The sequence below is a fragment of the Balaenoptera ricei genome, chromosome 13 (genome assembly GCF_028023285.1).
Source record: "Balaenoptera ricei isolate mBalRic1 chromosome 13, mBalRic1.hap2, whole genome shotgun sequence".
NCBI lineage: Eukaryota > Metazoa > Chordata > Mammalia > Artiodactyla > Balaenopteridae > Balaenoptera > Balaenoptera ricei.
Genome location: NC_082651.1, coordinates 66372975 through 66507947, shown reverse-complemented (window position 1 = coordinate 66507947; position 134973 = coordinate 66372975). Strand labels below are relative to the sequence as shown.

General features: G+C 37.1%; 2 protein-coding genes across 5 annotated transcripts in view; both read left to right on the top strand.

The window, feature by feature from the left end:
* The first annotated feature begins 18003 nt into the window (after positions 1 to 18003).
* On the top strand, positions 18004 to 99069 carry PPM1B (protein phosphatase, Mg2+/Mn2+ dependent 1B). 4 transcript variants are annotated; one of them, XM_059943448.1, is made up of 6 exons: positions 18004 to 18432; positions 65438 to 66297; positions 80597 to 80714; positions 85604 to 85715; positions 86109 to 86166; positions 97313 to 99069. In XM_059943448.1, the coding sequence occupies exons 2-6, from the start codon at positions 65452 to 65454 to the stop codon at positions 97340 to 97342; spliced, it is 1164 nt and encodes a 387-aa protein (XP_059799431.1). In that variant the 5' UTR covers positions 18004 to 18432; positions 65438 to 65451; the 3' UTR covers positions 97343 to 99069. The 4 variants fall into 4 exon arrangements, with proteins under 4 accessions (XP_059799431.1, XP_059799432.1, XP_059799429.1 ...); XM_059943449.1 differs by lacking the exon at positions 97313 to 99069 and adding an exon at positions 95408 to 96460 and having other exon boundaries at positions 65438 to 65580; XM_059943446.1 differs by lacking the exon at positions 97313 to 99069 and adding an exon at positions 95408 to 96460.
* Positions 99070 to 133800: 34731 nt separating this feature from the next.
* SLC3A1 (solute carrier family 3 member 1) overlaps positions 133801 to 134973 on the top strand; it is a 31657-nt gene continuing 30484 nt past the window's right edge. The window contains exon 1 of the mRNA XM_059943445.1: positions 133801 to 134316. Coding sequence (XP_059799428.1) covers positions 133887 to 134316 — 430 coding nt within the window. The 5' untranslated portion in view covers positions 133801 to 133886. The remainder of the gene's footprint in view (positions 134317 to 134973) is intronic.

The window sequence follows — 134973 nt, the reverse complement described above, 5'->3', positions numbered from 1 at the left end:
CTTGCCGCAACTAGAGAAAGCCCTCGCACAGAAACGAAGACCCAACACAGCCAAAAATAAAAAATAAATTAATTAATTAATTAAAAAAAAAAAAGACCCATTAAACAAGATGGACTTAATTGATATTTATAGGACATTCCATCCAAAAACAACAGAATACACTTTCTTCTCAAGTGCTCATGGAACATTCTCCAGGACTGATCATATCTTGGGTCACAAATCAAGCCTCGGTGAATTTAAGAAAATTGAAATCGTATCAAGTATCTTTTCTGACCACAATGCTATGAGACTAGATATAAATTACAGGAAAAAAACTGTAAAAAATACAAACACATGGAGGCTAAACAATACGCTACTAAATAGCCAAGAGATCACTGAAGAAATCAAAGAGGAAATCAAAAAATACCTAGAAACAGGGGCTTCCCTGGTGGCGCAGTGGTTGAGAATCTGCCTGCCAATGGCAGGGGACACAGGTTCGAGCCCTGGTCTGGGAAGATCCCACGTGCCACGGAGCAACTGGGCCCGTGAGCCACAACTACTGAGCCTGCGCGTCTGGAGCCTGTGCTCCGCAGCAAGAGAGGCTGCGACGGTGAGAGGCCTGCGCACCACGATGAAGAGTGGCCCCTGCTCACCGAAACTAGAGAAAGCCCACGCACAGAAACGAAGACCCAACACAGCCAAAAATAAGTAAATAAATAAAATAAATTTATATAAAAAAAAAAACCTAGAAACAAATGACAATGAAAACACAACAACCCAAAACCTATGGGAATGCAGCAAAAGCAGTTCTAAGAGGGAAGTTTACAGCAATACAGTCCTACCTCAAGAAACAAGAAACTCTCAAATAAACAACCTAACCTTACAACTAAAGCAATTAGAGAAAGAAGAACAAGAAAACCCCAAAGTTAGCAGAAGGAAAGAAATCATAAAGATCAGATCAGAAATAAATGAAAAAGAAATGAAGGAAACAATAGCAAAGATCAATAAAACTAAAAGCTGGTTCTTTGAGAAGATAAACAAAATTGATAAACCATTAGCCAGACTCATCAAGAAAAAAAGGGAGAAGACTGAAATCAACAGAATTAGAAATGAAAAAGGAGAAGTAACAACTGACACTGCAGAATTAGAAAGGATCATGAGAGATTACTACAAGCAACTCTATGCCAATAAAATGGACAACCTGGAAGAAATGGACAAATTCTTAGAAAAGCACAACCTTCCGAGACCAAACCAGGAAGAAATAGAAAATATAAACAGATCAATCACAAGCACTGAAATCGAAACTCTGATTAAAAATCTTCCAACAAACAAAAGCCCAGGACCAGATGGCTTCACAGGCGAATTCTATCAAATATTTAGAGAAGAGCTAACACCTATCCTTCTCAAACTCTTCCAAAATATGGCAGAAGGAGGAACACTCCCAAACTCATTCTACGAGGCCACCATCACCCTGATACCAAAACCAGACAAAGATGTCACGAAGAAAGAAAACTACAGGGCAATATCACATAGATGAACATAGATGCACAAATCCTCAACAAAATACTAGCAAACAGAATCCAACAGCACATTAAAAGGATCATACACCATGATCAAGTGGGGTTTATCCCAGGAATGCAAGAATTCTTCAATATATTCTTCAATATACGCAAATAAATCAATGTGATAAACCATATTGACAAATTGAAGGAGAAAAACCATCATCTCAATAGATGAAGAAAAAGCTTTTGACAAAATTCAACACCCATTTATGATAAAAACCCTCCAGAAAGTAGGCATAGAGGGAACTTACCTCAACATAATAAAGGCCATATTTGACAAACCCACAGCCAACATCATTCTCAATGGTGAAAAACTGAAAGCATTTCCTGTAAGATCAGGAACAAGACAAGGATGTCCACTCTCACCACTATTATTTAACGTAGTTTTTTTAAAAAATTAATTAATTAATTTATTTATTTTTGGCTGTGTTGGGTCTTTGTTTCTGTGCGAGGGCTTTCTCTAGTTGCAGCAAGCGGGGGCCACTGTTAATCGCGGTGCGTGGGCCTCTCACTATCGTGGCCTCTCTTGTTGCGGAGCACAGGCTCCAGACGCGCAGGCTCAGTAGTTGTGGCTCACGGGCCCAGTTGCTCCGTGGCACGTGGGATCTTCCCAGACCAGGGCTCGAAACCGTGTCCCCTGCATTGGCAGGCGGATTCCCAACCACTGCACCACCAGGGAAGCCCTTAACGTAGTTTTTGAAGTCCTAGCCACAGCAATCAGAGAAGAAAAAGAAATAAAAGGAATACAAATTGGAAAAGAAGAAGTAAAACGGTCACTGTTTGCAGATGACATGATACTATACATACAGAATCCTAAAGATGCCACCAGAAAACTACTAGAGCTAATCAATGAATCTGGTAAAGTAGCAGGATACAAAGTTAATGCACAGAAATCTCTGGCATTCCTATACACTAATGATGAAAAATCTGAAAGAGAAATTAAGGGAACACTCCCATTTACCCTTGCAACAAAAAGACTAAAAAACCTAGGAAAAAACCTGCCTAAGGAGACAAAAGACCTGTATGCAGAAAACGATAAGACACTGATGAAAGAAATTAAAGATGATACAAACAGATGGAGAGATATACCATGTTCTTGGATTGGAAGAATCAATATTGTAAAAATGAGTATACTACCCAAAGCAATCTACAGATTCAATGCAATCCCTGTCAAACTACCAGTGGCATTTTTCACAGAACTAGAACAAAAAATTGCATAATTTGTATGGAAACCGAAAAGATCCTGAATAGCCAAAGGAATTTTGAGAAAGAAAAACAGAGCTGGAGGAATCAGGCTCCCAGACTTCAGACTATACTACAAAGCTACAGTAATCAAGACAGTATGGTACTGGCACAAAAACAAATATAGATCAATGGAACAGGATAGAAAGCCCAGAGATAAACCCACGCACATATGGTCAACTAATCTATGACAAGGGAGGCAAGGATATACAATGGAGAAAAGACAGCCTCTTCAATAAGTGGTGCTGGGAAAACTGGACAGCTACATGTAAAAGAATGAAATTAGAACACTCCCTAACACCGTATACGAAAATAAACTCAGAATGGATTAAACACCTACATGTAAGGCCAGAAACTATAAAACTCTTAGAGGACAACATAGGCAGAACCCTCTGACATAAATCACAGCAAAATCCTTTTTGACCCTCGTCCTAGAGCAATGGAAATAAAAACAAAAATAAACAAATGGGACCTAATGAAACTTAAAAGCTTTCACACAGCAAAGGAAACCATAAACAAGACAAAAAGACAACCCTCAGAATGGGAGAAAATATTTGCTAACGAAGCAACTGACAAAGGATTAATCTCCAGAATATACAAGCAGCTCATGCCGCTCAATATCAAGAAAACAACCCAATCCAAAAATGGGCAGAAGACCTAAATAGAGATTTCTCCAAAGAAGATATACAGATTGCCCACAAACACATGAAAGGATGCTCAGCATCACTAATCATTAGAGAAATGCTAATCAAAACTACAATGAGGTATCACCTCACACCAGTCAGAATGTCCATCATCAAAAAAATCTACAATAAATGCTGGAGAGGGTGTGGAGAAAAGGGAACCCTCTTGCACTGTTGGTGGGAATGTAAATTGATACAGCCACTATGGAGAACAGTACAGAGGTTCCTCAAAAAACTAAAAATAGAACTACCATACGACCCAGCAATCCCACCATAGGGCATATACCCATGTAGCACAATATTCATATCAGCTCAATTTACAATAGCCAGAGCATGGAAGCAACCTAAGTGTCCATCAACAGATGAATGGATAAAGAAGATGTGGCACATATATACAATGGAATATTAGCCATAAAAAGAAACGAAATTTAGTTTTTTGTAGTCAGATGTGTGGACCTAGAGACTGTCACACAGAGTGAAGTAAGTCAGAAAGACAAAGAAAATACTGTGTGCTAACACATATATATGGAATCTAAAAAAAAAAAAAAGGTTCTGATGAACCTAACAGCAGGACAGGAATAAAGACACAGACATAGAGAATGGACTTGAAGACACGGGGAGGGGGAAGGGTAAGCTGGGACGAAGTGAGAGAGTAACACTGACCTATATACACTACCAAATGTAAAATAGGTAGCTAGTGGGAAGCAGCTGCATAGCACAGGAAAATCAGCTTGGTGCTTTGTGACCACCTAGAGGGGTGGGATAAGGAGGGTGGGAGGGAGACTCAAGAGGGTGGGGATATGGGGATATACGTACGGCATATAGCTGATTCACTTTGTTATATAGCAGAGACTAACACAACATTGTAAAGCAATTATACTCCAATAAAGGTGTTAAAAAAAAAAAAAAAGAAAGAGGGAGGACTCTTTTAGCTTAAAAGCATGTAAAGAGATTGACGGGATCCAGGGCACGCTACCCCAAAACATGGAAAACTATTTCCTCCTCTACAAGATATAACAAACAAATGCAATGCATAAAACTTTATTGGATCCCGTTTAGGAAAAAAACAGAAAGAAGAGATATTTTTGGGACAATTGGATAAGAACTGGATATTGAATGACATAAGTGAATTAATTATTAATTTACGTTGGGTAATATCTTACGGAAAAACCCGAATGAACTTTTTGGCCAACCCAATATTTAAGAGGTAAGTGTTATGATACCTGCAACTTATTATTATTTAAATTTTTATTTATTTATTTATTTATTTTTGGCTGTGTTGTGTCTTCGTTTCTGTGCGAGGGCTTTCTCTAGTTGCGGCGAGCAGGGGCCACTCTTCATCGCAGTGTGCGGGCCTCTCACTATCGCGGCCCCTCTTGTCCTGCAAATTATTTTTAAATGATTCAGCAACAGTATAAAATATGTATAGATAGTTCATTGGTGAGTGATGAAATAAATATGGTAAAATCATAAAAATTGTTCGATCTGGGTGGAGAGTATACAGATGTTCATTGTAATTTTCTTAAATTTGTCTCCATGTATGAATAAGTTCATAATAAAAAGGTTAAGATAAAAATCAAGTGTGTAAGCTTCTGCTTAACCTCAGTTTTTTTTTTAAGAACACCACAAATTATGTAAATTAAATAGATGAACTTCAGTCAACTGTCCTACAAATTCAAATCAGTTTCATTCAAAAAGTGAGTTTTATTCATTTGTTGAGTATCTACTCAGTTGAGAACATTGCATTCATGCAATGCTGATTCAAAAGTGATGGAGAAGACAAGAATACAGCGTTTGGGATTAAGATTAGCACATGTTAAGAAATTAGGATAATAAAATAATCAATGAGTGTTGGAGAGTTTAAGAGTAATGGGAGATCTCTGAGGACTGCACTAGTGGGATCTTGAGCCTATCCTTTAAAAATGGGGAGGATTTGAAAAGGAAGAATTAAAAGATTGCAGTTGAGTGAATCAAAATGAGCAAAGACATGGAAATGAGGATGAGTTTACATGTTTTATAAATCAAAGATATAAAACTGTCATTCTAAACTTCAGATCTCTTGGAGAATACTGGTACTTCTTCATTGAGTTGGCATAATTCCAGACTAAAAGTAAGAAACATGGTCAATGCAACAATATTACAAGTAAATGCATGATTTCCTTTAGGTTTTTTGATATATTGAAAATAGCTATGTTAACCAAAATTTCAGAAATGGAGACCTAATTGAAATTAAAAGGTGCTTATTTGGGGCCTTTATAAGCCTCCCCCACTTTGTATTTGGGGTTTGTTAGGACTGTAGCCCAGGAGACACAGATTCAAAAAGCACTTGAACTATTATACAAAGTGGAGGAGGTTTTTAAAGGCGAAAACAGCAACAGTACATTAATTACATGAATTGTTTATCAAGAATTATAATTGGAGCTGGCAAGAAGTAAAAGTGCTTGTTAAATAAAGATTAGTTGGGGTCCAAAATGGTTGCAGAGTTACAAGGGGAAACTTTGAGACCCATGAGGTTGCAGTTGGCAGGTGCTATTCTGAATATGGCAGGTGGTGTCCTTGGGTCTGGTACAATTCAAAGAAAGTTCAAGGCCTCAGAGATGGTGCAGAGATGGGTCTAAGACTAGATCCTGAATGGCTGCCCAACGCATTTTTGTATGCCTGAACTGTGAGCTCTTAGGTTCCTTTGATTAATTTTGCAAACCATTAGAGGTGCTAGCTACTAATGTAGGGGCTGGTAACTTTCATTGCCAGTAGCTATTAGGTTCTTTAGGTGTGAGGAGATGTTGGTCTGGGCTAATATGGTAGGCAGTAACTAGTGGCAGCTGGTAAAATAGGCCCCATGTAAAAGCTAATCTGGGCCCCTCCACGAGGGGCTCCAACATATAAGGGAGATGAACAGATGATCTCTCTGCACATTGTACGGAGTTAGGCAGGCCATGAAGTCATTCTCAGAAGTATGGTCCCTGGTTCTTATAAGCATTATCTTAGCCAATTTTAATGACATTCATTTTCACATAAAACTAAGGCCTACTTGAAACCTACTGAGTTATTGAGGGTTATGAGGTTCTGATATTCATAAACTAAAATTAGTGATTTGTTAGAATTTAGTGAGGACTAATGCAGTGTTCTTCTAGGAAGATAGGATGCATGCAAAGCTATAGCATATGCGCATAAATGGTTGGCAGAAATTCCCACAATTTTCAGGAAGGACACATTTTGTTCTCATTGCTTCATCAGTATTCTTTTAGGTTGGTTATGGTTTTCCAAAGTTGCTGTTCTTCCATTCCATGCTCAATTAAGCTTCAATAGGGGTTTTGATTAACTAACAACATGCAGTACTATATGTTTGCATCAATAGTGTTTTAGCATGGAATTTTACAATATTTAGACTTCAGAATATGTACACATTGTTCAAATAAATAAGTCATACTAGAATTGCAAAAATAGATGCATACATAATCTCCCCCAACTTTCCCATTGAGTGGCACTTCATTGTTATCCCCAACTCTTTTTCCATTGGGAAATGAGAATGAGTATATAGGAAAGCAAGTATAAGGTGTAGATTGTTCTAGAGTTTTCTCTACTGTCTAAAGCTGTCATTGGCAAAAACTGTTTGAGACCAACAGTTCTGTTCCTATTACCTGCTATTAATAAATGCCAGAGCTTTCTCTTTTTTTGAACAAAACAGCAATCTAAATTATACAGGGTAAATTTGACAAATACTATGATCTATTAATATTAAAATATCCATCTGTTTACATTTCTTCTCTAGAGTATAAGATTGCTAATCTGAGAAGCAAGACACTGATGGCATTCAGACAACAGAACTTTTCTAAAAGGATTGTTTTAATGGTCAACCGTTAAAAAAAAATCAACCCGATGAAGTGATGTAAGAATTATTTGCTGTAGTAGTAGTTAGAAGTGACAGCATGATCTACTTAGGATATAAATGATGGCTTAATTTTTCTGAGTAACTACTGTTTCAAAGTGTTAAATTGAAATTTTATATCTGTGCATATGTTACATGAATATATAAAATGTATATGAATATTAAGCTTATAATAGATAAAATGGTAAAATGTCTCTTTTTTTTCTTTCATCATGCACTTTAGGATACCTAAACTCCAGAAAATTCTTTGGTCTTTTAAAGATTAAGCCACAGAAATTTAGCATGAGTGATTGCTCACTGTTCTGTGTAATCTGAGTTTACAGGTGTTTTTTTTTTTTTTTTTTTACAGGTGTTTTTTCAGTTATGAGGATGGACCTTAAAAGATGCCGTTGATAGGCTGATTGGTCTAAAACTGGCAGAGGTGTGTTTGGCCCATGCAATTTTTAAAAAGGAATTGAATTAATTCTTAATATTGAAAAACTGGGAAATTTACATAAAAGTCCAGATGTGAGGTTTCTCTTGGGAAAAAAATAAAAAAGAGGAATGCTTTTGCCACTGGGCCTTTATTCACTACTTAGGCAGAGTGGTGAATTAGCTGGCCCATTAGCTGGGTACCTGTTATTCCCTGACACTGATACTGAGGACCAACTGCCATTTACTATCATGCTAGTGCTGTATGTTTTTTTATACTCACGTGCTTCACTCATTTACTTCTTGGCCTCTGTAGGCATTTGAGTGTAGGATATCTGAGTTAACTTACAGAGACCTTGGGATATTTATGGAATTTCACCTACTGTATTATCATGTAGGCTCAGTCCCATATAAAAGTGGGAGGGGGGGTACCAATTTCAGAATGCTACCCCTATATTTTTAAGAAAAATCCAACTACAGTTGATTTCTATTCAAGTATAATTTCATTTGTTAGCTAATGTTATCGTGTTCATTTAAAAAAACACTGCCTTAAACATTTTTCCAGTTATGTTCTGTGGAACTCCAGAAAATGGTGACTGGAAAATAAATGCCTCTCTAGTCAATTAAGTTAGGGAAGCACTGAGCAGTAGTGTCTCCTCTTGATTCTTAACGCATAGAAGTGTATAGAAGGCTCTGAGAAGTCCTGGAGCAACTTTATTTAATGGTTAATCAAATAAACAAACTTATTTGGCAGAGGAAGATTTCTTTCTCTGAAAAATTATTCACTGAAAAATATTCACTTGGAAAATGCCTCATCCATCCCTCCATTCATTCATTCAACAAATAGATATTGAATACCCACTATGTGCTAGATTCTGTAAATAAGACAGAGATGGCCATGACCAATTTTTACATTATATGAGCCCCTCACTTCTCATAAGGGCTATTTCAGGCATTAACTGCACTATTTTTTGTTTTGCCAGTAACAGTAACTTTGTTAATGGAGAGAAAGAAAAAGTTGAAAGAAACATTGATAAGGTCTTCCCTGGTGGTGCAGTGGTTAAGAATCTGCCTGCCAATGCAAGGGACACGGGTTCAAGCCCAGGCCTGGGAAGATCCCACATGCCGCAGAGCAACTAAGCCTGTGCACCACAACTATTGAGCCTGTGCTCTAGAGCCCGCAAGCCACAACCACTGAGCCCACGTGCCACAACTACTGAAGCCTGTGCACCTAGAGCCCGTGCTCTGCAACAAGAGAAGCCAACGCAATGAGAAGCCCGCACACAGCAACGCAAGAGTAGCCCCTGCTCGCCACAACTAGAGAAAGCCTGCGCACAGCACCACAGACCCAACACAGCCAAAAATAAATAAATAAATAAATAAATTTATAAAAAAACAAAAAAGCACATACTATAAAAACACTGACAAAACTGGCTAGATATGGGGAATTATATAGAAGACTGAATGGGGAAATCGCAGTGCCTTGAAAGAGGCAATAAACTTGAGCAAGCTTTGGGGAAAAGAAATCTTATTTGGGGCATATGTATCAATTAGGATGCTTTGAGCTATGAATAATAGAAAATTCAACCAAAGAGACATATAATAAGGAAAATTATTCTCTCCTTTATTGAGAAATTCAGGGTTAGAATGATTCCAAGGTTGTTTAACTCAGTAGCTTGACATCAGTGATTAAGGTCCTTTCTACATTTCCTCTCATGTGCAGTGAGCTGGTCTTTCTCCTCAAGCTTGCCCCTCCATAGTCACAAATTGCTGCCACAGCTCCAAGCATCACATCCTTACAAAATAATAATAATAGCTAAAATTTACTTCACACTTTTATTTATTTATTTATTTGGCTGCATTGGGTCTTCATTGCTGCGTGCCGGCTTTCTCTAATTGCAGTGAGCGGGGGCTACTCTTGCGTTGCTGTGTACGGGCTTCTCATTGCGTTGGCTTCTCTTGTTGTGGAGCATGGGCTGTAGGCACACAGGCTTCAGTAGTTGTGGCTCGCGGGCTCTAGAGTGCAGGCTCAGTAGTTGTGGTGCACGGGCTTAGTTGCTCCACGGCATGTGGGATCATCCTGGACCAGGGCTCGAACCCACGTCCCCTGCATTGGCAGGCAGATTCTTAACCACTGTGCCACCAGGGAAGTCCCTACTTCACACTTTTGATAGGCCAGATACTGTTCTAAACACTTTACGTATATTAATTCCTTTGTTCCTTACAACAACCCTGTGAATTGGTTCTATCATCCTATTTTACAGATAAGAAAATTGAGGTGTGGAAGTTATGTAACTTGTTCAGAGTTACCTAGCTAGTGAGTGGCATCACTGAGATACAACTGCAGGCAGTTTGGCTCCAACAAAAGAAGAGCATGCCTTTTTCACGGTCCCTTATAAGAGTACCCCCCTCCCCCCCCCACCCCGTTTCCTGCCTCTTGCCCCTCAAGTGTCACTAGCTAGCCTAATTTGCATCACATGCACATTCCTAAACCAAATCACCCTAAGGGGAATGAAATTATCATAGATAGTTTAGACTAACCAAGATTAATCTCTGGGGCTGGAGGGTAACTAAACCTCCCCCTATACATCAACTAAGTGAGGTTCATCAAAGGAAGGGGCTTGTGTTCCACATTTGGGGCTCAGATTCACTGAGGCAGTAGCCGGAGTCACAAGAATGGGACAAATTTCTGAGGAAGATGGTATAGAAATCAGAGGGCTAAAAACTGAAACTTGAGGGGAAGGATGGTTGAAGCAATATAGTCCAAATGTTGAGAACTGTTTAAGCTATGTGGTAGGTACATGGGGTTCGTTACATAATATCACTGTCTATTTTTGTGTGTGTCTGAAAATTTCCCTAATGAAAATTTTTGAGAGACAAAGCAAAACAAAAACCAACCATGGAGACTCTGGAAACTCTCACTCGGAAGGGACTTCCTGTCCTTGCTTCCCCAGCCCCTCTGCGGCCTTGTACCTTCCTTAACCCTTGTCTAAGGTTTGAACCCACTCTGGGACTTTGAGACAAGTTCTGGTCCCAGGCAGGGAAAATATAAGAAGCCCTAGTTTGGCCTCTCACTGGTTCGGTTTCCATTCATTTCTGCTGCTGATCTCCTCTGGCTATTCTCGGATTCTCTGGCTTCCTCTCCTGTCACCATTTCTACTTGGCCTCAGAGCCTGAATTTCTCAACCCTGATCTTCAATCTTTCTGTGGCCAGGTCCTGATAAGATACCTGCCTCTGGACCAGTTATCTAACTGCTGGGGTCTCTGCTGTTTTCCAGAAACATAAGGCCTTTATCTAAAGGACATTAAACGTGGGCCTTATTATGAAACATTTTAAACTAACAGCATTCAAGTCCGGCATGTCCCTTTCATCATGAATTTTTCATTTGAGAGTTTTCTTACAACTACATCCCTCCATACTTGTTGCTAATGTAACCAACCTGTGACTTTACTCCTGTGCTCATCACCTTGATGACTGCTTCATCCTCAAAGTCTGCTTAGATTCTCAAGATCAGCACTCATATCCAGCTTTAATAGCAGGAGATAAAGAGCTTTCAGACAAGGTAAACAGGAAAGGAGTACTTGCAGGTGTGGAAGAAAAATAAGGGAAAAGTAGCCCAATGTTTCCCTTTAGGTTTCTGAAACATGAGCAAACTACCAGATTGCATAAGCAAATGGAAGTGCTACCAAGAAGCAAAAGATGAAAAGTTGGCAGAAATGTACAGTTTACTGTAAAAAAGAAAACAAAATATAACAAAGCAAATGAATAATGTAAATGAGTTTGGGCATAAATGCTCAACATAAATGCCTGATAGTAGTTTTCTATAGCCAAGCATGTTTAAACATTTTGTAGTTTTGCAGAATTTATATCGCTGGGCTCCAAGTGAAAAGTGTTTCTGATAACACCCCCTGTGTTGTAACCATAATCTCAATGATCTCTTATGCATGACACTCACTTTAAAACACAGAGGCGCAGCTAGCTCTGAGGCAGCCAGCTTTGGCCTCCAAGGCTGTGGGGATTGCATGCAGGATGGCGAGAGCTTGATCAACTTCCTCTCTTCAGAGGAGGCAGGGTAGGGCCGGCCCAGCCTTGGCAGAGTGGCACTGAGGAAGGGGAAATCATCCAGTGAACCACTCGAGATACCCCGAATTCAATTCAATAAGTGATTATTGAGCAGCCACTGTGTACAATGTACAACAAAAGAAATAACGTCTTTGCTGAAATGGAGATTACTGTCTCAGCAGGGGTTATTACTCCTCAGAGTTTTTTTGTTTTTTGTTTTTTTTTGCAAAGGGTTCCTTTGGTGAATCCTGTGGATCCCTTCCCAGGATAATGTTTTAAAATACATAAAACAAAGTTCATAAGATTTCAAAGGAAACCAATTATATTGAAATAGTCATCAAACTATTAAAGAAGCAAATTTGTGATACAGTAATATATATGTTTCTTTATGAATAAATAACAAGATCTAGTGGTGAGTCTAATAATTCCTGTAATTTCAAAATAGTGTTGATTGTAAATATTTCGAGAGCTCTGTAACAACTCTAATGTGATATAAAGAGATCAGCAATCTATGATGATGATAAAGTCACAGTACGGTTACTGCTACTGTGGTTTGTTGTCTACATTCATAAGAAAGAAAGGCTAAATTTCAGTTAGAGGTTAATAAAAATAAATGTGTAACTTTTTTCCCCTCCAAATTCATAAACTTGTGAATTCAATCCCCTTGGACTCTGTGGACCTCAGGTTAAGAACTTCTCACTGGGGATGTGTGTGTATGTGTGTGTGTGCACACATGTGCTCATACACGTGTCCTTCAGACAGGGTAGCATGTTGGAATAATAAATTACCTAAATAATTAAAATGTGAGGTAGAATAGGATAAGTGCTGTAGGATTGCAGCAGCAAAGTGCTACAGGGATTCAATAGGGAGAGGAAATCTGAAAAGGCTTCAAAATAGGTAAAGGGGAAGAAAAGAGAGTGGAGAGAAGGGAGGCAGGCATATTAGCTTCTGGGTCATCCTTTTCTTCCCATCCTCCTACTCCTCAGCTCATTAAACTGACTAACACTGGCTTACTGTTGGAGCTAGCCCTAGGTGGAGTATGATTTAGAGCAGTTCTCAAACAGTCTGATGTCAGTATCCCTTTGCACTCTTATAAACTATTGAGTACCCAAAGAGCTTTTGTCTGTGTGGGTTATATCGATAAATATTTATTATACTAGAAATTAAAACTGAGAAATTTAAAAATATTTATCAATTTATAGTATATGTTACAGAAATAGCATTTTTTGGTGACACATCACTATTTTCTATAATAATAACAAAAATATTAGTGAGGAAGGAGACATTGTCTTATATTTTTGCCACTCTCTTTAAACTCTGGCTTAATAAAAGACAGTTGGAGGGGCTTCCCTGGTGGCACCATGGATAAGAATCCGCCTGCCAATGCAGGGGACACAGGTTCGATCCCTGGTCCGGGAAGATCCCACATGCTGCGGAGCAACTCAGCCCATGCGCCACAACTACTGAGCCTGCACTCTAGAGCCCGTGAGCCACAACTACTAAAGTCCGCCTGCCTAGAGCCCGTGCTCCGCAACAAGAGAAGCCACTGCAACGAGAAGCTCGTGCACCACAACGAAGAGTAGCCGCCGCTTGCTGCAACTAGAGAAAGCCCACATGCAGCAACAAAGACCCAACACAGCCAAAAAAAAAAAAAAAAATCCCAGTTAAAAAAAAGAAAAAAGACAGTTGGAATCTGTATTTGCTTTTGCATTCAGTATGTTGCAACAGCACATGTTATATAGCCCCTGGAAAGCTCCACTGTATTCTTGTGAAAGAACAGGAGTGAAACAGGCAAAGAATGTCTTAATATCATTGTGAAAATAGTTTTGACCTTGTAGACCCTCAGGGGTCCTCAGACCATACTTTGAGATCTTTGATTTAGGGATTTCTTCTAAAATTTTTCTTCTTTGTTTTATGATTTGAATTTTCTTCAGCTACGGAAAAAGACGAATTCTATAATTAGAAATAAATGATATGTGTGTGCTTGTTGTCTTCAAATATATGTGTGTTGGATATCTCTTGGTGTCCCTCTAGACATCCAGCTGTCCCTCCATTTCTCCATCTTGTTCTGTGACCTATATGGATAGCATCAACAGGCTCCAGTTGGGTTTGGCCAATGGGTAGCACCTGTGGGAGATCAAAGGGAGGGAGGAGAGTGAGGCTGGGGTATTTATCCCCTACTTGAGGAGGGCTTACTTTGTCCTTCACCACAAGTCAGAGTTCTTGTCACGGAACCCTCTGCATACAACGCTCTCCAGGTACAGGTTTCTGGAAGCCCTTCCTACTCTCATCCCTTCAGGAATAGAGATGATACCATGCTTCCCTATTACTAGCCTGAGGGGATTAGACTTCATGATTTATCTCTACCCTGCCTGCATCTTTAAAAATAGTCCCATTATTACACTCTCCTCAAAATTCCTAATTTGGTTGCACCATCTGTTTCTTGCCAGACTCTGATTAATGCAACCTTTGAGCGTTACATGACCTTAGGGATAAACTTCAGTTAAAGTATCATCCATGGCACCAGATCCACTTGATCTTAATGTAAGTTAGAAAGCTGTGAAGCCCTGGTGTCTCAGAGCCTAAGGTCTTTAATGGCTTGGGAAAGAGAGAGCTAGGTGCGTTGAGGACCTACTGGTATCTGCAAAGATTTCTTGGTTTTGCCTCTGCTTGATTTTATTTTCATCTGTGCATAGATAAAACAGAAACATAGCTGCAAAACTATGGATGAAGACCAAATATATATTTCTTATTATACCACAATATCAGTTAATTAATTCCACGGGCAGCAATGCCTATCACCTACCATAGTAGCTGATTCACAGTGAACGCTTAGTAAACATTTGTAGAGTGGAGCTGGTGAAATTCTTTTTAAGTGAAGAAAACAGGTTTATTAGTGGAATATTTCCAGTGGTTAAGAAGGGAGAGGATCAATTTGCTCAAATCAGACTACTTGAAGTTTGATTCTGAAGCTCCTTGTCAGAGAATATACTCATCTGCATATAACAGGCACATAAATATGCTGAATGAATAAATGAAACTTCTTCTCTATGACATATAAAGATTCTGATTGAACTGTGACAGGCACTGTATTTGGTGCTATTATATACCATATCCCATTTAATCTTTAAAATAGCCACGTGAAGTAGGCAGCACTGGATTACCAAGTGTGGGCTTAGTGCCCCAGCAAAACTGGGGCACCCAAATTTGGAAAAAATTGATATCTGATGTCTTATTTAAAAAAGAACTTGAGAATACTATAGTCAACATTGGAAAAATTAGAACCTTTTCTACATTACGTTTAGTATTATTTCCATTTTAAATTATGTATTGGGGAGTGCTTTGTATTATTACTGAGAGTGTCAAAAGCTCTTCATCTGACTTTGGAAGATGTTATGATTCCTATTTTACAGAAGAGCAAACCAAGGCTTGTTGACTAGCTGAAGTTAGCTTAGTTACTAGCTGAAGCCACATAGCTAGTTTGTAGCAGAGCCCACTATGATGGTACTCAATGTTTCTGACACATTGTATGTTATAATGGTACACATCAATTTTGTGAATCTTCTTGGACCTTCTATATTGGTTTAGTGTTTTAATTAGATAAAGTATATAACAAAGTTAACCTAAAATCTTTTTGATCCCTGTTATATTCTCAGCACCTAGAACAGTATTCAAAACATCCTTATTTTTAGTGATTGAAAGAATGCATGATGAGCCCACCTAAATGATTGTGCTTTGTATTAATTTTGAGGTCAACCAAGGGAAAGTGAGAAGGACATCAAGCAGACCACGAAAATTCTCTGATGCCCTTTGCGGCTGCTTGGATTCTCAAGACAAGGGTCCCTAGATGTCTCAATTTTTATGATCTTTAGCTTGATTCCTGTTTTGGAAGCTGGGATCCTAGATTCCCTTACCCCTATATAAGGTGTGTCAGGCAAAGGAGTATGATTTAAAGAAACATATTCTATAAGTCATTGAAGAAATATTTCCTGAGAACTGTATGATCCCATGCTGATAATAAAGGGGACAAGGGAGAGGCAAAATCTAAATGGGCCTACTTCTTTTTCTTATTATTTGTCTTTCCAAGGTGCAGAAGTAGGGAAACTGAATTTTAGTTTACGGTGTCTTCATTACCTATGCTAGAAGGTCTCAATCTTTGGTGTTCATAAAAACCACCTTGGGGAATTGTTTAAAAATTCAACTAAGTCTTGTCCCCAGAGTCCCTGATATTATAGATGTGAGTGGACCCAGGAATCTGCACCCCAGGTGATTCTGATGCTGGTGGTCTAGCCACCATGCTGTAAGAAACACTGTCCTTACACAAACTTGAGTAGATCAAGAAATCTGAATTGCAATCAAGTCTTTTTTTCTGCCATCCTCACCATGGCTAGGACAACTGACCTATTCTTAAATTTGCCCTTCTCCCCCAAACACTGACAGCCCTTAAGCTGAACAGCACTTGTTGGATCTTAGCTTAAATTGTCTACCCAGACCAATTTACATCAAAGTGTGAATAAGGTTTAAATTCTCTTTCAGGGAATTTTCATTAAAAAAAAAATGTATCTTAAGGTACTAGAATGCCTTCATTACACTCTAGTTATTCTTTTGCTGGGGGTGGAGGAGGGGCAGATTAACCTGGCAGTACCTTTTAGTCTAATTCAGTTGCTGGAAGAATTAAGTCCACTTCCCTCATCCTCCTATTGAGTCATTCATTCTAGACTAATCCTGTATCTTTGTGAAGCCTTCCTCCGTAAACTTACTCACAGGAGATCCTTTACTTCATCGTCACCACGTTTCAGTTATAGCACCCATCATCTTATACCTAATTTATTTTTGTACTTCAGCTCTCCGTACAGTGCCTGGCAAATAGCAGGCGTTCAATAACTGTGGAGCGAACGAATGTCAAAGACTAGGCCAAGAGTTTCTAAAATCAACGTTGACTAAGAAACAAAACACGGAAATGTCAAGGGCTGAATGCCAGACAGTGCGGGCCGAGAAGGAATAAAAATAACCCCTAACAGCACAGAATCCTCCTGAAGGGATCGCCTGTCTGATTTTCTCACGTCGCTTTTTGTCCTCTCCTGACACCCCAATTTCCCGCTCTCTAACTCATTTTCTTCGCTTCTGGGGACAGGTTAGGCAGGTATCCCAGTTCAGCTGCTCTGATTGGTCGGCGATGATTTCATTGTTAGGGAGCATCCGGGCCTTTCCCCTCCCCGCAACACCTCCCCCAGAGCCGTGCCTGCCGAGGTTCCCTCTCCCGCGTGCGCCCCACCCGCTGGCTAAAGCAAAACAACCGCCTCTCCCTAGATCGCTTCTTGTCCTCGCCTGCGCCTTCCCTTCCCGTCTCGACGTCTAAGAGAGGCGTTTATATCCTCCAATGAGGGCCTAGTAGGACTTTGTTTGCCAATCAGCAGCCAACCCCCTGCAATTCCGGGTGGGACTAGGCCTCCACACCTATAATTGGACAGCCCGCTGGCTCCTTTATGGCGTTTGTTTTACGCGAGGCTTAGAGGTCAAAAATAAAGGGACACGGTCCTCACAGAACGAGAAGGCTCCGCATAGACTCTGGGTTTGACCGTTTCCGAAGACTAGCCAATCGCTTTTCGAATACTTCCCCGCCTTTTGCGCGTTCATTTAAAAAAAAGCCGGTGTGACGGACTTGGAAATTGGTTCCGTGACGGACATGTAGAGAAAGCCAATGATTGAGAGTTCGGGCCACCCTTTATACCAATAAGAAAAGACTATCGCTAGGACTCGGGCTTTGAGAGGCGGAGCGCAGGTGGGCGTTATTTGATTGACGACGGTCTCTACGTATGGTTGTTAGGGTGGGTTGGTCCCTGACGTCCGGAGGTATAGCAGAGGCGGGGCTGAATGAAGTAAAGGGTAATGAAGGGTTGGGTCTCACTCAGTGGGCGGTGTTTGATGGATAGTTGACCTTGCCAATTGAAGGTGGTCACTGATGCCCAATGGGAAATTAGGAACCCAGAGGCGGGGCATTGTGGGCGGGGAAAACTAAGGACGGCGGCACAGGGGCTGCGGGACTGGGAGGGAGGGCGGTGATTGATGGGCCGTCCAGCAAACCGGGTACAGCGAGATACCGCGCGGCGTCCCAATGGGTGGGAGCTGGGGGCGGGGCTCGCCGAGGGGCGGGGAAGGACAGGGTGCGGGGAGGGGGGGTTGCAGAAGGAGCGGAGCGGCTGCTGCTCAATGGCGGAAAAGCCGCCGGTGCTCTGACCGCTTCGTCCCCCTAGCAGTTGCGGGGGAGTTTCCTGCCGGCGCGGCTGGAGTCTCTGTTTCTCAGGGTTCGGTGGCTGGAAGATGCTCCAGAGAGACGAGGCTGCGGCGGAGGAGGTGGCGGCGGCCGAATCGGCAACGGCGCTAGGGTGGAGAGAAGGCGGCAGCGGCGGCGGCGGCGGCGTGCGGGGCCCAACGGTGTAAACAGCCCCGGAGGCGGCGGAGGCGGTGGCCAAGACCCCGAGGGGGAAGCGGCGGCTGAGCCAGGGTCGCGCCTCCGTTGGAAGCCTGGGCTGAGTGCAGCAGGGGGATTCTGCGGCGGGCGCGAGCGGACGCCCTAGACCTCGCCTCCCTCCCTCGCCCCAGGTAAGGCCGCTGGGCGCCCCGCCGCAGGGGAAACGGCTCGCGGGCACCGCCGAGGCCCCGGACCGTTTTCGGGGTGCCGCCGAGCTGCGGCCGGGACCTCTCCCCGCCTAATCCTCGCCTCTTTCCCTCGGCCGCGGAGCCCAGAGGAGCGGAACGCCGGGCCTGGCTCCTGGCTAGGCCCCTTCCCCAGCCGCCGCCTCCGCGCTCGGCCGAGGCTGGGAGAGGCTCGGGGCAGGGAATTTTAGTTTGCTCCAAAGCCTGGAAGTAAACTGCTTGTCCCTGTTCTCTGCGAGCATCTCTTTCACCTGAAAGCACTGGGGCTACTCCAGGCCGTAACTCGTCCCTTCCTGGTGCATGCCTGTTTGAAAACACTACCTTTTCCCATTTGTTTCCTCATTAGCTTCTGCCCTCCTCTGCGCTCCATTTCACTTCCTCGTTAAATCTTCTTTCTCGCTCTTCTGTCTACGCGTCTCACCACCTCCTCCCTCCTTAGCGACTTTATTTAAATCGTTTCTCTTTCTCTTAGGAGACTCCGGTCTTCTCTTCCCTGCCTTCCCCAGCAGTCCTTTTCGGATGTCATTCTTTTTACTAGTGAAGTTCTTAAATGAAACTGCTATCGTCAGTATCCCAAATCTACCAGAGGCCCATTAAGAACAGACTCACCAGCTTTAAGTGGCAGATCAGTTTTTGATTTCAGCGAGCCTAACATCCTTTTTAAGAAATTGTATTATTAAATGTAGAGTGTGGAAATAGCCCTGAAGTTATTTTTAAAATGAAGGGCTCAATGAGTGTTGGAAATAGTTATTTCATTTTTCAAGTTGCATGACCTCTAATGTCAGATTGAGCAGATTTAGAACATTTGCCCATCTTATTTGGCAGAATGCTTCTTAAGCGTTTTGATAGCGGCTCACATTCATCACTATTCAAGTTGGCTTAAAAACAACTTGAAAACTTTAGAAAAAAGACATTATGAGAACAACTAGGAAGCTGTTTTGATGAAGTCACTGTTAAATACCTTTTAAAATAGCCTCCACGTTTAATGTATCAAAGTAAAGTTGGCGGGAGTCTTGTAAAAAGGATTATTTAGGAATTTGAGTAGTCTTAAGAGTTATGTAGCTATTTTGGGAAAAACATTCTTTTTCTGTTAACAAACGTTTACAACTCCTGTGATGTGAGAATTACCGAGGTTTACTGTGGGATTAACACAGGAACTCATTTTATTTGAGCTACTGCATGGAGGTAGAAGTGGTAAATTGTTCAGGTTAGCGTAAATCAGTATGTTCTAGGAGATGGAGAAACATGCTATCAACACTGAATGTTAATAGACATTATTTCATTTACTTTCTCTGTTGTGCAATAGCAAAGTTCCTATTGTTGGCCTACTTTTAAATAGAGCATTTCTAAATAAATGGTGAGGCAAGTTATTCTAATTATTATAGTAGTCTTTTCCAAGTGTATAGCCTTTTAAAAAGATATAGTTGCAGTTTTACTATTAAAATGGTAATTTCTTTTTTTTTTTAATTTATTTTTTTAATTTATTTATTTTTGGCTGCGTTGGGTCTTTGTTGCTGCCCACGGGCTTTCTCTAGTTGCGGCGAGCGGGGGCTACACTTCGTTGCGGTGTGCAGGCTTCTCATTGCGGTGGCTTCTCGTTGCGGAGCAGGGGCTCTAGGCACGTGGGCTCAGTAGTTGTGGCTCGCGGGCTCTAGAGCTCAGGCTCAGTAGTTGTGGCACACGGGCTTAGTTGCTCCGCGGCATGTGGGATCCTCCCAGACCAGGGCTCGAACCCGTGTCCCCTGCATTGGCAGGTGGATTCTTAACCACTGTGCCACCAGGGAAGCCCTGAAATGGTAATTTCTTAAAGGAATAATTTTGTAGGCTTCTTGAATGGACAATGGGTTGTTTCAATAGAACTTTTATTTAGTATTTAGAACAGATTTTGTTAGTCAACAGATTTTCTTTCAGGGATAATCCTGATTTTTACTGTGCTTCTTACCTTCTCTCAGTGTCTTCCTTATCTTTTTTTTTTTTTTAATGGTTGTTTGTGTTTTCTCCTTTTCATTTATTTTTGCTCTCATAAAAAGTCTTACTACAGTTTCTGCAGTGTTTATGTTGCACTGTCAGCATGGAATAGTATTTTTATTTGATCTTTCATACCCATTAGTTAAGATTTCCCCAGTTTCTTGGACATTACCCTTTGGATTTGTTCATGTTGTGATTATTCTCTGAGATGTGACCATCAGAGCTTTCAACACCTGTTTTCTTATACTGGGTGTGATTTCTATAAAGACTCCAGGAACAGGTGAAAGCCTTTTCAGTTTATCTGATAGGTCAGTAAATATTAGCTTATGTTAGTAATTCACATGTAATTACCAAATACCTTAAGATTACATCATTTGAAGGAATGGTATAGTGTCTAAAATATCTGTGCTTCTAAGAACGCCTCATTCACAGGTTGACGAGGTCAGAAAAAGTGGCTGTCGTTGAAAGTTTATTTTCTTATAACGTACATTTTTTTATGGAGTTTTTTGAATTAAAATGTGACGCTGATACACTATCTCTTGATGTGACGCTGATACACTATCTCTTGGCATTCGTGGAAGAGTAGAATTTGCCATAGTATTGTTTAGCGATTGTGGAGTTTCATTGAAAACTGGCTGAGCCAGTGGTGGAAAGATTGCAAACATGTCCTTGTAGATGGATTGGTAAACATTTCTTTTATTGCACGTGCTACTGGGAGTGAATGTTCCCCCCCATACTCAGTGGTGGTAGTTACACATATTATCTACATTATATGAATATTTGTATATTATATGTAATTATTTAAAAGTATTTTTTGACATTATCTAGCATAGAAAGTAACTAAAATAGAACTCTACAGTAGTCCTTCATAAGATATTAATAAGGTGAATAAAATTAACTTATTAAAATATACATGGCATTTTACTTTTTTGTGAAATGTGCCTTTCACAGTTCACTGATTTTAAGCAAAAATTAGTAGGGAAACAACTGAAGTATCAGAGTCCTAAGAGTTAAAATTTTTTTAAGTTCCAAAATTCTAATAGGAAAATTTATTTAAGTAATACTTAGGTTAAAATTACAATGAGTGGTAAGAGAATTTTGGGGAATATGGATTTTTGATGATTTTTTCACACTCTGTGTGAATTAGGAGGATTGATTAATTGGGGATATGAGTAAGATTCCTAGAAATTGAGAAAACTCCATAAGTGTAATTTGGATTACTACCCATCTCACTATCCTGTACTCAAACTAAACAGTGAAGGTAAAATAGTGTTGATTTGGGGAATATTGATTTTTATAGTTTTTGCTTGACTGTCATAAAATTTATAAAATAACAGAGCTTGTCATCAGCTTCTAGCAGCTGATCTAACAAGTATAGGTGAAGAAAAAGATACATGGGGTTCATAATCTGTTTTTTATTCTTGTCTTTGTTGGTATACTTTACATCAAAACATTGATTTAAAATAAAATAACTTTTGATCTTTCAAACTAATTTAAGTATGCATATATCTCTGATTAGCCATTTTGGAATCTTTTTTTCAAATGAAACATTTCTAAGGTGATTTAACCTCCTTGTTTAGATTTGACTTGAGTTACACTTTTCAGCATTCTGTCTCTCTGGTTTGTCCCCAGACCAGACCACCACCATTTAGACTAACTTGAGTGATTTGATTAGGTAGTTGAATCAGTGTTATAAAAATAAGTCTTCACTGAATTCTTGATAAAGGTATAAAGCTTTCCAAAAGTGTAGTCTATCTACTGTAGTTTCATTTTTCAGATGTTATGAAGATTTTGAGATTTAGTTTCTAGTATCATCTAGCAACCTAGGAAACAGATACCATGTGGTAGTTCATACCTTTTTTTTTTTTTTTAAGTTTTCAAGTGTTTTATTTTTCCTCTTAAGTTTAATGTTAATGACAGACGTAAACATTTTGCTCTGAATTATGGTAAGCCATGACACAGAATTTCTCAAGTAAATTTTTTTTTTCTTTTACTACAGCTAACTTCTGACCACATCTACAATGTCTTAACATATGATACCCTTTGTAATAACTTATTGAAGAACCCAGTAGTTTAACAATCAATTGTAGTAGTTTAACTTGTTCATATATTTAGACATTTAACATGATTTGTAACATTTAAAGCATAGTTTGCCAATTTAATGCTTTTATGACTTAATAAGTAGTTTAATAGTAACTTGCTAAAAATGGATTCATAGTTTTCTTTTGGAGTATGTTAAAATATCAAGATTATATTTATTGGCTTTAAATTGATTTATTTCTTGAAAATTAAAGATCTTAAAGTTTAGAAACATAATGCTAGTTGGAAAACTTGTTTTGCATCCTTTTGAATAAAAGAAGATCTACTAAAACATGGTCTGAAGTTTAGATGAGAGAGGAACATTGCAAGACTTGTATTTAATATTAAGGAACTTGTTTTACTTTTAGAGATGGGACCAATTACTGGTAGTGATATAGGGAGGGTAAGACCTGTGTCTGGTATTGCTGGTGCTTTTTGTCTATGTAGAATGATCACTTCAAAATAGGCTGTGAATGAAAATGCATTTGTATGAAAGAAACATGAAAAACCTTTTCTTTCATGGAAAACTTGTCAAATGTGGTTATGTTATTAGGTATAATCAAGTTTGTTAGATAAGAAAAAAGCCAAGTGTATAGATTTTGTTTGATAGATAGTACATACCTGAGAAGAAGTAGGTTTGATACATTTGTGAAGTTCTGAAGGATTTCAAAGAACTTTTAAAAGCTTGAGGGTAATGTCACTGATTCTTAAGTATAATTGCATTTTCTTGGTGTAGGTATGTATAAGTGCACTCCTAACTTTGAAAAGGGATGGTTAATAGATGTTCTTATGAATAGGAGAATCTAGGAGTGTCCATATCACTCATGGGTGCTTAAGCTATTTTGGCAAAGAGTTTTTCTTTTTCCCTCTTCTGATTAAAGCAATCAACTCTGAGTTAAGGAACTGGTGCTATCTATTGAACACAGGTGGCCCTTCCTAGTCTCTTACAAAGAGGAAATAATTAAACTCAAAGCAACTCTAAATGATAGAATGTGTGGGGGGAGATCAAGTTTAGATATGAGAGGCTTCTTGTTACTTTTACTTCTCTAGGCTACCAACCCACTGAGAAGTAAAAAATTCAGTAGAGCTTAATAGTATTTAGTCTGTGGGCTACCCTCCTTTTACCCCCCAATTATTCTTGCGTTCACTGAGTGCCTTCTAATATGCAAGGTTCCATTCCAGGCAGGAGGCCCAACAAAATAGACAAAATCCCTGCCCTCGGAGATCTTCTGTTCCGATAACAAACTCTTCCTTAATTTACATTACAACTCTGCTCCCTTTGTGGATGACTTAATTATGAGTGGGATTTGGCATGTATGGTGTTTTCTACACTTTGCTGAGAAGCTATGATTAGAGCTTTACTATTTTTGACAAGAGAGAGGGAAGAAGAGTTTTTCTGTAACTGGACAAAAACTGGAATATGAAAAGAGGAAGTAGGAAGGGGGAAATATTGTTGTACCTAAGATTAAAATGTGAGCCAAAGGTAAAAAAAGAAATCCCTACATTAGGCATGAGGGAAGCTGGGGGAAACACCATGTACTGTCGAACCTTGGATAGAGGAGTTCTTGGACAGGAGAATGGGAGAAAAGATGGGATAATGGGAGGAGGGTAAACAGGACTTTTAACAAGTGTGGTTTAAATAACTTGGGATGCACCTATAAAATATATGTTATTATTTGTGTTTGGAAAAGACCCTGTTGTTTCTCTTCTTTTGCGAATACAGCTGAAAGATTAATGGTTGGCCAGTAGTGTCTGAAATACTGTCACTGATTTGTGACTGCTATTCTGTCTCTAGTTATAAGACAATTCTCTTGAAGATAGCTGATGGAGTCAATCTGTCTCTTAGGTTTATTGTGCTCATAGTGATCTGTATATAGCCACTGCTTCCCTTAATTCCGTAGTTGCGGTATATTACTTGAAGTTGTGTCTTTGTCTTCCTGCATTGTAAGTTTCTGCATGAGGATGTCCTCTTGCACTTAGAGATGAAGTAGGTGCTTAGTTTTCTACTTTCTGTTCTTTAGCTTTACTAGTGATGATCCAGTTTGGTAAAGATGGCTCTTCTTGAGTTTACACAAACATTGCACACTTTTAAGATAAGCATGAGAGATCTTTGATGTTTGTTTTTGTTTTAATGCATAATGGTCTTTTGCTTTCATTAGTGAGTCATTGAGTCAGAGTTTCATGTGATCTTGCTGCAGTGAATTGAGATTGATTTTTTTATTTTAAAGCAAATCAACTTGTGTTTATTTCAGTGCCCCAATATAAAAATGAACACTAGTTCCATTCATGACCTAAGAGACCTCCTTTATAGCACTCAAATAAGCCTTCAAATTTCTAGTTTCACTTTTAATGTATTTATCACTTTTATCAAAACTCTGATGTGCAAAAGAACTTGAACTTTTGAATATATTAAATTTAGTACTGTAATTCAGACCAGGTTCATTAAGCTGTTCAACATTTGGGCATCTTTGAGTGCCTGTATTTTAGATGGAAAAACAAAACAAAAACAACCTTACTTGATTTCTTAAATTATCTCTTATAATTGGGTTTGTTTATATGATTCAGAATTTAATTAAAGCTTTGGTGGTTCTAGGTCCTAAATGTAAGGAAACTGAGTTTAACTTCTTTATGTTCAGCTGTTCTGGAGTGTTTTGAATCAAAATGTGAAAGTGAAATGGTAACTTTTAGCTCAGTACATAATAGAGTTCAGTTATACTTTCATTTTGTTTTCGTTTTATAAAATCTAACTCTAGTTCATAAGGGAAGTAGAGGCTTATAAGGATTAAGTGATGATTTAGGATGTTATTGCTCTTATCTTACATCTTGAGTCTTTTTCTCAGAGATAGGTTTGTATTTTAGTTCAGGTTATTTGCTGTTGTACTTTTGATTTGTGTTGCTTTTTCTGCCTCTGTCTTTGCTTACTTGATTCTTATTTAAGTATAGGGTGGCTACCAGGTCTGGAAACACAGATGCATACACAATAAATGGTTTATTGGTGTTATAGAATATGTTAAAATAATATCTATGTTTTCAGACTTTATGACAACCCTACAAAGTGGAATTCATGCAGGTGGGTCTTTTGTTTTGGTTCGGATATATATTACATGGCCAAGTTATGGAGTCAGGGATAAGGTATATTTTGAATATAAAGGAGTAGAGATGCATAGTTAATTATAGAGAGCTGGCTGGAATAACCCTGACCCTGGATTTTAAGAGGACTGAAAACGATCTAACAAGGTAAAAATAAGTGTGATGGTTAACTGGTTGTGTGATATTTTGTCTAACAAAGTTTGGGAGATGCTAGATAGCAGTAGCTTCAGGATTATACTTGAACGATGGTCAGAGGTGCTGGCCAAACAGTGACGACATTAAAAGAGTATGTTTTTAGGCCTTAACTCTGTTATTTGTAATTCTTCTTAGTCACCTAAGAATGAAAACTGGTCTACATCCACAGACCTAGGTGAGAATTACTGTTTCACAAATGTGCATGAGGCGTCTTTTCCAAAGATTTAGATACATATTTCTGAATGTTTGCTAGTTTATGCTTTTAGGTAATGCTGTAGGAAGCTTGGCACTGTTTTGTTGCGTATGTTTGTATGTGTATATTAAGTGTAAGAAAGCTTTGTACTAGGAGTGGGTTATGTTTCTGGAAAAAGTTCCAAAAGGAGGAAGGTGATTGGAAGCATAGACTCTAAAGTCAGACTACCTGGATTTGAATCCCTCTTCCACCACCCTGTAGATGGGTAATTTAAAGCAAGTTACTTAATGTTTCTAAGCCTCGGTGTTCTTGTTTGTTAAGTGAGGATATTTAATAAAATTGTTGGGTTGGGGTATTCCAGGTAAAGTCATTACCATAGAGCCTTGGAATGTTTGAGTGCTTTCTCTTATTGCTATACTAAATGATATATAGTAAACCAGGAGGCAGAAGACCCTGTTTGAGGTTCCCACTGAGCCTTTTAATGATCCTGTGACTTCGTGAGTCACTTATTCTTTCTCCAATTTAGTGACTTTAATCTGTAATGTAATATTTTTGCATTAAGGCAGAGGGCTGGACCATCTGATGTCTTGAGGTCCTTTTGACTCTTAAATTAAGAGTTCTGTTTTAAGATTGTCATTTTCGGGCTTCCCTGGTGGCGCAGTGGTTGAGAATCTGCCTGCTAATGCAGGGGACACGGGTTCGAGCCCTGGTCTGGGAAGATCCCACATGCCACGGAGTGGCTGGGCCCGTGAGCCACAACTGCTGAGCCTGCGCGTCTGGAGCCTGTGCCCCGCAACGGGAGGGGCCGCGATAGTGAAAGGCCCGCGCACCGCGATGAAGAGCGGTCCCCGCACCGCGATGAAGAGTGGCCCCCGCTTGCCGCAACTGGAGAAAGCCCTCGCACGAACCGAAGACCCAACACAGCCAAAAATAAATAAATAAATAAATAAATAAATAAATAAATAAATAAATAAATAAAAAAAAAAAAGATTGTCATTTTCTACCAAAGTGTAAGCAACATAAGGACAACAACTGTGTTAGTTTTGTATGCAGATTTATCCATGTATCTATATTATATTCTATAAAAAGTTGCTGAATAAATTTTCCCATAAAGACAGTATCTTTTAGGGGGAGGAGAATAGAGAGTAAGAAGAGGGGAGGGAGGTTTGCATTCCTTCTCAAGGACTTGATGCTTAATGTATTAAAGGTATGAACACAAATTTCCTGCTATTCAGTTTTTATTTAGTAAGTAAATATTGTCTGCTAGTGTTAGATACTTTGGGGAACAAAGATTATCTGAGTCTGCCATGTGTGGTATGAGGAAAGGAGTAAACGTATATATGAATTATTATACAAGGTGAAAAGTAAAAATGCTGTAAAGGAATTATAAGTATGTTTTATATATTAAGAATCTTTATAAAATGTGTAAAAGTCAAATGGCAGTATAATTAGATTGTCTTACCTTGTAATTGCCTTGTTCTCACTTTTAGAAATAAGATGCTTAAAAGGAAAAACATCAGGGTTGTGAACTTTAGGAAAGTTTAGGACCTTGAGAGCTTTTAGGGAAACTTAAGACTAATATTTGTGGAGGAGATTGATGAAAAAAATTTAATAAGTATATAATCTCATTGCATTCTGTATATAATCTCAACGCATTCTGGCGTTTTTATTATGAAAATTTTTAATCCTATGGAATATTGTAACAGTACATTGAGTTCATATATGCCACCACCTAAATTCCGTGGTATTTTATATTTTTGCCCCATATGCTTCATCCATAATCTTGCCGAACCATTTAAAAATAAATTATAGACATCATGTCACTTCACCCCTAAATACTTAAGTATGAATCTCCAAAAAATGACATTTTCCTCAATACTTAAAATATTACCGTACGTAACACAGTTATCTAATCCCCAGAAGTCATGTAATCCCCAATCCAGATGTCCTATATAGTTTTTTCCCCTCCATACCAAGGTCCAGTGAGGATCTTGCATTACATTGCATTTGCTGTTGTGTCTCAATTCTCTTTTAAATTTAAACACCAGTTTTAAAAAATGACTTTCTCAAGAGACCAATTATTTTGTAAAATGTCCTGTATTCAGAATTTGTCTGATTGTTTGTTGAAACTTGTTTAAAACTTAACTAAAGACTGCGTTGAATTCAGGTTAAACATTTGGCCAGGATACTTCATAGGTGATGCTGCTTCATATTACATCACATCAGGAGGTACAAAATGATTGCGTCGCACTATTCGTGGTACTAAGTTTGATCGCTGGGTTAAGGTGGTGATTGCTAGATGTCTCCATGGACAAGAAACATTTCTCTTTTGTGATTACCGGGTAATTCATGGCATACTTTGTTACTATAGAAATCCATTTCTCCTTCAGACTTTGACTTAATGGATTTATTGATTTCTTTTTAAATTTTATTTATTTTATTTTTATTTTATTCTATTTTTTGGCTGTGTTGGGTCTTGTTGCTGCGCACGGGCTTTCTCTAGTTGTGGTGAGTGGGGGCTACTCTTCGTTGCGGTGCGCGGGCTTCTCATTGCGGTGGCTTCTCTTGTTGCGGAGCACAGGCTCCAGGCGCGCGGGCTTTGGTAGTTGTGGCATGCGGGCTCAGTAGTTGTGGTGCACAGGCTTAGTTGCTCTGCGGCATGTGGGATCTTCCCGTACCAGGGCTTGAACCCGTGTCCCCTGCATTGGCAGATGGATTCTTAACCACTGCGCCACCAGGGAAGCCCTTGATTTCTTTTTTAAAGACGGATCTTGACAGGGGTTACCAAACCAAAGCTCACTGGCCAAATTTGGTCTGCTGCCTGTTTTTGTAAATAAAGTTTTATTGGAACACAGCCATGCTCATTTGTTTGCATACTGTCTGGCTGCTTTCCCACTACTATGGCAGGGTTGAGTAGCTGTGACAGAAACCATATGGCCCTGCAAAGCCCCGAATATTTACTATTTGGTTCTTTAAAGAATACGTTTGCTGACCCCTGATTTGTATTCTTCCCTTTTTCTCATTATGTTGATAGTAGTGGTATAAAATTGGTGTTTATATAATTGGTGTTTCAATGTTGCCTCTCCTGCATCCTGATGTTATTCAAGGTATAAAGGTTGCTCTTCACATGATTAAAATTGTGAAGTTTTTGCTTATGTCCCCCAAACCATAAAGTATACCCAGTTATAGTGCTATACATGGTATACTAAATCATATGTTAAAAACAAATATTTCAGGCATAAAAAGAATAAGGAACATGAAGTACCCACTACCCAGCTTATTTTAGGGTATAGAACACTATCGGTATAGTAGAAGCCCTTCTGTAATCTTCCTGGATACCATCGTTTCTTTCCCACTGTCTTGAATTTTGTGCCTACCCTCACATATACAATCTCCATGTATGTATCTATGTGTAAATAGCGTGTAGGACTGTTTTAAGATAGTTTATAGTTTCTGAGCATGATTATATATGGAATTTTTTTTTTACAATTAGCTTTTTTTACTTAACATTTCTGCAGAGTTTTTCCTTGTTGATCTATTCCTCTTTTTAAATAGTATTGCATAGTATCCCATTGTGTGATTATAACACATTTTGTCTAGTGTCTTTGGATGAACATTTGGATTATTTTTGTATTTATATACAATCGTGCTGAAACATTTACATCTTTTTGTATATATGTGTGAGAGTTTCTCTAGAGCACAAAGTTAGGAGTATAACTGCTGAATTGTAGGTTATTCTTATCCTACAACCTACCTAAATATTTTGAAATTCTCTCCGAAGTGGCTGTACCAATTTATACTCTGGCCAGTGGTATATAAAAGTGCCTGTTGCTCTATATCAATATCAGTGCTGTCCTATATAAATATAATGTTGGTCGTACATGTAACTTAAAATTTTCGTGTAGTTACATTAACAAAAAAGGTGAAGTTAATTTTAGTGATGTATTTAGTATATCAAAAATGTCATTTTGGTATGTAAACAGTAGCAGTGAGATTTTTGCATTCTCTGTTTTCTATTAAATCTTCAAAATATGGCATGTATTTTATATTTAACAACAAGTCTCAATTTGCATTAGCCACATTTCAGATTCTTACTAGTCACAAGTGGCTAGTAGCTACTGTATCAGACAGCACAGCTCTATATCCTTGTCTCCATTTGGTACTGAGAATCTTTTTCCCCCCTCAATGTAATGAGAGAGAATTGATGTTTCATTGTGACCTTAATTTTGCATTTTCCTATTACTAGTGAGGATGAACATTCTCCTATGTTTATTGGCCATTTAAATTTCCCCTTTTGTGTATTTGCTATTATCATTTCCCCTATTTTCTATTTTCCTGTTTGTTTTTGTCTTTTTTTTTTAATTTTATTTATTTATTTTTGGCTGCGTCGGGGCACGTGGGTTCTTCGTCGAGACAGGTGGGATCGTTCGTTTCGGGCGTGCGGGTTTTCTCTTCTCTAGTGGTGGTGCGCAGGCTCCAGGGCATGTGGGCTCTGGAGTTGAGGCACCGCGTGGGCTTAGTTGCCTCGTGGCATGTGGGATCTTAGTTTGCTGACCAGCGATAGAACCGGTGTCCCCTGCATTGTAAGGCAGATTCTTTACCACTGGACCACCAGGGAAGTCCCTGTTTTTTTCTTCATGACAAAATCTTATAGGCATAGATATGGATTTACTTTGCCATTAGAATGCTGGTGTTTTTGTTAATCGTGTTTAAGAGTTTTTACGGATTAATTAGACAGTGTCTCTATAAAATGACACATTAAACATTTTAACCTAAAGCCAGTTTTAAAATGACTCCAAAAGTATTTGGATTGAAGTGAATGCTTGGAAGAATAATGCTTGAATGGTTATATGAGGGAGAGAAGGGGGACACAGTGATTGCTTTATACTTAAACAATCCTTTGTGTATATTTGTTTTCCTTCCCTTTGCTCAGGGCTTAGTCTTGCTTCTTCTTTCCTTAACTCTAATCTCAAGGACCTGTAGGAAGAGCTAGGCGGAGTGGATTCTGGCCTAGAGCCAAAGATGTTTTCAAAAAGGGCTGTAGGGCTCCACTGAGGTAGGCAGTTGGGGATGCTTTATGCTGCATCTGGAAACAAACCAGGTGACAAATTCATTAGTGTGTCCTCTGTCTGCAGTTAAGTAGGTATAATTGTCTGGGTGCTTTAAATGTGAAACGCAAAAAGTAAAATTCCTGGAAATCCAGAACTGCCTGTACTTAATAAATGTTACAGTGGACCAATATAATATTTTTGTGAATGTTGGAATGGCTGACAGGATATCTTTTCTTGAAGAAGTATTTTTTAACTTAATGTGTATTTTACTCAATACTTGCTAGGTGCCAAGGTCACAAGTTAGGATGTGAGGAGATAAGGAAGGTGAAAACGTTAAAAGGAATATGAATGATTGTATAAGAGTGGTGAGAGGGTGGGGTGAAAGGTTGGAGAAGGTATCAAGGAGGAGATGTTATTTCATAGGCATGTTGAATGATTTGGTTAGCTTAATTAAAGAGATAGGGCAAATTGTGAGGTGGGAGTGAGCATGATGTACTTGGCCTGTGTAAGTCCTCGGCTGGGCAGGTTAGAGAAGAAGGTTCCAGACTGGATATTTTGTACTCAATTTTAGTTGGGGAGTGGGAAGCAACTTTATCTTTTGGAGACAGGTAAGGTATGTTTTACGGAAATCAAGTTGGTGGTAATCTGTAAGGTGGATTGAAGGAAGGGGAGATTGAAGTCAGGGAGTCCAATTAGGAGGCTGTTAGATAATCCAGAGAATAGATCATAAGGCTCAAGATTATGATGGAGGATAAGTGAGATACTTAAATGGAAGATGTGTTGGGACATGGTGTGTAGTGGTTGGATTTATATAAAAGATTTATGGTTTCTAGCCCAAGTTACTAAAAGAGAGATTACAAATAGGTTGATTAACAGGTAGTTAATACAAATAGTAGTTAGATTGGGATATGAAGGTGGTTGGGGGGCAGAGATGAAGATTTTGGTTATGTTATGTTTGAAGAGCTATGTACAGCAGCCAAGCTTAATGATTAAAATCTTAGACTAAAATTCATCTGAGAAGTCAATCTAGAAGTGGTGGTTGAAGCAATGAGATTGGATCAGAGGGCAGATACAACGTTTTGGGTTGAAGGCTAATTACTGTTTTGGGGGGCCCACTTCCCTCTTGAATTTAGGAGGCTGAAGGAAAAAGTATGAACATGAATGATTGTAAGTGTTTTGAATTCGAGTGTTTTGAAAGTCAGCAGAAGTGTCAAGAGTTTCAGGAAGGGAGGAATTATCAGTAGTGTGAAGTTCCGCAAAGTATCTTGTCTTGAGAAGCCTCCTTTTTAGGACCAGACTGATATATGAGCTAATTTTTTTAAGCAGGAGCCGATTCTACCAAGCAAAACATCAGTGTTTGAGTTGTTTTGCCAGGAATATTGGGGATTTTTGTACTGATATGGTTATATATTATATCTTTTTCTTATAAATTTATTTATTATTTTTGACTGTGTTGGGTCTTCGTTGCTGTGCGTGGGCTTTCTCTAGTGGTGAGCGGAGGCTACTCTTCGTTGCGGTGCGCAGGCTTCTCATTGCAGTGGCTTCTCTTGTTGCGGAACACGGGCTCTAGGCACGCGGGCTCAGTAGTTGTGGCATGCGGGCTCTAGAGCTCAGGCTCAGTAGTTGTGGCACATGGGCTTAGTTGGTCTGCAGCATGTGGGATCTTCCTGGACCAGAGCTCGAACCTGTGTCCCCTGCATTGGCAGGCGGATTCTTAACCACTGCGTCACCAGGGAAGCCCTGATAATGGTTATATCTTGAGAAAATATTCTCTATATGAAACATTCTAGATAAGTTGTTCATACTATGACCATGTTCCAGGGTAATGTAAATTCACTTTGGTGAATATTAGGATTATGACTGTACTTTAGAGTCATGTTCTGTTCCACTTCACTAACTTCTTATAAACATAGCACTAAAATGGTTAGATAATCAAACATGCAAATAAAATTTTCTCCAAAAGCTTCATGAAACCTTTGCTCTCTGATTTTTTTTTTTTTTTTTTTTTACTTGCTTTTTGTAGTCAAATACAGGTAGGACATGAACTCCCTCTGATTTCAGCAGCTTGAGCTGAAAAATACAGTGTTAGGGTCAAGGGGGAAAATGCTTTTACCTTATAATATCAAGCTTTTAATGGACACATGCAGGTAGCTGGTGATGTGTTCTTTACACCAGCCTAAACTACTTTCTTTGGGCTTTGCCTCAGCCTTCTTCCAAATCTGTGAGGGCCCGAAATTTTCAAAAGCCATGGAAGCAATAAAAAGGAACAAGCTAGTGATAAACACAACATGGATGTATCTCTGAAACATTATGCTAAGTGAAAAAAGCCAGACACAAAGGAGTACATACTGTATGATTCTATGTACATGAAATTTTAGAAAAGGCAAAACTACTCTGACAGCAGATGAGTGTTTGCCTAAGTCTAGAGGTGATGGGGAGATTATCCTCAAAGGGGCACAGAGGAACTTTTTGGAGTGATAGAAATGTTCTGTATATTGTGGTGGTGGTGGTTACACAAGTGTATACGTTTGTCATAGCTCATCAAACTGTATATGTAAAATGGGTACATTTTATCATACGTAAAACAACAGCAGCCGGGGTCTTCAGCAACAAGGACAAGTTGGGCAGCAGAATGGAACTTTATGGATTGGACTCTAATCCGAGATTTTCGTAGTGAAGTGACCTGTTTTTTGACAGTAAAGCTGTCTAACACTGGTGTTACCTCTTCATGTGTCCTAATAGGGAGTTATACATATGAGAAGGTAATTCAGACAGATGCAGTGGTTTTACTATATTGGGAATATAAGTAAACATGTATATATATAAAATCAACTAAAATGATCTGATAATATCTAGTTTATTAAAAACTTTTTTCTGGTTTGCTGGTTTCAGAAGTCATTGAAAGGATTTCAGAAATGAAAAAAGCTATTAAAGAGTATTTAAATAGTATAGTTTTGCCTAGTTGGAAAAACTTGAGCGTTCATTATCCATAGGACAATCATTCTCTTAAACATCAGATATTTTCTAATGTCAGTTTATATATGAATAGTTGATCTGGGACATAAAGTGTACTTTTTTTTTTGCTATTTGAATATATCTGATTTTTATGTATTATGTTGCTTATGATAGACTAAGGTATGATTTGTGGATTATAATGATAATAATAGGTAATACTTTTAAAGCACTTACTTTATGCCGGACACTGACCTATGCAGTAAACCTGCACTGTCTTGTTCAGTTACTACAACTGCTCTGTGATATAGATGCTTTTATTACTCTTATCTCTTAGATGAATACATCATGGCTTTGAGGAAATTAAATAATTAGGTCAGGGTGACACAGTAAGTGGTTGAGCTGGCATTTGAATTCAAGTTTACTTCGTTTTAATGCCCATACCTTTTTGTTTTTATTTTTTTTAATGTAAAAAAAGAAGTCTTGAGGGGGGGAGTGGTAATTTAAAAGAGAGGGCATGACTTGGGGTTTCTGCAGATCCTGTGACTCATAATAAGTGTACCTTTGATACCAAAGAATCTGGCATTTCTAGCTTTTGATAGCTCATGATGGCAGGCAGTGCTTCATGGATCTGGTCATGATGGCCGTTGGGAATGAGGTTTCTGTCATTCCTAAGGTCTTTCATGCAACAGTCTGGTTCTGTGCCTTCAGGAGACCCTTTCTCCTCTTTCTCTTCCTCATCCTCACGTGCTTATGTCATTGTCTCAAATCAGGTTCCCCTGGAAGGCCTCACGGGAACAATATTTCCTGAGTTCTTGCATGTTCATAAGAGTTTGTTTATACTCTTGTACTTGAAAATCAGTTTTGCTGTATGTAAAATCTATGAGAACATTTCTTTCTTTGCATATCTTAAAGTATCATTGTTTTCTGGCATAGAGCATTGCTGTCACTTTGATGAAAATCTGACAAAGCCTGAATGCATATTCTTCACAGTTCAGATATGCATGTAGTCTAATTTTTAGAGTACACTATACATATCCAAACAGTGATAGGTTTTTGTTTTCTCATTAAATTGGCAGCTAAAACGAAATGGCACTGTTACCAAACCTGTTTCCATTTTATGACCTACTTTTTCCTTACTGAAGGACTATGGGAGGGATTAAGAACTGGTACTGTTGCCCCAAATTTGAAATTTCTAGCTATGCTTTTGAGAAATTTCTAGCTATGCTTTTGAGTTAGAACAAGAAATCTAAGTTATTCTCATATATGGTGAACTTCACTTATTATAAATTAATTTCACAAAATTTGACTTACTGAATTGTTTTCATAATCTAATCTAGAGCTGTAGTTTCCAAATTTGGGGAGATTCTTAAAACTACGCAGCATATTCTCATCAGTAACATCTCTTTATTACTGGAGCTGGGTGTAGTCAATGCCTAGTTACCCACCTATAATGAAAACTGTTAAAACTATCAATTTAACAATTATTCAGACCCTTTTGAACTTTCCATATCTGCTATTATTTCAAAAATCGTAAACAAATGCCACTCATATAACAATTCACCAGAGTTGATTTGGAGGCAGAGAGAACTTTTGATTTAATTCTGAAAGCATTAAGAATTGGAAGGAAGGATGAGAGCCAAATATTGCGTTTAGTGAGGGGGGAAAAGTATTCTTCCTTTGCTTCTTATTCAGAGACTAGCGTTTAGGATTTGATGCAGATATTTGTGGAAGAATATGTTTTTTAAGGCTCTGGATTGGTATTAATACTGTGTGACTCACAAGTCCCGGGCAATAAGCTTTGTGGGTTTTTTTATTTTTATTTTTTTAACATCTTTATTGGAGTACAATTGCTTTACAATGGTGTGTTAGTTTCTGCTTTATAACAAAGTGAATCAGCTATACATATACATATATCCCATTACCCCCTCCCTCCTCTGTCTCCCTCCCACCCTCCCTACCCCACCCCTCTAGGTGGTCACAAAGCACCGAGCTGATCTCCCTGTGCTATGCAGCTGCTTCCCTCTAGCTATCTATTTTACATTTGGTAGTATATGTAAGTCCATGCCACTCTCTCACTACATCTCAGCTTACCCTTCCCCCTCCCTGTCTCCTCAAGTCCATTCTCTACATCTGCATCTTTATTCCTGTCCTGCCCCTAGGTTCTTCATAACCTTTTTTTTTTTTTTTTTAGATTCGATATATGTGTGTTAGCATACGGTATTTGTTTTTCTCTTTCTGACTTATTTCACTCTGTATGACAGACTCTAGGTCCATCCACCTCTCTACAAATAACTCAATTTCGTTTCTTTTCTTTTATGGCTGAGTAATATTCCATTGTATATATGTGCCACATCTTCTTTATCCATTCATCTGTTGATGGACGCTTAGGTTGCTTCCATGTCCTGGCTATTGTAAATAGAGCTGCAGTGAACGTTGCGGTACATGACTCTCTTTGAATTACAGTTTTCTCAGGTTATATGCCCAGTAGTGGGGTTGCTGGGTCGTATGGTAGTTCTATTTTTATTTTTCTAAGGCACCTCCATACTGTTCTCCATAGTGGCTGTATCAATTTACATTCCCACCAACAGTGCAAGAGGGTTCCCTTTTCTCCACACCCTCTCCAGCATTTATTGTTCGTAGATTTTTTGATGATGTCTATTCTGACTGGTGTGAGGTGATACCTCATTGTAGTTTTGATTTGCATTTCTCTAATGATTAGTGATGTTGAGCATTCTTTCATGTGTTTGTTGACAATCTGTATATCTTCTTTGGAGAAATGTCTATTTAGGTCTTCTGACCGTTTTTGGATTGGGTTGTTTGTTTCTTTGATATTGAGCTGCATGAGCTCCTTGTAAAGTTTGGAAGTTAGTTCTTTGTCAGTTGCTTCATTTGCAAATATTTTCTCCCTTTCTGAGGGTTGTCTTTTCATCTTGTTTATGGTTTCCTTTTCTGTGCAAAAGCTTTTAAGTTTCATTAGGTCCCATTTGTTTATTTTTGTTTTTATTTCCATTTCTCTAGGAGCTGGGTCAAAAAGGATCTTGCTGTGATTTATGTCATAGAGTGTTCTGCCTATGTTTTCCTCTAAGAGTTTTATAGTGTCTGGCCTTACATTTAGGTCTTTAATCCATTTTGAGTTTATTTTTGTGTATGGTGTTAGGGAGTGTTCTAATTTCATTCTTTTACATGTAGCTGTCTAGTTTTCCCAGCACCACTTACTGAAGAGACTGTCTTTTCTCCGTTGTATATTCTTGCCTCCTTTATCAAAAATAAGGTGACCATATGTGCGTGGGTTTATCTCTGGGCTTTCTATCCTGTTCCATTGATCTATATTTCTGTTTTTGTGCCAGTACCATACTGTCTTGATTACGGTATCTTTGTAGTATAGTCTGAAGTCCAGGAGCCTGATTCCTCTGCTCCGTTTTTCTTTCTCCAGATTGCTTTGGCTATTCGAGGTCTTTTGTGTTTCCATACAAATTGTGCCATTGTTTGTTCTAGTTCTGTGAATAATGCCATTGGTAGTTTGATAGGGATTGCATTGAATCTATAGATTGCTTTGGGTAGTATAGTCATTTTCACAATGTTGATTCTTCCAATCCAAGAACATGGTATATCTCTCCATCTGTTTGTATCATCTTTAATTTCTTTCATCATTGTCTTATAGTTTTCTGCATACACGTCTTTTGTCTCCTTAGGTAGGTTTATTCCTAGGTATTTTATTCTTTTTGTTGCAGTGGTAAATGGGACTGTTTCCTTAATTGCTCTTTCAGATTTTTCATCATCAGTATATAGGAATGCAAGAGATTTCTGTGCATTAATTTTGTATCCTGCTACTTTACCAAATTCGTTGATTAGCTCTAGTAGTTTTTGGGTAGCATCTTTAGGATTCTTTATGTATAGTATCGTGTCATCTGCAAACAGTGACAGCTTTACTTCTTCTTTTCCGATTTGGATTCCTTTTATTTCTTTTTCTTCTCTGATTGCTGTGGCTAAAACTTCCAAAACTATGTTGAATAATAGTGGTGAGAGTGGGCAACCTTGTCTTGTTCCTGATCTTAGTGGAAATAGTTTCAGTTTTTCACCATTGGGAAGGATGTTGGCTGTGGGTTTGTCATATATGGCCTTTATTATGTTGAGGTAAGTTCCCTCTATGCCTACTTTCTGGAGAGTTTTTATCATAAACGGGTGTTGAATTTTGTCAAAAGCTTTCTCTGCATCTATTGAGATGATCATATGGTTTTCCTTCTTCAGTTTCTTTATATGGTGTATCACATTGATTGATTTGCGTATATTGAAGAATCCTTACATCCCTGGGATAAATCCCACTTGATCATGGTGTATGATCCTTTTAATGTGTTGTTGGTTTCTGTTTGCTAGTATTTTGTTGAGGATTTTTGCATTTATGTTCATCAGTGATATTGGCCTGTAGTTTTCTTTTCTTTCTTTCTTTGTCTGGTTTTGGTGTCAGGGTGATGGTGGCATCGTAGAATGAGTTTGGGAGTGTTCCTCCCTCTGCTATATTTTGGAAGAGGTTGAGAAGGATAGGTGTTAGCTCTTCTCTAAATGTTTGATAGAATTCGCCTGTAAAGCCATCTGGTCCTGGGCTTTTGTTTGTTGAAAGATTTTTAATCACAGTTTCAATTTCATTGCTTGTGATTGGTCTGTTTATACTTTCTGTTTCTTCCTGGTTCAGTCTCGGAAGGTTGTGCTTTTCTAAGAATTTGTCCATTTTTTCCAGGTTGTCCATTTTATTGGCATATAGTTGCTTGTAATCTCTCATGATCCTTTGTATTTCTGCAGTGTCAGTTGTTACTTCTCCTTTTTCATTTCTAATTACTGATTTGAGTCTTCTCCCTTTTTTCCTTGATGAGTTGGGCTAATGGTTTATCAATTTTGTTTATCTTAAAGAACCAGCTTTTACTTTTATTGATTTTTGCTACCGTTTCCTTCATTTCTTTTTCATTTATTTCTGATCTGATCTTTATGATTTCTTTCCTTCTGCTAACTTTGGGGTTTTTTTGTTCTTCTTTGTCTAATTGCTTTAGGTGTAAGTTTAGGTTGTTTTTTTGAGATGTTTCTTGTTTCTTGAGGTAGGATTGTATTGCTGTTAACTTCCCTCTTGGAACTACTTTTGCTGCATCCCGTAGGTTTTGGGTCGTCGTGTTTTCATTGTCATTTGTTTCTAGGTAATTTTTGATTTCCTCTTTGATTTCTTCAGTGATTTCTTGGTTATTAAGTAGTGTGTTGTTTAGCCTCCATGTGTTTTTATTTTTTTACAGATTTTTTTCCTGTAATTGATATCTAGTTTCATAGCATTGTGGTCGGAAAAGATACTTGATACGATTTCAATTTTCTTAAATTTACCAAGGCTTGATTTGTGACCCAAGGTATGATCCATCCTGGAGAATGTTCCATGAGCACTTGAGAAGAAAGTGTATTCTGTTGTTTTTGGATGGAATGTCCTATAAATATCAATTAAGTCCATCTTGTTTAATGGGTCATTTAAAGCTTGTGTTTCCTTATTTATTTTCATTTTGGATGATCTGTCCATTAGTGAAAGTGGGGTGTCAAAGTCCCCTACTATGATTGTGTTATTGTCGATTTCCCCTTTTATGGCTGTTAGCATTTGCTTTATGTATTGAGGTGTTCCTTTGTTGGGTGTATAAATATTTACAATTGTTATATCTTCTTCTTGGATTGATCCCTTGATCATTATGTAGTGTCCTTCTTTGTCTCTTGTAATAGTCTTTATTTTAAAGTCTATTTTGTCTGATCTGAGAATTGCTACTCCAGCTTTTCTTTTGATTTCCATTTGCATGGAATATCTTTTTCCATCCCCTCACTTTCAGTCTGTATGTGTCCCTAGGTCTGAAGTGGCTCTCTTGTAGACAACATATATACATGGGTCTTGTTTTTGTATCCATTCAGCCAGTCTTTGTCTTTCGGTGGGAGCATTTAATCCATTTATATTTAAGGTAATTATCGATATGTATGTTCCTATTACCATTTTATTAATTGTTTTGGGTTTGTTATCGTAGTTCTTTTCCTTCTCTTGTGTTTCCTGCCTAGAGAAGTTCCTTTAGCATTTGTTCCAAAGCTGGTTTGGTGGTGCTGAATTGTCTTAGCTTTTGCTTGTCTGTGAAGGTTTTAATTTCTCTGTCGAATCTGAATGAGATCCTTGCCATGTAGAGTAGTCTTGGTTGTAGGTTTTTCCCTTTCATCACTTGAAATATGTCCTGCCACTCCCTTCTGGCTTGCAGAGTTTCTGCTGAAAGATCAGCTGTTAACCTTGTGGGGATTCCCTGGTATGTTATTTGTTGTTTTTCCCTTGCTGCTTTTAGTATTTTTTCTTTGTATTTAATTTTTGAAAGTTTGATTAATATTTGTCTTGGTGTGTTTCTTCTTGGACTTATCCTGTATGGGACTCTCTGCGCTTCTTGGACTTGATTAACTATTTCTTTTCCTATATTAGGGAAGTTTACAACTATAATTTCTTCAAATATTTTCTCAGTCCCTTTCTTTTTCTCTTTTTCTTCTGGGATCTCTATAAGTCGAATGTTGGTGTGTTTAATGCTGTCCCAGAAGTCTCTGAGACTGTCCTCAATTCTTTTCATTCTTTTTTCTTTATTCTGCTCTGCAGTAGTTATTTCCACTATTTTATCTTTCAGGTCACTTTTCCATTCTTTTGCCTGTTATTCTGCTATCGATTCCTTCTAGAGAATTTTTAATTTCATTTATTGTGTTCGTCATTGTTTGTTTGCTCTTTAGTTCTTCTAGATCCTTGTTAAACGTTTCTTGTATTTTCTCCCTTCTATTTCCAAGATTTTGGATCATCTTTACTATCATTACTCTGAATTCTTTTTCAGGTAGACTGCCTATTTCCTCTTCATTTGTTTGGTCTGGTGGGTTTTTACCTTGCTCCTTCATCTGCTGTGTGTTTCTCTGTCTTCTCATTTTGCTTAACTTACTGTGTTTGGGGTCTCCTTTTCGCAGGCTGCAGCTTCGTAGTTCCCGTTGTTTTTGGTGTCTGCCCCCAGTGGCTAAGGTTGTTTCAGTGGGTTGTGGAGGCTTCCTGGCCGAGGGGACTAGTGCCTGTGTTCTGGTGGATGCGGCTGGATCTTGTCTTTCTGGTGGGCAGGACTGTGTCCTGTGGTGTGTTTTGGGGTGTCTGTGACCTTATTATGATTTTAGACAGCCTCTCTGCTAATGGGTGGGGTTGTGTTCCTGTCTTGCTAGTTGTTTGGCATAGGGTGTCCAGCCTTGTAGCTTGCTGGTCGTTGAGTGGAGCTGCGTCTTAGCGTTGAGATGGAGATCTCTGGGAGAGCTTTTGCTGTTTGATATTACATGGAGCCGGGAGGTCTCTGGGGGACCAGTGTCCTGAACTCGGCTCTCCCACCTCAGAGGCACAGGCCTGACACCTGGCCGCAGCACCAAGACCCTGTCAGCCACACGGCTCTCTCTGAGCTTCTATTTCGACAGCAACAACGTGACTCTGGACGGTGTGGACCACTTTTTTCACCAGTTGGCCGAGGAGAAGTATGAGGGCGCCCAGCCTCTCTTGAAAATGCAAAACCAGTGCTGCGGCCGCGCCCTTTTCTAGGATGTGTGGAAGCCTTCTCAAGATGAGTCGGGTAAAACCCAGGACGCTATGGAAGCCGCCATTCTTAGGGAGAAGAACCTGAACCAGGCACTATTGGATCTGTGTGCCCTGGGTTCTGCCTGCGCAGACTCCCACCTCTGTGACTTCTCTAAGCAATAAGCTTTGAGTATTTGTATCTTACCTCAGCTTTGAGAAATTGTTTTTCTTGTATTCCTTCTTTGTTAATTAATTCTCTTGTTCTGTTTGTGGAATACTTATTTCGTCCGTTGTTGTACTTCCTAGATTGAACCACTATGATGTTCACTTCTTTTTATTTTTGTATTTGTTATACAATCTGGGAGGTTGCTTTGACTTATTTAAACTCCTGAACACTCTCCAGCGAAGGTTTTTTTGGTGTGGGGGTGGGAGTGGGGGAGTGGTAGAGGTAATCATATATTTAAATCTGAAGATCTATTTCTCATCCTGTGTTCCATTTTCATACCATCCTGTTCTTGTTTTATGGACGCAAGAACCAGTATCTTTTTCAGTTTCTAAGGATTCTGATTTCTGATTTTTTTAAAATCCTCTTTTGTTGTTGAAATTCCCTTTACAGTGGTGTCTTTGTCCCCTCCCCCACTGTTTATCATGGTCTTTGCATTTCATGCTGCTGGGTTTCCTTATATGTCTAATTATCCTTGGCTGTCTGTTCATTCTTACTCTTAAATATGAGTAGAAAATTCATCTTAAATTTCTGATTTTTGTTTGGGGGTAAAAGTCTGACAGAAGCTTTTCTGGATATGGACTAGGTGTGAACAGAGGGTGAGGTTAATGGTTCTCTATAACTTTCACTAGCTCCCCCTGTTTTCATTCATGTACAGTCTCCCATTTTACTGTGTCCACGCGCAGCCTGTGTCTGAGTTCTGTCCATGAGTCTCTCTGCACTTCTAATTTGTTACTTGCATTTTCTAACTGCCAGTCCTTCCATTCTGTTTTTTTAATCACCATGCTTCCATCTGCTTTATACCTTCCAAAGATTTTTAATATCTCTACCCATGGATGGTGCACCTCTTACTTCCCTCTTCTCCCTCCTAAGTTGTCATTGTTTATTTTCTACTTTAAAAAATTCTTTTACTATCATTTTGATGGCGTATTGGGAGCGATTAGAGAAAATGGCTGTGTTCCATGTCTTGAACTAGAAAATCGTTTATCACTTGGGTTAATATATCAGTATGAATCATTATTTTTGTTACAAAAATATTTCACTAAAGATTAAGCTACCATAGGGCATTTGTTTGTGCACAGATCATTATTGGATAATAATAGTATAGAGAAATTTAAAAATACTGGATTTTGAGAAAATATTGAAACTTTTAAGTCTCATGTCTTCTTTCCTATAGCATTTTTGAAGCTTTTCTCCTATTTACTTGTTCCCATTTTTTAAAAGACTTTTTCTTTTCTTTTGAAAATAATTTTAAAGAACTCTCAAAATTTAGTAGGCTGATGAAGTTAAATGAGTTAATCTCTTATTTATAAGTGTTAGACTAGGCGTCTGTTAAAACAGAAGTGACATTTATTTTGGCTAAACAGTTTCTGTTCTACATATGTGTTTACATAGCATTTTCACACTCCATAAATTGAACAGAGCAAGTGGGTTGACTAAATTTTACTGTAACATTTGTCAAGGAAATGGGTATTGATGACCATTTAATAATAAGAGAAATTGTTGCAGAATTATTCTGTTGAAATTTTACAGCGGCGTGCAGCTTTTTGAACAGCATGAAAATTTTCTTGCAGCATGAAAATTCAAATTGATTCTTGACATAAGGATTTATGTACCCATCATCAAGATTTAATGGACATTAAATTTTGCTGTTTGCATCAAACTGCTCTCATAAAGAATGAAAATGTTACCAGCTTTATCTGAGTATTATCTCACCCCATCTCCTCTTTCCTGGAAGTTAACTATTATCAAGTTGGTCTTGATAGTAGTTTTAGTTTTTATACTGCTTAAGCATGTTTTTTAAATACCTTTGCTGTTTATTCACGCATCTAAACTACTCTATTTATTGGTTTGTAAGTTTTATAATTTTACATAAATAGCGTCACACTGTATGTATTTTTTTCCAGCTAGCTTTGTTTTTGAGATTTATTCATGGTGATACATGTGCATGTAACCCATACTTTTAATTTCTGTACATGTTACATTGCATCAGCATCACTGGCTGCTTCTCCTTGCGTAGAGATGAGAATTTCTCTAGGGTGAATAGTCTGTAAACCAACAATTCCATGGGAAGTTATGTGCATCTTAACTTTACCAGATATTACTCTGAGATTTCTGATGCTGTCTGGTTCCTGATTCTCTATGTGTGACCTGTTCTTTTCCCTCTGGGAATTTTCAGGGTTTTTATCTCACCAGTGTTTTGAAATTTCAGTTACCTTTTTTGTTGTTCTTGTGGTTGTACTTTCATCAGTTACTAGGCACTTTCAGTCTTGACATTTATACTTTTTAGTGCTGGGAAACTTTTCTGAATCATTTCTTTGATAAAGTTCTTCTCTTTGTTTTTCTTGTTCTTTCTATTAGTTGGACTGATCTGAAAATTTTCTTAGTTTTATTCTCTCCTATTTTAAGTCTCTCTGTTGTTGTTTTTGGCTGGGTGTGGGGGTAAGGTGCAGAGAATGTTTTTGGGGTTGTTTTTCCAACTTGATTTTGTGACCTTTTATTGAAAAACATCTGTCCTCATTTTAGTTCCTAAGAGTACTTTATTTTTCTCTGAAAAAAAATTTTTATAACATCTCATTCTTGTTTCATGAATACAATACTCTTATTTCTCTTGATGATTTTTTTTTCTACTCTCTTTTCTCTCTGATTCCTTTTTGTTTCTTTCTTTGATTCTGTTTTTCATGTTGTATGTTTTCCTTCTATGTCTGGTAATCTTTGGATGCCTATTCATATTTAAGTTTTGAAGCCTTGTGTGAATGGATGGGGACTGTCATTTGGTAGGCCTCCCTGTAGGGTGACCTGACGATTTTGTAGAGTGTTTCTATAAGTAATCTGTAAGGGATTACTGAATTTTCCTCAGAGAGCAGTAGAACTGTTGCCTGTCTGAGGTTTATAAGATTTCTGGAAGTCGAGTTGAGAAAGAAGGCTGAGGGTTTCACTAAGGCTTTTTTACTCTGACTGTCAACTCAATCTGTCTCTGAATCCAGAGCCTTTGTAGTTCAGCCTTTTTAAAGTAAACCTCCAGTCTTTTTCCGTGTGTAGTAGTTTTTTTTTAAAAAAAATATTTATTTATTTATTTATTTATTTATTTATTTCTTTGGCCGTGCCAGCTCTTAGTTGCGGCATGTGCGATCTTTAGTTGCAGCATGCAGGGTCTAGTTCCCTGACCAGGGATCAAACCTGGTCCCCTGCATTGGGAGCATGGAGTCTTAGCCACTGGACCACCAGGGAAGTCCCCCATGTGTAGTAGTCTTAATACATGTCTGCAAATTGATTTTTAATCCTCCTATGTAAGAGGTGTGTCTGTGTCCCTCTGCACTGGCCTTAGTAACTTGCTTGTAACCTACAGCATGTAGCTCTCTTGACACTCAGAAGAGGCCATGCAGCTTCTGCTTGGTTCTCTTGGGACATTCCCTCTGGGGAAAGCCAGGTGCCATGTAAGAAGTCTGACTACCCTGAGCTAGTCAAACTGGAGAGACCACTTACAAGCACTCCCGGGGACAAGTCCCACCTGAATTCCTAGCCAACAGCTTCTAGCAGCTGCTAATCATTAAATGAGATTTCAGGTGACTACCGTCATCCCTTGGTATTGGGGCGGGGGAGGTGTCGGAATTGTTTCCAGGACTGCTGACAGTTAACCAAAATCCACAGATGCTCAAGCCCCTTCTATAAAATGGTGAAGTATTGGCATATAACCTATGCATATCCTCCCGTATATTTTAAATCATTTCTAGATTACTTATAATACCCACTACAATGTAAATACTATGTAAATAGCTGCCAGAGCATGGCAAATTCAAGTTTTGCTTTTTGGAACCTTCTGGAATTTTTTTTCCCCAGTTATTTTCAATCTGCAGTTGGTTGAATCCACAGATCCAGAACCTGTGGACATGGGGGACTGCCTGTGTCTCCCCAGCCATTGTCTGTGTGCTATAATATGAGAAACACCAAGTGAGAACTGCCTAGTTGAGCCCTTACAATTAATGAGCCAATATTGGTTATAAGAATAACTAAAACTCATACTTATTCAGGGTCCCATTTAAGATATACCACATTACATTTAATCATCATATCTCCTTAGGCCCCTCTTGGGTATGTGGGTTGCTCAGACTTTTCTTGTTTTTTTTGACCTTGACAATTTTGAGGAGTACTGGTCAGGTATTTTGTAGAATGTCTCTATTGGGATTTGTCTAATGCTTTCTCATGATTAGACTGGAGTAATGGGGTTTGGGGAAGAAGACCATAGAGATTAAGTGCTATCTTCTTCACACTGTATCAAGAGAACATACAGTGAACATGATTATGACTGTTGATGTTGACCTTGATCACCTGGCTGAAATAGTGTGTCAGATTTCTCCACTGTAATTACTCTTTTTGTCCCCTTTTCATTTCGTACTCTTTGAAAAGGAAGTCCCCAAGCCCAATCTACACTTAAAGGGCGGGACATTAAATAGTCCATCTATTTGAGTGTGGAGTATCTACATAAATTACCTGGCATTTGTCTGCACTGGAGATTTGTCTGTTCTCTTATTTATTCATTTATTCAACCATTTATTTTTATCAGTATGGACTCATGAATATTTATACTTTGGGTTATAATCCAATACTACTTTATTTTGTTGCTCAGATTATTCTAGCTTTGTACAAAAAAAAAAAATTTTTTTTTTTGTTTGATCTACCATAGGCCAGGAGTGGTGAATTAATTCTGTTCTGTTTTTTCTGGTTCTTTACCCTTGTGTTACTGGTAGTTTTTACTTATGTACTTTGGTGTAGTGTTATTCCACTTAATGGAAAACCAGAGGACTTTTAGGAAAGACAAATAGGTCTTTAGGAAAGTAGATGGGAGTTACGATAGTCTTTGACAGTGTTTGATTTCTCATCTCAGGTGATAGGAGTCAATGTCCTCTATTATTGGAAACCTCCCTTGAAAGTGGCATTTTTGTCTAGTTAAATTCTTTTGGAAGACTCTGCTTTTTAGGTAGATAAGGGGAGTGGGGTTTAGACAAAACCTCTTTCTGCATCTATTGATTTTCAGATGTCTTGAAATAATTTTTATGCCAGTGGGAGATAATTTGCATCCCTTCACATGTTTGAAAGAACAACAGTTGAGTTAGTTAAAACACTCTGTCATGCTTTGCTTCCTTGAAGTCTGACACTGTGCCACTTTCCTGTGCATAGCACTTTGGAAGACTGAAACTAGCCTGATTTATCTATTCCTCTCCTGCTTTAAGTGGCTTTATTTAGAAGGGTGTGGGAGAGTGAGGAATTGAATTCTCATGGCATTCTTTAATTGCCTTTAAAATCAAATAGCTTAAATATAGCGGCTGTTTTTTCCTTAAATTGTAAATACGTTTCCCCCAAATCCTTTGTAGACATGGCTGTATGATATTTCATCCTGTAGATGAGGATTTATTAGCCTCAGCACTGTTGACATTTGAACTATTCTTTGCTGCAGGCCTGTCCTTTGCAGGGTAGGACGTTTTACAGCCTTCCTGGCCTCTTATTAACTAGGTGCTAGTGCTATTCCCTCCCTACATCAGTTGTGACAATCAAAAATGTCTCTAGACATTGCCAGATGTATTCTGGGGGCCAGAATCTCTCCTGGTTGAGAACCACTGCTATAGATTTATTCCATTCCTCTGTTGTTAGAAATGCAAGTTATTTTTTTTTTTAAGAAATTCATGTTCGTTCATTCATTCATTCATTCATTCATTTATTTATTTATTTATGACTGTGTTGGGTCTTCGTTTCTGTGCGAGGGCTTTCTCTAGTTGTGGCAAGTGGGGACCACTCTTCATCGCGGTGCGCGGGCCTCTCACCATCGCGGCCTCTCTTGTTGCGGAGCACAGGCTCCAGACGCGCAGGTTCAGTAATTGTGGCTCACGGGCCCAGTCGCTCCGTGGCATGTGGGATCTTCCCAGATCAGGGCTCGAACCCGTGTCCCCTGCATTGGCAAGCAGACTCCCAACCACTGCGCCACCAGGGAAGCCCGCAAGTTATTTTTATATTCAGTATAAATAACACTGTACTGAACATCATTATACACAAAGATTTTTCCCTTTTGATCTGTTATTAATGGTGAATTACATTAATTTCCAAATATACAACTACTTTTCTATTCCTATTATAGAGGATTTTTTCACATGCTGATAGATTCTATTTGCTAGTATTTTTAATCTTTTAAAACAATAACACAATATTTATGTACAATTGGGGTTGTTTCTTTAGGTACCTTCTCAAAAACAGAACCACTGAGTCAGAGTTTCCAATTATATAATCTTGGTATTTTTAGGATGCATTTCTAAGCCACCCTAGCATGATTGGCAAAATCACAGGTAGAAAGATTTTTCCATAGCCAATTTATAATCCTTGTTTTATCCACACTTTAAATTTTGAAATAATTTTAGATTTACAGAAAAGTTACAAAGATAGTAGAGAGAGTTCCTGCATATCCCCTAACCACTTTCGTCTGTGTCAACTTCTTACATTACTGTGGTGTATTTGTCTAGACTAAAAAACCAACATTGGTACTATTCTATTAACTGGACTCCAGACTTTATCTGGATTTCACCAGTTTTTCTGGTAATTCCCTTTTTCTGGGCCAGGATCCAATCTGGGTACCACATTACATTTAGTACCTTTGCCTTTTGGGCCCCCATACATTTGTATAACTATCTTTGATTTTTAAAAAAGAAGGAAAAGTTTGTAATGCATCAACTACTTAAGCCTTGAGTTTAAGAAGATGAATTCTAGGCTAGGCTAGTCTGCTTTGGTTTGAATCCTGACTTGCCACCTAAGTTGTATTGTCTGGGTACACTAGGTATCTCACTTTTCTCAATTGTAAAATAATAATATGAATAGTGCTAACTGTACGAAGTTGTTACTCGATTTAAATGATATAATGCACATCAATCTCTTAATATAAAGCCTGGCATGAAGAGCTAACAAAAAAACTAAGCATTTTTGTTATTGCTGTTTATATTAGTTTTTTAGTCAAAAGAACAACATACTAATCTTTAGAAACCCTTGGGGAAAATCTTGTCCATGGGCCTGAGGCATCCCTGACACTACCTCTTCTGTTTGATAGGAAGCAGATGGGATCGACAGATTGTGTTATTCTTGTGCAGGGCTTGCCAATGTCCATGTGCCCCCTCTAAGAAATAGTGTGCCAAATGTAGAAAGGAGAGGGGGAATTTTGCAGTATCTGAATGTCCTTTGTTGAAATTTTATGATTTGCTTTGTTTAAAGATTTTTGGTTAAAGGTCTCTTTGAGAATTGTTTGCTTTTTTGATATTTGTTTTTTTAAAGGGTAGAATTTAAATGAGTTAATGTTTGTGAAGCATTTAAAACAGTGCCTGCCACAGAATGAGTGCTGTGGAAGTATTTACTTATTCTTCAGTGCTTCAAATAAGATAAAAGCATATTATGATTACTCGTTATAATGAGCCTCTGGAGCAAAAATTAACTGAAATAAGAGGTGAGAGGACCATTAACCCTCTCAGGTTAGTCACCTGGTTGTCCTTGAAAGGGTTTGGTTTCTGACCAAAGCTCTCTGCAGTCCGCCCCCTCATGCTGTTGAGACTGCAAAAGATTCTTACCTTTGGCCAAGAGCCTGATAAAAGTGTGAGAAGTATCTGGCATTTGTAATTATGAGGGAATAAAGGCAGAATGAAGTGGTTCAGGCATTTTTTTTCTCTACATGTCCTGCAATTTAAATATCATTACAATTAAAAGTATCTAAGTGTGGTTGCTCAGGAATAAGTGGTCTTAATTTTGGTAGAACCTAGAGAGACAGCATTAAATTAGTTTTAAAACATTTTGGTTATGGAAAATTTCAGACATACATAAAGGTTGAAATAACAATGTAAATGGAGCCCCCATGTACCTATCACCCTACTTCAACAATTATTAACATAGAGCCAATTAAAGATAGTATTTTTAAATTGCTGTGAACTCTCATAACATCATTAGTCTAACAGCAATCATATTCAGTTTTTGTATATTTTCCTTTATATGTACAAATTTTACATTATTACATGAGTACAATTTTTGTATTATTTATGTTTCTAAGTAGTATTAGCAATAATCATTTTAGTGGGGATCACAATTTTTATTTTATGCCCCTCAACTCCCCCGTCTTTATTAGCTCCTCTTTCCATATTCTATTTTGACTTTAGCTTAGAAAGGGCACTCATATTTTTATGTTGCAGTAGATGCCAAGATGATGCATCTTGGTTTCTATGTATTTATAAACAATAGACATCTTCTAATATAGAGGTGTCTTTTTCTCTTTAATCTTTGGTGGGGGTAGGTGAGGAGTGCATGTAAATTTTTAAAAGTTAAATGATTGAAGGACAACTGTACTCCAGTTTTTAACTTAATTGCATCCTTTCAGTATCCCTAATAAATAGCAGTCTTTTAAGAAATGTCTTAATGTTAACCAGACACCTGCTAGATCTGCCCTCTGGAATAAATGAATATGCCATTTCTTCTTTTACAAGGACACAGGGACTTATTACCTCCTCTCTAGTCTAAGCAGTCCCAGGTTCTTCAGATGTTTGTTATATGATGTGTTTTTTGAGCTGCCTGCTGTTCTCATTCTTCTGCTTGGGATATATTTTAGTTTTGTCAATGTTCCTCTTAAAATGTGGTACTTTAGAACAGAATGTGTTGTTTTATATGTTTGGTAAGTCAGAGTACTGAACCTTATAGCTTTAATGAGCTTGACTTGGGAACCATGGTTCAGCCTCCCATAATGTGAGCATTGTCAAATGCAGATTATTTCTAGTAAGCCAGCTACTTCATTTGGTGCTCACTTGCTCATTCAATCATTCCATAAGTATTTATGGAGTGCTTACCATGTGCCACGTGTAGTTTTAATCATTTTGTCAGTGAGCAAGACAGATGTTTCTCTTCTCTTGGAGCTCACATTCTAGTTGGTATCAGAAAAGTAAAGAATTTAATGAGAAACTTTCAGCAAGCTATGAGTAAAAGAAAACTGGAAAATGAGCTGTGAAGTTATTAGGAGACTACTTTATATTGGGTAGTCAGGAAAGGTCTCTTTGAGTTGACAGCTGGGCTGAGATCTAAATGTCAAGAAGGAGCCAGCCATGCAAGTACGGGGGTGGAGAGGTAAGGGTGATTCCAAGAAGAGAAAACAGTAAAAACAGAAGTCCAGAGGTAAGGGAACAAGCTTGACATGTTGAGTGAATAGAAAAGTCCACAGTGGCTAGAGAGTGTAAGTGATGATGGAAGAGTTATAGGAAGTAAGGTTGAAGAACTAAACAGGGGTCAGATCATAGAGGGCTGTAAGTAAGTTTGGGTTTTCTTTTAAATTCAATGGGAAGTCAAGAGTGACATGATTTCATTACATTGAAGAAAGATCACTCTGGTGAATGAATTACAGAGAGGCAGAAGTGGAAGCAGGACCACTAGTTACAGTAGTATTCTAGGCAAGAGACGATGGTCACTTTGACTGGGATGGTGCAGCTACAGATGAGAGATGTGGACTGATTCTGATTCGGGATATATTTGGAGATATAACTGATAGGATTTGCTAATGAAATAAATGGTGTGTTTGAGAGAATGCAGAGTCAATGTTCTGACATACAGATATTTTTGTTCATGTGAGGAAACAGATTTGTTTCAACTCTGGAGAAAAAACCTGGCATATTTTAAATATTTACTATGGTGTGTGTTGTTGATGGTTAAGAGAATGGACTCTGGAGCCAGACAGCTTGGTTACAATAGCTCTGCTGCCTACCTTGGACAAGTTACTCAGCCATTCTTTGGCTCAGCACCCTCATCTATAAAATGAGGACAATAATAATATCTACCTTGTAAGGTTGTTGCAAAGATTAAATGAGTTGATTGATATAGGTGTAGTAGGCTTCAGTGGCTGCTAATATTAAAGAGCCTATGTAAATGTTAACTTTTATTATTTTAAAGGTTTTTGCAAGGGTAATTTTGAGTCTACATAATGTTAGCCATATGCTGACTTTATACACCAATCCCTATGTAAGATACAGTTCTCTTTAATTGGAGCTTCGTATTTTTTGTTTTTCCTCAGGGACATCTGTAATTTTTTGTTTACTGCCATTGTGAAAGTATGAAAAAATTATTTTTTGTTTTCCTGTAGCTCTGTGTTGCTAGCTAAAATCTGCTTAATACTGCATTTGTATCAAGTCTCTTTCAGAGTGTGCTTATACTACAGTATCTTACACTGAAGAAATGTCTTGCAAGAGGTACCAGAAATATTGGGTTTTTGCTAACATGCCTCGTAATACAGATTTTATATTCCTGTTTAGAAAAGTATCTGTTAATCCTATTTCTATAAAATTATAAAATACACCATGAGAATTTTGTTTTCACCTTGTCTCTTACAGAAGTGCAGTTCATTTAAGTAGAATTTGATACTTTTATTTATATCATAGCAGTACTAAATATTTAGTCTTGTTCTAAATTCTTTTCAGAAAGGGGCTTTTCTGTCTGTTAGTGGTATATACATCTCTTTATGAATTTATGATATGCTTTGCCCTAGTTTGATGCTAACTTATAGAGACCATTAATTACGTCTCAGTTTTTATCTTGCATTGAGTGTAGAATTCATGCTTTTTATTTATTCTTTTTAATAGCAGGATTCACCAGTGGGTTTACTACTTCAAGGAAATGACAGTATATTAAAATGAGCAGGATGTATCTGCTAGGTGTTAATGGCTCACTCACCATGTCAGTATGAGTGATTGTTTCTTTGATTTGTTTGCAGGGGAAATAAAAACCTTTGGGTATCAATATATTGATATTTATAATGGTTTACATTTTTATAGATTATAGCTTTTGATTGCTAAAGAAGGATTCACTATAAAGGAATTTTCCTAGTTGAAATAACATTCATTAAATGGCATTAAATTTGTTATTTAATTTTTATTACATTTACATGGTTTAAAATGGAAAAGGTACAACATGGTGTATAATGGAGAGTATATCTTTCATTCCTGTCTTCCAGCCTCTTGATTTTTCTTTCCCAAAGGTATCAGTTCTGTGTATGCTTCCAGAAAATGAATATATACATTTATGCATGAATATATACAGCTATGCATGTGCACACATGCACACACGTGTGTATATATTCTTTTTTAAAAAACTGTAGGGTATTATGATTTATGTTTTATCATTAAGTATGTATCATAATTCATCCCTATTAAATAAAATTATCAGTTCCCAAATGAGTGATACTAAGATTTTTTTGTGTGTTTTACTTCTGCCTACATATCATTTTGTACGTGTAGGAGTAAACCTGTAGGTAAATTTTTAGAATTTGGCTGAAGACTATGTGCAACTGTAATTTCTGGTACGCTTTATTAAATTGACTTCCACTGAGATTGTACCAGTCTGTTGGTGCCAGCAGTGTATGTTTCTGCATCATCTCGTCAAGAGAATGATTACCAAACCTTTGATAATCTGACACATGGAAAATGTTATCTTAGTGTAGTCTTAATTTTCATTTCTTTTCTGAGTGTGAAGTTGGGTGTAGTTTAAGATCCATTTGTGGGTTTTTTTGGTCCATTTTTCTATCATGTTGGTCATTTTCTTACTGATTTATGGGACCTTTTTTATATTAGGGAAATGAGCTCATGATATGCAATACAGTTTTTTATTTCTTTTTTTTTTTTATGCTTTGTGAGCACTTTGAACATTCTGTACTTTATTTTTATTTATTTATTTATTTATTTTGGCTGTGTTGGGTCTTCATTTCTGTGCGAGGGCTTTCTCTAGTTGTGGCAAGTGGGGGCCACTCTTCATCGCGGTGCGCGGGCCTCTCACTGTCGCGGCCTCTCTTGCTGCGGAGCACAGGCTCCAGACACGCAGGCTCAGTAGTTGTGGCTCATGGGCCTAGTTGCTCCGCGGCATGTGGGATCTTCCCAGACCAGGGCTCGAACCCGTGTCCCCTGCACTGGCAGGCAGATTCTCAACCACTGCGCCACCAGGGAAGCCCAGTTTTTTATTTCTTATCCATGTAGTGTGCTTTTGTTTTACTTTATGCTTCCTTAATTTAGTGTGTTTTCTTTTTTAATTAAAATAAACATTTACACAGTTTAAAGAACCAAATAGTCCTATAAACTCCTCTTCTTGGAGAAGATTCCCCAGAACCATTTTGAACTCTTGCAGCTGATTCCTTTGGAATTTATCTTCAAATTTCTAAACAACTGTGCTTATTGATTTTTTTTAGTTCTAGGAATTATCTATCCCATTATGGAAGGTGAGATTTAATCACTCCTTTACCCCAAACACACACACATGCACATACACTCCACATACCCCTCTCGCCCCCCCCCCCAAACCCCCCCGTTCTTCCTCATGTTTTCCAGATAGGATTACTTTTTATTTCCTGCACAATTTCTTGTTTTCCTTGGAGTTAATAAGTTTTGTTTGGTGTACTAATCATTAATTTAACCCCCAGTTGAGATCAGTGTCATTCTGATTCTTGAGCTTTTGTATGAAACCTTTTTCTTTCTCTCTGAAAGCATATAGGCTCTACCTACCTCCAGTGTTCTGAAATTTTTGATAATGTGCCTTTGTAAGTATCTGTTTTCATCCATTGTGCTTGGCACAGAGTGGGCCCTCTCAGTCTTGAAATTGATGCCCTTCAGTTTGGAAATTTTTTTAGATTATTTAAAAAAAATATTTCTTCTCCAGTTTTCTGTGTTCTCTTACTCCTGTTATTTGGCTCTTGAACCTCCGGGACTGATCCTCTGCTGTTTTACCATGTCTGCCTTGTGCTCTAATTTCTGGGAGTTTCCTTCAATTTTTATCTTCCCAGCTTTCTCTTCTATGATTATGTTTTTACTTTACAGGAGCTCTTTTGTTCCTCTGAATGTTCTGTTTTTCCTTTTAACAACATCCTGTATTCAAAATCTTATCTTTCTGAAAGGAGTTTGCTCACTTGCTTCTTTCCTCCCTTCTTTCCTTAAATTTTCTTTTCCTAACCTCATCCCTTTCTCTTCCAAATTGCCCTTTTCTGCTTGTTTTGGCCCCCCTCTCTTCTTCTAGGGAACTTCTTCTATGTTTGACCATGGACTGTCTGCTTATATTTTAAAGTGGGCATTGAATAGCTGATTGGAAGCTCTGTGCTTGTCCGTGGGATTTGTTGGCTGTGGGTTTCACTGTAGGGTGATTTGGCTGAACTATTTGAGTAACCTCCAATGTTAGCACCTTTTGATTTTCCTTTTGGGCTAGTGAGATTCTAAAGAGTAGAAAAACTCTTCTCATCTTTTTTAGAGGGTATACATTTGATTGCCATCATTTTGAAAATCAAGTGTCTGAAAAAGGTTAGTATGTCAAATAATAAGTATAAACTTTCACTTACGTTTTTTAAGTGTAGCTTCCAGCCCTCATCTCTGCCTGGTATTCTTCAGTTCCCAAAGTCCTGTTTTACCTTCTTCAGAAATAAGCCTTCTCTTTGGGGAGTGAGCGTTGTATTCATTCATTCTGCTACACTGAACGGGAGAGGAGAATTCTGGGGAGTCCAACTACTTCTTCAGTACACTTTCAGTCAGTGCTCCAGTTTGTAGCCCCAGCTTCACTTCCACTTCCAGAGGAGTTTAAGCTAGTTTGCTTTTTTCTTTCCTCGCAGCTGGCTTAGTTTGTAACTTAGCATTCCACTAAGGGTCTTGGTTCTTCTGCTTCCCAGGCTTCACGGTGTACTTGTTGCTGTCTCCACTCCCATTAACTTTATCTTTATGGATATAAAAGGTCCCTTATGAAGTGTAGCAGAATTTTAGAACAGAAGAGAAACAAATGTTTATGTTCAGTCCTTCATCTTTAACTGGAAGTCCTTTACGTGAGTCATTAAATATTTTAGCTCATTCAGAGATAAGCTTGGATCAGGTAAAACTAAATGTCTCAGCCTTTTTGTGGCTGTTGTTTTTCATCTGTTTGTGCTATTAGAAAGTTCTTTGAGAATCTGATGAATGTTTCGAACTTCCTCTGAGAAAAAATATTTAAAATAAATACACAGTATTTTGTATACATTTTATTTTTTAGAATTTACATTCTATCAGTTAGGGGTATTCTGTACTGAAATGGTAGTCCCTTCTTTTGTCAAACAGTGCCCAGCAACATGGAGAAGCGTTGACTTCCTTTATGTAGAATGTAAAACTAAAATTCCGCCAAAGATAGCTGTGCCAAATTAGTGACTCCTTTAAAAAAAAAAAAAAGAAAATCCAAATTGGGTAAATAAGAAAAATATAATAAGCAAGCATAATTCTGTGAAAAGGTAAATTTCAGCAAGAAGACTGCTTTTGGTTTGAATAAAATGTTGATATTGAAACTTGGTTCCGCATGACATGAGCACATTTAGAGTGGTGTAAATGTTAGTATTTAATATAAGGCTCATCATAAAACAGTATATAGTTAATTGCCTTGTGTGTGAGAGACGCTACTTCCAAGAGTTCAGAAGGATGATAAATACTTTTGATTGGAGTGTTTTATAAAATTTCATATAAGAGGATGTGCTTGACTTGGAGGTTTTGTTTTATTTTTTTTTTTAAGTTGGCGTAGAGGATATGGTTGCTATCATTTTGGAAGCTTTGGGGAACAAGCCCACATAACTTTTAACTTTCATTTAGAAATTGCGAAATCTGGTTCAAGTTCTTGTCCTTTTTTATTTTTCTTTACATTAATCAGGTATTACGTATGAGATATGAACTTGGCCAGTGGTACTGTTCTATCTATTATGAGTTGTATTTTGGTCTTACAGTGTCATATATAATCTTTTACCTGTTGGTAGCTGGTAATTCACTTACTAATCAGACTCCCAAAACATAGAATTTCAGAACAGTAGATGTTCAATATTGTCATGTATAGCTTTTTTTCTAAGAAAACAGATACTTGGTAGAGCAAGGAATCAAACCCAATGTTTAGGCATTCTTTTTCTTGTTTCCTACAGTTCACTGTCTTAAGATTATATGTTTATGGTATGTGTATGTATTTTGGGTACAAGTTGGTACTCTTTTATTTATTATCAGAAAATGTTTACTTTTTTAGGTGCTATAGATTTCTTGGTTCTTTTGAAGTCTAGATCGATGTGTGTACTCAAACGCATAGTTTTCTAGGGTTTCTATTGCATGAAGGTTTCCCAGATCATTTCAGTAAAATATGGCACTTGGTCCTAATAATCTCTTCTAATAGATACTTTTGTAATTCATATGAGAAAGTTTTCATGGCCAAACCTTATAGGTGATTCTATGAAGCGAAACTGTTAATAGTTAAAATGACTTTATGAGTATGTGAGAGTAAACTATTACTTCTTAAAAAAAAAAAAAAAATCCAGGTCCAAGCAGGTAGTGGTCAGTCCTCTCATTCCCAGCTCTTTTTCTTAAGCCAAAATTTTTCTCCCCTTCGGGAGACTCTGTCCCTTTTTACTATTGCCCCTCAGTATTGACTGAGGCAGAGAGCATTCAATTTACCTTCAGTGCCCTCTCTAGAACATGGACATGAGACTTTTCCTACTTAATTTGACATGAGATAATTGAGATAAGAACTTTTAAACTTTATTAAAGTTAGAGGAAATCCAAGGGGAAATAAACATAGAGCACAATAGCCAAATACATAATCTAGTCTATGCCTAGCCTGCGTACAGCGTCATTCGTATGCTATAATTCTTGGATTGCCTTCTTGTGGTGGACACCATTTAAGCATCCGTTATTCCAGATTCCACTCCTGGATGCTGTCCTCCCTGGAAGTCTTCCTTTGAGAGAATGAGAGTCTTCTATAACACAGGAGTGATGAGTTCAGGGATTTTTTTTTTTTTTTTGGCTTGAGTCCTTTCTCTTTTCGGTAATGTAAGGAATGTCTATTTTCTTTATGGAATCTACTCCAGTTCTAGGGGGTGTATGGACTTAGGGTAAAGGCCACATAAGAAATTTATCACATTTATTGGGGATGGAAATGTTGCTTTGTTAAACCACTTCTGTCAAACTAATTAAAAAAGAAATCTTCCAACACTTATTTAGTATTTGTTTTGGCAGGAAAATAAAGAAACAAATTACTATTTTGGGAAATAGGTATACACAGAAGGACCATTAATTATGCAGAGTAGCATGTGCTAAGTGGATGGTAAAGAACTAAGTGTTAATGAAGTTTAGTAGAGCACCATGGAGGAAAGGATTTCTGGGAAAGATAGGACCCAAATCTGACATTTCAGGAAGGATGTAACTGTGCAAGGATGGGAGGAAGTTAAGGAAGGAGGGCACAATTTTAAAAATAATTCATTGTCTAAATTATGGTAGACAAAACAGCCCTGCTTTTGATTTTAGACTATATTAGAATCAGTTAGTACAAATGTTCAGTACAATAAGTGTTTTTTCCTTCACCTTTATATTTCTAAGTTACTTGTTATTTGAAAAAATGAAGCTATATTCTTTGAGGACCTATTATTGTTTCCTACTGTGCTGTCAGTTTTGTTTATAAATATGTAATATAGGTGGCTAGATTGTAAACTGAGGACAGCTTTGAAGTAAGTTGGTCCCTCTTACTTGATTGATGAGAACAAATCAGCCAATCTGCCAGCAAAGGCAAGGGAACTAGAACTTTAAATTCAAAAGAATTTTTAAAACACAATGCTTCCGATAATTTTTCTTGTTCTTTGTCAGAGTTTATCATCAAAATAAATTATTAGCCAAGTGCACTATGTTTAATGTTTTTAGGCATAGTAGAGAGTTTTATCCAGGAAATCGGGTGTTTTGTAAGTTGAGATTAGCTTTTGTTCTTCTCCGGCAACTATGAATCCACTTCTTTAGATGAAGTTCTATTCCCTAGATATGTTTAGGGGGAAAGGGAGAAAAAAGCCTCTGTTATATGGATCATTTGATTCAAGGAGTAGAGATGACTTTGAGTGAGCTAAAGAGGGGTTTAGAAAACGGGAACCTAATACTCAGTTTTGAAAATGTTTTATTTGGTGATGAGTAGTGTTAGTATCTTAGTATGTGCTTTTGCATGTATTTGACCTTATTTTGAACATTATAGTAATATTTCAATTTGAGTATTTAAACAGCCCTTTAAGTTTCGTTTAACCAAATTTTGGCTTGTTATGTGTAAAGATTGCCCACCCTCTTCCCTCACCCCCTTTCAGAGTTGGTTTGTAAGCAAACTCAAAGGTATCAGAGTTTTTTTTTTTTTATATTTATTTTTGGCTGTGTTGGGTCTCCGTTTCTGTGCGAGGGCCTTCTCTAGTTGCGGCGAGCGGGGGCCACTCTTCATCGTGGTGCACGGACCTCTCACTATCGCGGCCTCTCGTTGCGGAGCACAGGCTCCAGACGCGCAGGCTCAGTAGTTGTGGCTCACGGGCCCAGCCGCTCCGTGGCATGTGGGATCTTCCCAGACCAGGGCTCGAACCCGTGTCCCCTGCATTGGCAGGCAGATTCTCAACCACTGCACCACCAGGGAAGCCCGGTATCAGAGTTTTTTAATGTGGAGGCTTATTCCAGAAAAAAATGTCAACTCTAAATCTACCCATCTAAATTTTAAGGCTTCTAGAACTTTTTTCCAGATTTGTTCTTCTCAATGAAAAGCAGTTATTATCAGTTTGGTTTGCTACTCGCTTAGGCAAGAAGGGCATGACACATCTTTGAGTTCCCAAATCTGTGATTCTAAGATAAGTAGACAGTGGACATCTCAGTAGGAAATAATATTATTAGAATTTTAGTGCTTCTGCTTTGCTCCTTGAAATGCTCATGTACACACACACACACACACACACACACACACACACACACACCAACCATACCAAATTAATTGTGCCTCTTACTCTTCTTCTGGTCTTTGTATATGCTGGCTATTTCCTTCTCCCACTTCCACCTTTTAGGTCCCAGCTTAGGCTTCTTCCTTTGGAAAAAGTTTAACTACCTAAGACTTTTTTGATACCTCTTCTTGGCATACCTATATTTATCCCATTATAGCCCCTGTATCACAGTGTGCCTTCAAAACCTGTGCACTGGTCTTTATCTTCCACCAGGCTATACATTCCTTTAGGGATAGGGGCATCTTATTCCTAGTACTTAATACAGTGCCTGGCATGTAGTAGGCAGTCAGAAAATTCTTGAGTGAGTGTCTAATGTACTGTGGTTAAAGTACGTTTAAGGTATTCCTGTGGCAAATACAAGTATGTATGATTTATTGTTGTATTTTATGCACTGATTATGAATGAAAAATTTTAGAATCAGCCCAGAATTGAATGCTGTATAATATATACACACATGTGAAACCTTTTAAGTGATTATTAAAAATGTGATAAAGTGATTATAGCAAATTACTTAAATAGAAAAGACAGCCAGTAGTCCCCAGTCTTCCGTGTATAACTCCCTTAAAAATACCATTTCTCAGGTGCTTACTTTATAGTACAATTACTGTGTTCCATTGATTAAGCAAATAAATAATAACATTATGCTGCTCTGAGTTCAGTAATGTATTTATCTCAAAGAAGGCAATGGAAAAAGACAGATGTGCAGAGAATATTGCTCATTCAGTCTTTAGACAATGCTTGCTATGCATATATTCTCTCTCAGTCTTGTAAAACCTCTTAGGCCCACAGAGTTGTATAGATCAAGTGGTCTCTACAGGGAGTATGCAGGACCATCCATCAGTATTATTTTTTTAAAGATTAGAACCTTTGTTTATTGTCTTTCATCTTGAAAAAGGCAAATTACATTTAATATAGTGATTGACACTGGCTTCCCCACACTGTTGGTATGTTCAAATGGGCTGGTGAGAGATCCTAAGGAACGGTAGAATTTTTACTTCCTCACTTGTATTCATTGCTGTATCACACTGAAGTTTACTTGTGATTACATTGATTTCCATGTGATCTAGTTTTTTGTTTTTGTTATTTTAATTTGTCTTTTGGCTGCATTGGGTCTTTGTTGCTGCGCACGGGCTTTCTCTAGTTGCGGTGAGCTGGGGCTACTCTTTGTTGCGGTGCGCAGGCTTCTCATTGTGGTGGCTTCTCTTGTTGTGGAGCACAGGCTCCAGGGGCGCAGGCTTCAGTAGTTGCAGCACCCGGGCTCAGTAGTTGTGGCTCGCGGGCTCTAGAGCGCAGGCTCAGTAGTTGTGGCACACGGGCTTAGCAGCTCCGCGGCATGTGGGATCTTCCCAGACCAGGGCTCGAACCTGTGTCCCCTGCGTTGGCAGGTGGACTCCCAACCACTGAGCCACCAGGAAAGTCCCTCCATGTGATCTAGTTTTAACTAAACAGTCTTCAAAAAATGAGCAAGTGACTGACTGTAAAAGATGCCTATCAAAACATTAGATTGATTTTAATTATAATAGAGCACATACAAGCACACAGCGTAAAAAATGTTAGAACTCCTAATCCCAGTATGGGCTCTTATTATGGGGCAAAACCTATAATATAATCAGATCTCAAATATCAACCTCTCAAAATTTGAGATTGTGAAAGATTATTTGAAATGTGGATCTCTATTTACTGTTGTTGAAACCATAGCTTGGCTAAGTGTATAGTGTGCTTGACATATGGCTAAACCATAGCATAAAATCATAGCAAATTAGCAAGACATTTAAAAAATTGCATTCTGAGGGTAAAAACTAACCTTTATGAGTTTTCCCGCCCCCCAGAGGTGTTTGATAGAGCCATACAATATTCAATACAGTAACTACAAAATTTCACTAAATTTAATTATAAATGTTTACAAGGCCCTTTGAGGTTTCTTGTTGAGTAGTAAAAGACAAAGCATACCACTGGGGAAACACTAGTTTTTCCTGCCTTGGTCAAAATGACTGAAATAATACGTAGAATATATGGCCAAAAATTAAAATAAATTCCTTTGTCATCACATGCCTTTGAAACATGTAGTAATCATTGCCAAGTTGAAGAAACCAGTATGAGAACAATTACACATGGGAGATTTAAGATTGACTAAAATATAGGTGTTTGTAACATACTTTCCTCTTAGTATTTGCTAAGTTTTGTTTCAGTAGTAAAGTCTGTTTTTGGGGGGGAGTGAAGAGTAAAAGCAAAGAGATGCTAGACAAATGTATATTCTCAACAGTAAATGCTTCTTTAATAAAGATAACCTTTTTTGGAAGAAAAATCATAGTCACTTAAGATGAAAATCGTTCACTGCAACATTCATAGGAAAATTACTGCAGCAAAGAAATTGAACCAGGAGTTCAGAGCTATTAGGGTGTCATCAGTGTAGTTAATTTTATAAAAACAAGACCTTTAACTTTAAAATTCAGTGAGCTATTTACAGTGGTGATGCCAAAATATGCAGGCGCTCAAGTCCCCTATATAAAATGGTGTAGTATTTGCATATAACCTATGCACAACCTCCCCATATACTTTAAATCATCTCTAGATTACCTAATACAATATAAATCCCATGTACAGGTTGCTGGTGCAAGGCAAATTCAAGTTTTGCTTTTTGGAACTTTCTGGAATTTTTTTCCCCTGGGTATTTTCGACTTGTGGTTGGTTGAATCTGAGGATGTGGAACCAGCTGATACTGAGGGCTTACTATGAATGAAATGAGAAATGACCAAGAAGGTACAGTCTGCCACATAGAGTTTTGATGAATATCTCATAGCAAAGTTTTTTGCTTTTGAAGAGTTAGAGAACTTAAAATAGTAATTGCTAATTCCTATGCAGATATTTTTGGATAAAAGAAAATACACTCTTAATCATGCCATTCAAGATGAAGCTTACTTACTAAGAAAGTAATTGTTTTAAAGAAAATAGTGTTAGCAAAAGAACAGTTGAGAAACAAATGTTTGGAGATGGTTTGTTTGTGAATTTTGTTGGGGGAAAAAAGATCATCTACATAAACTTTAAGCACTTGGGAATTTAGGTATATGTTCTAGGAAAACTCACACATGTGCACCACGATTGTTCAAAACAGCACTGTTTTATACTTTAAAAAAATGAGAAATAACTCATTGATAGTGGAATGGATAAAAATTGTGGTACAAACATACAGTGGCATATAGTGAATGAACTACAGCTCTGTGCATCAATGTAAATGAAATAGTGTTGAGCTGGAAAAAAAAAGTACTAGAGTAAAACATACTGTATTTTACATCAGTGTAAGGTGTCAAACATATAAAACTAAACAACCACACATGAATATGGTTAAACTAGAAGAAATACTAATTATAAAATTCAGTATAATAGGAGGCTTCAGTGGTCTTGATAATGTTCTATTTCTTAAACTGTATGGTAGTTTTAGTACTCTTTAGCTGTGTGTATACATTATATAAAATATGTATGATATTTCATGATGTTTAAAGAATTAAATCATTATGGGACAACCCTAACTTTAAAATGAGATCAATATTGAACGTAAAAAAAATTTTACTAATTTGTGAAAGAATGCATTCCTAGTTACAGCCAATAGGTGTGCTGGTGACCGAAGCTCAGTTAATTAGACACTTAGATACCTGTTTCGCAAACTTTGAATCTTGAGCAAGTGACTTTCAGAAAGGAATTAGACGGAAGGTAGAGATCACTGCAGCAGCAGGCAAGGCTGTTCTTCGTGTAACTTTCACAGTGTTTGGCTGCCCAGCCTCAGGGCTCCTCTGTTCCCTGATGGTTTTCCAAGCTGGCGTTCCAGGCTCCCTTTGATTCTTAGGGTCTCCTATAGCTTTCTATTGAAGACCCCTCCTTCCTTCTCTCTTTATCCCTAAATTAAAAACAAATTTGGAAATAGGAATTTCCAAACTATTTTTAAAACTCTTCTAAATGAGGAACTCTTGTGAATTTTGAGCCCATTTCTTGAAATGTGAAACAGCAGAACCTTAATTTGAAGAACATCAAGATAAGGGAAATGACAACAAATTTTTTTTATAATTGGTAGTTGGGATTGAAGAGTGGGTGATAAATACAGTCAACAATTCAGTTTCATTTGCGTTTAGGTATCTTTATAAGGGTTTTTTTTTTTTTTCAGGTGAAATAAGCATTAAAAACAATCTAAATTAAAATGTGCTTAGAACTAGGCTTTCAAATCATTGTATCAAAATATCAAACCAATGTGCTAACAAATAAGCATATTCTATTACATTGTTCTCAATACAAAATATAATTTTTTATCGTACTTGAATGAAATTAATTTTTAGGTCTGAGTAAAATCTTGTCCTTCCAAAATTCCTTTTTATAAATATTTGTGTTTGTAATTTATTAGTACAGTATTATATATAACTCATGAAAATTTATAAAATTGCTGTAATTTATAAGTATTATATATGGTGGTTCATTGGGTTTTTAGGAATAGGAATATTTAGTTTTATTGTAAAGTTAGGTAATGGTTACAGCTGAAAAAGATATCTCACAAAGATACCTAGATCCAAATGAAAGTCAGCTGAGCTAGACTAGTGTGTCTCAAAATGTGATTCTTTAGTCACCAACATGCTTTTTTGAAGATCCCATCCAAGATCTACTGGAAAAAAAAAAAATTGGTGTGGGGATAGGGCCATGGAATTTGCATTTTGAGCAAATAATAACAGCAAACATTTTATGGTGTTTACTGTGTCTCAGAAACTATTCTAACTAAGCACTAGATGTTAACTCATTCTTCACTGCAACCCTGTCAGGTGTAGGTACTATTGTTATTATTCCCATTTGACAGAGAAGGAATTTGAGGTACCAGTGACTAGGAAACTCAAGGTCACACAGCTGGCAAGTGTTAGGGCCAGGATTGTATGTGGAAAACGTACCAGGCATTCTCATCCCCACTGTTCCAGTCCAAGTCATTTGAAATTGGAAAAGCTTTATTCTAAAGTAATAGTAAAGCTGAGAGGGAGGGTGATGCATAGTGGTACTTTACAGTTCTCTCTATGGGCTTTAAGTCTTTGTCAGCCAGCACTGAGTGAAAGCTGTCTTAATGCTACTTCATGGATTGTGAAACACGGCAATATTAAGTAGTATGTTCTTTAGCACATCATTAAAGTTATATTTGTTTTTATGGGTTAATGGGCTTCAGTCAATCGAAGTAAAGTTTTTTATTTGACGTGCAGTAAAACCTAAGTAAAATCACATGTTTATAAAACTGAGATTTTATGTTTTAATTAATTTGGGGGGTTGTCTTCAGGATTACTGGGGGGAAAATACTTGATTACAACACTTGCTTTTGGAAGTTTTTCTAAAATATGTTAGCATACTTTTCTACCTTAGTAGATTGAACAAGATGTTGCATCGTTCTGAATATTCTCACTCCTGCGTCTTATATATTGAACCCTAGAGTTATCTTATAAATGGAATTAAAAAAAAAAAAACAGAACTTAACCAGGTTTTGTTTCTTGGTTTCCTTTCTCCTAGAATGGTGGTTCTCAACTTGCTGCACGGACAAATCACCAGAGAGGCATTTTAAAAAAGATATTGATATCTGGGTCCCATCCCCAGAGACTCTAATGCGCTAGGATTGAGAAACTACTATTCTAGAAGAAGGGTATACGGGGAAATTTTCTTGGTTTCTTTTTTGTTGTTGTTCCAGTGAATTTTGATAATACTGAAAAATACACTTGATCAGGAGTTACTAGAAAATAGATGAAATATTGTAGATAAATGCTCTATCAAATTTAAACAGGTAACACCTACAATTTTTTTTTTTTCCTTTCAGATTCATTACTAAACATGGGTGCATTTTTGGATAAACCCAAAACTGAGAAACATAATGCTCATGGTGCTGGGAATGGTTTACGTTACGGCCTGAGTAGCATGCAAGGATGGAGAGTGGAAATGGAAGATGCACACACAGCTGTTGTAGGTATTCCTCACGGCTTGGAAGACTGGTCGTTTTTTGCAGTTTATGATGGTCACGCTGGATCCCGAGTAGCAAATTACTGCTCAACACACTTATTAGAACACATCACTAATAATGAAGACTTTAGGGCAGCTGGAAAATCAGGATCTGCTCTTGAGCCTTCAGTGGAAAACGTCAAGAATGGTATCAGAACTGGCTTTTTGAAAATTGATGAATACATGCGTAACTTTTCAGATCTCAGAAATGGCATGGACAGGAGCGGTTCAACTGCAGTGGGAGTTATGATTTCACCTAAGCATATCTACTTCATCAACTGTGGTGATTCACGGGCTGTTCTGTATAGGAATGGACAAGTCTGCTTTTCTACCCAAGATCACAAACCTTGCAACCCAAGGGAGAAAGAGCGAATCCAAAATGCAGGAGGCAGCGTAATGATACAGCGTGTTAATGGTTCATTAGCAGTGTCTCGTGCTCTGGGGGACTATGATTACAAGTGTGTTGATGGCAAGGGCCCAACAGAACAACTTGTTTCTCCAGAGCCTGAGGTTTATGAAATTTTAAGAGCAGAAGAGGATGAATTTATCATCTTGGCTTGTGATGGGATCTGGGATGTTATGAGTAATGAGGAGCTCTGTGAATTTGTTAAATCTAGGCTTGAGGTATCTGATGACCTGGAAAATGTGTGCAATTGGGTAGTGGACACTTGTTTGCATAAGGTATGTAAGTCTTTTTTGTTATAATTAAAATGCCCTATTAATTTTGAAAAGACACGGTAAGTAAAATTAAGCAAACTTAGTTTTAAAGCTTTTAGTATTTTCTTTAGGGAAGACCTATATATTTAAAAATTATTTTCTTCACCAGAAATGAAACCTTTTTTTTTTTTGGTTGCCATCCTCATTTGTCTTAATCTTCTAATTTGCAAATTAAGTTTAATAAATTTGTGGCATGTTGTCATTTAAATAATTTAGGACTTTTTGTTGTGGCAGAGGCATCTATACACAATTGTGACTTTTGATTAAAATTCTCAACATTGGCAGTAGCCATCTTTTTTTTTTTTGGGGGGGGGGGTGGCGCTGCGCCGTGCGGCTTGTGGGATCTCAGTTCCCCGACCAGGAATTGAACCCAGGCCCCGGTAGTGAAAGCCCAGAATCCTAACCACTAGGCCACCAGGGAACTCCTGGCAATAGCTGTCTAATGCCTGACTATGCAGCAGTTTCATAAAAAAACATGTAGAGAGAGTATGATTCTATATTAGATATACAAAAGATCAAGAGCCACATAGTATTGGAAGATACATCAGAAGCCTAGACTAAGTAAAGTTTTGTAATTTAGTTCTGAGCCCACTAGCAGCTAAGACAAAAACTGAAGTAAGAGTTGTATATTTCTTATTCTGTAGTAAAAGAAGCTTTTTCCTAGCATAAAATCTAAAAGGAATTTACATGTGACTCTATATAAATAATATATGACATGGTAGATAATATTTTTAGAGGAGATAATCAAAATTCTTTTCATATAGATGTTTTTGTCATTACTGATTAAAAAACCGAAGACTAATATAAAGTGCAGTCTTGTTAAGAATTCCTTTGGAACACAAAAGTTTAATTTACATTTGCAATATTTTATGAATCTTAACTTGATACAATAATAGGGAGGAAAATCCAGACTAACAGATAATTAGCAGTTTCCTTGGATGTCTTTAAAATGTTCAGTAGTTTCAAGTGGGTTTTTGACAGCGTCTACCTAGCAGTCAATTAAAATTTGAGTTATCTGGCCAGTGCCTAAAATATGTAAGTATTCTATGACTCTGAAAAGCTATCAAGACAAAACCAACCTTTGGTTATGTGATACAGAGGTTTTGCCTTACTTACTCTGTCTAGATTAGAGCCACTCTGTTTCCTCACCATGTAAGATGCTGTGGAAGATACAGGCATAGCCAAAAAGTTTTTCAAAGGCTCTCTGAGTCTGTGGAAATGCCCAGGTTTTGTTGAAGTATCTACTTCTTTTCCATAGAATGGGAAGAGACAACTTCAAAAAGAGAAAATATAAGGGCTGGTGTTTCCAGCTTTTTTCTGAAAGGATTTTAATGATGGTATCTCTAGCTCTTCTGTTTTTTGTTTGTTTGTTTTTGTATTGTATCCTTTTTGCTTCTCTAGATGAATTAAGTACAGAAATATTGATGGTTGTCAGTGCTGGAATAGTAAGTGGTTCTAAAGATGTCTATCTCCTCGGACTCTATATGGAGAGAGTCTGACCTGCAGCTTTTTGAGACAAAAGCAAGCATATGTTTTTGCCTAACTAGGAAGTGAAAACAGCATTTTCCCGATTATTAAAAAAAAAAAAAAAAAGTTATTGAAAAGCAAGCCAGATAATACAGAATATATATATATATATATATATATTTTAAATTTATATAATACAGAATATGTAAAGAAACACTCAAAAATTTTGCCACCCACCTAAGTGGGCTATCTTCATAATTGCGGTATTTATTTTTTCAGTCTCTTTTGCCTGCCTCTGAATGTGTATATTTTTATAAAAATGAGATCATTATATTTGTTATTCTGTAGTCTACTTTTTCATTCAACAATATACTGTAGAAAGATCTCCATGTCTGTATGTATCTATCAAAATCATTTTTCATGGTTGCATAGCAGAGTGTCATGTAGTTTTGAGGGAATAGCCAGAAATCTATTAGATCTGTAATTTGGAGTAAAGAAAGAAGTTTATATTGTGGATAAACTGCACTCTCCCTTCCATTGAAAGGATGTTAGTTTTCAGGAATTTTGACCCAACCCTTCTGAATGGGGTTTGAGTGATTCTGGTGGTATATCTTCATTTGATAGGTTTCGTCAGTTTAAATTGATTAAATTTTTTTGTTGATGGTGTTAAAAGATTCTAGGCAGAATCCCAGAATCTCAGAAATGGTAAATGATAGTCATAGAGGGACAAGGGGTTGGAACACCAACCTCTTCATTTAATTTAGTTGAATGAAGTTGACCATCATAGTTCCTTTGAATGAAGTTGCATTTAAATTGAAATCAGTTTTGAGAAGCTTGGTTAGCTGTTTTGTGTTGAAACACACAGACATGAATTTTTTGACCTGCCACATGCTACTTATGGAATTAGATAAGCTTCTTATCCATTCCTGTTTTTCTGACTCCATAATTTTGTCATTCCACTTGTTTGTATTGTAAAACCAAGGGTTAGCAATATTATAAAACAATAGGATTAAAATAGAACATATGATTGCTTTGAATTTAGTCTGAAAGATTGAATTTAAATTTTGAAATCCATGGAAAGTAGGTAGACCAGTGCTAGCCCTTAGCAATTGCTCAGTAGGTGTTAGCTGCTTTTTTTTTTTTAATGGTGGAATAAATTTATTTTTTTAAAAAAATTTTTAATTTTTTTATTGGAGTGTAGTTGATTTAACAGTGTTGTTAGTTTCTGCTGTACAGCAGAGTGAATCAGTTATACATATATATATATATATATATATCTCCACTCTTTTTTAGATTCTTTTCCCATATAGATCATTATAGAGTATTAAGAAGAGTTCCCTGTGCTATACAGTAGGTCCTTATTAGTTATCTATTTTATATATAGTAGTGTGTATATGTCAGTCCCAATCTCCCAATTTATCCCTCCATTCCACCTTTCCCCCTTGGTAACCGTAAGTTTGTTTTCTACATCTGTGCCTCAATTTCTGTTTTGTAAATAGGTTCATTTGTACCATTTATTAAGATTCCACATATAAGTGCTATCATATGATATCTGTATTTCTCTGTCTGACTCACTTCACTTAGTATGACAATCTCTAGGTCCAGGTGTTAGCTGCTTTAAGAGAAAAGATAGAGTAGATCCGGTTTTTAAGTAGATGTTTTAAGTAGGTGTTTTTAAGATATTTTCCTGATAATAGATTTAAGTTAAGTGTTGGGAATTCCCTGGCGGTCCAGTGGTTATGACTTGGCACTTTAACTGCCAGGCCCCGGGTTCGATCCCTGGTCGGGGAACTAAGATCCCGCAAGCTGCATGGCGCAACCAAAAAATAAATAAATAAAATAAAATAAAAAATAAATTAATTAAGTGTTAAAATTTTCTAGCACTTCTAACGTTTGTCATTCCCTAATAGTTTACAGAGACGTTTATATGTTAACTCATGAACTCTTGGGAAATTATGATAACCATCAAAATCACAATAGTATCAAAAAATTGCTTTTTATGAGCCAAATGCAGTATACTTTAAGCACTTTACACATATTTTAATTTATTTAATTTTCACAACAACCATAAAAGGTAGTTAGCATTATTATTGTTAAAGACAGTCATTTTTCAGAGTTGCTGTTTAACAGTATGAAGCTACAAGTGTTGCATGACTCTGGTCAGGTATTACCCTATTTAGATGATTAACTCTAGGGAAGAATGGTCCCTAAGAAAGCAGCTTTCCCATTTTACTGCCAGTGCTGCTAGCATTCGTGGTGTTTATGCTAACTAACTTCAGGTCACATAGAATATGTGACAGCTGTTTGCATAGCCTTTCATAACTTATAGATCACACTCATTTTATTTATCCTCATAGTAACCTCAGGTGAACAAAATAAAAATTTTAATTTCCAGTTTGCAAGTAAGGAAATGGAGGTTTGTCATTTAAAAGACTTTAAGAAAAAAAAGAAAGGAAGAAAGAAAAGCTGTAAGTCAGATATTTGGTGAGTTTTGAAGCAGAGTCTAGAATCCAACTTTTCTGACTTAAGTTTTGTATATATGTCGCCAAACTTTCCCAGAGGATTTGATGAAAAATTTTTTCCTAAGGGAAACATTAAGACTTTCCTTTTCTTTTTTCAATAATTACAAGATTAAAATTTTTTAAACAAATGCAATGATGTTTGAAGTAAAGTTATTAATCTTTATGTCCCTCCTTGTCAGTCTCATTCCCCTTAGGTAACCACTGTTTACAGTTTGCTATATATCCTTCCAAATAATTCTCTGTGTTTATTCATACAAATAGAAGTATAAAAACATGGTTTTCTTTCCATTTTTTTTTTAATCTTTCAATTTTATTTTATTTTTTTATAAAGCAGGTCCTTATTAGTCATCAGTTTTATACACATCAGTGTATACCTGTCAATCCCAATCGCCCAATTCATCACACCCCCACCCCCACCCCACCCCCGCTGCTTCCCCCCTTGGTGTCCATACGTTTGTTCTCTACATCTGTGTCTCAATTTCTACCCTGCAGACTGGTTCATCTGTACCATTTTTCTAGGTTCCACATATATGCGTTAATATACGATATTTGTTTTTCTCTTTCTGACGTATTTCACTCTGTATGACAGTCTCTAGATCCATCCACGTCTCAACAAATGACCCAATTTCGTTCCTTTTTATGGCTGAGTAATATTCCATTGTATATATGTACCACATCTGCTTTATCCATTCGTCTGTCGATGGGCATTTAGGTTGCTTCCATGAGCTGGCTATTGTACATAGAGCTGTAATGAACACTGGGGTACATGTTGTCTTTTTGAATGATGGTTTTCTCTGGGTATATGCCCAGTAGTGGGATTGCTGGGTCATATGGTAATTCTATTTTTAGTTTTTTAAGGAACCTCCATACTGTTCTCCATAGTGGCTGTATCAATTTACATTCCCACCAACAGTGCTGGAGGGTTCCCTTTTCTCCACACCCTCTCCAGCATTTGTTGTTTGTAGATTTTCTGATGATGCCCATTCTAACTAGTGTGAGGTGATACCTCACTGTAGTTTTGATTTGCATTTCTCTAATAATTAGTGATGTTGAGCAGCTTTTCATGTGCTTCTTGGCCATCTGTATGTCTTCTTTGGAGAAATGTCTGTTTAGGTCTTCTGCCCATTTTTGGATTGGGTTGTTTGTTTTTTTAATATTGACTGCATGAGCTGTTTATATATTTTGGAGGTTAATCCTTTGTCCATTGATTCGTTTGCAAATATTTTCTCCCATTCTGCGGTTATCTTTTCGTCTTGTTTATGGTTTCCTTTGCTGTGCAAAAGCTTTGAAGTTTCATTAGGTCCCATTTGTTTATTTTTGTTTTTATTTCCATTACTCTAGGAGGTGGATCAAAAAAGATCTTGCTGTGATTTATGTCAGAGTGTTCTTACTATGTTTTCCTCTAAGAGTTTTATAGTGTCTCGTCTTACATTTAGGTCTCAAATCCATTTTGAGTTTATTTTTGTGTATGGTGTTAGGGAGTGTTCTAATTTCATTCTTTTACATGTAGCTGTCCAGTTTACCCAGCACCACTTATTGAAGAGACTGTCTTTTCTCCATTGTATATCCTTGCCTCCTTTGTCATAGATTAGTTGACCATAGGTGCGTGGGTTTATCTCTGGGCTTTCTATCTTGTTCCATTGATCTATGTTTCTGTTTTTGTGCCAGTACCATATTGTCTTGATTACTGTAGCTCTGTAGTATAGTCTGAAGTCAGGGAGTCTGATTCCTCCAGCTCCATTTTTTTCCCTCCAGACCGCTTTGGCTATTCGGAGTCTTTTGTGTCTCCATACAAATTTTAAGATTTTTTGTTCTAGTTCCGTAAAAAGTGCCACTGGTAATTTGATAGGGATTGCATTGAATCTGTAGATTGCTTTGGGTAGTATAGTCATTTTCACAATATTGATTCTTCCAATCCAAGAACATGGTATATCTCTCCATCTGTTGGTATCATCTTTAATTTCTTTCATCATTGTCTTATAGTTTTCTGCATACAGGTCTTTTGTCTCCCTAGCTAGGTTTATTCCTAGGTATTTTATTCTTTTTGTTGCAATGGTAAATGAGAGTGTTTCCTTAATTTCTCTTTCAGGTTTTTCATCATTAGTGTATAGGAATGCAAGAGATTTCTGTGCATTAATTTTGTATCCTGCAACGTTACCAAATTCATTGATTAGCTCTAGTAGTTTTCTGGTGGCATCTTTAAGATTCTCTATGTATAGTATCATGTCATCTGCAAACAGTGACCGTTTTACTTCTTCTTTTCCAATTTGTATTCCTTTTATTTCTTTTTCTTCTCTGATTGCCATGGCCAGGACTTCCAAAACTATGTTGAATAATAGTGGTGAGAGTGGACATCCTTGTCTTGTTCCTGATCTTAGAGGAAATGCTTTCAGTTTTTCACCATTGAGAATGATGTTTGTTGTGGGTTTGTCATATATGGCCTTTATTTTGTTGAGGTAGGTTCCCTCTCTGCCCACTTTTTGGAGAGTTATTATCATAAACGGGTGTTGAATTTTGTCAAAAGCTTTTTCTCCATCTATTGAGATGATCATATGGTTTTCCTTCTTCAATTTGTTTATATGGTGTATCACATTGATTGATTTGCATATATTGAAGAATCCTTGCATCCCTGGGATCAATCCCACTTGATCATGGTGTATGATTCTTTTAATGTGTTGTTGGATTCTGTTTGCTAGTATTTTGTTGAGGATTTTTGCATCTATATTCATCAGTGATATTGGTCTGTAATTTTCTTTTTTCATAGTATCTCTGTCTGGTTTTGGTGTCAGGGTGATGGTGTCCTCATAGAATGAGTTTGGGAGTGTTCCTTCCTCTCCAATTTTTTGGAAGAGTTTGAGTAGGATGGGTGTTAGCTCTTCTAAATGTTTGATAGAATTCACCTGTGAAGCCATCTGGTCCTGGACTTTTTGTTTGTTGGAAGATTTTTAATCACAGTTTCAATTTCATTACTTGTGATTGGTCTGTTCATATTTTCTGTTTCTTCCTGGTTCAGTCTTGGAAGGTTATACCTTTCTAAGAATTTGTCCATTTCTTCCAGGTGGTCTATTTTATTGACATACAGTTGCTTGTAGTAGTCTCTTAGGATGCTTTGTATTTCTGCAGTGTCTGTTGTAACTTCTCTTTTTTCATTTCTAATTTTATTGATTTGAGTCCTCTCCCTCTTTTTCTTGATGAGTCTGGCTAATGGCTTATCAATTTGGTTTATCTTCTCAAAGAACCAGCTTTTAGTTTTATTGATCTTTGCTATTGTTTTCTTTGTTTCTATTTCCTTTATTTCTGTTCTGATCTTTATGATTTCTTTCCTTCTGCTAACTTTGGGTTTTGTTTGTTCTTCTTTCTCTAGTTCCTTTAGGTGTAAAGTTAGATTGTTTATTTGTGATTATTCTTGTTTCTTGATGTAGGCTTGTATAGCTATAAACTTCCCACTTAGAACTGGTTTTGCTGCATCCCGTAGGTTTTGGATCATCTTGTTTTTATTGTCATTTGTCTCTAGGTTTTTTTGATTTCCTCTTTGATTTCTTCAGTGCCCTCTTGGTTATTTAGTAAAGTATTGTTTAGCCTCCATGTGTTTGTGTTTTTTACGTTTTTTTCCCCTGTAATTCATTTCTAATATCATAGCGTGTGGTCGGAAAAGATGCTTGATAATGATTTCAATTTTCTTAAATTTACTGAGGCTTTATTTGTGACCCAAGATGTGATCTATCCTGGAGAATGTTCCGTGCGCACTTGAGAAGAAAGTGTAATCTGCTGTTTCTGGATGGAATGTCCTATAAATATCAATTAAATCTATCTGGTCTGTTGTGTCATTTAAAGCTTCTGTTTCCTTATTTATTTTCATTTTGGATGATCTGTCCATTGGTGTAAGTGAGGTGCTAAAGTCTCCCGCTATTATTGTGTTACTGTCGATTTCCTCTTTCAGAGCTGTTAGCAGTTGCCTTATGTATTGAGTTGCTCCTATGTTGGGTACATATATATTTATAATTGTTATATCTTCTTCTTGGATTGATCCCTTGATCATTATGTAGTGTCCTTCCTTGTCTCTTGTAACATTCTTTATTTTAAAGTCTATCTTAGCTGATCTGAGTATTGCTACTCCAGCTTTCTTTTGATTTCCATTTGCATGGAATATCTTTTTCCATCCCCTCACTTTCAGTCTGTATGTGTCCCTAGGTCTGAAGTGGGTCTCTTATAGACAGCATATATGTGGGTCTTGTTTTTGTATCCATTCAGGAAGCCTGTGTCTTTTGGTTGGAGCATTTAATCCATTCACGTTCAAGATGATTATCGATATGTATGTTCCTATGACCATTTTCTTAATTGTTTTGGGTTTGTTTTTGTAGGTCCTTTTCTTCTCTTGTGCTTCCCACTTAGAGAAGTTCCTTTAGCATTTGTTGTAGAGCTGGTTTGGTGGTGCTGAATTCTCTTAGCTTTTGCTAGTCTGTAAAGCTTTTGATTTCTCCATCGAATCTGAATGAAATCCTTGCTGGGTAGAGTAATCTTGGTTGTAGGTTCTTTCCTTTCATCACTTTAAGTATACCATGCCACTCTCTTCTGGCTTGTAGAGTTTCTGCTGAGAAATCAGCTGTTAACCTTATGGGAGTTCCCTTGTATGTTATTTGTCGTTTTTCCCTTGCTGCTTTCCATAATTTTTCTTTGTCTTTAATTTTTTCCCGTTTGATTTCTATGTGTCTCAGTGTGTTTCTCCTTGGATTTATCCTGTACGGGGCTCTGCACTTCGTAGACTTGGGTGGCTATTTCCTTTCCCAAGTTAGGGAAGTTTTCGATTATAATCTCTTCAGATATTTTCTCTGGTCCTTCCTCTCTCTCTTCTCCTTCTGGGACCCCCATGATGCAAATGTTGTTGTGTTTAATGTTGTCCCAGAGGTCTCTTAGGCTGTCTTCATTTCTTTTCATTCTTTTTTCTTTAGTCTGTTCCGCAGCAGTGAATTCCACCATTCTGTCTTCCAGGTCACTGATCTGTTCTTCTGCCTCAGTTATTCTGCTATTGATTCCTTCTAGTGTAGTTTTCATTTCAGTTATTGTATTGTTCATCTCTGTTTGTTTGTTCTTTAATTTAAGTCTTTGTTAAACATTTCTTGCATCTTCTCGATCTTTGCCTCCATTCTTTTTCCGAGGTCCTGGATCATCTTCACTCTCATTATTCTGAATTCTTTTTCTAGAAGGATGCCTATCTCCACTTCATTTAGTTCTTTTTCTGGGGGTTTATATTCATCTGGTACATAGCCCTCTGCGTTTTCATCTTGTCTATCTTTCTGTGAATGTGGTTTTTGTTCCACAGGCTGCAGGATTGTAGTTCTTCTTGGTTCTGCTGTCTGCCCTCTGGTGGATGAGGCTATCTAAGAGGCTTGTGCAAGTTTCCTGATGGGAGGGACTGGTGGTGGGTAGAGCTGACCAGTTGTCTGGTGGGCAGAGCTCAGTAAAACTTTAATCTCTTTGACTGCTGATGGGTGGGGCTGGGTTGCCTCCCTGTTGGTTGTTTGGCTAGAGGCAACCAAACACTGGAGCCTACCTGGGCTCTTTGGTGGGGCTAATGGCAGACTCTGGGAGGGCTCACACCAAGGAGTACTTCCCAGAACTTCTGCTCCCAGTGTCCTTGTCCCCACAGTGAGCTACAGCCACCCCCGCCTTTGCAGGAGACCCGCCAACACTAGCAGGTAGGTCTGGTTCAGTCTCCCCTGGGGTCCCTGCTCCTTTGCCTGGGTCCCCATGCACAAACTACTTTGTGTGTGCCCGCCAAGAGTGGAGTCTCTGTTTCCTCCAGTCCTGTGGAAGTCCTGCAGTCAAATCCCTCTAGCCTTCAAAGTCTGATTCTCTAGGAATTCCTCCTTCCGTTGCCAGACCCCCAGGTTGGGAAGCCTGACATGGAGCTCAGAACCTTCACTGCAGTGAGTGGACTTCTGTGGTATAAGTGTTCTCCAGTCTGTGAGTCACCCACCCAGCGGTTACGGGATTTGATTTTGCTGTGATTGCGCCCCTCCTACCATCTCATTGTGGCTTCTCCTTTGTCTTTGGATGTGGGGTATCTTTTTTGGTGAATTCCAGTGTCTTCCTGTTGATGATTGTCCAGCAGCTAGTTGTGATTCTGGTGCTCTCGCAAGAGGGAGTGAGAGCACGTCCTTCTACTCCACCATCTTGTTTCAGGGCCTTTTCTTTCCTTTTTTTTGTTTTTTGCTTTTTACAGAAATGGATCATGCTATGCATGTTACTTTGCCACCTGCTTTGTTTTTCTTAAATCATAAAAGTCAATATTCCTTTAAGTTGTTTTTTTAAAATACAATTTGATTTCCCTTAATTCAATTTATATATCACCTATTAGAAGCTTATTTATTTTAAAACATGAGATATAATACCTGATAGTTGGATTAAGTTAGGGGAAATTAATAACATTTTCCAAAGGCAATATCAATCCAAATTATTGATAAAACATGGAAAATGTACTTAAATTGTATACCCCCCCAAAATAATTGTTTAGCCCTGAATTCAGGAGTTTTTCCACTATAGTTTTCAGAAAATATGATCATAAATAATGCTACTTTAAAAGTAGACATAGATAATATTAGAGTGGGGTGTGGCTGGGTTTTTTGAAGAGAAGGATGTAAAAATACAGTATATGTAGTGTAGAAATCCCCCAACTTTTTTTTTTTTTAAAAAGGAATTCCTTTATTTTTATTATTTATTTATTTATTTATTCACTTTTAGCTGTGTTGGGTCCTCGTTTCCGTGCAAGGGCTCTCTCCAGTTGCGGCAAGCGGGGGCCACTCACCATCGCGGCCTCTCTTGCTGCGGAGCACAGGCTCCAGATGCACAGGCTCAGTAGTTGTGGCTCACGGGCCCAGTTGCTCCGCGGCATGTGGGATCCTCCCAGACCAGGGCTCGAACCCGCGTCCCCTGCATTGGCAGGCAGACTCTCAACCACTGCGCCACCACGGAAGCTCCCCCCCCCCCAACTTTCTTTGTTGATGGTGTCTTGAGTATCTCAGTAAGTTTTTTTACAGTGCTACTTAGCCATATTAATACCTAATAGTTACGAGTATTAAGTAGTTAGAGCCAAACTTAATGAGTATACAAAATAATAAATAATACACATACATTGAAAAAACGTTTTATTTCATTCTTTTAAAAACTACAGTTACATACTGATGAGATGTGTGCACCTGTTGGACACTGCACAACTTCTCAAACCTTGGAATCATTAGGCACTGTCACACTTGTTTCCTGTATCACATTGATTTTTATGAGGACTTGCTTTTTAATCACAGTAAGTCCCAGAACCCCAGCTTTGGAAAAATAGGATGTCATTGAGAGGACTATAGTGCTGTCTAATGTTAAAAGTGTGAACTACCTTGAGCTAGTTTGTGGGGTGTCCACAGATAGATGTTGAGTATCACTGTGTCATCCCCCTCCCCCCTCCATTTAAAATATCTCTGTGAGTGCACTGTGGCATCCTGGGGCTTCTTGGCACACTGTTTAGAACCATGGGTTTGGTATTAGAACATAGGCTTTGGAACCAGACAACTGGGTTTTGAATTATGCTCTGCCACTTAGTGCAAAGCCTGGATTTGTTCATCTTATAAAATAGAGGTAATAATATCTTCTTCATGGAGTTGCTGAGAGTAAAGCTTTTGGCAAGTGCATGAACAGTATCTGGTTTACAGGCTTCAATAAATTTTAGTTCTATTGATGATGGTTATGAAACAGAGGTAGATTTTTATGAAGGGAAATATAGGTTCAAGCAATAAAGAAATGGTGGGAGAATTGAGTATTCTTGAAAGGAAGTAATGATAGGCTTCATCTTTCATGGATGGCTGAAAATTTGGGCTATTCCTTAAGTTTGGCTGGTTTTTGAGCTCTGTGTAAATGAGATAACTACAGTGAGCTACAGGTTAAAAAATGAGGAATATTTATGGTTCACTTATCAGATACTCATTTACTAACTTTGGTAGTGTTAGAGATTCTGTTCACAACCTATTTCATGTGCTGTGTTAAGACTTGATCCAGAACACTTCTTTGTAACCATGCAGCATTCAACTTTAAAGCTAACAGCATCAAATTATTTAATGATTAATTTTAGATACCCTTGCTTATAGCAGGGGCACTGGCTACTTTGATCTATAACTGTCTATTAAAGCTCTGATTCCTTAGAATACTATTGCTGTGCTATTGTCAAAATTAAAAAATGAAAAGGGGCTGAAATAATCAGTTTTAAACATCTGGCTAATTGCCTTAGTTGTGCAACTTGATTCAGTTTTTTTTGAATCATATTTCATTTCTGGAATTTACAGAAAATTTATACTGAATATGCAAGGATGATTTATCTCTAGAAAACTGAAGAGGCATAAAGGGAAGGATCTTTTTCAATTGCTGTATAAAAATTACTGAAACACACTCATACTTTGTGTTTAGGGGAAAATCATCTTTATGTAGAAATAGAAACACCATCATTGAAATCACACGTGCCAAGATGTTAATCTAAATTATTTCCTTTAAATATCTTTGGGTACTTAAACTTCTTGAAACTATCTTTTAGTTAATTTTCCAAATGATAAGATGTATGTTTTATAACTTATAAAAATCTAATGGAAATTATATAGCTAGATAGATTGATTAGGAATGGCTAAACAATGCTCATGCTGTTGTTATCAAAATAGAGAATGGTTAGAAGAAACTGGATTTCTAAAAATGTAAGGTGTGAATTCTGTTTATTCATAAAATTGCTTTAAAAAAAATCATTGGCATTCAAGTGATGCTTGATTCTTGAATATCTGTGGTATAAAGATTTTGCCTGACCTGAATTTATATGGTAAATCCTGATTCCTGTGGAATGTATTGCTGTTTGGAACCATAGGGTGTATATGTGGGATATGTGTGTGTATATCTTCATATATATATATTTTTTTTCATGTAGCCAATGTAGTATTTCTAATATTAAGTCATTATGCAAGTTTTGGTGGGTTTCATTAAGGAGTAAAATCCTTTGGGCCAATTTGGAAATCCTAATTCTTTTTCCAGATATTGAGAACTGGGTTATATACTCATCATGATTCTTTCTACTAAAGCATAAGAATTCTGTGCAGAGAGTTACTCTTTTTGAAGCCTTCTTAAGACCCAGCCTTTAGTGCCTTCAAACTTTGCTCCACTGAGTTTTAGGAGATTGTGGCAGAAGTTTTTCAAGACCTGCCTATCTTTGGCTATGTCATGTGGGTCCCAAAAAGGTGACGAGTCTTAACCAAACAATGCCTGCCTAGATTCTGGCCATGATGACTGAAAAGACTAGACTAGCATGGGTGTGGCCTTGGCTCTTTTCACTTGGGTTGGCAAATCCCAATGCCATTGACTTAGTTTTTTAGAGTGGTGAATAAAATTTTAAAAAGGGAGTTAAAAAAATCACTATTCCAAGAATAGTTTCATTCTTTTCTAAAAAAACTCAATAAAAGTAATATACCGATAAGAAAAGTAGTGAGAAAATGTTTTAAATTTATTGCTTGTAGTCTCATGGTAATAGAGTAGTATATATTCTGTTTCCTTTTCCTTTTGTGATGGTGTGATTAAAAAGGCAGCAGTAAAATTTGTTCTTAAATTAGCAGTTTTAGCTGCTCTCTACAAATCCTGACACTGTAATTCTGTGTAACAGTCTGATGTCATTTCTTCAAAAGTTATTACATCTGACTACAGTGTATCTCAGTTTGATTGTTTGATACTGTACCCTCAGAAGAGTTTCCAGTTTAACTTTTCTTCTCTGCTTGTTCATTTTAGTGTCTTGGGTATCCTAATGATCAACAATTTTCAGCCACGTCAGTTCAATAGAGTTTCAGTAGCACGGCTCTGATGCAGGTTAATTAGCTAGGAAAAAAATGTATATTTCTTTGGGAGTATGCATTTTGGGCTTAAGTCACTTTGGGAATATGCAATCTTGAGTGGGAAACAGTTTTTAGGAGATTTAATATATGTGAAGATATCTTCATTTCTCAGGTTGTGGAATGGTGGTGGATAAGAAAAGGTACACGGAATCAAAAGTCATAAAATAATTATGATCTATGCATACCTGGAGTCCTTGTTTCTTCAGGGTGTGCTTCAAATAGTTCTTTGGGATGAAAATGAATGTGTTGAAGGTGTACATTCTAGATGATTAAATAAGTAATTGCTTAATGTAATTAAATCTGTTTTGAAGTAAATAATAGAAAGTTGGTAGACTATTGAAGTATAATTTTTCTTTTTCTTTTTTTAATATACAGGGAAGTCGAGATAACATGAGTATTGTACTAGTTTGCTTTTCAAATGCCCCCAAGGTCTCAGATGAAGCAATGAGAAAAGACTCAGAGTTGGATAAGTACTTGGAATCACGGGTGGAAGGTAAGAAAGATGCTTTTTTTTTTTTTTTTTTTTAGAAGGAAAGGAAAATTATTATTCCTTGTTTATCAAATAGTTCTTTTAAAATTTCCTGCAGCTTTTGGACTAAAAATCCATTATTATTCAGGAATGAGGGAGAGGAAAACCTAGTCTCTTTGTCTTCAACATAATTTGCTAATTTGTTTGGGTTTAAATCTGTTATCTTACTTGTTTACATATGTTCCATCTGTTCTTTTCCCTTTTTTCTCCTTCCTTCCCTTTTGGGTTAATCGGTATTTTTTATTCCATTTCATCCCTGCATTTGCTTATCAGTTATACATTCTTTTAAATATTCATTTAGTGGTTACCCTGATAGAGAATACATGTTAGAGTCTATGACAGGATCTCCAACTTAATACTTCATTTTGATTTTATATGTGCTGCTTTTTAGATATAAAATTACTTTTTATGAAGTTATATTATGTCAGTCTTATTTATTTATTTATTTTGCCTTGATGTCATTCTTAACAAAGTTCTTTCCTCAATTCATGGTTACATTTTTTTTTTTTGAACAAAATGTAAAATTTTGTTTTATATATTTTTAACTTTTTATTTTATATTGGAGTATAGTTGATTAACAATGTTGTGATAGTTTCAGGCGTACAGCAAAGTGATTCAGTTACACATGTGCATGTATCTATTCTTTTTCAAATTCTTTTCCCATTTAGGTTGTTACATAATATTGAGCAGAGTTCAGTGTTACATATTGACCTATATTTTTTCCTAACACCTTTATGGCTTGATTATTATTATTTTTTAATAGTACACTTGAATGATATAATTAATGATTATGTTGTGGTCAGCTTGTCAGATTTGGCCTATTACAAGTCATGTTTTAGATGAACAGTAGCTATAGTAATTGGTAATAGTTTTGAAATACAAAAATTTGCAATTTCAAATGTGTAATTACCAAAGGAAAACTACCTTCTCTTGCAGATTTGGAGAGCAGGGGGAGATTTATCTTTTCTAGCTTTACAGCTATCTAGCCACACACCATAAACAAAGGTGCATAAAGGTTTTGTTTTTGTTGGTCTGCAATTTCTTCAGCTCTGAATTGTCAGTGAGTTCTGTTTTCAGGGTAATGGACAGATAAGAAACATGTGGGAACACTTTGAAGACAACGTCAGAGGCACTCTTATTCCTGTTGATAATATCGTAATTATTAAGAGGAGCTGTTTATAGGAGTTTTTAATAATACATGTTTTCTAAAAGGTCTAGTGTATTTGGGTGGGGGATTGCTGGCTCAAATTTATCAAAGGCAAGAAGGATTTTCTTATTTTTTTTTTAAACATCTTTATTGGAGTACAATTGCTTTACAATGGTGTGTTAGTTTCTGCTTTATAACAAAGTGAATCAGTTATACATATAAATATGTTCCCATATCTCTTCCCTCTTGCAACTCCCTCCCTCCCAGCCTCTCTATCCCACCCCTCTAGGTGGTCACAAAGCACCGAGCTGATCTCCCTGTGCTATGTGGCTGCTTCCCACTAGCTAGCTATTGAATTTTCTTATTGTCCTATTTCTTCATTCACAAAGAAGAAACTAGATAGTTTTCATTTTGGGAAGTACTCTAAAATTTGGTCAGTTACTTGTTATATGATCTCAACCAACTTGCCTGATCTCTTAAGGCTCCAATTTCTTTATTGTGAACTAAAGGTAAAAACACCAACCATACAGTTTGTTTTAATAATAAATGAGATAACTTAAAGTACCTGGTATGGTGCCTATGTCCTCAGCAAACTGTAGCTTTTATCAACTTTTCTGTAACAGCTAAATTTTAATTTCTTCTGTTTATTTATTTGTTTATTTATTCATTCATTCATTCATTTATGGCTGTGTTGGGTCTTCGTTGCAGCACACAAGCTTCTCATTGCAGTGGCTTTTGTTGCAGAGCATGGGCTCTAGGTGCTCAGGCTTCAATAGTTGTGGCATGCGGGCTCTAGAGCACAGCTCAGTAGTTGTGGCGCACGGGCTAACCTGCTCCGCAGCATGTGGGATCTTCCCGGACCAGGGCTCGAACCCATGTCCCCTGCATTGGCAGGCGGATTCTTAACCAATGTGCCACCAGGGAAGCCCCCTAAGTTTTAATTTCTTAAATGTGTGGTCAGTTCAGCTCAATGTGGGTTGTTAACATTTAAAATTAATTTTCTTTTGTATAGTTTTAAGGTTTCCAAAATATATGTTATATGGCAGAGATGACAGATATGTAATAATATGATATGGTCTTGGGGGCTATGGTAGATACTTGATTATTAATCATTCAATCAAAAAACACTTAAAAATCCTTGAAAAAGCATCCACTACAAATCAATATGCCTTGGTACCTAACTTCTTTTTTATAAGGTAGCGTTGTTCAAGAGCATTATATTTCTATTAGGGTTTTAAATCATGTAATCTGACATTAAAATTTTGAGTTGAAAGCATTCTGGTGTATTGGCAAGTCTTTGTATGTGTTTTTATTGGGAATGCAGAGGGGAGGTATAATGTTAAAATAAACAGGGAATAGCCTTTAACCTAAATTGATTAGATATTTGGTGAATGCCTTCTACATGTATTCATTTCTTCAGCTGTCCCTGAGCATGTCTGTTACTGGGAATGCAGCAGAAAACAAAACAAAAACATTCTTGATCTCATGGAGTTTATAATATAGTGGAGACCTTTTTTTTTTTTTTTTTAATAGAAGAAAAACAACAGTAAGCAGACAGTAACAAGGAATATTGGTTAGGCAGGTCTCTGAGGAAAAACATTTGAGCAGATACCTATATATGGAAGAGAGTGGCTATCTGGGGAAGAACATTCCAGCAAAGGGAGCAACAAGGACTGAGGAGGGAATATGCTTAGAGTGTGTGGCTAGATGAGAATGAGCTGGTGGAAAAGTGAAAGATGAAGAGAGATTGCTAAGAAGCAGATCATGTAGGGCTCTGCAGACTAAAATGAGGTCTTTGGACTTCATTCAAATGGTGCTGGGAAGTCATTGGAAGAGTGCAAGAGTGACTTGATCTGACTTTTTTTTTTAATAAATTTATTTTATTTATTTATTTTTGGCTGCGTTGGGTCTCCGTTGCTGTACGCAGGCTTTCTCTAGTGGAACGCGGGGGCTGCTCTTCTTTGCAGCGCGTGTGCTTCTCATTGCGGTGGCTTCTCTTGTGGCGGAGCACAGGCTCTAGGTGCGCAGGCTTCAGTAGTTGTGGCACGCGGGCTCAGTAGTTGTGGCTCACGGGCTCTAGAGCGCAGGCTCAGTAGTTGTGGCGCATGGGCTTAGGTGCTTCCCGGCATGTGGGATCTTCCCAGACCAGGGGTCGAACCCGTGTCCCCTGCATTGGCAGGCTGATTCGTAACCACGGTGCCACCAGGGAAGTCCCTTGATCTGACTTTTAGAAGGATCTCTCTCAGTTGCCATGTGAAGAAGAGATTGTAAAGAGCGGACAAGAGAGGAAGCCAAGAGAACAATTAGGAATCATGCATTAAAGCAGGTGGCAGATGATGGTGGAGGAGTGGACTGCAGTGGCACCAGTGGGTTGTGAAAATTGGCTGGTGAAGTGCTAGACTGCAGTGGTTCTCAGTGGCCGGTGTGGGGAGGAGGGTGGATTTTGTCCCTCATGAGACACGTGGCAATGTCTGGAGGCACTTTTGGTCTCATAACTGAGAGGGTGCCACTAGCGTACAGTGAGTGAGGCCAGGATATTGCTTAACATTCTGCAATGCATAGGACAGCCTTCACAACAAAAAATTGTAGAAAACATCAGTAGTGCTGAGGTTGAGAAACCCTGCACTGTAGAGATACAAGTGTAACGTAGAAAAATTACAGTCCTGCCTTCATGAAGCTTGCGGTCCGTGATCTAGTAAATATTGTGTACAGTTGGAGTATCTAGCAATACACCTACTCCAGGCGTGGGTCAGAGAAGAATTTGAGAAAGTGACACATAAAGTTGAAACCTGAAGTATAAATACACTTTAACCATACAAAGAGGTTGGTTGGATTGGTGTAAAAAGTGTTCCAAACCAAGGGAGGAAGTATATGTGAAAATCTAGAAGGTTTCTTTGAATAGCACCTTTGGAGATACAGGTAGGAGTTGGAGCAGAGTTGAACGGGAGCAGTGAAAATCAAGGTCACAGTGAAGTCCCTGTGAGGGACACATGGTAAACAGTTTGGAGTTTGCATCTTGAGGGCTGCTTAGGACTCTGCTTTTTTGTTGTCTTAAAAGTAAGTTTGCTGTTGTCTGATTTTTGAGGATTTTATGTCTTGATACTGGCCAAATGATCATGCTTTAAAAATCTGTTTTCCATAAATTGTAAATATAAATGAAACATGGAAACGTTTTATTTTGTTCTAAGTATTAGCAAGTTCTGAGATTTATTTTCCTTTTCTGTTTTAAATAAATTGTGGAACATAACTAGGTATCAAAAAACCTATAAAACAGTTTTTAACTTTCCCCTTCTTATAGTCCTTATCTTTCCATTGCTTTTGTTTTCCTGTAATTATAGCATTAATAACTTATATTTTTACATAAAATAATAGATCAAAAGTGTTTTTCCATGTGGCTGTGCTGTGCTCATAGGGATCATTTTTAGTGATTATAAACCATTTCACTCAGTGGCTATACCAAAATTTTCTTAACTGTCCTTTTATTGGACATTTAATTTGTTCCAGTTTCTGCTTTTATGAATAATGCTAAAATGAGTATATATATGCAAATAACTTTTTATCTTACTTTTTTTGTTCCTTGTGTGATAGTAAGGTAATACTTGCTTTTTATATTTTAAAATAGGTACTACCAAATAGTACCTCTTGTTTCACTGTGTGAATTCTGAGTTATCACATTAATTTAGGAACTCTTTTTAAAAACCTACAGAAATTATGGAGAAGTCTGGTGAGGAAGGAATGCCTGATCTTGCCCATGTCATGCGCATCTTGTCTGCAGAAAATATCCCGAATTTGCCTCCTGGGGGAGGTCTTGCCGGCAAGTAAGTAGAAGAAAAAGAACTAATTTTGACTTCATTTATAGTTAGTAATTACATAATTTTTGGTAAGAAGTACATCAGTTATCTAAAGATGAAATGGGTTGATAGTTCTTATACTAGAGAAGAACTCTAAAATTTCATCGAGAAGAGCTTTTCTTTTCAAGGCATTATTTATTATACTCTTTGAGGATGAAGGTCCTTCTTTCCTTGGTAAATGAGAACAAATGGATTGTGCAGGATCAAATTCTGAGTGAAATGCAGATACTATGTTCTTGGCAGATATTTAATGAGGCAATTAATTATTGAGTGTAGTTAAGATATGAAGTATTATTTAAAATACTCAGAAGCTTAACAACTGTATGTAATTTAATAAAACTAAAGCATATTTCTTTTTAGGCGCAATGTTATTGAAGCTGTTTATAGTAGGCTGAATCCACATAGAGAAAGTGATGGGGTAAGCTTTATTTTATTTCTTAAGTATTTTAAATAATTTTATAATATAAATACTGGAAATTATGACTGCTTTTCGTTTTAAGGAGTCAGTTAAAATTAAAGGAAGTATATTGAAGTGGAAGGTAGAGATAAAGTTCTGTTTTGTAGGTAGGTTTGCTTTCATTTAATGGGCATCAAATACCTTTTTGTGTGGGCTGTACTTACTTCTTCCCTGTATGTCTGCCTTTCCTTCTCTTTCTCCCTTAAATCTTAATTTTGAGGCAAACAAAGAATGTGCTTTTAAATATGTCAATTTCTCCTCCAGCAGGCTGCTATCATCACTGGAAGTTAGCAATAGTGATGTTATTATTTTAAAGACTAGACCTTTCAGTGCCCCTTTGTGCCCAGTTGAACACCTGAGGATAATTTCTTTCTAACATTCTTGTTGTGCTGTGGGTATATATGTTGAACTGGGATAACCATTTTGTTGTATCCTGCTGTGCTTCATCAGAGCAAAACTCTTTGTCCCTTTACCTTCCTTAGAAATACTGATCAGCTGCTCCTCTGTAGGCTTTTTGTTTTATTTTAATACTAGTACCAGCAGGCAAAACAGTGTCCTTTTTTAAAAAAAACTGCCCTAAATTTCAAAGTCAGTAATTCAAATAACTGTCTTCTCATAGACAAGTTATGAGTTTTCAATCAGAGACAGATTATGAGTTTTCAAGTTTTTGGACATCTGAAAATGAACAACTTAATTTTAACGTGTATGCTTCAAAGATTTAAGGGAGCCAAACATAGTAATGAAACTTGTTGAGAAGAAATAGACTCACCCTCCAAGTCTCTAGCTCCTCTTGGCAGGTCTTGAGAGAGACATCAGCCACTGGTAGAAATTATGTATCATCTCAATTGCATTGTTTTCCAGGGTTCATTATTGCACAGCAATATCATATAATTTCTTTTTTCTTAACAATAAAAGTTACACTGACAAAAAGGGAAATTTTTATAATTAATGCATTTTAGTTAGTTGAGTAAATGATACTATATATTGCTAATAACAGAATTTATACCTTGGCCTAGAGCAGTGATTCTGACACTTTCTTTTGTGGCACATCCCTTAAAGTATTAAGAATTGTACACAAAGATGTGGAAATTAAAAATTAAAAATAAAGATATGTCATGTGATGCATTTAAAGAACCCTAAACCGAACAAGTGAGGATAGGATGTTGATACAACTAAAAAGATGGTAGTAATTGGGAGGTAGAGTAAAGAGAGTCTTACCTCTTCAGCTAGAGTATAGGTTCCACACAGCATCCACCACCAGATTTGGAGGAAATAAGACCTCAAATAGTTATTGATTCATTATTAGCCATATAAGTACTCCTGTTCCCTCATGTGTTTGAAAATGCAACCCCAGTGTGTAATCTGAAAAAATTATTTCATAATATACTTGCTGGATTTCTTGGTCTCTCAAGAAAGTTGGCAACTTTTACTCCAAAAAAAAAGAGTTTATAACCCAGAATTTCTGTTTAACATATACCAAGGATGAATTTTAAACTTTTTTTAAAAATAGAAAATACTTATTATACATAGTAGCTATATAAACAGTGAATAAGTAGGCAACAGAACCATGAAACTCAGAAGAGATGCTCAGGATATAAAACTGGCCTTAAAGACCATTATTATATGAGTATAAATTAAGGAGATGTATAGTTAATCACCTTTATATATAAGCTTTCTAAGACTAAACAATCCACCGTGTAATGAATTGGTGTGGGAGGAGACTATGAAACGTAAGGCATGGTCCCCCATCCCTACTCTCAATGCACCTGGCAATGTAGATATAAACATACAAATTAATTAATAAAAAGGTTTCACGTCATTTACTAAAGGATAAAAAGAAATGACAAAATATAGAATGTGATTAATTGCCATGTGAATTGTACAGTGATTGCTTGGGAAGTCAGATTTTCAGAGAAAAGATTGGATTTGAAGAATGGTTTGAATGGCAGAAAGTAAAGGAGGAGGATGATAGTTCACATGGATGGTCAAGGCGAGAACAAAGTTTAAGCTATCTTTGAAAGAGAGGACATCGTTTTGGCTAGAGCAGAGAATTGCTACGGTGAAAAATAAGAATTCAGGATGCCAGAAGTATTTGTGAGGAGACTGGACACACCTTTTGAACTTTGTATTTTAGAGTGTGGAGACACCATGTGTTTGCAGCATAAAGAATGACAGACTCAAAGGAGTATCTGGTATTTTAATCTGTTAGAAACATATGCAATATTAGATTAAAGAGATGCTGGAAGTCAAGTAGTTGTGAAATGATCACAGAGATGATAAGTATAAACTCATCATTAGTAGGTAGATGTGTGGATTAGAGAAACTTCCTTGTTTACTGTAAAAACTCACTTTTGCAGCCCAGAATCCTATTTTGGGAAACATTACTTTACCCTTGCAGAATAATCACAACCTTAGAAAAATGTTGAACCACAATCACAAGTAGAAGAAATGTACTAAAAAATACAAAAGAAACAGAAAACTGAAGAACTTATAGAGGTTTGATTAAATTCTTAGCTCTTAACTTTACCCACTGTAGCAGTGAGTTAGACACAGAAGTGCTCCATAAATGCTTCTCAGCTTGGTTAGATCTGTGCCATGCGGAAGATGCTGCCAGGAAGTTCACAGTGGCAGGGGCTGATATAGTTAACTTGCAGAATGGGAAAGACAGAGGTATGGTAGAAATACAGAGGAGGAGACAGTTGGGAGGTGTTATTTTTTTTAAATCTTTTTGAATAACAAAAATAATTTTTTATTCAGATATTTTAAAAAAATGAATGCTAGTCAGAGTAAATCAGAGATTATTTAGATTCCTAAAATGTCTGCTTTATGTCCAAGATAGAATTGTTCTGCTGTAAATGCCTATAAGTAGTACCATTAGAAATAGGGATTCATTCATTTTTCTTATATTAAAAAAATCTTTTGATTAATAAAAGTATTTTTAAAAGCTCAGTTGGATATAAGTCAAAGGAAATCATTTAAAATATATTCAGAAAGTTCATTATTTAGGGGACTCTTCTTAAGTTGCTTTACTAAATTTTTGTTTTTTAGTTCAACTTTCTGGAATATGTTCAGTCTTCTTAATATAAGCAATATTGATATTTTCCCAGCTTTAAAATCAAAATCTGTGGAAAAGAGTCAAGTGTGAATTCTTAATAAAGGGGTTCGTGAATCCCCAAAAAGTTTTTGCAAATGTATTTATGTGTGTGCATACACATTATTTAATGATTTAGAGTAAGTCTGTGATTTTCATTAGTTCCTCAGAGGAGTCTGTGACCCCCAAAAGAATAATCACCAGAGGATCAGAAAAAGTAAAACTGCATTTTGCTTTATGTTGTTGTTATATAAGGTAGGGCTCTGGAATCACCCCCTCCCCCGACCGCCCTTCTTTTAAAATGCTAGTTTGCTTGTTTTTAATTGAAGAATAGTTGATTTACAGTGTTGTGTTAGTTTTAGGTGTACAGCAAAGTGATATACAGTTTTCTGTTTTGTTTATGTATTTACATATATATATATTCTTTTTCAGATTCTTTTCTGTTATAGGTTATTATAAGATATTGAATATAGTTCCCTATGCTATACAGTAAGTCCTTGTTTATCTAAAAAAATGCTAGTCTGGTTTTATTACTAGAGTTTAAATTCTTTGAGATCTGGGACTTCATCTGTTTTGTTTATGGCTATATCTCAGCACCTACAGCAGTGCTGAGCTCTCACCTGGCATACACTGAGAGCGCAATAAATACTAGTTAAGTTAGAAATATTTCTTTCTTGTAGTTTGCAAGACTATCTTTTTTTTTTTTTTACATCTTTATTGGAATGTAATTGCTTTACAACGTTGTGTTAGCTTCTGCTGTATAACAAAGTGAATCACCTGTATGTACCCATATATCCCCATATCCCCTCCCTCTTGAGCCTCCCTCCCACTCTCCCTATCCCACCCCTCTAGGTGGTCCCAAAGCACCTAGCTGATCTCCCTGTGCTATGCAGCTGCTTCCCACTAGCTATCTATTTTACATTTGGTAGTGTATATATGGCTAAGACTATCTTTAAGTCATGTATTTTAAAAAATAATTAGAGGTTGCTAATTAGAAGGAAAGTTGATTTTTTGAGCTTCATATTTTCCATGCCAAAAGGTTCAGTTCTTCCCCCAAAGGAGACTTAAGATGCTTTTGAATCAGTATACCACTGATCAGGTAGCTGTGTAAGTTGATGATTTTCCAGTGATAAAGGGGGAACTTGTATTTACCCAGCTCCTACTTGTGCTAAGCCATATCTATATATCTATATCTAAATATTAATTATAGGTAATCTCCTCAACACCCTTCTCTTACAGAGAAGACTAAGAATTGGTGCGGAGTAGCTTGCCCAGGTTGCAAAGCTAGATAAATCGAGTAGCCAGAATTTGAATCTAACTCAGAATGACTCCAAAAACTATTCCCTTTACACCTTTCTATGCAGCCTTTTGAAGATATTTAGAGATTACATATGTGTCTGTACCCCACCTCTGTCTGTCGTGCAAGAAAAATCATTTCCCGTTCTTTAGTGAATCTCATGTTTAATAGTCTTAAAATACTCTTTTTTGATGAGGAATATTTTATAAACTTGTTGAGACTAAGTAGTCAAGCCCAGTGTCTTATTAGTTATTTTTCATTTAAATACACATTTTTATTCTAACTAAAAAAACTTTTTAAGGCATTTGGATTTTGAGAAGGGGAGGGAAGACAGGACAAAAGCCCCCCAAAATCTCCCTGTTCTGTTTTCACGTTATTAAGTTTTATATACAGTCTTCTTTTTAATTTTATTTCAAATAGATCAATTATATTTTTATATCGCAGTTTTAGGATTTTGTGAATACTAGGTTTTTTGTAAATTGTTTCTTGTTTACTTTTTCACTTGTCAAAGCATTTTTATGGAGAAGACCTACCTACACTGTTTGAAAATGCACTAATTTTAGTCACTATTTTTTAAGGTGTCATTTGACATACCACTTCTTGTAGCTGTGTGGTCTTGACCATTTAAGTGACTCTTTAAAATTATTTCACATTGATTGAAGTTTACATGATCCTTGAAGATAACATAATTTATTAGATTCTTTATTAGTCACTGTTAATTGTATCTCATGAAGTCATATTTGAGAATCTTCTAAAAATTATTTTTAACCTGATAAGCAGGGCATGGGACTCCAAAAAACATAGTAAATATACTAGCATTCTTCACTTTCTCTCCACTGTTTTAGCTAATCATTTGAAGAATTTCACTAATGGCAACTGTTTTTTAAAAATTGCTGCAAATAAATATTAGCTAGTTAAATTCCATTAAAAAAAATTTTCCCCCCTTCTCTTTGCTCTCTGCTTGATTTATCCATATTCCTGTGTCTTATTTGGTGTAAGGCAGTGTTTTCATAATGAGAAATTTGATTGTCAAGCTGTGTTAGTCTAGATGACAGTAAAACCTTAAAAACAAAATCTGAGGGAAAAGTCCTAAATTCCCATTTCTGTAATTGCCTTAAATTTATTTTGCAGAATAATTTAAACCATCCCATCTAATATGATTTTTTTGTCCTATAATTTTAATTTTTCTGTGACAGGAAATGCATTATAGACTTCAATATGAAATAATTTGTGGTCCAATTCTACAATAATTTTAACCAAAATTTATTTAGTAAGTGTCTATTTATATGAGGCACTTAGTATGCAAAAACTGTTACCATAGTGTATTCAGAAGAACATTCAAGAGGGACATTGATGTTAATTACACCTGTACACAAATCTGAGTTCTGTCACTTACTAGCACTGTTACCCTGACAAATAACTTAAATCTTTCTGAGCCTTAGTTTCTTCACTTATAAAAACTAGAGTTGCAATATCTATTACATAGGGTACCTGTAAGGATTAAATGAGATTATGTATGTAAAGTTCTTAGCCACAGGCATTAATTTTCCTTCTCTAGGTGGTAGGGAGGATACAGAAAGGAATCGAAATTATCTTTATCTCAAAGATTTTACAGAGATTTGGAGAGACTTGTGAACAGTTGCAAGGTGGAATTAATTGCTGTGATAAATCTATAAACGTGATGTGCTTTGTGTGTGAGTTCAGGTAAAGAAGGTGCAGCTAAACAATAGGTTCCTTTTCTGATATTAATGAAAATCCATGAGAGAGTTGTATAACGGTATTTTGAAGAATCAAATGAAATGGCTGGGGAAGAGGTTTCACCCATCCATTGTCTATCTAGCACAGTAGGACAATGTAATTTGCTATAATATAAAATGACTTAAATGTGGTCATTAACTCAAATTCTTTTCAATTGGCCCTTGTAAATCCATCCCTACTTAATTTACAGTTTGGGTTTTAATGTGTTTTTTATAAAGCAACTACTTTTCTCTCCCCAACTACCACTATTACAGCAATTCACAGAAACATAGATGATTACTGTAATAATAAATGTGTCAGATGGAGAGTGAGATACATCCAAATACAACAACCTTTGATCCAACCTTATCAATAAGCTCAAAGAAGTAAGACAGTTTATCAGTGGTTCTCAACCTTTGCCGTATATCAGAATCACCTATCAGGCTTTAAGAAAATCACCCCAACCCACTGAATATGAATATCATGGAATGGAGCTTTGGCATCTGTATAATTTTTTAAATTCTACAGGTGATTCTGATGTGAAACCAAGGTTGAGCTCTCTATGTGTAACTGTCCACTTGAAGCAGATTTTGTTTGTGTCCTAGGGAGTTGTCAAAGGGAGTTGTTGGTTTGAGGGGTTTTTATTTGGAGGGCAGAGAGGAGTCTTATGCCCTTCATTAAAAGTTCTTTGTGATATACTCTCAAATAGAAAATTTCCTTTTGGCAGACCTGATTAAAGACTGATAAGGTTTACGACTAGCAAGCATTTATCTCATTGTTCCATCTTAACCTTTCCTGAGTGGATTCAAATGAGAAACTTTATTTAGGGAAATAACATTTATTTAGTACAGAAGGAAAGGTAAGGGGGGAAAAAAGAGAAAAATCTTAACAGGGAGCACACTTTATTATGTTCTCTCCACACAATAAATTGTGCAAATTAAAAAAAGTTATTTTGATAGTTAATATGCTTGATGTAGAAAATTGGAGAATTCAAAGAAAAATAAAGCTTCTGAAACTTCACTACCCATTATTATCATTTTTATATTGCTGTATTTCCTTTCTTCCCAGACATTTTACATAATAATATCCTAAAAAATATGGACAGAACAGACATATACCTACACATAAAACATATGTTGTACACAGTGTCATCTCTTGCTTTTTGCCAGAGGGGCGATTTTAAAAAAATATTCAAGTGCTCTGATTTTTCTAATAAACATTGCCATTTATTATGTGGTTATAGTAGTATTATCTTTGTTGAAGAATTATAGAGTAACAGCCTCCAAAGATGGTTAAGAGTTTGTGTCAGATCATCTATATCAGTAACCTTTTTGTATTTTATTTTCCCAACATTTTATGATGAAAACTTCCAAACATATAGAAAAATTGAAATAATAAAGTGAACACCTGTACACCTTCTACCTAGACTCAAGTTTTAACATTTTACCATATTTGCTTTCTCTCTCTCTATGTATACATACATTACTTTTTTTAAAATTAATTAATTAATTAATTAATTTATGGCTGTGTTGGGTCTTCGTTTCTGTGCGAGGGCTTTCTCCAGCTGTGGCGAGCGGGGGCCGCTCTTCATCGCGGTGCGCGGGCTTCTCACTGTCGCGGCCTCTCTTGTTGCGGAGCACAAGATCCAGACGCTCAGGCTCAGTAGTTGTGGCTCACGGGCCCAGTCGCTCCGCGGCATGTGGGATCCTCCCAGACCAGGGCTCAAACCCGTGTCCCCTGCATTGGCAGGCAGATTCTCAACCACTGCGCCACCAGGGAAGCCCCTACTGTTTATTTTTTGTTTTTTTGTTTTTTTTGACTGAACCTTTGACAGCAAATTGCAGATACAATATTTTAGCTGTAAATATTTTGGCATGCAGCTCTTGAGAATGAGGACATTTTTCTGTATACATAACCATAACATTATTATTATACCTAAGAAATTTGATAATAAATTTAATATTATCTAATATCGAGTCCAAATTTTCCCAGTTGCCCATAGAATGACTGTTATCATTGTTACATGGTCTAGTCCAGTTGTTACCAATCAAGCACATTAAGCAAGCCTTTAAATGAAGCTCCCAATTTTTTTTCCCATTAACACTGAATATGAAGAGTCTAAGCCAGCTTTTTATAGGATGTCCTACATTTTGGATCATATGATTGTTTCCTTGTGGTGCCCTTTCACGCGATTCTTTATTCCCTGTTTTCCTGTAAATTGGGAATTAGCTTTATTAGAGTCATGTTAAACATTTTTGGCAAGAACACAGGACGTAACTTTGTACTCCCTAACGCATCACATCAGGAGTCACATGCTACAAGGTTGACTTGCTTTTAGTCTGTCAGCATATCAGTATGATCAGCTTGGATATTAGAGCTTGTTCTGTAAACAGGATTAAGTAGCTACTATTGTAGAAACCTGTAGGTTTTACAAAATTCAATAAAATATAAAAGAATTGAGTAGTTTACTGTTCATATCTTACTATAATGAATAAAATGATTGTCTATTTTTAATCTAGAGATGTTTTTAGTAAAATATTTAAAGACAAAAAGTAAATAGAAATTTTATCCACAGAAGCTTTACAATTCCCTCAAAATCTAGTTTAAATTTATATAATTTTACATTTTGTATCTCCTCTCCTTCCTGTCATTTAGCAGAAATGAAGAATCTAATGGCTTGCTTTTCTGTCCTTTCCTATTGCTTTAAACACTAATTTCCTTTTGTACTAAATAATTACAGCCAATTATTGTTTTTTTAATTAAGTAAGTCAGTTTTAGGAGATGCTTGTGTTGCTGTTGAATTTTAGTAGCCAAGTAAATTTCAGATTAAGCTTCAAGTATCGATGTGAAATAAAACATAAGCTAGTTCATGATCATTTGCTAAAAATAATTTGAGATATTTCAATTGGAAATTTTGTTAATTGACACAAGTAACACTACTTATTTAACGAAATGTTCTCGTGCTTAGACTATATTACTCATGGTAAAGAAATGAGTGTTTTGCTGTGATATGTTATGAAATACATGTGATATCCTAGTTTGTCTACTGACACTGGGGTCTTGAATCTTAAAAAAAGGCCTCCGATGAAGCAGAGGAAAGTGGATCACAGGGGAAATTGGTGGAAGCTCTCAGGCAAATGAGAATTAATCATAGGGGAAACTACCGACAACTTCTGGAGGAGATGCTGACTAGTTACAGGCTAGCTAAAGTAGAGGGAGAAGAAAACCCTGCTGAACAAGCTGCTACAGCTACTTCTTCGAACAGTGATGCTGGAAGCCCAGTGACAATGCAGGAAAGCCATACTGAATCAAAAAGTGATCTTGCTGAATTAGACAGCTGTACTGAAGATGCAGGGACAAAGATGGGTGGTGAAAAACTATGACTTTACTTTGTGATAATATTTTTGTGATCTTTGATTTGATGGTTTTTACTTAGGAAGTATAATGTATGCATTTATATAACCATTTTGTTATTTGAATCTTGGTAAACTAGTTTTATTATAGTCATATAGCCTTGTTTTTTAAGAAGGCCTTTGCATACATCTTTATCAGATAGCTTAAAATTGGCTATTGAGAGTACTTTGAATTTAATAAAATTATATGTCATTTCATATTGTATGCCAGAAATGAGGCTACCAGTTATTAAAGTCAGTAGTTAAATTCATACTCGATAGGATTAGAGATTACCGATTAGCAAGATTACTTTATGTTGTGGAAGAACTTGTTAATGTAGAATTATACTGCTTCACGTATTAGTACACTCATAGTTAGCTTTGTAATAAATTTATGTTTTCTTTAGTAATTTTAGTTCTTCAAAGAATGGCAGATTCTGGCCTGTAATTTCTTTTTTCAAGGATGATAATTTGTGTGTTCTTTGACTTGTTTATATTTTACAACTCTGTAGTTTTATTTTTTAGTAGTTCTGAGGTACTGGATGTGTGGTTATTTTTCCTTTCTCTGTATTCTTTATGAAACATAATTTTTGAAAAACCTATGTATTATTCATACAGCTTTGGTTTGTATATTCTGTATAGCCTAACTACATACATCAAAATGTATGTCAACCAAGTGTTTAGAATGAAATTATAAGTGTTTAAGTCCAAATAAAGCATGTGATGTGGAATAACCTATGCATGTTGTACTTATTTTTAAATTAATTTTTTGAAAACAACCAGGTTTGGTATATTGGAAAAATACTCATTCGAATTTCATTTGTATGTATATAAAATTTAGAAAACTTTGGCTTGGTGCGGTTTTCATTAATTAAAAGGAAAAAATTTTTGAGAAGTCTTGCTTACTCAAAGTAAATCTATTCTGGTTCTTATCCCCTTTTTGTGATACAAAATATTAATCTTTGGACAGTATGGACACATGTAGACATGTCAGAAAATTGCCGTGATGAGCTTTTTAAAGATTGTAAGACTGTGAGTTTTTTTGCTATAAGTATTCATCAGATATAAATGCAAGAATTATAAGATACTTTAAATAGTGGCACATATGAGTTTGTCTTCTGTTAAAATGAATTTTTAAAATACAGATGACTCAGTCACATGGGAAAGTGTTTTTAAAAACAATTATTTTGTATATGTAGAACATTTTAACTTACCTTTTTCATGTTTTATATTTATCATGTGTCTAAAGTTGCATAAGGTACCGTAAGTTGAAACTTTGGAATCTTCGGATGTAGCTGATGTTTTGATCTATTTTTCCAATGCCAGAATATTTTTAAGTGGTTTGAGAAAGAGGAAGGCATTTGGTGGAAAGGGGAGAAAAAACCCAACCAGTTATCTGTCTATGTTAGATAGATCCATGTGTGTATACACACAATATACAGTACACACACCTCTATGTAAAAATTACCTTTTCAAACAAAGAAAGGAAGGTAACTTGTTCATCTAATTTTGTTTTCTTTTGAAATTCAATCCAACCTGGAAGTGGTGTAGGTAAATAATAATAATATTCTTCCTTTTCTCTTCCTGTAGGGTGCTGGAGATCTAGAAGACCCATGGTAGCCTTATAAGCCTTCTAAAATGCTTTTGATTCTGAAAATTGGGGGAAAAAAACTTTTAATCACAATTTTCTTCAGTACAAGGGAAAAAATATTCTTGTGGATTCCCAGCGTTTTGTGATATGAGCAGAAAATCATTAGCATTTCCCATCATTTGTTCATATTTGTGTTTTCTGGTAATTGCCACTTGTAGCATTGCCTGTACTACAGTATTTTTTGCCAACCTCAGGCATACTGGTTACATCTATATTGAACTTTTGACCCTAGAAACCAATGGAGTTATTTCACCACAAATAACGAATATGCCTGAGGTGCATGGGAATATAGTTAGCTGTACTCTGAAGATACATTATGTGTTTTTTTTTTTTTTAAACAAGACACACAACATATAAGCATGTAAGAGTAAAGAATTGTATGAGATGTTCCTTTTTTCAGTTCACCAAGTTGGAAGCCTTTTGCAGCTCTGTGACTTAAAATTTCATTTGAGCAATTTACTATAGGATTTATATTTATTATTAATTGTTATTTAATTTTTTTCCAATTTTACCTGTATTACCAAACTGGGTTCTCCAATAATGTCCAAATTGTAATGTTGCCTGCTTCAAGATAAAGTGTATTTGGCAATAATATTATAAACCTTTACAAATTTTATGCATGTACCTACTACATCCTTCAACTCTCACTAGAAAAATCTCTTGAAACCAAATGGATTAATTTATAGCTATTTATAATTTGCTTTGACATCTCACTGCTGCAAATTTTTTTAAATGAGATTTGCCTTTATAATGTAAATTGTGATTTTTGTTTTACATGTGGGTTTCTATAGTTTTAATTTTTCAGCTTTTAAGATACAACAAGTTTTGTGTAATTTGGTATAATTTTTAATTGTTTACGTTATTTTAAAAGCTCAGAATATCACACTGAAATGACTATAAATACATTTAAAATTATCTATTTTAGATCTAAGGAAATATTACAGAGATATTTTCATGGGTTCAGTAACCTTTCATTTTATAACATTGGGCACGGTACGGAGTGGCTGTCACATAAGGTACTTGAAGATTATTAGTTTAATTCTATTTTTACAATAACCTTGAATCCTTGAATTCTTTTGAGTTTTGCATGTATCCAGTTAATGCTGAACATGAAGAGTGAAATATTTATCTAAAAGAAGCTATTGGGGTAGGAGAAGCAATGAATGTATCCATTTGTACATGGTTTACATGTTGTGGATGCTTTGTAAACATTTTCTATCTGTTTAAATTGTGTTTCAGCAGGATGTAATTGCCCTTGTGTGTAGTTAAAATGAGTCATCATCTGGTCCTGTGTGAAATGGAATTCATGGTATTTTCTGTAACATTTTCCTGAAGCTGTTTCTGGAGAGCCACACATTTGAATACAGCTTTCTTGATCATTTGATTTATTGTGCACCTGATTTTTGGTCTAAAAAGGAATTATTGCCACAACATATTTTATTTATTCTTTAGATTTTAGCCTTGTAAGTTGAAGTGCTTTACATGATAATGTTAAAAGCTGTTTGTCCCTTGACTGGGTTTGGGGGGTTGTTAAAAGCTAGGGAATGAAGAATGCAAAATGGTTTGTTGTTCAAACTGTCCACTCTGATCCAACCCTGTACTGATAGTACCTTTCCAGTATGATATTGTGATGTTTCATACAATGCAGTGAACATAACCAACTTGTTACCTAAATAAAGAATTGATAAAAACAGTGTGACATATTACTATTTCATATGATATTTAAAAATGAAAGTCCAGTTTTGAATGTTATTTTAAACATTTTATACAGTTAGAATATTTATTATGAAAAATTCCATACAAAACCATGTAGTTGAATTATAATTCCAAGGAAGAATTAACCAAACTCTAAAGGACAGTACTAAGTAACCCCTTATCCACTCCAAAAACATTTTTTATACTACTTAAAAAAATCTTTTTTAGGGGGTTTGGTGGTCCTGGAAATATAAATAATGTGTGAGTTAGCAAAAGAAAAACCCATATTCAATCCTTATTAATCTGAATTCCCTAGTCTAGCTGTTCTCAACCATTTTGGTATCAGGACGCATTTATATTTCTAAAAATTGAAGATCCCAAAGAACTTTTGCTTTTGTGGGTTGTATCTGTTGATATTTATTGTATTAGAAGTTAAAACCGAGAAATTTTACATACTATTTTAATTCATTAAAAATAAAACCATTACCTGTTAACATAAATAGCATTGTTTTATGAAAATAATTATTTTGTAAACAATTTAGTGTGCAAAGTAGCACTGGTTTTCATTTTTGTAAATCCTTTAATGTTGTACTAGATTCTCCTATCTGCTTCTGCATTCAATTTCTTGCAATGTGGCACTGTGTTCGAAGTATATGAAGAAATCTGGCCTCACACAAATATGTATTGAAAGAGAGTATTTTAAAAGCTTCAGATAATTGTGGATATTCCTCTTTGATACATTATCAAAACTTCGGAATGGGTAGTTTCTTGAAGGTTAGTTGCAGTGTGAAATCTGAAACTTTATCAATCAGTTTTGTTCTCTGTTACATTAAAATCCATTTGATCTATCTCGCAGTGTGGATAGTAGATCTTTGACTTTGCATGATTTTATAATATCATGCATTGGTCATTTGGAAAATACTGGTTCATTGAATTATGCAGTTCTTTAGAACATTGACATCTTATTATGCTATGTTTATAATGTTAATATAACTGATCTCATCAGAAAAATCTTTTAAGTATTAGAAAGCTGTCAAGCTCACAGTGATGGATACAGATTTTTCAAAATTCTAACTTTCATTTGAAAGGGGAAATTTTATCATTGGCAACAAATATTGTCAGTTGTTTTCCTTAAGTGACAGGGCTTTCTTCATTCATTTCAGAGAAAATGTCTGCTGAACAACCATAGTCTGTGAGTCATTCTTTCAAGTAAAAACATTTTTCATGAAAAGTGGCTACTAGTTCAGCACACATCTCAAATAATCACATAAGAGACAGCCATCACACTACAGCATACTATATAGCCAGTACTTCTCATTTCATCATATAGGATATTAAAAAGATGTGTACTCAAGGGTAGAGGTGTAATGAAATTTTTACTGCTAAAGAACATTGTTAACTGAAATTGACTAGTTTGATGCTACTTTTTTGGTTCATGCTGGGGTGCCTATAGTTTTGTCCACCATTTCTTTTGCATAGTCAGTGCAAATGTCAGTACTTTGAAAAAGAATAAGTATTAGTATTATTAAGAAAATAGTTTTGATTTCTTGGACCTCCTTGAAAGGTTCTCTGGGACCCCCAGACTTTCAGAGTTGCTGCCTCATCCTTTTGGACAAATTGACAGTGTCGTTTATTCCAAATATTAGTGTCATAGTAAGTGAATCTTAAGACATACAGATCTGACATAAAATTTACTTGGGGGAGAGAGGTGGTGTTTATATGTTTACTGTTACACTGATACTTAGCAAGATAAACAAGGTGGAGGCTTTAATATTGTGTTGGGTTTTTTTTTTCTCCCAGAAAATTCCTGTGATGGGTTTCAACTTGGAAAACTCATGACTTAAGATTGTTTAACAGTAGAGTTTGATTTTTGTATGGCATATATTTGAATTATTTAAATCTTTTAAGAGGTCTTCAATTATTGTAGATTTATGTTATTTCTTTGAGACGGTCTCACTTCAATATTGAATTTTTAAATTCATATTTTAAATAAAATCATTTTACCATGACTGAGATGTCATTTCAGGTGGGCCAGATAAAGACAGGACTTTTCTTTTTTAATGGTGATTAAGTGGATCAGGGTTTTATGCTGAATTTTTTTTTTGTTGTTAGATTTTAAAATTTTCTGAACAAGGTTCAGGGAACAAGGTTGGGGAAAGTTACCATGGAAGTGTTTTTTTTTTAAAGCACTCTTGGGAATTCCCGGGGGGTCCAGTGGTTAGGACTCTGCACTTCCACTTCAGGGGGCATGGGTTTGATCCCTGGTTAGGGCGGCCAAAAAAGAAAAAGCACTCAATTTCTGTTACAAATTTCTCACCCAGTTACGTAATTACAATATTTACTTAAGATACTTATTACTTGGCTTTTTGGTTTTAAGTGTGTTTGGATAGCCAAGAATGACTGCAACTCTCATTTCTCCCCAAGCCAGCTTTATTCTCAGATGTGTAGGATTCAGTCGGGTCTTGTCTTTTCATGGTCTGTCAAGCAATTTATGTTGCTTGAGTTAAACTGAGTTTTTATTCAGCTTCAGTCGTTGAAGTTAACCTGAAGATGTCCACTGATTTCCTTTTGCTAGCCAAATCTTATCCTTCTCCTGAATTTAGATTGCATTTTTAAATGACATCCCGTATTTATATTTCTTCTTCCAAATTGCCTTTATTTGTATTTTGAAATTAGTCTGGTTTGATAAGGGAAAGAATTTGATAAAGATTTTAGGACACATTCTGTTTTGGGTAGCTAAATAGTATTATTGAAAAAATACCATGTGATTTTCACATATTAAAACAATGCACAGTGTGCGTAAAATCTGTAAGATAGTCAAAAGCTAATGTAATCATTAAGACTAGAATTTAAGTTATTTCAAAGCAATCCTGAGAGTTACTTGCTTTTGCAAATAAATTATTAGGTGCACATTATAACAATTTGCATTGTCTTTTTGTTTTTTTTTTTTGGCCACACCATGTGGTTTAGGAGATCTCAGTTCCCTGACCAGGGATTGAACCTGGGCCCACGGCAGTGAAAGCACCAAGTCCTAACCACTGGACTGCCAGGAAATTCCCATGCATTGTCATTTTTTTATGCTCAGTTGCTGTGTAAGAGTTTTTTTTTTCTATTCAATTTTGGGGATCATTCTGTAAACCTTAATGAAAATGCTAAGCAAGTGTTTATTTTTGCCCATTGTTTTGGTGACTTATGTATGTTACATTGTAATTGGAAGTAAAACAGTGTAGCTACTAATACAGAGTAAGTTGCTTTTCAGGCAGCATAGCTACTGATTCTCGCTTCTTGCTGGCTTTCCTGGCAATGGTATCTTCTCCCTTATTTATTTATTTAAAAAAATTAGTCTTAGATAAGACTGGTTATAATTATTGTAGCACTTTGATGCTATTGAAGAATACTCCTGAATAGAAAGTCAGTGGTTTTAATTGTTATAGTTTCTTTTGGAATCTACAAAGCTTTTCATGAAGAGTTCACATTTTTAAATTATGTATAGTCAAAAATAAGCTAATAGTCTTGAGAATTTTCATGTAGTTTAAACTCTCCCTAAAATGTTATGATTACTAGAGGAAGTTCTAGGGTACCGGTTCTCCAGAGTGGTTCTGCTTTTTTTCTGTTATTTGTTGGGATTCCATCTAATATTTCATTTGAATAAAGGTTCTTTGAAAAGTTTGAAAATCAGTAGGCTCAGAGAGTGTATACGTGACTTAGGCAGAGGAAACTAGACATTACTCTTTTACAAGAAAGGAAACTCGATAAGAACAGTGTTTGAGCTGTGAACAATATTTACAGGCTTTGATTTGGTGATCTACCCAAGTATTGTTATTCAACTATATTTATAAAGGTGGGGAAGGGGGTGTTGGGTTGGAGCAAGAGTCAGCTACACAGCCACATACCACCTTTGGTTAGCTTTGAGTTTTCAGGGAGTATTGGGGAGGAAAGAGTGTTATTCCCAGCGTCAGATTTGAATTTATCTGCTCACATTAGTACCTCTACATCCCCCTCTTCCATAAAACAAGCTAATGGTTCAAAAAATAAACTGGTGTAGTATTCCTTTGTGTGACCGCACCACAATGTATTTATCCATTCCCGCATTGAGAGAGATTTAGATTATTTGCAACTTTTTAATATTTAAAAAACGAATGCAGTGGGCATCCTGGCATATGTCCCTTGAGCACGTGTACTAGTGTTTCTCTATTTGCCTAGAAATCAAATTAATGGGATATAGAGTATGCATATCTTCAAGTTAATATTGCAAATGCATTATACCAAAGGTGTACTAACATACTTTCACTAGAAATGTATGAAAATTTCTGTTCCTCTGTCCCTCCCTATCCTCAGTAACACTCAGCAAATATTGTCAGGCTTTAAATTTGCCAGTCAGTTGAATGTGAAATAATATCTAATTTGCATTTACAATTACATGTGAGGGAGACATCTTTTCCTGTATGTGTTGGCCATTTGAGTTTCCTCTTTGAATTGAATGCACATGGCTTTTACCCATTTTTCTTTGGGGTTGTGTTTTTCTCATTTATTTGTAGTTTTTTTTTTTATGTAGTGAGGATACTAGTCCTTTGTTACATGTTTTGCAAAACCCAGTCTTCATTCTTTTACTTTGTGTATGGAGTTTTTTGTTATTTATCCATCTTTTTCTTTATGGTTTGTGTTACTGTCTTAAGATGTCATTGTCATCTCAAGTTCTGTATTCTCTGTTTTCTTTCAGGAGTTTTAGAGTCTTCTTCCCACCTCCCAAGCACATATATTTAGATTTTTATTTCATCCTGAACTTACTGTTGTATATGGTATGAAATAATCCTTTCTTTTTTTTTTTTTTGCAAACAGGTTAATTGTGCCAACACCAAGCCAGCCCTGTCCAATACCAATTTCCCATATGTGTATGATCCATTTCTAGTTTCTAAGTTCAGTTCTGTTGTCTTTTTGTCTAATCCTATGCAAATATGATACCATTTTAATTACTGTAGCCTCATAAATGCTGATACCTGGCAGGCATGCATTGTCTTCATCTTATATAAACCTAGTTACTTTTAATAAAAATACAATCAATAATCTACATTCTCTAATTCTTAGTAGCCTGCATCCGTTTTGGAGATCTAATACTGAAAACTCTTCACCTTACCTATGAAGATTACTTTGTGTATTCCTGTTGCATATTTACATTTTATTTATTTATTTATTTTTGGCTGCATTGAGTCTTCATTGCTGCGCGCGGCCTTTCTCTAATTGTAGTGAGCGGGGGCTTACTCTTTGTTGCAGTGCGTGGGCTTCTCATTGTGGTGGCTTCTCTTGTGGAGCACAGGCTCTAGGCACACGGGCTTCGGTAGTTGTGGCCCTCGGGCTCAGTAGTTGTGGCTCACGGGCTTAGTTGCTCCACGGCATGCGGGATCTCCCCAGACCAGGAATCGAACCCATGTCCCCTGCATTGGCAGGTGGATTCTTAACCACTGCACCATCAGGGAAGTCCCACATATTTACATTTTAAACTGTAGACTGGTAATCACATCCATCATTCTGACCTCCTTCCTTCCCCTATAAGATTGGACCAGTAAGAGTGCCCTGGCATGCTCTGTTGGAGCTTAAGGCAAAAGGAAAATTAAGTAATAATTGTCACTTTAAATTTTTTGATATTTCGTGCGTCATGGTTTTTGCATTCATTTTGATTCTTTTAACTGTTGGCATTAAAATATTTATCTTGATTACCAAATTTAGGCACCCCTTATATTTTGTCTCCAAGGCAAGTGCCTCACTTTTATCACCTTAGCCCCAACTGATAAATATGTTAATTCCTGGGCCTTTGAAGTGACTGTCTCTAGACAGTTTTCCTGTTTAAAGGCAGACATTACCACGGAGGAATAACTCTCCCTACTAGTCCCTTTTAGCATAGATCAATTTTTTTTTTCCTGCGGCACTTAGAGAAATGGGGGGAAGGCTGGTATAAGAAGAGAATTCTGTGCTCTAGAAGCGGCTAGTTGCTACTGACTTTGCTTCCTTAGGCGGTGAGCCATCTTTTTATAGTTTGAAAACATAATGCTGAGGGAAATAGCAAGTTCCAAAAGGATGTCATTTATGGAAAAGCTTAAATCTCCAAAATATATTTCTAAGTGAACTTTTTAAAAAAAATATTTTAGTATCTTTGAAATTGAGAAGTGTCTTAAATCAATGACATCTTACAATTGCCATTGGCTAGGCAGCTGTCATGGCATAGTTGCACCAACTTGTCATAACTGTTCATATTTTAATTTCATAATTAGGTTTTGTCAAAGTCTAAGTCTTAAAAACCTCTGTTACAATAAGTATAAAATAATCCTAAGTGTTATTAAAGGATTGTTTCATGGTTTAATTGGCAGCATTTTTTCTTAGTTATACATAAAGGAATGCTGCGTAAATAATGAAATTTTAAAGTTGATGGAGTATGATACATAATTTATAGACACATAATATGTATAAAACATGCATGGGAAAAATACACATTAATTTAAGACAGTAGTTACTTCTTCAGAAGCATTGGGAAGTGTGAGAGTTTTATTTTCTCCTCCCTCAAAAATAAAGTTATAAAAATGTTAACATCTGTTAAATCTGAGTAGTAAGTAAGGGTGTCTTACATTCTTTTATGTAATTTTCTGTATGTTTGAATTTTTAATAAAATTTTGAATTAAAAAATAAAATACAGAAACTAAATGAATTCAGTGGTTCTGGGTTGCCTTCCAGGAAGCAGGCACCAATTTATAATCCCAACAGTATACAACAACAATGCTCATGTTTTCTGCTTTCTTGCCAGTATTGCACATTGCCAATCTTGTGGGTAAAATATTGTTATTTGTGATTTTCTTGATTTAATTCTCAATTATTTGATTACTAGTGAGATTGAATTTTTTTCTCATTTTGGTAATTCTATGTCTCTTATCAAAGCTTGTTCACATAAGTTGCTTATTTTCTATTAACACATTGATCATTTTTTTTTATTGATTTGTGAGAGCCCTTTATGTATTTAGGAAATTAGCCATTATTCTGTTACATATGTCACAAATTATTTTCCTGAGTTCACCAGTTACCTTTCAATACTGTTTGTGTGTTTGTTTAAATAAGGATGTCAAGGCATGGATGGGACCAAACAAAACACATCTAACTGATACTGAAACCTCCTAATTGCTGAAAAGCTACAAGCTCAATGACAGGATTTTTCCCCAGAAAATCTTATATCATGCTACTCTGTGTCTGTGCTTTTTCTTACACAATAACTTTTTGTTTCTATGCCAGCTTTTCCTATAAGCAGAATAAAGGCTTTCTAATCACTATGATTGGAGAGTCACTAGAGAGAGCTAAGATGCTGTCATCTGAGGAGTACTGGATAGTTCTCCTTGGTCAAAAATAATTATCTTTTATTCTCCATATGCTGTTTTAAGAATAGAGTGGGGTGTATTTTTTGTTTTACTTTTTTAAAAAAAATTGAAGGAAAATTTACATGAAGTAAACTGCAAAGATCTTAGGTGTTCAATTTGATGAGTTTTAAGAAGTGTCTCTTGAATTTTACATTCAGTAGTTTTAGAATTTTATCATTTTCTTTAACAGTTTGAACCTTCAGTTGTATACTTAGACAGCCTTTTCACATTCTGAGTAAGTACATATATTTTCTTTTACGATTTTGACCTTTTTATTATAAATAAATATAAGTTTTATATATATATAAATATATAATACAAATAGAACTTACTTGGAGTATTACTATAGTGCAAAACTCTAATGTAATATTTTCCATTATTCCCTCAGTAGCTAATACATAAGCCAGTCTTTTTTGTTTGTTTGTTTTCCCATCGTCTCTCTCTCTTTTTTTTTTTTTTTAGTTTTTACAGTTTTTTTACTGAGGTATGATTGACATATAACATTATATTAGTTTCAGGTGTACAACATAACAATTCAATATTTGTATATATTGCAAAATGATCACCAAAATAACTCTAGTTAACATGTCTGCATATATAGTTACAATTTTTTCTAACGATAAGGACTTTTAAAATTTACTCTTTGCAACTTTCAAATAGGCAATACAGTATTATTAACTATAATCACCCTCCTGTACATTACATCCTCATGACTTCTTTTTTTTTTTTTTAACATCTTTATTGGAGTATAATTCCTTTACAATGGTGTGTTAGTTTCTGCTGTATAACAAAGTGAATCAGCTATACATATACATATATCCCCATATCTCCTCCCTCTTGGATCTCCCTCCCACCCTCCCTATCCCATCCCTCTAGGTGGACACAAAGCACCTAGCTGATCTCCCTGTGCTATGCAGCTGCTTCCCACTAGCTAGCTATTTTACATTTGGTAGTGTATATATGTCCATGCCACTGTCATACAGAGTGAAGTAAGTCAGAAAGAGAGAAACAAATACCGTATGCTGACATACATATGGAATCTAAAAAAAAAAAAAGTTCTTACAATATATTTTTAATTCATACCTTCTTAGTAGACAACTGACTTAATCACTTACAAAAACCATTTCGATTTCTATCATTTCCACCAGATGGCAGTCTTGGGTACATCCACTTGTAAACCCGCTGAGAACTCTGGTGACAAGAAAGGCAGTGGCTGGCAGACCTTACAAGGCCTTAAAAGTACAGGAACAAAAAGGTTTTTTGTAAACATGAAAGACAAACGAACCCAACATTATGTAATTATAGTATTTATACTGCTATTAACCTTTAATCTTACAGCCCATTCATTAATGGAGGCAGAGAAGAAGGTCACTGCACCCTTCAAAATCGTATTTTTCTCTGTGCATGTGTTAAATACCTGTGGCTTCTTGGCAGTACTTTTGCTTTTATTCCAGGGACTTTCATGGTTAAAGGCAGGCTTTAGTAAATGTCATTATTGTTTCCCTTCTAAAAGCACCATTTAAATCAGAAGTTACTGGATTTCTAAATGTTTATGTAAGAGCATCTTGTGACTCTGATTTTATGATGCCCAGATCTCATCTGAAATATGAGGTACCAGTGTTTATAGTTAATGTAAAGGAAAATAGGTTTGTAAGTGGCTTATTCTACATGAATACAAATCTTAATAACCCCCCTAAATTAGACACTTTTTAGCTTAATTTTGATGACTTCAAAGACCTGCCTTTAGGAATATAGAAGGTAGTGAATTTCTTGATCAGGCAAGGAATTGGCTCAAGTATTTTCTCATAGATGCTTTTTCCAGTGGCCAAAAGAGAGTCCTTTTGGACAACAATACATCATCTAGGTAAGCTCCCCTTTTGTACCTTTTATTACAATTCCATTTGCTAATTTACTTATTTTATATTTCTTATTGTGTTATGAATGAACTATTTTTCTTCCAATATATTTTTAATTCATACCTTCTTGGTATAATCAGGGACTAGTAATTGACTGAACAGTAACTATGTACATTCCCTTTCTGAGAGATTTTATTTCCACTCTGAGATTGAAAGGTATGAAAAAGTATAAGAACAAAAAGAACAGGTTTGATCCTTATGCAAAATGGTATGCCAAGGTTAATTCTTGCTTTTCCAAAGAAAATTGATGTAAATATTCTAGGAGGTAATATAGATAAAATGTTGACAAACAGTAAATAATTTCTTTTAAGGCAAATCATGAAAAAGTTTCCTTTTAAATCCCTGATGATTCTAGGATATAGTTATGTGGAACAGCAAATTTCTTTCATGTATTACATGGATTTATTCATGTTTTATGTGATCTCTGAGAATGAATGTTGATCTTAAGGGAATCTCAGCTATGCAGTAGTTATGCCTAGAGCTTTTGTGTAGTGTACCAAGACATACCTTTAACTAAGACAAGTTGAAATCAGTTAGAATTAGGTTCACGCCACATATTTTCAAATAGTTATGGGTAACCTAAATTATATAAATAAAGCCATAAGTTAAATACACCTGGAAGATTGGCTGTGTAAAATTATCTTTGAAAAGGAAGCAACTCCTTTCTAAGAACCCATGTTTGTATATATTTATATAATTTTTAGGGCTGTTGGCTTTTTCAGGTAGGGACACACATGAATCTGGCAGTTAAGACAATGTTCCCTATTATAATATAACAGCGTATACAGTATGCTAGTCAAATGTCTTTCACAATCAAAAGTTTACACGTCAATGCTGGCTGCTTTAACACTTGGGAAAATTTCACATCAGAAAGCAACACACTCACAAATGTTTGTCAATTTGAGAGAGAAATTGTGGCCCATAAAGCAAACTCTGAATGTTTTGTAGTTTTACATCCTCAAAAGTTTTAACATAGTAGTTCTGAAGAATTGTCATTTGTGTATTCTTCAAAGAGAGTAATTTTATAACTGGACAGATCTTTAAATACATATTTATGAAATCTCAAAGTTGGAAAACCCCTGAATACCAGATGGGCCTCTGATCCGATTCTCCGGGGACCAGAATCTACCTCCATTTTGGGGCAGCTCTGCCTGTCCTGGTTGGTTCTGTTTCTTCCTATCATTTGTCTTATGAACCCCTTGGGGCCAAGCGTTTAACCACGGCTGTTATGATGACTCCCAGTATCTTCTCTTTTCTGTCACCAGTTATTTCACTGATACATTGTGGCTTCAATTGTCTTTACCATTCAAACCCCAATTCTGCAAAGGCTCTAGTTTTCTGTATCTTTTTTTTTTTTTTTACTTTAAATTAATTAATTAATTTATTTTTAGCTGTGTTGGGTCTTCGTTTCTGTGTGAGGGCTTTCTCTAGTTGAGGCGAGTGGGGGCCACTCTTCATCGCGGTGCGCAGGCCTCTCACTGTCGCGGCCTCTCCTGTTGCGGAGCACAGGCTCCAGACGTGCGGGCTCAGTAGCTGTGGCTCACGGGCCTAGTTGCTCCACGGCATGTGGGATCTTCCCAGACCAGGGCTCGAACCTGTGTCCCCTGCATTGGCAGGCAGATTCTCAACCACTGCACCACCAGGGAAGCCCTAGTTTTCTGTATCTTAAAGTATACAACCCAGAACTGAACATTTATAGGTAGTAGAACTGTTATCTTTTGTTCTAGTTAATGCTCTTCTGTTCTTCTATTTAACACTCAAATACGGAACTAGCTTTTCTGACACCCACATGAAACTGTTTCAGTCTCTGAGGTTAATTATTTTTACTGCTGTTAATAGTCTTTCCCCATCCTACACTTGTGCAGTTGGTGTTTTGTTTAACCTGCTTTGCAGGACCTTCATTTATTCTAAGTTTTCTTGTGTTAGATTTATTAACCTTTTGAAATGTTTTTGGATTCATCTAAGATATATATGCTATCTTATTCTTTTTGGTCACTCCAAAGTTTGATAGGTAAACAGTATTGAATGAAACAAGTCTGAGGACAGTGGCCTGAGAAACTGCTCTTTGATGTGATACAAATTGCCCAATCTATTAATCAGCACCCATTAGGTAAGAGTTTCAGCAATTTACTGATTCATCTATCAGCCCGTTTCTCTCCAAGTTTGTCTATAAGAATATCATGGGATCTTACATTCCTTGCTGAAGTCCTGCATTTCCCTAGTCAGGTAACTGCCCCCAAAAGTTCATGAAGTTAAGTCAAACCTGTTGATACGTAGTGAACAATGTTCTCTTCCAAAAGGCTTAAAAAACATTATCATTATAAATAAGGATCTATTCTAGGGCCTTTCCTGGCCCTAGAAGTTGTCACCATTTTTTACCTCTTCCAAAACTTGGAATGACATTTACCCTTTCTGATATTGTGGCCAACACCCACTCCACTGTATAACTACAGTGGACCACCCAGAAATATTCCCAGATTTTCAGTATCCTTTCCTTGTTTTCCATTAGCATAAAATAGGAAATCGAGTTCTTATTGGCCCTATCACTCGTGTATAATTCAACTTATTTGGAATTTTCACTTTGACCCTATTCCTGTAGGCCCATGCAAATTTAGGTGTTTATTTTTGCTTATGGTGTTTTTTGTATCATTTATGTGTTTTTGAGATTCTGAACTTGTTACATTTCTTCCTGTGTAAACTCGTGGTTCTTGTTTTTGTTTTGTTGTTGTTTTACTTCTTTTAGGTACATCTCCCTTTTAATTCTGTATGTATATGATTCTTCAATTTAAGAAGTATTTAAAAAAAATAACCCTGATGCATTTAAGAAAAAAAGAAATCAAAGCTACAACTTGGCCTACAGCCTGAGGCCAAGTGCAACATGTGGACTGGACAGAAAAGAACAGTGCCACGTCCAGAAGATGCTATTCACATCACAGACATTGGGGGCTCTTCTATACAACTTTCTAGCAAGTGGCAGGAAGGTGTTCTTATGAATAAAATTAATATAGTTATATTACAACAAGTATCTGTCAGGTGGGAAGTAAGGTGACTTGAGAAAGGAGTCCTTTTTAGAGAGTTTTTTTTTTAATTTATCAAAGATGCCACAAGGGCCAGCAGCAGTGCTGGAGCCTGGTATTTATTCTAGGAAAGGAGATGATGTAGCTTCTCTCTTTACATTCTTCCCTACCTATATTATATCCTCTTTCCATTAAAAAAAAATGGGAAAAGGTAGCACTGTAGGAGTGTGGCAGAGGAACTGAGGAGCATATAGGTGATTGAAAAGGACCAGCTTTGGCTTTCTAGCCTTGAGTTCAGACTTCTTGGAAGAGCCTCTCTGTGATACACTCTGGCTGCCTTTTTTTTCACTTGTTTTTCTTGACTTTTTTGATTACTAGGGTTCCAAAAATAGCAAGTAAGAAAGAAGATATTGGAATGGAAGAAAATGCCCCAATTGTAGACAGCTTTATAAATTTCTGCAGATATATGAATTATATATAATGTATATATAGGTAGTATATTTCTTGGCACACAGTTCTGTGTACATGCTATACTTCAATAAAAATTTATTTTAAAAAAACTTGGCTGGTGCAGTAAACTTCCTATATATTTATTTTTATTTATGTGAAGGTTTTACTTGTTAATGGAAGACATGAAAATATTGAGTAGATGTGATGGGTATGCTTTAGATAGTATGAACTGAAATATAGATTATGTGTTTTGTGAAAAACTCAGGGAAGTGGGAGGTAGAGGGGAACCTTCAAAAAATAGGCAGCATTTTAATCAGGGTAAGCTAAACTGATATAACAAACAGAACCAAACCTGTAATGGTTCAAAAAATAGGTTATTTCTTGCTCATGTATAGACCAAGTTGAGTGTTCCAGGTAAGTGGCTTCTTTCTTCCATGTAGTGATTCAAGTCTAAGACTTTTTCCATCTTGTGGCTATATCATCACCCAGGGCCTTGCTATCTGTATCCAACCAGCAGAAGAGGAAAGTGAGCAAGGAAGAGGTACACCTGCTTCTTACAAGTCTCACTAAACTTAAGGGGCATTGAAATCATACAAGACATATATTTTCTGACCACAATGGAATTAACCTAGACATCAATAAAAGAAAAATAAGAACAGCACACTTAAATAATCAATATGCCTAAGAATAAATTGTAAGGGAAATTAGAAAATATCTTGGCTAGAATGAAAATGAAAATCACAACATATCAAAATATGTGGGCTACAGCTAAGACAGTATTTAGAGGGAAATTTATAGCTTGAAACACGTATTAGAAAGAATGTAGGGTCTCCAGCTAATTAACTTTTACTTTCCAAATTAAGTAACTACACGTGCAAGAAAAGAAGAAAGAAGAATAAGAACAGAAATCAGTGAAATGGGAAACAAAAAAGAAAAATCAGAAGCTGGCTCTTTGAAAATATCGATGAAATTGATAAACTTCTAACCAGACTGATCAGGAAAAAAACAAAAACAGAAATTATCAATATCAGAAATGAAAGGGGAAATCAACTATACTCCAATACAATTTTTTAAAAAAGGAAACGAAAGGGGAGATACCAGCATGGGTCCTATAGACTTTTTTTTAGAAAAAGGAAATATTATGAAATATTTTATGCCCATGAAATTGATACCATAGAGGAAACATTTGAAAGTTAATCAGTGTAATTCTGCACTGGGAGTGAAAAAAGAAAAACCATATCTCATTACATTCAGAAAAAGCATTTGACAAAACTCAAGACCCATTCCTGGTAGAAATTCTCAGCAACCTACAAATAAAAGGGAACTTGCTCAGCCTGATAGAGGGTAACTATGTAATACCTAAACCTAATACCATAGTTAATGGTAAAAGACTGAATGAATACTTTCCCTCTAATACACCAAACAAGGCAAGAATGTCTTATCTCACCACTTGTATTCAATACTGACTGGAGGTTTTAGCCAGTGCAACAAGACTAAAAAAAAACAAGACAGAAAAAACAAAAACAAAAAAAACCATACAAATTGGAAAGGAAGATACATAAAACCGTATTTGCAGATGACATGATTGTTTAAGTAGAAAATGATAAGTTATAAGTAAGATACTACAACTCAAGCTTAGCAAGGTCACAGGATACAATGTCAATGTTCCAAAATATATTTCTCTATATACTAGGAACAAACAATTGAAAATTGAAGTGAAAAAATAATGCCATAGCATCAAAAACCATGAAATACTTGGAGATAAATTTCATGAAGTATGTGCAAGACCTGAACGCAGAAAACTACAAACCATTTTGAGAGAAGACCTAAATAAATGGAGAGATACCACATTCTTGGGTGAAAGTTTTAATATGGTTAAGATGTCAATTAAAGCCAAATTGATTTATAGATTAAATGAAACCCTAATCAAAATGCTTAGCCATTTTTTTGGTAGAATTTAACAAGCTGATTCTAAAATTTATATATAAATGCAATTGGATCTCAAATAGTCAAAACAACTTTGATAAAGGATTAAATTGGAGGATATATAATGCCTGATTGCAAGAATTACTATAAAGCTACAGTAATTAAGATAATGTGCTTTTGGAGTCAGTGTATATATATAAATATACATATATACATATATGTGTGTGTGTATATATATATATATATATAATCTGTGGAACACAATAGAGAGTCCAAAAATAGACACTGTATGTAACACCTATATGGTCACTTGATTTTTCACAAAGCTGACAGTAATTTGATTGGAGAAAGGAAAGTCTCTTCCACAAATAGTTCTGGAATAAACACATAGCTATATATTTTTTTAAATCAGCTTTTATCCCCTTATGTCACACAAAAATTAACTTGAATCACAGACTTAACTGTAAGGACTAAAACTAAAATTTCTAGATGAAAACATTGGAGGAACTTGGGTTAGGCAAAGCTCAGTTAAGAATAACTTCCACTCTTCCAGAGAGAGACACTGTTAAGAAAATGGAAAGGCAAGCCTTAGGCAAAACATCTCTGATTAAGGAGTGGTGTTTATAATAGATATATTTTTTAAATACGTAAATATTGAAAAACTGAGTATTTTACCAAGGAAAACATACAAATAGCACATAAGCACCAATGCTCCAAGTTACTAGTCATTAAGGAAGTGCAAATTGTAATACTGCTACAACTCACTAGAATGACTATAGTTACAAAGACTGGCATTGCCAAAAGTCAGCGAGAATGTGGAGTAAGTGGAACGCTCACATATTGCTCATGGGTAGGTAAAAGTCCAACCACTTCAGAAGACAGTTTGGCAATTTCTTATAAACTTAAATATTCTACTAACCTTATGACCCAGCAATTCCACTCCTCAGTATATACCCAAGAGAAATGAAAACATGTCCACACAAAAATCTACATGAATGTTCATAAAAGCTTTATTATAGTCCCAAACTGGAAACACCTCAAAAGTTCATCATTGGTGAAAGGGTAAACCGCATCCATACAATGAATGCTAATTAGCAATAAAAGGAACAAACTACTAATTCATGCAACAACATGGGTGAATCTCAGAAGCATTATGTTAAGTGAAAAAAGACACAAAAAACATCATACTCTATGATTTCATTTATCTGCAATTTGAGAAAAGGCAAAATTTAGTGACAGCAGACGAGTTGTTGCCAGGGGCTGGTGGGAGGGACATGAGGGAACTTTTGGGGGCTATGGAACTGTTCTATACCATGATTGTGGTGGTGGTTACATAACTGTAGACATTTGTCAAAACTCATCCAATCATACACCTAGAAGTGGTTAAGTATGTATTTTATATGTCATGAATCTGACTAAAAGAAAAAAATAATAAGAGTAAAAATGTGTTAATGTAAATTTGGGTTTATGGGTATTTGCTATAATATTCTTTCAGATCTGTTTTGTATTTAATAATTTTCATTTTAACATATTTCCAAAGATATGAACTTGAGATAAAATTCACAAGAGAAGAATAGTCCAAATTTTATACCGAGTTACTTTTCACATGTGCTCCTCTATGTAACCTGCTTAGGGTAAGTAACACCAGGGATTTACTATTTATGTATTTATTTAGTAGTTATCTGTATATATGAATGTATTTTTTATTTGAGTAATTACTTAATGGTTTTCTTGAGCAGCTGCTGGGCTGATGGGGTTGGATGATCAGGAAGCTTTGCTAAGTAATCTATTTAAATGGACTGAATTATATGATGTTGATGGATATAAATTGATCAAGTCCACTTTATTATATAATCCCATCTGCTACCCTCTCCCAACAATCAGGAAGACTTACTAATAAAACATAACGTTAAAATTTTGTAAGTAATTAAAATTTTTATTGAAATCCAGCTATAGAAGATGCCCATAGTTGATTTCCTCAAGAGCCACGGTTTTGTAACCTTTTAGAACTCTCGTTTGCACGGCATCCTCACTAATGCAGCATTCCCCAAACCAAAAACAATTTCATTTACTATGTATAAGGAGTAGAGTGCCTCCATTTTAATTATGACTTTCATTTTGGTGTTTCCTCAAGCTTAGGAAAGTAGAATTCTACTTTTTAAAGCAAGACTATTGCCTTTCTGGTACAAAGGTATATAGGCTTAGGGTTGCATCCTTAGAGGCTTTTGGAGTGATAACTTTTTAAATTTATTTTATTTTTTTATTTTTGGCTTCATTGGGTCTTTGTTGCTGCACGCAGGCTTCCTCTAGTTGTGGCGAGCGGGGGCTACTCCTTGTTGCAGTGCGCGGGCTTCTCATTGCGGTGGCTTCTCTTGTTGCAGAGCACGGGCTCTAGGAGTGCAGGCTTCAGTAGTTGTGGCACGCATGCTCAGTAGTTGTGGCGCAGTCTCTAGAGCTCAGTAGTTGTGGCTCACGGGCTTAGTTGCTCCGTGGCATGTGGGATCTTCCCAGACCAGGGCTCGAACCTGTGTCCCCTGCATTGGCAGGCGGATACTTAACCACTGTGCCACCAGGGAAGTCCAGAATGATAACTTTTTAAAAATAATAATCCCTTAACATATTTAGTTATTGCTCTTTATTCTGTAGGTCCAGGTTGACAAACTTTGTCTGTAAAGGGCCAGAGAGTAAATATTTTAGGCTTTGAGGACCAAATGGTCTCTGTCTCTCAACTCTTCTATTGTGGCAAGCAGCCACAGATATAAACAAGCACAAGTGGATGTATTCAAATAAAACTTCATTTACAGAAACATGTATTGGACTGGATTTGACCTGGGACAAAGTTAGCTGACCCTGGTTGGAAATTATAAACACCCCCCAAAGCAAATCCACTACTTGTTGTGACAAAGGGTTCGTAGACTCAAATAACATAGGTACTTCTATGAAGAGAACTAATAATGGTAACGATGGGGTTCAGGACATGTTACCCCAAAATATGGCACCTTGGCATATTGAACATTTTAAGCTGAAGGAATTTGAGAAATGGCACATGCAGGAAGGATGTTCTAACCTTCCCTGAAGCAGGTCATAAAACCCTCTCGTGAGAGATTTATGCCCTCCCCATAACAGGAGGAAAGGAGCATCTTTATCTCTGAAGACGAAGGGACACAGAGAGGACTCTGAATAAATATTAGCTTTGCTAAGTTTCTCCAGTTTCCTGCACTTACCTCATACCCTTTGTCCTATTATATCTTTCCATTCTTCAGCAAACTTAGCATAAAAACCCGTTTCTTTGGGTTCTCATTCCCTTATGAAGGCTCTCGTGATAAAACTTACATTATATGAATTTGTATGCTTTTTTCTTGTTAATAATATGTCTTTTGTTATAGGGGTCTCAGTCGAGAACTTAAAAGGGTAGAGGAGAAAGATATTTTTCCTCCCCTATAATACTAAAGTGTTCATTAGGAAGACTCCATATCAGAAAATCAGGGTATGCATATTCTGTGACTCTGTGTGATTAACTGTGTACAAAAATCTCTCATTCCTAGAAAATATGAAGATATTTGTCCAAGATAGCTTACAAAATATTTCATGTATTCGATTATGACTTTGTTTGGTAAAGTTTGCCTTGTTACAAGGTAAATTTCAGAGAGTAGGTTTTACTTCTATTTTGTTTCCCCTTCTATAAGATTATACTTTTTTATATTTAGCAAGTAACCACAGATGACTACTACTCTTGTTAAAATAGTCCAACAAATCAAATTCACTTCTGTTGAAGATTTAGTTCCACAATTTTTCATTCTTGGTTATAAGGAGTAGATAAGGACATGACTAACATCAGTGACTAGAACCTATACAACTTGTGGTGCTCCCTATTCTGAGATCATTTCCCCCGATTTAAAGCTGAGTTACTAATTAAGGATTAACAAATGATCAATTATAATTCAAGTAAAAGTACTATCATTAAGTAGAACTTGGAAGAACTGAGTCCTTGTCCTCATGGTCTTATTCAAATTAAACAAATATATTTTTAAAGTGGAAATAGAGGAAATAGAAGCAAGAAGTATATGATGGTAGATATTATGATCTGCCGCTTCTTGTCAGTTTTTACTATGAAAGAGAACTAATATTTATTAGTTTTAGTACTAATATTTTAGAACTAATATTTATTAAAACTAATATTTATTTCTTATTTAGTGAGAGAACTTTCCAGTTGCCTCTTGGGATAACTGAGGATGGAGGAATTACCTTTAAGCAGATCATTCTTGTTTTGTGAAGAATAATTTAAGAGGTTCCCTTTAGTTCTGTAAATGTAGTGAGTAGACCCCATTGTCCTGATACTTAATACTTGATAGTAATTGTTATTATTATAATTATAATGTTAACAGTAGCAACTTTTATCAACGACATAGGCCTTGCTCTGCAAAGGTCTTTGCTGGGGAGGAACCTAACCAACCTTTACAGGAGGAGCCTATTGCCACTGGTAGGTAATTTGTATATGCTATTAAATTAAATTTAAATCGTTTAAATTTAATTAAAATTTAAAATTTATGTGTATTTTATTTAATCTTCATAACAACACTATGAAGTAAGTGTAGCCGATGAAAAAGCTGAGATCCATCTAAAGAGGCTGAATGAATTACCCACGACCGCAAAGCTTAGAACTGGCTGATCTGGGATTCAAACCCATGTCTATTTGGCCCCAGACTTTCCCATTTCACCATGCTAGTGAAGGTAAGTTACCATGAAATTGTAACTCCACCCACAAGAAGAGAGGAGAGCACTTTACTGAATTTATTGATGAGTTCTAGTAGTTTTTTTGTGGCATCTTTAGGATTTTCTGTGTCATGTGCACTGACCATTTTACTTCCCCCCTTCCAATTTGGATTCCTTTTATTTCTTTTTCTTATCTGATTGCTATGGCTAGGACTTCCAATAACATGTTGAATAAAAAGTGGCAAGAGTGGGCATCCTTGTCTTGTTCCTGATCTTAGAGCAAATGCTTTCAGTTTTTCACTGTTGAGTATGATGTTCACTATGAGCTTGTCATATATGGTCTTTATTATTATTATTATTATTATTTTAATTTATTTTATTTTATTTTTTATTTTATTTTTTTTTGGCTGTGTTGGGTCTTCATTGCTGCGCGCGGGCCTTCTCTAGTTGCGGCGAGCGGGGGCTACTCTTCGTTGCGGTGCGCAGGCTTCTCATTGCGGTGGCTTCTCCTATTGTGGAGCATGGGCTCTAGGGTGCGCGGGCTTCAGTAGTTGTGGCACGTGGGCTCAGTAGTTGTGGCTCGCGGGCTCCAGAGCGCAGGCTCAGTAGTTGTGGCGCACGGGCTTAGCCGCTCCGCGGCATGTGGGATCTTCCTGGACCAGGGCTCGAACCCGTGCCCCCTGCGTTGGCAGGCGGATTGGAAACCACTGTGACACCAGGGAAGGCCATATATGGTCTTCATTATGTTGAGGTACATTTCCTCTATACCCACTTTGTTGAGAGTTTTTATCATAAATGGATCTTGAGTTTTTTCAAAAACTTTTTCTGTACCTATTGAGATGATCATATGATTTTTATTCTTCATTTTGTTAATGTGATGTATCGTTTGATTTGTGAATACTGAACCATTTTTGCATCCTTGGAATAAATCCCACTTGATCATGTTGTATGATCTTTTTAATATACTATTGAATTCATTTTGATGAGGATTTTTACATCTACATTCACCAGTGATATTAGCCTGTAATTTGTGTTTGTGTGTGATATCTTTACCTTGTTTTGGTATCAGGATGATGCTGGCCTCATAGAATGACTTCAGAAGCATTCCTTCCTCTGCTTTGGAATAGTTTGAGAAAAATAGGTGTTAACTCTTTTCTAAATGTTTGGTAGTATATTCCTCTGTTGCCTCATTTTGCCTAATTCACTGTTTTTATTTCTATGTATTTGGTAGGTTGGTTACATTTTCCAGTCTTGGAGAAGTGGCCTTATGTAGGAAACATCCTGTGGGGCTCAGCACACTCCCTTGTGGTCACCAGAGCTATATGCTCTAGGAGTTCCCTCTATGTGAGCTGCTTCAGTCCTTCTGTTGTGTTAGAGGGTACTGTGGGTGTGCTGGTAGGTGTGGTTGGCCTCTGGTCTGGTTGGTTGTCAGGCCCTGCCTAGTGCAGAGGCTGCCAGGCTCTGGTGGGCAGGATTGGGTCCTGGCATGACTGGCTGCATGGCCAAGGGAGTCCTGGTCTTGGTGCCATCCCACTGGTGGAGCAGGGCCATGTCACAAGGCAGCTGGCTACAGAGCTCGTGGGAGGGATGGGGGTGCTGGGGCTAGTGCTGGCTCACTGGTTGGCAAGCTGGGTCCCAGGTTGGCTGGCTGCAGGGTCGGGGGTCCTAGAGCTAGTGTCAGCCTGCTGGTGGGTGAGGCTGGTTCCTGTCAATGCTGGCTGTGGGATCCATGGTGTCCTGGAGCTGGTATTGGCCTGCTGGGTAGGTGGGCCAGGTCTTGACATGGCTGGCTATGGGGCCACTGTGGCCCCAGGGCTCATGTCACCCCGCTGGTGGGTGAGGCTGGTCCCAGAGCTAGTGCTGGCCCACTGGTGAGTGGGGACAGGTCCTGGGCCCTCTGGAGGGCAAGGCCAGGTCTCAGGGAGACTGCAGATTCAGGGGGCTCTCAGCAGCCAACTTGCTGGTGGGTATGGCTGTGTCGCCACCCAGCTAGATGCCTGGCCTGGGGTGTCCCAGTACTAGTGCCAAATGGCTGGTGGACGAGACCAGGTCCCAGCGCTAATCAGCTAGAGGGAAGATTCCAAAATGGCACTTGCCAGTACAGTGTCCTCATGTTGGGATGAGATCCCAGAAATGGCTGCTGCCAGCATCTATGTCCCCAGGATGAGTCCCAGTTGTCTCCTGCCTCTCCAGGAGGCTCTCCAAGATCCACAAGTGGGTCCAACCCAGGCTCCTTTCAAATTACTACTTCTGCCCTGAGTCCTTGAGCATGTGAGGTTTCGTGTGTGCCCTTTAAGAGTGGAGACTCTATTTCCCACAGCCCTCTGGCTCTCCCAAAAGTAATCCCTGCTGGCCATCAAAACCAAACATTCTGGGGGCTCGTCTTCCTGGTGCAGGACCCCCAGGCTGGGGAGCCGAATGTGGGACTCAGACCCCTTGCTCCTTGGAGAGAACCTGTACAATTGTAATTATCCTCCCGTTTATGGGTTCCCTACCCTGGGGTATGGGTCTTGACTACATCGCGTCTCTGCCTCTCCTACCTGTCTCATTGTGGTTCTTTCTTTATATCTTTAGTTGTAGATCTTTTCTGCTATTCTTTGTGCTGTTCTCAGCCATAGTTGCTCTGCAAATAGTTGTGACTTTGGTGTGCCAAATTTACGTGGGAGGAGATGAGCTCAGGGTCTTTCTACTCCACCATCTTGGCCTGAATCCTAGATTATTTGTTAATATCTTTATTGAGCAAAATAAAATGCTGGTACCATATTTTGATTTCCAATTTTTTTTTTTTTTTTGAGTTTTCCTTGCCTATAAAATCCCAAAGTTTGGGCATCATTGTTCTAATTACACACAGACTAGCTGATGGAATATTTATTGTTTAGGACACAGATTATTTTTTTCAGGACTTCCCTGGTGGCACAGGGGTTAAGAATCTGCCTGCCAAGGCAGGGGACACGGGTTCGAGCCGTGGTCTGGGAAGATCCCACATGCTGCAGAGCAACTAAGCCCGTGCACCACAACTACTGAGCCTGAGCTCTAGAGCCCGTGAGCCACAACTACTGAGCCCATGTGCCGCAACTACTGAAGCCCGCGTGCTTAGAGCCCAAGCTCTGAAACAAGAGAAGCCACTCCAATGAGAAGCCCGCACACCAAAACGAAAAGAAACCCCTGCTTGCCACAACTAGAGAAAACCCACACATGGCTATGAAGACCCAACAACAAAGACCCAACGCAGCCAAAAATAAATAAATTTATTAAAAAAAAATTTTTTTTTTTTTCAGTTTAAATTACTCTGGTCTATAGATAAAGCCTGGTGTAGAGAGAAAGCTGAAACTTCAGAAAGAGCAAAGACAAAGTATTATTTAGTCACACAGGGGGTACTTTAAAGAGATTAAGGGTGTGTGGTATAGATCTTCTCAGACATGGATTTGAAGAAATTGCCCACATATGAAATTTGGGAAATTTTACATATTAATACAGATTTCCAGCTTCTCTATGAAAAGTAGATCTGTCAATCTTAGTTCTTCATTGTTGTTGGAGCTAAGTGGCTGCTGTCCCTCAGGCGGGGCATTAGTCTCCTGATTTGCCACCATCCCCCATCCCTACCACTTTATTTTAGTTATTTATTTTTTTAATTGAAGTATAGTTGATTTACAATGTTGTGTTAATTACTGCTGTACAGCAAAGTGATTCAGTTCCACACATATATACACATTCTTTTTTAAATATTCTTTTCCATTATGGTTAATCATAGGGTATTGACTGTAGTTCTCTGTGCTAGACAGTAGCATCCCCACCACTTTCCATTGCGTCCCACCCTGCCTGCTTCACTCATTTATATGCACCATTGCAACCTCATGCAAGTGTGATCCAGGCACCCCACCACTGGCATCACCTGGGAGGTGGTTAGAAATGCAGACTCTCAGGCTTCACCCAAAATCTATTGAATCAGAATCTGCATTTTCACAAGATCTCTAGGCGATTTGTATGCAGATTAAAGTTTGAGAAGCTTTGCTGGAGTTGATCTCCAAAGTCCTTCCCTCAACAAAATTCTGAATGTTGACCATGGGCCAAACCTTGGACTATTCACTTTGGTAAGAAGTAAAACTCTCAGTCGTTTAGGGTGGGAAAATGCAAAAAAGTCATATATTAAAGTAACTGTCATTATAAGGATGGATATACAAGTGAATAACACAGACAGGAATTCTGGGAAGGCTAGATCAGTGTCCACTGGAGTGATATTGGTGGTAGGGGAAAGGCGGATGGAGCAGGGCCTATAAGAGAGGCAGGAACAAATGTCCTGAACTAGGTCTTCCTAGTCTCCAGTGAGGGGACAGTGAGCAGAGGGCCTGATTTGGAGAAAGTAAGAGAGAAATAAGACTAAAAATGTAGTATGTGTGTAGATTGTAGCTTAGACTTCTCGGCTAAGATATTTGGAGTTTGTTTTCTTTATAATGAGAAACCACTGACAGCTTTCAAGTTGCAGTATGAGTGTTGAGAGAAGATTAATGGTCTGACAGATTGTGCAGTGTAAGTGGGCTTCATTTTAAAGAGATGCATTCATGGGCTTCCCTGGTGACGCAGTGGTTAAGAATCCGCCTGCCACTGCAGGGGACACAGGTTCGAGCCCTGGTCCGGGAAGATCCCACATGCCATGGAGCAACTAAGCTCGTGCGCCACAACTACTGAGGCTGCTCTCTAGAGCCCGCGAGCCACAACTACTGAGTCCGCGCACCTAGAGCCCGTGCTCTGCAACGAAGAGAAGCCACCGCAATGAGAAGCCCGCACACTGCAACGAAGAGTAGCCCCCGCTTGCCGCAACTAGAGAAAGCCCGCATGCAGCAATGAAGACCCAACACAGCCAAAAATAACTAAATAAATAAATTTATGAAAAATAAAAAAAAATAGAGATGCATTCACAATGATTTTATGTGCATGGCTCAATGTGGGTAAAGCAATTTCCCAAAAGTATGACATGTTTAGTGTTTTTTCTACGTATATTGACACTTGTTCCTCTGATGTATGTTCTCAAAGACCCTGACCCAGCACCCAAACCATTTTGAACATTTCCGGGCTTTGAGTCAGGCCTTGCTGGGAGACCGTCCATTAAAGGCCAGGGGATCATAAAGCCTCCCCCAGGAATACTGGGTCGGCCTGGGAATTGAGGACTTCACTCAACAGCCAAGAACCACATTTCTGCAGCTGTAGATTGCAGAGAATAATGTTTGTGTCCCAATGAAGTTCTAGCATGCAGTGTTCTCAGATGACTGTAGCATTTTAAAAATAACATGTGATTCATGCTCTTTGAATTTTCAGTGAGACTATTCGTGACAGTACAATGTCTATCAATGCTAATAATTACAAGTTTTCCAGAACAACTCAGTGTATCTGAATTTGACATATTTGTCACGGGATAGGTAACTTAGCATTTAGCTGTTGGGTGTTCTTTTTCAATAGAACTTTGTTGAAGACCAGATATTATGTGTTACTGTTTCTTTTGTGATTCTGGACTGTTTTGGAGAACAAAGTCTTTAAGCAGTAAAGAATTGAGACACCCCAAGGTTAAAACCCTCTATAAATCAGCCTATTACACTGTGGATTCAATTACATTGTTGTCCAATGATGTCACAGAAGGACCTAATTATGCTTTTTTGTTTGTGTGTGTTGGTTTTTTTTGTAATGTATGGAGGACAGGCCACCAGGAAGGCACAGTGTTTAGGTGTTACTATTAATAACAGTGGCTCTGGGTTGACAATAGCCACAGAAATCCCCATGCTGTGATTACCACAAACTTGGGTCTGAGATACACAGAAACACTTGCCTCTCATCAGGCTGAAGCATCCAGCTCAGGGCTGCACCTGGTGCTGTAAGTACCTGTTGGAAATACAAATCAAAACACTGTTACAGGGACTTCCCTGGTGGCGCAGTGGTTAAGAATCCGCCTGCCAACGCAGGGAACACGAGTTCAATCCCTGGTCTGGGAAGATCCCACATGCCGCTGAGCAACTAAGCCCATGTGCTTCAACTACTGAGCCTGCTCTCTAGAGCCCACGAGCCCCAACTACTGAGCCCATGTGCCACAACTACTGAAGCCCGTGTGCCTAGAGCCCATGCCCTGCAACAAGAGAAGCCACTGCAATGAGAAGCCTGTGCACCACAATGAAGTATAGCCCCTGCTTGCCGCAACTAGAGGAAGCCTGCGTGCAGCAACGAAGACGCAACGCAGCCATAAATAAACAAACAAACAAACAAACAAAACAAAACACTGTTACAACTCAACAGCAAATAATCAAATAACCTGATTTTTAAAATGAGCAAAGGACTTGAATAGACATTTCTCCAAAGATGATATGCAAATGGCTAACAAGCACATAAAAGATGCTCAATGTCACTCATCATCAGGGAAATGCAAATCAAAACCACAGTGATGTACAGCTTCACACTCATGAGGATGGCCACTTTCAAAAACCAAACCAAAACAAAACAAAACAATGAGTGGGGACTTCCCTGGTGGCGCAGTGGTTAAGCATCTGCCTGCCAATGCAGGGGACATGGGTTCGAGCCCTCGTCTGGGAAGATCCCACATGCTGTGGAGCAACTAAGCCCGTGTGCCACAACTACTGAGCCTGCGCTCTAGAGCCCACAAGCCACAACTACTGAAGCCTGCGTGCCTACAGCCCATGCTCCATAACAAGAGAAGCCACCACAATAAGAAGCCTTTGCACCGCAACAAAGAGTAGCCCCCGCTCACCGCAACTAGAGAAAGCCTGCATGCAGCAACGAAGACCCAATGCAGCCAACAATAAAAAAATAAAATAAATAAATTTATTTTAAAAAAAAGTATTGTGAAGGTACATGATAGATTAATTGCATTAAAAGCCCAGTTAATGGCTTCCCTGTATGTCCTTTGCCCTGTAACTTCTCACATGGACTCTGGCCTTGGTACATCAAGTACAGTCAAAAAGATGCTATGTGACTTCTGAGGCTAGGTCACAAAAAGGATACAGTTTCCGCCTTGCTTTCTCTCTTCATCTGGGACACTCACATTTGGGACCATGCCAGAATGCTATGAGGAAGCCCAAAGTAGCCAATGTGGAGAGACAGCACGGAGAGACCCATGGGGAGAGAACTGAGACCCCCTAGCTGACCCCCTAGCCAGCATCAACTTCACCAGAAAGATAATGGATGGCAAAAAACACAGAAAAGATACTCAACATCATTATTCAAAAGGGATGTGCAAATTAAAACTGCAATGAAATACCACTACTTACATACTAGAATCACGAAAATTAAACAGACTGAACATAGCAAGTGCTGGCAAGGATGTGAAAGAACTAGAACCTCAGACGCTGCTGAATGTAATGTAAGATGGTGCAAGCACTTTCTGAAATAGTTTGGCAGTTTCTTACAAGGTTAAACATACACAATGTACACCTTCCATATGATCCAGCCATCTGCTCCTAGGTGTTTACCCAAGAGAAAAGAAAATTATATCATTACAAAAATTTATACATGATTGTTCACAGCAGTTTTATTTATAACAGTACAAAACTGGAAAAAAAAATACATGTTCAGTTATCAACAATGGTGTATATTCATAGAGTGGAATACTACTCCATGATAGGAATTAACTAAACACTGGGATACCACTATACCCATATTAGAATGGCTTATATCCAAAACACCGACAACTCTAAACGTTAGCAAGGATGTGGAGGAACAAGGAACTCTCATTCATTGCTGGTGGGAATGCAAAATGGTACAGCCTTCCAAAACAGAAGACAGTCTGGCAGTGTCTTGCAAAGCAAAATGGAGTCTTACCACAAAATCCAGCCATTGCACTCCTTGGTATTTACCAAAAGGAGTTGAATACTTACGTCCACACAAAAACCTGCACATGATGATTTACAGTAGCCTTATAATTGCCAAAACTTGGAAGCAACTAAGATGTCTTTTTTTTTTTTTAATAAATTTATTTATTTATTTATTTATTTATTTATTTATGGCTGCATTGGGTCTTCGTTGCTGTGCGCGGGCTTTCTCTAGTTGAGGCGAGTGGGGGCTATTCTTCATTGTGGTGCACGGGCTTCTCATTGCGGTGGCTTCTCTTGTTGCGGAGAACGGGCTCTAGGCGCACAGGCTTCAGTAGTTGTGGCACATGGGCTCAGTAGTTGTGGCTTGTGGGCTCTAGAGCGCAGGCTCAGTAGTTGTGGCGCATGGGCTTAGTTGCTCTGCGGCATGTGGGAACTTCCCGGACCAGGGATCGAACCTGAGTCCCCTGCATTGGCAGGTGGATTCTTAACCACTGTGCCATCAGGGAAGTCCTCGGCATTGACTTTTAAAGGGAGAGCTGATGAGGTCTGCTGGAGGGCTTGGGAGGATGACATAGACGGCTTGACAAAGGTCTGGGACCCCTCATGCTCCTCTGTAGGCAAAGGTTTTCCGCAGTAGGGGCAGAATTTGAAAGTTGCTTCAACACCTTTGCCACAGTCTGGACAGGAGATCACGCTTTATGGGGTCACGGTCTGGCCCTCAGACTCACTGGGCTGGAAACTCCATCTTAACTGTGTCCTCTAGATTTGGTGAGTGGAGTGGGGAGGCACATATTTGCAGCCAGACTCTCGGACCCTCCAGGGGAACTGGGACTCACCTTCTCAGTTGCCCTGCGAAAACTTCCGCTTGGGCGGAAGGCACTGCGTGCACATCCCTAAGATGTCTTTTAGTAGGTAAATGGATAAACTCTGGTACATCCAGACAATGGAATATTATTTGGCACTGAAAAGACCTATTAAGCCACAAAAAGACATAAGGGAAACTTAAATGCATATTACTAAATGAAAGAAGCCAGTCTGAAAAGGCTTATACTGTATTATTCCAAATATATGACATTCTGGAAAAGGCAAAGCTATAGAGACAGTAAAAAGATCAGTGGTTGCCAGGGGTTCAGGGGGATGGAGGGATGAATATGTGAAGCACAGGGTATTTTTGAGAAAGTGAAACAATTCCATTATGAAACTCTAAAGGTGGATACATGACTGTGCATTTGTCAAAACCCTTAGAACTGTACAAGGCAAAGAGTGAACCTTAATGTAAACCAGGGACTATAGTTAATAATGTATCAACATTGGTTCATCAGTTGTACATCAAATGTACCACGCTAATGCAAGATGCTAATAATAAGGGAAACTGCAGACGTAGAAGAGAAGAGGGGGGTATATGGAAACTCTCTGTAGTTTCTGTTCAATTTTTCTGTAAAACTACAGCTTCCTCTAAAAAAAAGTGTTAGTTAATAAAAATGAATGAAATATTGATACACACAAGATGGATAAATGTCCAAATAATTATGCTGAGTAAAAGAAACCAGACAAAAATTACATACTGTATGGATGATTCCGTTTATATAAAAATCCAGAAAATGCAAACTAATCTATAGTGATAGAAAGCAGATCAGTGGTTGCCTAGGGACAGGCATAGGCTGTGGCGCGTGAGGGTGAGGTAGGGAGGGGTAGGAGGGAGGGACTACGAAGGGGCAAGAGGACACTTTTGCAGGTGATGGACATGTTCACTATTTTGATTGTGGTGATGGTTTCATGGGTATATACACATGTTAGAACATCAAATCGTATACTTTAGAGTGCAGTTTATTGTATGTCAATTATCCCTCAATCAGTCTGTTTTTTAAAGGTCAAAGCCAAAAAGTAACCCAGCCATTTACTAATTTTCATGACTCTATAGTTGTTCATAGGCCAGTTTGAACACTGATCCCGGCTGGGCTCACTCAAGCGTCTGTGGTCAAATGGCTGGCTGCCTGGGGACTGGCTAATCTAGAGGACCCTCGATGGGAAGGTTCCAGAGTCCTTCCCATATCTCCCACATCCTGCAGCAGACCAGCCTGGGCCTAATCTCCCGGTGATGGCAGTGGTCTAGAAGAGGAGCACTTTTTAAAGCCTCTTTTTGTGTCAAGTTTCTTTTTGTGCCATTGGCCAAAGCAAGCCATACGTCTAAGTCCAGACTCCGTGTGTCAAGGGACTAAGGAATGATGGGGCAAAAGGCCATTAAGGGATACAGGGATGCCATTAATTAGCTACTAATACAATTAATCTATCATGTACCTTAATGTTTTAATTTGTATTTCTTTAATTCCATCAGAAAGGTACTTTTATTCAGTAACTTTTATGTGATGTTAATTTCTTATATATAACTTGCAATCCTTTTTAATCTCTTATTGAATGTAATTTAGCTATTGATTTTAAATATTTGCATTCATTCTTTATATGTAGAAATAGTAAGGTTTTGTCCTGACATCTGTCACATTTTCAAGTTCTGTTAACATTTCTTTTGCTATTTGTTTTGTTATACTTTGTTATAAAAATGTTTTAAAATAGTTTAACTTCCAGCAAAAACATGTTTAGATATTTTCCTTTGATTTCAATGGTTATATAAATTGAACTTCCTTCTCTAGCTGGGACAAATCTATTTTAGTGTTTCCTTCTACTTAAAACTGTTTTACAGCTGAGGTAACAGAGGCTCAGAGAAAATTTTGTCCAAGATCAAACAGAGAGCAAGTAGTGGAGGCAAGCTTGAATCTCACTCCCTCTGACTTAAAATTTCACTCATGAAACTGTATCAAGGTAAGAACATTTGGCTAAGTGATAAAAATCTACATTTTTGTGCAGAATGTACTTTCCACTTTTCTCTTTTACCCCCTCCCCCCTCCACCTCTTCCTTCTCCTCCCCCTCCTCCCCCCTTTTTTCATCCCCCCCTTTTTCTTCAGCATAGGGTTAGATCTATCTCTCTTTAAGTAACTACTTTTATTCATTTAATAATCTACCAGGCACTGAACTGGATGCTGGGAACTTAAAGATGACTATGCAGCAGATCCTACCCTTAGATCACAGAGGCTATAAACAGGTAAATGCAATATGGAAAATCTTTCTATTTTAAATGTTTACTAATCTGACAGGTTATATACTGCAAGTTATTTTGGTGGGTTTGCTGCTGAGTGGAAGTCTTTATGAGTGAATGGCTTTAAAATTCATTTAATGAATCTTAGTACATATATATTTTAAAATACATATATATAATATAAAAATACATTTTTTTCATTGATTACTGCTTTCTATATGTTTGTTTCTGTTTAACTGCAGGATGTTTCTGGGTCCTGTGATATCCTCCATTGTTCTGTTATCTGTTTTCTAGATAGTTCATTCTTCTTTGCTTTATTATTGTGATTGTGTAACTCACCTGGGATTTGAATTTACTGAGAGAGATTATCTTCATTATCTCTGATTCTTTGTTTTGATTATCAGAGTTAGCTCTTAAAGCTTCCTTAGTGTTCTTGTTCCTTATTCATGTTTAGAAGTTTTAACAGTCAGTGTTTTTGGCTTTCTACAATCAATATTTCCTTCTAAGTCACCTTGAAAGTAAGTAATACTGATACTTTATATTTGCTGGGAATTCTTAACTTTGTGGCTATCTTTTCCAAATTGCCGCCAACTTCCTCTTCTCTCCAGTGTTTCCATATTTGTTCATTGAATCCAAGTTTTCCTTCTGCTTTTTGAAGTTTGCTTTTTTTTTTCTCTCTCTTTAGTTTAAATCTCGAGTATGGGATGTTTATGAATTTTGGATGTGTGATGTTAGGAGGAGTCACCTTAACCTGAACTCTAGCACCTGACTGGAAGTTCTAGGTAGACTCCAAACTCAGGGTTTCCTAACTTACTTTTTTTCTAATGGAAGAGTAATACATATTCATTACAGAAAAATTAGAAAAATCGGAAAAAGTTTAAAGAACAAAATGGGTATCACCCATGACCTTAGAACCCAGAGATAAACACTGTAAACACTTTTTCTAATAGGACTTTACAAATCTACATGAAAAAAATTTTTTTTACAGAATTAGGACAACTACTTTATATCCTGCATTTTCCCCACTCAATGCAATAATGTGGGATTTCTTCCATGTCATTAAAAATCTTTGAAAATATGCTCAATGACTAATATTCTATAACATGGATGTACAATAATTTATTTAGCTAGTCTTGTGTCATTGAACATTTTGGTTGTTTCCAATATTTGTTGTAATAAATAACACTGTAATTAATAAGCCTATTATTCATAAACTTTTGTCCCTGTCCTGAATTATTTCCTTTAGAGTTTTAGAAGTGGAATTGCTGAGTTAAAGGATATGAACATTTTCTCCCCTCTTTTTATTATGAAAGTCATATATGCTAAGGACAAATAACTCAGGGTAAAGTATAAATCCAAGTATAAGTACAAGAAAAGCGTTCAGTCCAAGGATTCTCATCCTCATTCTCTTATTCTTAGCCTCCAGGCAACCACTAGCTGAAATTCAACATGCATGCACAAATGTGTGTGCTATTTTTTCCCACATGATTCTGATCATATTATACTTCCTCTCCTTATCCAATTGTCCAACATCACTTACTAAATAATCTTTCTTTTCCTCACTGACTTCCTCACTTTTCATATTCTAAATTCACTTCTGTATAGGGAGTAGGGGTCCATTTTTGATGACTCCAATCTGTTCAATTGATCTTTTGACTTATCCTTCTTCAGTAACAACTCTTCATTTTTCTGGAGTTTTTATTTTAAAATCCAGTAGAGCTAGCCCCATTTATTTATTTTTAGCCTCTGAAAATGTTAAAACTCATGATACACATTGCCAGATTACTTTCCAGAATTATTATGTCAATTTACACTGGATCCTTGTCAGTACTATTATCTTTTAGAAATTCTTTGCCAATGTGATTGAAAATGCTTATTTATTTCTGTAACGTTAGTGAGTTGATTTGTGTTAAATATGTTTACATTCTTTTTTTCAAGTTTCCCACTGACATTTTAAAATTGATATTATGAAATTTCATACATGTAAAAATATGTCTAACAATATATACATATCTTTAATGTTAAAAACATAAGTTCTTTGGCATATTTATTACCAATGCATTTCCCAGTTTGTCATAAGCTCTTCAATTAGTATGCTTTGTGATATAAAAAATTCAAAAATTTTATTCAGTCAATTCAATCTCCTTTTGTAATTGCTTTTATTGTTTAAATAATCCTCCCACCAGAGACTGGATAACTATTCCAGATTGCTTTTTAAAAGATTCTAGTTTGCATATTCTAGAAGTTCGAAGTATTATTGTTGTTATTGTTATTTTATTTTGTTTATAAATTTATTTATTTATTTATTTTTGGTTACATTGGGTCTTCATTGCTATGCACGGGCTTTCTCTAGTTGTGGTGAGCAGGGGGTGCTCTTCGTTGTGGTGCACGGGCTCCTCATTGCGGTGGCTTCTCTTGTTGCAGAGCACGGGCTCTAGGGGAGCGGGCTTCCGTAGTTGTGGCACATGGGCTTAGTAGTTGTGGCTCGTGGGCTCTAGAGCGCAGGCTCAGTAGTTGTGGCTCACGGGCTTAGTTGCTCCACGGCATGTGGGATCTTCCCGGACCAGGGCTCGAACGCATGTCCCCTGCATTGGCAGGTGGATTCTTAACCACTGTGCCATCAGGGAAGCCCCTGTTATTGTTATTTTAAATAAAATGTGGAGAGGTCAAAATGGGACATTTCTGTCATGAAATTGTATTGTTATGATGTAGAGTTTTCTTTGCATTTGTATGATTGAATACTTAGAACTTAAGTACTTATAATTAAGTTATTTTTATACTTTAAAATTATTGTAAAACTAGGGGTATTTTTGCATATTGTTTTTTATCCCCAAATAGTAACTGCATTTCAATTAGCGCCTGTTGTGAAAATTACCATTATGTGTTTGAGTGATGAAGCAATTTGAAGACATAAAAGTTAAATTCCTTTAATTTAAAAAAAATATACCACATGCCTAATTAATAATGATGAGAGATGCCAGTTATTGGATGCATTCAACAAGCTAGATATTGGGATTTACTCATTTTTAAAAATAACTTAGTGAAAATCAAATAGCTCATTCCTCTGTACCAATTACTGCTTCTAAGTAACTCTATAAAATAACAATAATATTAGGAATTCATATAACTTTCCTCATTTAAAAGAAAAAAAATTCTTATTCGATCAAATGAGTCATAGAGCTGTTTATTATATGTGCCACTGATTAAATGGAAGCCATGAATCATTGCATTCTTTTAAGGTTTTATAATCTTCTAGGAAAGCACACCTAACTTTAATGCAGTTTCCTCAGGGTTGCAAATTTGTATTTTATACTTGTCAATGATTCAACAACTCTTAATGCTTGCATTAAGGACTGTTTATCTATAATAAAGCACTTGAACTTGCTAGACATGGAATTCCCCATTCTGCCACTCTCACTTTGAAAAGTGCTTCCAAGAATGGACAGCCATTTCCTCTTCTGAAAATAGGAAAAACGACTGAAGGCACCTGGGGTCAAACTGAGCATACAAATAGGTATTTATCAGGTTGGCTTGAATTGAGATAAAATAAAATAGCTTTAGTAGCAAAGGTTTTGTTGTTCCCTGCCTCCAAATCCTCTTCCTCTTGCATTTATAGGAGGAGAAGAGACCTTCAAAACAAAAAATAAAGAAAAGCCCGTTTCCCCTTGCAAAATTTGGTGTTTGTTTCTTTTTCTGAGAGCTAGCTAAAAAGAAAAAAGAAATGTAAGCTATTTTTTTATTGTGGTAAAATATACATAATATAAAATTTACCACTTTAAGAATCTGTAAGTGTACAATTCAGTGGCATTAAGTACATTTACATTGGTGTGCAGCCACCTCCAGAACTTTTCATCAGCCGAAATGGAAACTTTATATTCATTAAACAAGAACTCCCCATGATCCCGCTCCTTCCAACTCCTGGAAACCACAGTTCTGCTCTCTGTCTCTATGAATTTGTCTAAGTACTTCATATAAGTGGACTCAGACAATATCTATCCTTTTGTGTCTGGCTTCCTTCACTTAGCATAATGTCTTCAAGGTTCATCCATGGTGTAGCATGTGGTCAGAATTTCATTCCTTTTTAAGGCATATGGCACATTTTGTTTGTCCATTCATCCATGGATAGACACTTGGCTTGTTTCCACCTTTTGACTGTTGTGAATAATGCTGCTTTGAACATCTGTGTACTCAATCAAGTAACACCTTAAATTGCAATGGAACCCTGTGTCCTCTTCCCATTTCCCCTCCTCTATGCCCATGTCCCAGTCCAGATCTGAACCCCTCAGTGCAGTGACTATAGCTACGTCAGCCTCACAGGTGTAAAGAGAATTTTTTAAAACTCCCTTTACCTTTACCCTTTCTTCCTTGGCTGGACAAAGTCCAGCCAAGTTCATTTATAAACCACTCAAAGCTCATTAACACGACCAAGCATTTCAGCGAGTTCCCTTCCCACTTTTGTTACTGCAGGAAGGCACTCCGCACGGATAAGATTGTGAAACATGGCTGAGGATAAAGGCAAGAGAGATTCCGTTGGAATGAGTATGAAGGGAGGCCAGACAAACAACGGGTTTGTACAAAATGAAGACATCCTGGAGACGGACCCGGAGCCGGGCAGCCCAGAGGACGGCCCACAGCACAACGCCGTGGACATCTTTGGCCCTGCGGGGCCCGAGTGGAAGGATGTCTGGCCCTACGCGGGGATGCCCAAGGAGGTGCTGTTCCGCTTCTCGCGCCAGGCCCGCTACCGGGTGCCCCGGGAGGTCCTCTTCTGGCTCACCGTGGCTTCTGTGCTCGTGCTCATTGCGGCCACCATAGCCATCATTGCCGTCTCTCCGAAGTGCCTGGACTGGTGGCAGGCGGGGCCCATGTACCGGATCTACCCGAGGTCTTTCAAAGACAGCGACAAGGATGGGAACGGAGATCTAAAAGGTGCGTGCCTTGAGAGTCGGGGGCGTGTCCGAGATGAGGTTGTAGGGGCCTCTTTCAGTTCTTGAAGCGCATTATGCCTGGGTTGTGCGGTAAGCACATTCCATCCAGTATGACTGGTCACGCCACGTTTCTCCTTGTTTATGATGTTTAAAAAGCCCCACAGCAGAACCCAACGGTTCTTCCCATATGATGAAAGGTTACTTGCTGGAGCCCTTTGAGCTCCCAAAGAGCTGTTTAGTTTATTGCCTGCTCGGAACCTTTGCGTAGTTGGTCATCCATTCTAACTTCTTACGAGGGCAAGTTTCCTCCTGAAATGTGTCCTGCTTCTGTGCACTTTAGAGTTGGTTATCTCAGAGTGACTGTTTAGAATTCCTTTTCCAGTGTGCACAGTGGCTGGTTTGGCAATCTGGTGGAGAGTTTCTGATTAGTGAACAAAGCATAAATAATATTTTAGAAAAAGATTAAGTGATGTCTTTAAAATGTGTAGGCTGAGCCTCTAAAGCTTGAATTCTGAGAAATGAAGGAAAGAAGAAAAGGCATAGAGTGGGTTGGTCATTACTTGAATTAAGGATTATTTAAAAACAATATCCATATTAATAAAAAAAGTAAAAAAAATTTAAAGTTATGCTAATAATTTCCTAGTGTGTTATGTGTGGA

What these genes read in the sequence shown, in the direction of transcription:
- PPM1B (XM_059943446.1), top strand. Translation starts at nt 65,452, where the DNA reads ATGGGTGCATTTTTGGATAAACCCAAAACTGAGAAACATAATGCTCAT. An exon ending in CTTGGAATCACGGGTGGAAG is followed by an intron (nt 80,715 to 85,603) that starts GTAAGAAAGATG and finishes AAAAACCTACAG; the next exon opens with AAATTATGGAGAAGTCTGGT. An exon ending in GGGGGAGGTCTTGCCGGCAA is followed by an intron (nt 85,716 to 86,108) that starts GTAAGTAGAAGA and finishes ATTTCTTTTTAG; the next exon opens with GCGCAATGTTATTGAAGCTG.